Source organism: Amblyraja radiata, chromosome 28 (genome assembly GCF_010909765.2).
Source record: "Amblyraja radiata isolate CabotCenter1 chromosome 28, sAmbRad1.1.pri, whole genome shotgun sequence".
Lineage (NCBI taxonomy): Eukaryota > Metazoa > Chordata > Chondrichthyes > Rajiformes > Rajidae > Amblyraja > Amblyraja radiata.
Window position 1 is genome coordinate 35,384,720 of NC_045983.1, and position 144,179 is coordinate 35,528,898.

Below are 144,179 nucleotides of genomic sequence, written 5' to 3' on the forward strand. Positions count from 1 at the left end.
AAAAATGCTGGAGAAACTCAGCGGATGAGGCAGCATCTATGGAGCGAAGGAATAGGTGACGTCCCTTTGGAAGAAGGGTCTCGACCCGAAACATCACCCATTTACTTCGCTCCATAGATGCTGCCTCACCCGCTGAGTTTCTCCAGCATTTCTGTCTATGAACCATTGAGAGAGTTCTGTTCTGCAAGGCTGGACACACAGGAACTCCCCTCTAAGCATGAACCCTTTATCTTACATTCCATCCATTGACCACTTTGTTGATAGCTAAGAAAGAACTGTTGTATATTGGATTCTTTTGTATAAATGAGCATGGGATGAAATAAAGTGCAATGTGCATGGATGCTCTTTGTGAAATAAAATGGACTTTCATTAACAGAAATAAATGTAAAACCTTTGCTGATATATCCCACCAATATGCTAATAAAATGTCAACCTTCTAAAGTACTGATCAAACATTATTGCTGCAACTCGTGGAGTTCTGAAACAAAGGAGGATCCAACTGTCTGAGTGTCGTACTGAGATCAGAACAACAACTCCAGTTTACTGGAGCTTTCTCCGGCATTTTGTTTCTATCTTCAGTTTAAACCAACATCTGCAGTTCCTTCCGACACAATAACTACCTTATCTGACAGTGAAGTTAGAGTCTGTGACAGAGCTGTTCAGCACGGAAACAGGCCCTTCGGCCCACCTGGTCCATGCCCACCAAGCTGGCATACTGGGCTAGTCCCATTTGCCTTCATTTGGCCCATATCCCCCTAAACCCATCCTGTCCGTACATCTGTCCAAATGTCTTTTAAAAGTCATCATTGTATCCTCTTCCATAACATCCTCTGGCAGCGCATTCCACATACAGACTATCCTCAACCTTAAAAGATGCCCCTAAGGTCCATCTTAAATCCCCCCTCTTACCATAGGCCTGTGCCCTCTAGTTTTAGAATCCTCTACCCTGAGAAAAAGACTGTGAGCGTTCACTTTATCCGTGCTCCTCATGATCTTGTACACCTCAATAAGGTCACCCCTTAGCCTCCTACGCTCCAAAGAAAAAAGTCCCAGCCTACCCAACCTCTCCCTGTAACTCAAGCCCACAAGCCCAGGTAACATCCAGGTGAATCTCCTCTGCAGCCTTTGCAAGGGTGAACCAAAGGTCGCTAACCTGATTACAAGAACATACTAACTGTTGTAACTAAAGAGATGCTGGCAGGCACTCTGAAAGTTTATGGGCATTATATCCGCCACTTGTGATCAGGTGTTAAGGTGGGGAACATTTGGACAGGTACATGGACAGGTGTAGAAGGATAAGGGCCAAACACAGGCAGGTGGGACTAGTATGTTGGTTGGTGTGGGCAAGTTGGGCTGAAGGGCCTGTTTCCGCACTGTATCGCTCTATGACTCTATTTATGATTCCTGCAGGAATACCAATACTTTCCATTCAAAAGTTTATGTAATAGGAGCAGAATTAGGCCATTCGGCCCATCGAGTCTACTCCGCCATACAATCATGGCTGATCTATCTCTCCCTCCTAACCCCATTCTCCTGCCTTCTCCCCATAACCCCTGACACCCGTACTAATCAAGAATCTGTCAATCTCTGCCTTAAATATGTCCATTGACGGCCTCCATAGCCATCTGTGGCAAAGAATCCCACAGATTCACCACCCTCTGACTAAAGAAATTCCTCCTCATCTCTTTCCTAAAGGAACATCCTTTAATTCTGAGGCTGTGCCCTCTGGTCCTAGACTCTCCCACTAGTGGAAACATCCTCTCCACATCCACTCTATCCCGGCCTTTCACTATTCAACCAGCCATTGACTGCTTTGGGCCGAGTGTGGTGTGTAGGATGGAGTTTGCCACTTTGAGGATTCAGGAACCCCCCCCCGTTGATGTGCTCCACACCCCACTTGGGCTAATGGTGTTGGGACAGCTATGATGATATTGCTGTGGACAGATCGTGATAGAATGGGGCCGGTGAGTGGTCCATTATTGAATCATACTTGTGCCGTGGCCATCAATAATGAACCCAGGAGCAGCAGGAATGGAACGTTCACTCTGACCCATTGATGCATGAGCATTGCATGAATGCACACTTCATTGCCTCTCGTCTCTACAAAGGAGCGCTAACAGATCCTGGCAGCTTATTAACCACGAGCTGACGATGAGCATTGAAGAACGACACTGACAAATATTTCCTACAGAGCAAAACCTTATTTAATAGAGAGCCATAGGGCACGGAAACAGCCCTTCAACCCACCCAGTCAATGCCGACAAGGGGCGGCACGGTGGCGCAGCGGTAGAGTTGCTGCCTCACAGCGCCAAAGACCCATGTTCCATCCTGACTACAGGTGCTGTCTGTACGGAGTTTGCACGTTCTTCCCGTGACTGTTTGGGTTCCCACTCTCCAAAGACGTATAAGTATGTAGGTTAATTGGCTTCAGTAAATGTAAATTGTCCCTAGTGTGTGTAGGATAGTGTTACTGTGTGAGGATCGCTGGTTGGCATGGACTGTCTGGGCCGAAGGGCCTGTTTCCGTGCTGTATCTCTAAACTAAAGTAAACTAAAATTGGCACACTGGGCTAGCTTGGGGGTTTGAGTTTAGGAGCAAGGAGGCCCTACTGCAGTTGTACAGGGCCCTGGTGAGACCGCACCTGTAGTATTGTGTGCAGTTTTGGTCTCCTAATTTGAGGAAGGACATTCTTGCTATTGAGGGAGTGCAGCGTAGGTTCACCAGGTTAATTCCTGGGATGGCGGGACTGACATATGCTGAAAGAATGGGTTACTGGGCTTGTATTCACTGGAATTTAGAAGGATGAGAGGGTTTCATATAGAAACATATAAAATTCTTAAAGGATTGGACAGGCTAGATGCAGGAAAAATGTTCCCAATGTTGGGGGAGCCCAGAACCAGGGGTCACAGTTCAAGAATAAGGGGTCAGCCATTTAGGACTGAGATGAGGAAAAACCTTTTCACCCAGAGAGTTGTGAATCTGTGGAATTCTCTGCCACAGAAGGCAGTGGAGGCCAATTCACTGGATGTTTTCAAGAAAGATTTAGATTTAGCTCTTAGGGCTAACGGAATCAAGGGATATGGGGAGAAAGCAGGAACGGGGCACTGATTCGGGATGATCAGTCATGATCATATTGAATGGCGGTGCTGGCTCGAAGGGCCGAATGGCCTACTCCTGCACCTATATTTCTATATTTCTATGTCCCATTTGCCTGCATTTGGCCCGTATCCCAAATACTTCCTATTCCTTTATAGGCTTAAGGTAAGAGGAGAGAGATTAACTGGGCAAGTGGGCTGAGGAACGGCTAATGGAGATTACATAGATACATAGACAATAGGTACAGGAGTAGGCCATTCGTCCTTCGAGCCATGTAGGTAAGTGTGAGCTGTTGCATTTTGCGGAATGAAACCAGGGCAGGCCTTTCCCATGAATCTGGTCATATTTCCACCTCAGACACTTGTACGCTCATTAAGGAGTGTGTGCTGTGGGCGGCTCGACAATCATGTATTGTCTTTCCGCTGACTCTATTGCACACAACAAAAGCTTTTCACTGTACCTGAGAGAGTTAGATTTAGCTCTTAGGGCTAACGGAATCAAGGGATATGGGGAGAAGGCAGGAACGGGGTATTGATATTAGATGATCAGCCATGATCATATTGAATGGCGGTGCTGTCTTGAAGGGCCGAATGGCCTACTCCTGCACCTATTGTCTATGTTTGTATCTCAGTACATGTGACAGTAAACTAAGCTAAACATTATTCAGGTTATTGAGCGGGAATTAGTATGCAGTCTGGACCTCCCTGTCTGATGTCATCTGTCACTATTGTAATTATGTATTGTCCGGGTGCACCGGGTGCTCAGTGATTTGTGGATTAATTGATAAAATTGATTGAAAGATACAGCACGGAAACAGGCCTTTCGGCCCATCGAGTCCATGCCGGCCAGCAATTACTCTTGACATGTTCTACGTTATACCACTTCCTCATCCACTCCTTACACACTAAGGGGAAACTTACAGAAGCCAATTAACCTATAAGCCTGTAGATCTTTGGGATGTGGGAGGAAACCGGAGCACCCAGAGGAAACCCATGCGGTCCCGTCCACTGACACCCACATCCTTTCCTCTGGCTTCACTATTCGCACCTCTACTATCCTTGTCGCTTGCCTTTGTAAAACCATCTGCCAATGACAATCTCCCTCACCTGTATCCACCTATCACTTGCCCGCCCCCCCCCCCCCCCCCATCCTCTCTTCCAGCTTTCTCCCCCTAACTACAATCAGTTTGAAGGGTCCCGAACCAAAACATCAACTGTCTGTTTCCCTCCACAGATGCTGCCTAACCCGCTGAGTTCCTCCAGCACTTTGTGTCTATTTTGGAAATAGCATCTGCAGTTCCTGGAGTTGGATCTGAATCATATATCGCAGAACTAGAGATTTTAACACCCGGTATCAAATATATTTATTATAGGTCACATTATATTGTCACTGGTACACAACCTCACAGTATCTTTGCCCCAATAAGAACGTGTTGCCCATGAATAGTGTTCAGCTTAGTTTATTGTTACATGTACCGAGGTACAGTGAAAAGCTTTTGTTGCGTGCTAACCAGTCAGCGGAAAGACAACACATGATTACAATCGAGCCGTCCACAGTGTACAGATACATGGTAAAGGAATAACGATCAATGCAAGGTAAAGCCAGCAAAGTCCGATCAAGGATAGTCAGAGGGTCACCAATGAGGTAGATAGTATTTCAGCACTGCTCTCTGGTTGTGGTAGGATGGTTCAGTTGCCTGATAACAGCCGGGAAACTGTCCCTGAATCTGGAGGTGTGCGTTTTCACACTTCTGTGCCTCTTGCCCGATGGGAGAGGGGAGAAGAGGGAGTGGCCGGGGTGAGACTGGTTCTTGATAATGCTATTGGCCTTGCCGAGGCAGCGTGAGATATAGAGTGTATTTTTGTGCTTAATGGTGACACCATTAATGAATCGGCAAGAACGCCCAGAGTGTTTTATGTCCCAGGTAGAACAACGACATTCTGACTTGCAGCAGCACAACACAATATGGAAAGACATATACTGACGGAGGGTCAGTGTTTCCCCACTGTCACACAAGGCTCGCCCTCCCCCCCCCCCCCCCCCCCCCCCCTCCCCCTCCCCCCCCCCCCCCCCCCCCCCAGCCAGCCCCCCCCCCCCCCCCCCCCAGCCAGCTTGCCAAACAAGTGCCTGGTCCCAGGGCAGAAGAACACACGTGACATTTACCCAGCTTGCAGTGATGAACGATGTAGAATTCATGACTTCATTGCAAGCATTACTTATAAATGTAGGAGTTAGTGGATAAAACGCAGGGAATACGGTGATAATCTATCACCAAAGGCTTCCTCATTAAAGTCCGCATAAGGACACTTTACCAGTTTGTCATTTAACTGTCTACAAATACTGGATGTCTTAGGTTGAACCGTTTAGTTTAGTTTAGTTTAGAGATACAGCTCGGAAACAGGACCCTCTGGCCCAATTTTTATTAAAGCCAATTAGCCTGCAAACCTGAAGGTCTTTGGAGTGTGGGTGGAAACCGGAGCACCCGGAGAAAACCCACGCAGGTCACGGGGAGAACGTACAAACTCCGCACAGACAGCACCCGTGGTCAGGATCGCACCCGGGTCTCTAGCGCTCTACCGCTGCGCCACCGTGCCACTCATTTGCAATTGCTGGGGTCACCTCTCCATGTTCTCCACAGATGCCGGTGAATTACTCTATTGAATCGATCAATTGGTTGAAAGATATAGCATGGAAACAGGCCCTTCGGCCTATCGAGTTCACGCCGACCATCGATCACTACTATGCTATCCCACTTTCTCACCCACTTCCTACACACGAGGGGGCAATTTACAGTGTACTAATTAACCTACAAACCTGCATGTCTTTGGAATGTGGGAGGAAACTGGAGCACCCGGAGAAAACCCACGCGGTCATAGGGAGAACGTGCAAACCCATCTAAGATACGACCACATCAAGATTCTAGATGTTGCCAGGAGTTGAGGGCCTGTGGTAATGGGAGAGGTTGAGCAGGCTTCCACTGTAATCCTTGTACCTGCCTCTATAGCCTGTGGGAGTGTGGGAGGAAACCGGAGATCTCGGAGAAAACCCACGCAGGTCACGGGGAGAACGTGCAAACTCCGTACAGACAGCACCCGTAGTCAAGTTCGAACCCGGGTCTCTGGCGCTGTGAGGCAGCAACTCTACCGCTGCGCCGCCCTTGTAGAAACTAGGAACGGCCGATGCTGGTTTACAAAGAAAGATACAGAGTGCTGGAGTAACTCAGCGGGTCAGGCAGCATCTGTGGAGAACATGGATAGGTGACGTTTCGGGTCGGGACCGGTCTTCAGACTGAGAGGCTTATTTGCTCCATGTTGTGAACAAGGTGAGGGTGAGAGACGAGGGACTTGACAAGCCTGGTCTATCCAGAGACCATTCCCACACAAAGCCGCCTCATTACCACCAGTTGATTTATCACCTTGTCTCACTTGATAACAGATATTGTGCTGAGACAGACCTGGGCACGTAATCTCGGCTGAGTACAGAGTGTTGCTGAATCAGTTATTGCTCCCCTTCGGAAAAAGTGCCAAAGCACACTCCGGTCTCTCTGCCACGTAGATGGCACAGTGGGACTACATTAATGCGGGCTGGTACATCACCTGGCCCTCACCACCACTCTCCTCTCGCCCACCATTACAACCGTGAGCTTTGGAGGACGTGATGTGAAGATGAACAGTCCCGCTTGTCTGTGGAAGGATACACTTAAACTATGATTCATCGGACAGAAAGAGCTTTCGAGATTCAAGGAAAACCTAACGAGATTATAGAGTTGCAAGAAACAGTCCGTACTCACCCTCATTTTAAAATGGATCAAGGAATTCCACAGCGTGGAAACAGGCCCTTCAGCCCCACTTGCCCAACCAACCAACATGCCCCATCTACACTAGTCCTACCTGCTCGCATTTGGCCCATATCCCTCTAAACCTGTCCTATCCATGTACCTGTCCAAATGTTTCTTATAATGTTGTGATAGTCCCTGCCTCAACGACCTCCTCTGTCAGCTTGATCCCTATACTTGCCATCCTCTGTGAGACCAAGTGTCCCCTCAGGTTCACTGACATGTTTGCCGAGTCTACATTTGGTCTGGACGATGTTTTGCTTCAGTTGGTGTCGTTGCCTAAACCAGGAGATGGAAATCTAGAAAACCCGTTGTTGGAGACTGCAGACACAACGAACTGCAGACGCTGGAATCCTGAGAAAAAGAAAAGTGCTGGAGGAACTCAGCGGGTCAGGCAGCATCTGTGGAGGGAACGGACAAATGACATTACAGGTCGGGATCCTTCTTCGGACTGATGGAGTTTGGGGGGGGGGGGGGGGGGGGGGGGGGAGAGATTGGGCAAAACAAGTTCACAAGTTATAGGACGAGCATTAGGCCATTCAGCCCATCGAGTCCACTCAATATTGGCGGATCTCTGCCTTCTCCCCATAACCCTTGACACCCGTTCTAATCAAGAATTTGTCCATCTCTGCCTTAAAGATATCCACAGACTTGGCCTTCACAGCCCGCTGTGGCAATGAGTTCCACAGATTAACTACCCTCTGATTAAAGAAGTTCCTCCTCACCTCCTTTCTAAAAGAGCGCCCTTTAATTCTGAGGCTGTGACCTCTGGTCCTAGACTCTCCCACTAGTGGAAACATCCTCTCCACATCCACTCTATCCAAGCCTTTCATTATTCTGTAAGTTTCAATGAGAAACGGCAAGTGATAGGTGGATACAGCTGAGGTGATGACAAAGGCTGGAGGTGAAAAGGAGTCAGATAAAGAGGAGTGAAATGTATAAATGCAATGTGAGAGGGAATGATCTGGGTGGGAGTGGGGGAGGGGATAAGAGGGAAATTAGTGTTGATCGGTTACTTTATTAACCAATGTGGTGCTTTATTATATAAGCTCCGCTTACTACGACACCATTCATATTATCGCATTACCGCGCTGTTAGTTAGTACAGCTGCATGGTAGGAGTAACATGCTTGCCGCATTGCCGAGCTCACTGACTCACACTAAATCAGTGGGGCCCGGACCGCATTCCTCATACCGTGTTGATGTAGCTACCGAGTACACAATGACTTCCAGCGGATGGTGTCCCTGGATGCATTACCATGGTTACTGACCCATCCGACTGGTGGTCGCAACAAAGAAAAAAATCCGAATTTGTGTCAACCTCAGAGACTTGAACACAGCGATCAAACGGCCGCACTACCCGATGCGCACGGTGGAAGAAGTTGCTGCCCAGCTAGGCAGTGCCTCTGTGTTTTCTGTTCTGGATGCCAAAAGCTTGTTCTGACAGATCCCACTTCTGACACCATGTTGTGTAAACGACACATACTCACAGATCTGGTATAACAGTATTTATTGAGTAACGTATACAACACTACAGCATGTTAATTCTACCATGCAGCAGTATTGACCGACAGCACATGTTGGGTCTCGATAATATGAATGGTGTGGTAGTAGGTGGAGCTTATATAATAAAGCACTACTTGGTTAGTAAGTAAAGCAACCAATCTACAATTAGGGAATTGGGGTGGGTGGGAAATAACTGTAAGGAGAAGTGTAAATGGAGCAGGGTGGCTGGATGGGTGGGACATGGTGGTAGGAATGTGTGCACACTGATGTGGGTGAGCTGGGGAAAGCAGAGACACGTTGGAATTGGGAAATGGAATGTTCCTACTGTTGTGTTGTAACAGTAAGGGGAATATGAGGGGCTGTTCTGCCCTAGAGTGACGTTTGTCAGTGAACGTCCAGCAATACATCCACAAACGACAAGTCTTGCAAAAGAAGGCAAGCTAAGGGAATGGGAAGCCAACTCTTGTGAGTTCTTTAGAAACAATGTGATGCAGCACCGCCACCCAACTCCCTGGCAATCCGCCACATTCACCCACCACCCAGAGTCCCCGTGGCCGTGTCCGGCACTGACAGGGCTCACAGCGCCAGAGACCCAGATTCCATCCTGACTACAGGTGCTGTCTGTACGGAGTTTGTACGTTCTCCCCGTGACCTGCGTGGGTTTTCTCCGGGTTCTCCCGTTTCCTCCCCACACTGCAAAGACGTGCGGGTTTGTAGGTTAATTGGCTTCTGTGAATTGTCCCTAGTGTGTAGGATAGTACAAGTGTACGGGTCATTGGTCGACTTGGACTCAGTGGGCCGAAGGGCCTGTTTTCATGCTGTATCACGAAACTGAACTGAACAGATATCACACACCACTAGTTACATTCGGCGACATGTCTGTGGTCTTGGTCTGATTGAAGGTGTTTAAGCATACATACATCTTCAGACCTGAAAATCAATGCACCAGACGTTAGCTTGGGATCAGTAATCAGTAATTCCTCTCGTTTGGTCTTCCCTACAACCGGGAGGAACATAATAAAAGGTGCCTCTCAAAACACTGTACTTCGTGCTTCCCTTTGAGACCGACGCACTACAATCCCTTCTATTGCTGCACCAAATGTGCTGACTTCGATATTCCACAGGCATCATTCTATTTCATGGGTTGCTTCATAAATATGCAAAAATAATTGCTTCTTAAATCGCTCCAGCCTCAGAGGTTAAAGGATCTGCATCCTATGAATAATTTTAGTTTCCTTCATTAACCACGGGTGTAGGCAATGGTGCTTTTGTTCACACCCATTATTAAATCATTGCTAGACTTGCCTGAAGTAAAAGTCACTGGAAATCCCTGCTTCCTTGTCTTCAACACAGACACAAAATGCCAGAGTAACTCAGTGGGACAGGCAGCATCTCTGGAGAGAAGTAATGGGTGACGTTTCAAGTCGAGACCCTTCTTCAGACTGAGAGTCAGGGGAGAGGGAGACATAGAGATGTAGAAGGGCAAGGTGTGAAAATGAGAGATCAAAGGGGCGTGGAGCTGGTGAGCAGGAAGCATCACGGAGGGGAAGCAGTGAGAGAGGATGGTGCAGAGAGAGGAGAACTTCCTTAAAGTAGACATACCTCGAGCAGAGATCGCAGTGGAGCAGACAATATGTGTAGGAAGGAAATTCAGATGCACCCTGACAGAAAGATTCTGACTGTCTACCCTATCTACGTGCCTCTCCTAATTATATAAACATCTATCAGGTCTCCCCTCAACCTCCAATGTTCAAGAGAAAATAATCCAAATCTATCCAACCTCCCTCCCATCATTCTGATGAACCTCTCTCCACCCTCTCCCTGTAACTGAAACTCTAATCCAGCATCATTCTGGTGAACCTCTCTCCACCCTCTCCCTGTAACTGAAACTCTAATCCAGCATCATTCTGGTGAACCTCTCTGCACCATCTCCAAGCCTCCACACCCTTCCTGTAATGGAGGCAACCAGACAGGATGGATATTGGTAGGTTTTAGGGGATACGGGCCAAACGTGGGCAGGTGGGACTGGTGTAGATAGAGCACCTTGGTCAGCATGGGTGAGGTGGGCCCACGTAGTATATTTAGGTGATCAGAAAGGCCTTAAAAGCTGCCACATTCTGGCGTTCAGCTTCAATGTCTGGTACACAGTTGATGAAATGTTTGTGAAATATGATTTTTAGTCTAACATCATGACTTGCCACAGAAGGCTATGGAGGCAGGAGAATGGGGTGAGGAGGGAGAGATAGATCAGTCATGATTGAATGGCGGAGTAGACTTGAAGGCCTATCATTAATCACTACTATCATTTATGAACATGAAAATAGATGCTGGAGAGATAAAGTGTGGTAAAATCTGATACAGCTGTAGAACAAAAACAAAATGAATTCTGTGAACATTATGTTATTGCAATCAGTAGCTGCACAAAGACCACACTCAGCTTTACTACCGATAGAGGATAAAACACCAAGAACGGTCACTTAGAATTCTAATTTATTAACAAATTACATACAATTAAAGCTCCTCTGTACAAGGCAGAAAATGCAGTCAGTCGCTGAGAACAGAAGTTATTTTACAAGATTAAAATCTACATGAACAAAATTTCCAGAAGCATTAATGAAGCGGAGTGCGGGCGGGCAGGCAGACAGTTTTGAAAAGATTAAAAAAACCATAGCAGCTTTATTAACTATTGAAGGGCAGAAGTGGACACTTTATATGGATTAACTCAACAAAGTGGGAAACAAAAACAAAATCAAGTTATACAAATAAAGAATTTGAATTTGAACATAGCCAATTTGACATCTGGTAGTCGAGTTAATCCATAAAAGCTGTCAAGGGAAATAGATAATAGCATAAGTTCAAAAGACAGTGTTACATACAAAAAGTGAATTTCTTACTGAACACTATTGGAATGATTCATGTTTCCGAATATTGAGACATGTGTCTGCGTGAAATCACGACCATATTTCTATTGGTTACCTCCATCCGAGGGACAGATTCTCTCTCAAGGCCCGACAACTATTGGTTACACACTCTGCAAGCCCGGGGGCCGCAGTGTCAGGGTTTGTGAATGAATGCACCGCGATCTCAAAACCTGGGCCAAGGACAAATCACAAATCCGTGGGAAATTACTGAAGGAGTAAAAATTAAAATCAGATTGCATCTATTCAACATGATGTTAGACCTTGGTGTTTTGGGTTTCTCCCATCAATAAAATGAAGCTTTGCCAGTTGTTTTTTTCCCCCGCAAGTCTAAAAAGGTTTGAAGTGAGAGCACTGGGTTGATCTGGGTGCTCCGGTGACCACAGCCGGTTATTCCATGATGCTGTGTGTCTCAGGAACCATGCTGAAACCTTCAATAGAAGGTGATGGGCCAACAAACACCGCACGCTGCTGAGTGTGGCAATCACTCGGTGTTTAACAGGTGCTGCAAAACTCACTAGTTACATTTGAATATATATTTATGTTGGAAAATAACTCCCTTTCTCTTCTCTCCAAACTTTGGTCACCTGTGCATGAGGATGAGTCAGCTTCTGGAGCCTGGGTCCCTGGGCAACACACACTGGGTCCCTGGGGCCTGGGTCCCTGGGCAACAAACATTGGGTCAGTTTCTGGAGCCTGGGTCCCTGGGCAATAAACACTGGGTCAGTTTCTGGAGCCTGGGTCCCTGGGCAACAAACATTGGGTCAGTTTCTGGAGCCTGGGTCCCTGGGCAATAAACACTAGGTCAGTTTCTCGAGCCTGGGTCCCAGGGCAATAATGCTCGATTCAGATCAAACTTTGGACAGACAATCTCGCTCGTTCTCCGGGAAGAGGGCAGAGAGTGGACGCGAGGAGATGGTCATGGAGTTGACTGGTGCTCTGCCACTGGGTGACCCAGGCACACAACATATTGCACCACCCTTCGTCATGGAACCAGTTTTTGAGTACACGCTCTTGAAAATACATATATTGGATAAAGACACATTGCCGGTAGTTTATTATTAAATGTGACTCTATAAGTGTAAATGAAGCAGTTATGTACTACCTGGAGCCTGAAGTTGGGGACAGAGGTAGCAGAAATAGACCCCCTTCAACCACTCTTCAGACACTGGCGTGCTGTCAATCACAATTATACTTTCCAACAGATGAGTCAATTAAACATAAATCAGAGGATTTGATCATAAACTAATCACACGACTGTGGCCCAGGGGAATGTTGCTTGAAACCATTCGATGATAATCACGGTCCATTTATCCTCACCACTGTATACAGGTTGGGTCGATATGTCCCTGCCCCACTGCCTTATAGCTGCAGAAGCATCTTGGTAGAATATTACATCAGTGAAAAGCATACAGTAGCAATAAAATAGTGCAAACGCCAATAACACCTCCCAAAATTAATGTATCCCTGCGTTTCCGCAAATTTAACCTTTGAACCAAACTGTTGATGGCAGGAAATCGATCTGGAACAGTTGTTAAAGAAACAAAAGTAATTTCCAATGTGTTAAAATAATGCTGCTACATTGAAGAGTAAGTTTTAAAGAAATGCCTCGTCCCCTCTCATCCTTTTCTGAAGGTGTGACTTCCTTGGACCACAAGTCTGTGGCCCCACACGTTCTCATGTACCACAGGTCTGTGGGCCCCACACGTTCTCATGTACCACAGGTCTGTGGGCCCCACATTCTCATGTACCACAGGTCTGTGGCCCCACATTCTCATGTACCACATGTCTGTGGGTCCCACACATTATCTCATGTACCACAGGTCTGTGGGCCCCACACATTCTCTCATGTACCACAGGTCTGTGGGCCCCACACATTCTCACATGTACCGCTGCTTCAGTGGGAGCTGAATATTTTAAGTGTTCAGAACTATTCGATCGTTCAGTCAGGTGCAGCGAGGTACAGTGAAAAGCTTTAGTTGACTGCAAGATGAATCACTCAGGTCCAGACAGGATCATTTCATGTGGATCATTTTAGAACAAACCACAAATAAGAACCTTATTTTTTTTAAATCTTATAGAGATCACTGAGTCGTAGAAGCTGGTGCAGGACATTCAGCCCATCAAACATGTCTATCCCATTCTCATATTCTTACTCTGTCTCCATATCCCTTGAAGACTTTTGCGTTCAGAAATTTATTTACCATTTCCTTCAGGGACTTGGTCTTCAATGTTAAAGAATTCCATACATTCATCTCTTACTGAGTGAAGACATTTCTAATGTCAGTCCGAAATGTCTCATCTTACAATCTGAATCCATTGGTTCTGCACTGTGGATGCTGCCTTCCACTTCCAGATACCTGATACACCTGTACCCTGCCCTCTAGATCGAATCATTGCTAATTGCCAGGGCAACATTGACCATTGTGAAGGTGTGAACTGCGGATGCTGGTTTGAACAAAAGATAGACACAAAAAGCTGTAGTAACTCAGCGGGACAGGCAGCATCTCAGGGGAAAAGGCGTAGGTGACGTTTCGGGTCGAGACCCTTCTTCAGACAGAGTCAGGGGAAAGGGAAATGAGAGATGATGTAGAGATATATAGAACAAATGAATGAAAGATATGCCATAAAAGTAATGATGATAAAGGAAACAGGCCATTGTTAGCTGTGATCTAGGTGCAAACCAGTTACAGACAATGAGACTCAACATGATGACTAGTACAATGACGAGGGTGGGGGAGAGACAGAGAGAGAAGGGACGCAAGGGTTACTTGAAGTTGGAGAAATCAATATTCAGACCACTGGGGTGTAAGCTGCTCAAGTGAAATATCATGCGCTGTTCCTCCAATTTGTGCTGGGCCTCACTCTGACAGTGGAGGAGGCCCAGGACAGAAAGGTCAGTGTGGGAATGGGGGGGGGAGAATTAAAGTGTTTGGCAACCACAAGACCTTTCTATTTCAATCTCACAGTTGAACCCTCTAACCATGAGCCAATGGCAGTATCAGCAACAACCTGCCGACAAGAGCAGTGACATTACGATCGGGGAAACCGCCTGCCATCTTGCCAACCATCAGCTCCCCGCACAGTAATCCTGGCCTCACCATCTCATAGCTCCTCCCTTTATCCTATCAGGGGCACGGTGGCACAGCAGTAGAGTTGCTGCCTCACAGCGCCAGAGACCCGGTTTCCATCCTGACTACGGGTGCTGTCTGTATGGAGTTTGCACGTTCTCCCTGTGACCCGTGTGGGTTTTCTCAAGAGATCTCCGGTTTCCTCCCACACTCCATAGATGTGCAGGTCTGTAGGTTAATTGGCTTGGTATAAATGTAAACATTGTCCCTGGTGTGTGTCGGGTGGTGCTAATGTGTGGGGATCGCTGGTCGGTGCGGACCCGGTGGGCCAAAGGGCCTGTTTTTGTGCTGTATCTCTAAACTTAACTATAGTGATTCCAACAAGTGGATTGGTCTTGCCTGAGTTTGCTAGTGAGGCAGAGTGAAAAGTTAAGAACATTTCAGAAATTGGATTACCCTCTAAGGAGAGCCTTTTCAATTTTCTCAAAGACAGACCAGACCACCTTGCCTCAAATTGAACAGAGTAAAACTGGAAGTTAGTTCAATACGTGAGTGCGTTTTTATTTTAAGATGCACCAGGTGTAAGATGTCATTATTAAATTGTCTACAGCTCCTGGAAATATTTTTCAGGGGTTTGTCTACATTTGTTTGTTTTTGAAATACTTTCTCAGCATGAGGAATGGGATTTGCAGTGTTCTGCTGATGAAGATCTCATCGCTTCATCACAGCAGGGGCTTTGGAGAAAGCAATACACTGCTGTCAGCACTCAGTGGGGGAGACACATTCAACTAGTCATGCTGAGGTGAGCTTGTACCTATTGCAGGTTTGTTAATCAATTTGTGCACAATCTGCCTCCCACACACAACTGCCCCCCCCCCCCCTCCCCCCCGACCATCTTCATCAACAATCTACAATCGGCATCACAACACCATCAGACAATAATTACGGTGCCGGCTCTGATTTGTTTTGTCCCCTTTCATACCTCGAGTTCCCTCTCCCCTGACTCCCAGTCTCAAGAAGGGTCTCGACCCAAAACATCACCCATTCCTTCTCTCCAGAGATGCTGCCTGTCCCGCTGAGTTACTCCAGCACTTTGTGTCTATCTTCAGTGTAAACCGGCATCTGCAGTTCCTTCCTACACATTTTGTCTGCTCCACTGTGTCATATCCTCGAGGTATGTCTACTTTGAGGAAGTTCTCCTCCTCTCTCTGACCAGAGTTCTGCATCATCCTCTCTCACTGTTCCCAAACTCTACGACCATGTTTTAATCCAGACTCACAACACCTTTGCTTGGTCATCGGTGCCTGCTCTGATTGGTTTTGTACCTTTTCATATCTCTAGATTCCCTCTCCCCTGACTCTGTCTGAAGAAGGGTCTCAACCTGAAACATCACCTATTCCTTCTCTCCACAGATGCTGCCTGTCCCGCTGAGTTACTCCAGCACATTATACACAACAGGCGTATACTGAATCTCCATTTTACAGAGATAATGCATATAAGTGTGTGTGTGTGTGCGCACGTGAGCGTGTGTGCGCGTGAGTGTGTGTGTGTGTGCGTGAGTGTGTGTGTCAATTATTCGTTCCCTACAGATAATACCCAAGTACTTACTTAAGGAAAAGAAATGTATGAAAGTAAGGCCTCACTTATCTAAAGTAACACAAACACAGTGTAATAAAAGCTGTGACCTCGTGGAGCGTTGGCTTGAAACCAAAGCAGGTGTTTTAAACATGATGCATCGCTACAGTGTCTAGCAAAGCAATCTCCTGAAGGCTAAAACATCTGCTCTGGTTTCAAGCCAAGGATCCACTAACCCCAGACCCACTCACTAACCCCAGACCCACTCACTAACCCCAGACCTCATCACTCACTAACCCCAGACCCACACACTAACCCCAGACCCCACTCACTAACCCCAGACACACACACTAACCCCAGACCCCACTCACTAACCCCAGACCCACTCACTAACCCCAGACCCACTCACTAACCCCAGACCCCACACACTAACCCCAGACCCCATCACACTAACCCCAGACCCCACACACTAACCCCAGACCCCACTCACTAACCCCAGACCCACTCACTAACCCCAGACCCACTCACTAACCCCAGACCCCACTCACTAACCCCAGACCCACTCACTAACCCCAGACCCACATACTAACCCCAGACCCACATACTAACCCCAGACACACACACTAACCCCAGACCCCATCACACTAACCCCAGACCCACTCACTAACCCCAGACCCCACTCACTAACCCCAGACCCACTCACTAACCCCAGACCCACATACTAACCCCAGACACACACACTAACCCCAGACACACACACTAACCCCAGACACACACACTAACCCCAGACACACACACTAACCCCAGACCCCACTCACTAACCCCAGACCCCATCACACTAACCCCAGACCCACTCACTAACCCCAGACCCCACTCACTAACCCCAGACCCACTCACTAACCCCAGACCCCACTCACTAACCCCAGACCCACTCACTAACCCCAGACCCCACTCACTAACCCCAGACACACACACTAACCCCAGACCCCATCACTCACTAACCCCAGACACACACACTAACCCCAGACACACACACTAACCCCAGACCCCCATCACTAACCCCAGACACACACACTAACCCCAGACCCCATCACACACTAACCCCAGACACACACACTAACCCCAGACCCACTCACTAACCCCAGACCCACTCACTAACCCCAGGCACACACACTAACCCCAGGCACACACACTAACCCCAGACACACACACTAACCCCAGACACACACACTAACCCCAGACCCACACACTAACCCCAGACCCACTCACTAACCCCAGACACACACACTAACCCCAGACACACACACTAACCCCAGACACACACACTAACCCCAGACCCACTCACTAACCCCAGACCCACACACTAACCCCAGACACACCGCACTAAGCCAGTGAGTGGAGTTACTTCACTCGGCTGTGACTTACGTCCACTAACCTGCCTCAACACTACAAGGAATACCTTCCTTGTTCACTTTCCAAAGTTGTGAATCTGTGGAATTCCCTGCCACAGAAGGCAGTGAAGGCCAATTCACTGGATGTTTTCAAGAGTTAGATTTAGCACTTGGGGCTAACGGAATCAAGGGATGTGGGGAGAAAACAGGAACGGGGTATTGATTTTGGATGATCAGCTGTGCTGGCTCGAAGGGCTGAATGGCCTATTCCTGCACCTACTTTCTATGTTTGTATGAGAGTGCTTTTATAAAGGATACTGGCCAAGGAGTTGACTTTGCTTTGTATTGTCTTCAGCACTCCTCGTTGTGATGTCACATTTTCTTTCGTTGCCATGGCGATGCTATAAGAAAGGAGACACATCATTGCTAAGAATAGTTTGCTTATTCTGCCACAATCTCCCAGCTGAATTGGCAGAAAATTAAACCCTCCAGCAGCCTGCTCCATACAAATGCAACTTGCTCCTGCACTCCGGGAATTCCCACGGCAGCAGAACCTTTACATTTCCCAAAATTAATCTCCATCCATCTTGTTCATTACTTACCTCTTGGTCCCGCTTCAATTGAATAAATGTGCAGATTGGACACTTTTTCCCCCTTCTCAATATAGCCCTGACAACATCCATGGAGACTAATAACCAGCAAACTCCACACACCATGAGCTTGTACTGAGTTAGGCTCCGCTCGGCAAAGCTGGACGCCATAGCTATTAAACAGCCTGCAGTGCTCCATGGTCTGCTTGCTCTTTGTCTAAACATGCTGGCTGCTTCTCATTTATCCATGCATGTGTTTGTCTGTTGTCCTTCTCATCAGCCTCTTCAGAAGTACAGGAAATAATTAAGACTGACGCAAGGAACCAAAGATGTTGGTTTACAATAAAAAGGCACAAAGTGCTGGAGTAACTCAGCGGGTCAGGCAGCATCTGTGGAGAACGTGGATGGGTGACGTTTCACAGAGGGCTGGAGTAACTCAGCGGGTGCAGCAGCATCTATGGAGCTAAGGAAATAGGCAACGTTTCGGGCCGAAACCCTTTCGGGTTTCGGCCCGAAACATTGCCTATTTCCAGAAGGGTTTCGGCCCGAAACGTTGCCTATTTCCTTAGCTCCATAGATGCTGTTGCACCATAACTCAGCGGGTCAGGCAGCATCTGTGGAGAACATGGATAGGTGACGTTTCACAGAGTGCTGGAGTAACTCAGCAGGTCAGGCAGCATCTGTGGTGAACATGGATAGGTGACGTTTCACAGAGTGCTGGAGTAACTCAGCAGGTCAGGCAGCATCTGTGGTGAACATGGATAGGTGACGTTTTACAGAGTGCTGGAGTAACTCAGCGGGTCAGGCAGCATCTGTGGTGAACATGGATGGGTGACGTTTCAGGTTGACACGCTTCTTCAGAAGAAGACCTGAAACGCTGCCTATCATGTTCTCCACACATACTGACTGATGTGCTGAGTTACTCCAGTAATTTGAGAATATAATTAATCATCAATTTAGTAAATGTGCAGACTTGACACTTTATGTTTCTCAATCTGTTAAGAACAAAATGAGCTGATGTAGCAATTTATGAATGTGTAGTTGTGATATGGTCAATAGTCCCTGGGTGAGTATGTGCTTTCAATTATCCAACAGCAGAGCTGATGGCCAGCTCGGTATTCCAAGCATAACCTCCATTTTCCCAGGACAGATGTGTTTAGCACAAAGAAGAACAACAGTAAATACACAGACTCTTACCCAGAGTAAGGGGATCAAATGTACAGAATATTTACCCTGAGTATTCAAGAGTTGGATATCGCTCTTAGGGCTAATGGAATCAAGGGAAATGGGGAGAAAGCAGGAACAGGGTACTCATTCTGGATGATCAGCCATGATCATATTGAATGGCGGTGCTGACTCGTGGGGCCGAATGGCCTACTCCTACACCTATTGTCTATGTTTCTAGTGGGGCATCAAGAACAGAGGATATAGGTTTAAGGTGAGAGTTGAGAGATTGAATAGGAATCTGAGGGGCAAAGTTTTCATACAGAGGGTGGTGGGTATACGGAACGAGCTGCTAGAGGAGGTAGTTGAGGCAGGGACAGTAACAATATTGGCATTATGGATAGGTTTAAAGGGATATGGCCAAACGCAGTCAGATGGGACGAGTGTAGATGGGGCATCTTGGTTGGCATGGGCAAGTTGGGCCAAAGGGCTTGTTTCAGTTCTGTACAACTCTATGACTTTATAACAGCCAAAGATTTTTATTTTGTGTTATATCGAGGGAGAACTCATGTAATTCCATTTAGTATGAGACAAATCTTCAACAAAAAATTACAATAGTCACAAAATCTTCAATTACTGTACACAAAGCAATGTTGCTGACTCTACAATTATCTTGTTAAAACTACATGGAGCTTCCATGTCTGACAGCGGCCTTTATGAGCAACTCTTTCTACATTGCTTCCTTTTAAGGCTACAATGATTGATGCATGAAATGAAAGCCTCCATAAATCTCCAGGTATTTGCAGGCCTGCCCAGTAAATGCCAGAAGGTAAAAGTCAGCCGCAAGCTGCCCTCTCTTATCAAATTTCTATTCAGTGTTGAGTTTTAAGGCTCATCGTAAAACAGAAATCATTCCATACCACTTGGTAGTTTAGTTTAGTTTAGAGATACAGCGCGGAAACAAGGCCCTTCGGACCACCGAGTCCGGGCCGACCAGCAACCCCTGCACACTAGCATTATCCCACTCACTAGGGACAATTTACCAAAGCCAATTAACTCTGTAGAGACACTCACAGTCTTTTTCCCAGGAAAGGGTCTGTAAGGTAGCAACTCTACTGCCATGCCTTTCATCCAGATACAATTATGGCTTTTAAAAGACATTAGGACGGATATTTGGATAGGAAGGGTTTAGAGCAATATGCGTCAAATGGGACCGGACCAGTGCGAGGCTCTCATGGACTTGTGGCCATGAATTCATCAGGTCATAAGGAATTGGAGTAGAATTGGGCCATTCGGCCCATCAAATCCACTCCGCCATTCAATTATGGCTGATCTATCTCTCCCTCCTAACCCCATTCTCCTGCCTTCTCCCCATAACCTCTGACACCTGTACTAATCAAGAATCTATCTATCTCTGCCTTAAATATATCCACTGACTTGGCCTCCACAGCCGTCTGTGGCAAGAAATTTCTCTTCATCTCCTTCCTAAAGAACGTCTTTGAATTCTGAGGCTATGACCTCTAGTCCTAGGTTCTACTGGTGGAAATATCCTCTCCACATTCACTGTATCCAAGCCTTTCAATCTGTATGTTTCAATGAGGTCCCCCCTCATTCTTCTAAACTCCAGCAAGTACAGGCCCAGTGCCGACAAATGCTCATCATAGGTTAACCCACTCATTCCTGGGATCATTTTTGTAAAGCTCCTCTGGACCCTCTCCAGAACCAGCACATCCTTTCTGGGATATGGTGCCTAAAATTGCTCTGAATATTCCAAATGCGGCCTAACCAGCGCCTTATCGAGCCTCAGCATTACATCGCTTGTTTGGGGAATTACAGGGAGAGTTAGTTGGATAGACTGGGACATCTTTTCTTTAGAGTGTGAACTTTTTTGAGGTGTACAAGACCATGAGGGGCAGAAATAAAGTGACCACTCAGTCTTTTTTCCCCAGGAGATTCTAAAATTAGAGGATATAGTTTAAGGGGAGGGGAGAGATTTAAGAGGGACCTCAAGGGCAACTCTTCACTCAGATGGTAGTCCGTATCTGGAACGAGCTGCCAAAGGAAGCGATGAAGGTGGATACAATACAACTTTTAAAAGACCAGTGGACAGATATCTGCACAGAAGAGAATCTGAAGGAAATGGGTCAAATGTAGACAAATGGGAACTGATCCTAATCTTGTCTTGAAAGTAACTAAATGATCTTAATCTTAATGACTATAGCCTGTGTTAAAATAGCCACCATAAGCTGGTGAAATGTGCACTCATTGCTCTGTAGACATGATTCAATGCAGCCTTGTTTATCAGTCTCTCTTTCCAAATGAGATTCCTGCACGGAAAATGCTGTATCAGACATGATTAATGAGCAAATTATTGGTTTAAATATACCTTCTTTCTCCAACCCACTGAGTACAATATTCACTCTTGCCTGTGGGACTGCACATGATGAAATGGAACATATTTATGGGGTGAAGTTTTGAAATCAAATGATTTTTACGTTCCTTTAGGAAGGAGATGAGGAAGAATGTCTTTAGTCAGAGGGCAGTGAATTTGTGGAATTCTTTGCCACTGTAGGCTTTTGTGGCCAAGTCAATGGATATTTTTAAGGCAGAGATAGACAAATTCTTGATTAGTACGGGTGTCAGGGGTTGTGGGGAGAAGGCAGGAGAATGGGGTTGGGAGGGAGAGACAGATCAGCCATGATTGAATGGCGGAGTAGACATGATGGGCCGAATGGACTAATTCTGTTCTTATCACACGACTTTATGACCTTTACAGGGAAGGGCCAAAATTAGCTCCCATCAGGTAGATAGGTTGTTCATCAGATGTGCATTTCTGCTAATTCCACCTGAACCAGCACCATCTGCAAAGCCATTTTCTAGCCAGAAGTAGACGTACAAAAATATAACATTACTCTGTCATGTCTCATCAATGGGCCCATTGCAGGATTTGGTTTAAATGCCTCTTTTCTGACTTAATTGTGTATTTTTAAATATAAATTTGAAAGACAATAATCTTGCAGTAAGCTTTGCAACTATTTACATTCAAGCCCAACAAGGTTTTGAGTTGCTTCAAATTTTAATAAGGGGGTTTCTTGTTTAATCAGTTCCGCAGTGTTATATGACTTGGGGCGGCACAGTTGCTGCCTCACAGCGCCAGAGCCCTGGGTTTGATCCTGACCACGGGTGCTGTCTGTATGGAGTTTGTACGTTCTCCCCGTGACTGCGTGGGTTTTCTCTGGGTGCTCCAGTTTCCTCCCACATGCCAAAGATGTTGTAGGTTAATTGGCTTTGGTAAGTTGTTAAAACAGAATAGTCCCTAGTGTGTAGGATAGTGTTAGTGTATGGGGTGGTCACTGGTCGGCATGGGCTCAGTGGGCTGAACAAATTGCAGAGGGTTGCGGATCGAGTCCAGTCCATCACATAGACCATCGACTCCATCTATAGTACACTTCATGCTGCCTCAGGAAAGCAGCCAAAATAATCAAAGACCATGTCTGCTCATTCCTTCTTCGTTTAGTTGTGAGATACAGCGGGGAAACAGGCCCTTCAGCCCATCAAGTCCATGCAAATTATCCATACACTAGTTCAACCCTACACACTAGGGACAATTTACAGAAGCCAATTAACCTGCACATCTTTGGAGTGTGGGAGGAGACCAGGGCACCCGGAGAAAACCCACGAGGTCACAGGGAGAACGTGCAAACTCTGTACAGACAGCACCCGTAGTCAGGATGGAACCCGAGTCTCTGGCGCTGTGAGGCAGCAACTCTACCCGCTGCACCACCGTGCGGCCCGTCTCACTCCTTCTGGGCAGAAGATGCAATAGCCTGAAAGCAGGAACCACCAGAACAGGAACAGCTTCTTCCTCATTGTCATCAGGCTATGAATGTTCTCTCATAAGCCAAGGTGTAGTCTCGATCTCCCAACCTACCTCATTGCAGCTCTTGCATTTGTGAATCTACACTTTGAAGCTATAACTGTAACACTATAACACTGTAACATTCTATTCCATTCTTGCACTGCTTGTTGTACCTCCGTGTGGCCTGATTGTACTCACTCACGTACAATATGATTTGAATGGGTAACAGGTAAACAACTATTCTGATGTCTTCGGCACAAGTGACAATAATAAAACCAATACCAAAACATGAAAGGCTTGCACTAAACATCGATGTATTGACAAAGAGGATCAAACTCCTTTGGTTAACAGCTGGGGCCTTTCAGTGCTCTGGTCAGCAACTGAGCTGAAAAATCAATACTAAATTGTCAAAAGTGGTTTAACAGACACAAAGTCTGATGGGTCAATCAAGAGAGGGTTAGATTCAGCTCTTAGGGCTAACAGAATCAAGGGATGTGGGGAGAAAGCAGGAACGGGATACTGATTTTGGGTGATCAGCCATGATCATCTTGAATGGCTCGAAGGGCGAATGGCCTACTCCTGCAACTATTTTCTATTTTTCTATGTAAAGTGCTCAGTGGGTCATGCAGCATTTCTGGAGAACATGGATAGGAGAAGTTTCGGGTCGGGACCCTTCTTTAGACTGATTGTCTGAAAGTGGGGAGGGGACTGGAAGCAAAAAAATACCAAGACACGGCCGGCAACAGATGACCTCAGGCACGAGGGTTCCCTGATTGGCCGATTGTTGGATAGGGTTGGTGAGATCTCAGGAGGGATGCCTCATTGCAAACTGTGGAGGATGGGGGGGTGGGGGGGAATGAGGGGGGGAGGGGGGGTGGAGAGTGCATGTAGAAGTTACCTACAATTAGAGAATTCAATGTTCATACTGCTGTCTTGACCTTTCAGTCCTGGGCCTCCTCCATTGCCAGAGTACCACACGCAAATTGAAGGAACACCACCACATATTTTCTCCACTATTGTCCCTGTACCCAAAAAGGCAAGGATAACTGGTCTAAATGACTACAGGCCTGTTGCACTGATCTCTGTAGTCATGAAGACCCTTGAAAGGCTTGTGCTGGTCAAGCTGAAAAATATCACGATTATCACAAATATTATCTGCAGAGCACTATAAATGTGCTTCATTTAAAATCTGTAACATAGAGTGGTGGCTTCTGTGCAACTAACAACAGAGTCGCTTTTACCACTACAGTAGCATAATGCTGGACCCCCTGTAGTTTGCATATCGGGGCAATAGATCTGTTGATGACGCAGTCAACCTGGGCCTGCACTTCATCCTCCAGCACCTAGACCGCCAGGGGACCTATGCAAGGATTTTGTTTGTTGATTTTAACTCTGCATTCAACACCATTGTGCCAGAGCTACTACACTCCAAACTCTCCCAGCTGACAGACAGGAAGCAGCATGTGAGGCTGGGAAAGCACATCTTGCAGACCCTCAGCATAGGATCACCGCAAGGCTGCGTACTCTTCCCCTCTCTCTACACCAACGACTGCACCTCCACAGACTCCTCTGTCAAGCTTCTCAAGTTTGCGGACGACACAACCCTGATTGGACTGATCCAGGATGGGGAGGAATCTGCCTACAGACAGGAAGTGTCACAGCTGGCGTTCTGGTGCCATCACAACAACCTGGAGCTCAATGCTCTTAAGGCAGTGGAATTGATTGTAGACTTTAGGAGAGCTCCCTCTCCCCTCACCCCACTCACCATCAACACACCACAGTCACATCTGTGGAGTCTTTTAAGTTCCTTGTAACCATCATCTCCAAGGACCTTAAATGGGGGGGGGGGCACCATCGACTCCACAGTCAAAAAGGCTCAACAGAGGATGTACTTCCTACGGCAGCTGAGGAAGCACAATCTGCCACAGGCAATGATGGTCCAATTCTACACAGCCATCGTATAGTCTGTCCTCACCTTCTCCATCATGGTCCGGTTTGGCTCAGCCACCAAGCACGACTTCCGGAGGCTGCAGCGAATCGTCCGATCAGCTGAGAAGGTTATTGGCTGCAACCTTCCCTCCATTGACGAACTGTACATTGCAAGGGCCAGGAAACGAGCGGGCAACATCATCTCTGACCCCTCTCACCCTGGCCACAAACTCTTTGAATCACTTCCCTCTAGAAGGTGACTCCTGACTGTCAAAGCTGCCACAGCCAGACATAAAAACAGCTTTTTTCCACGAGTAGTAGCTCTACTCAACAGCCAAAAATCTGCAGCCTCCCTTTGCTCTGGTATTATGTTTGGTTCACATGTTTGATCAATGGTGTTTTATTAATAATGTTTAGTGTTTTATGTGTAATTCGCAATTGTCACTGTATGTCATGTTGTCACTTGTGCGCGGAGCACCAAGGCAAATTCCTTGTATGTGAATATTTGGCCAATAAACTTATTCATCATCATTTTGCTCGGGTAGCTTACGCCCCAACAGTATGAACGTTGAATTCTCTAATTTTAGGACTTCTACCAACACCTCTCTCCCCCTCCCCCCCCCCCCCCCCTATCTCCACTAATAGTTGGTTATTCAGTTCCAAAGTTCGCAATGATGTACCCTCTTGGGATCCCACCGTACCTGGCCAACATGCAGCCTATCAGGGAACCTCCCTGCCTGAGATCGTCTGTTGCCAGCCCTGATTCTTTTCTTGCTTCCAGTCCCGTACCCCCAACAATTAGTCTGGAGAAGGGTTCTGACCCGAAACGTCACCTATCCATGTTCTCCACAGATGCTGCCTGACCCGCTGAGTTACTCCAACACTCTGTGAAACGTCACCTATCCATGTTCTCCACAGATGCTGCCTGACCCGCTGAGTTACTCCAGCACTCTGTGAAATGTCACCTATCCATGTTCTCCACAGATGCTGCCTGACCCGCTGAGTTACTCCAGCACTCTGTGAAATGTCACCTATCCATGTTCTCCACAGATGCTGCCTGACCCGCTGAGTTACTCCAGCACTCTGTGAAATGTCACCTATCCATGTTCTCCACAGATGCTGCCTGACCCGCTGAGTTACTCCAGCACTCTGTGAAACGTCACCTATCCATGTAATAAACCAGCCTCTGCTGTTCCATTTTATTACATGTGGTATAATAGGGGTGGTTTCAGCGAGGATATGGCTACTGGGATTAATTAGCTAACTTCTCTCCCAGAGAATGCAATTACTTCAGCGCTAATTTGCTAAAGGTTTATTAGCAATCATTCTTTAGGATTTCCGACTGATATTTGGTATGAGAAAACCAAAAACTGATGAAGACACTCGAGTTGTTGTTGACTTCTTTGCAGAGTTAATGTTGTAAATGCTAACGGTTTGATATGTGTTTGCTATGATGTAGAGTGTTGTCTCAGCGGCCTGGGGACAAGATCCATCGCCAGCTTGGCAAGGAATGCTCCCCCTCGTTACGTCAATAAACCTTGTATTGCAGAGCAGTGGAAGGTTTTAGCTGTACAGAGATAGATGGGAGCACAAATCACAGAGGTTTCAATTACGAGAGGTGGAGAAAGGGAGTAAACAGAGACATTTGGCAAATGAAATTAGACCAAGCATAGCATGGTGTTCTCAGTGCTGCACACAAACCTATCCCCTTCTGCTCTAACCTAAAACGTTGATGCTTCGCCTTCCACAGATGCTGTCTGACAAGCAGAGATTTTCCAGCAGTTTCTGCCTTTATTTCTGCTCCATGTGTAACTCTGAGAATAGCAGCCTTTATGCTACTACTCAGATTTTGACAAGTCTGATACTGATTTTGATACTGAGAAAGATGACTGTTGAGATGAAGAAAAATAAATTATTTTACATTTTTTAAAAGACACAGAGTGCTGGAGTAACTCAGCGGGTCAGGCAGCATCTGTGGAGAACATGGATAGGTGATGTTTCACAGAGTGCTGGAGTAACTCAGCGGGTCAGGCAGCATCTGTGGAGAACATGGATAGGTGACGTTTCACAGAGTGCTGGAGTAACTCAGCTGGTCAGGCAGCCTTATAGGTGACGTTTTGGGACAGGACCCTTCTTCAGACTGACTGACAAAGTCTAGCATGTGATAGGTGGATACAGGTGAGAGGTTGAAAGTATGAGGTAAAGATATAAGGCGTGAAATGTGAAGCCAGAGGAAACAATATAGGTGGGAGAGGTGGGAGAAATGGGTACACATCTCGGTAGGGAACAGGGAAGAAAGTGGGTGAGACTTGTTTACCACGTTTTGGAGAAGTCAATGTTCACACTTGGGTTGTAAGATTGTAAACCATTGTGAAATTGGACGCCTGTTCAATTTTACAAATTTAGAATCAGACTCTTTGATCAATTTCAGCACCAGTTCATTATAGTGACCATCATGCTGCCCATGGGCTGGATGGGTCTGAGCCACCTCATTGACCATCATGCTGCCCAAGATGACCAACAGACACGTCTTCCACAAAGCTCATCTCATCTTCTGGAACACATGGCCCAGTTGCTGCAAAGGAAGTTTGTCCCTAAGGAACATTTTTATCACCGACTAGGCTGCAGCTCCAGGCTCAGGAACAAGTCAAAGTGGTCTCTCTGACATTCATAAATGTTGAAAAATGTTCAAAGCCTATTAAACATTAATCGTACTATTAAAATATTAAAACTTGCATTTTAAAGCAAATTAAAAATTCAGGAACACCAAGAACCATTTAAAACAACATAACTACTTCTATTAATTCGAAAATATGTAATTTAGGTGAAATATTCACAGTGCCCTCCATAATGTTTGGGACAAAGACCCATCATTTATTTATTTGCCTCTGTACTCCACAATTTGAGATTTGTAACAGAAAAAAATCACATGTGGTTAAAGTGCACATTGTCAGATTTTATTAAAGGGTGTTTTTAGACATTTTGGTTTCACCATGTAGAAATTACAGCTGTGTTTGTACATAGTCCCCCCCATTTCGGGGCACCATAATGTTTGGGACATGGCTTCACAGGTGTTTGTAATTGCTCAGGTGTGTTTAATTGCCTCCTTAATGCAGGTATAAGAGAGCTCTCAGCACCTAGTCTTTCCTCCAGTCTTTTCATCATCTTTGGAAACTTTTATTGCTGTTTATCAACATGAGGACCAAAGTTGTACCAATGAAAGTCCACGAAGCCATCATGAGACTGAGAAACAGGAATAAAACTGTTAGAGACATCAGCCAAACCTAATGGGCCTATCCCACTTCGGCGATTTTTTAGACTACAGGCAACTGCCAAAATATTTTCAACATGTTGAAAAATCTTCGGCGACAATGGGCTATCGTAGGTTGTGGTAGGTGCTGTCATAGGTTGTCACCAGGTTAACGAAGGTTGTCACCAGGTGACGTAGGTTGTCGCCGGTGCTGATCGGTGAATTTCATTGTTCTAGTCGCTGGCAGCCGCCTGCAAAATCGCTTAAGTGGGTCAGGCCCATTAGGCTTACCAAAATCAACTCTTTGGAATATCATTAAGAAGAAAGAGAGCACAGGTGAGCTTACAAATCACAAAGGGACTGGCAGGCCGAGGAAAACCTCCACAGCTGATGACAGAAGAATTCTCTCTATAATAAAGAAAAATCCCCAAACACCTGTCCGACAGATCAGAAACACTCTTCAGGTCAGGTGTGGATTTGTCAATGACCACTGTCCGCAGTAGCCTTCATGAACAGAAGTACAGAGGCTACACTGCAAGATGCAAACCACTGGTTAGCTGCAAAAATAGGATGGCCAGGTTACAGTTTGCCAAGAAGTACTTAAAAGAGCAACCACAGTTCTGGAAAAAGGTCTTATGGACAAATGAGACAAAGATTAACTTATATCTGAGTGATGGCAAGAGCAAAGTATGGAGGAGAGAAAGAGCTGGCCAAGATCCAAAGCATACCGCCTCATCTGTGAAACACGGTGGTGGGGGTGTTATGGCCTGGCCATTTATGGCTGCTGAAGGTACTGGCTCACATATCTTCATTGATGATACAACTGCTGATGATAGTAACATAATGAATTCTGAAGTGTATAGACACACCCTATCTGCTCAAGTTCAAATAAATGCTTCAAAACTCATTGGCTGACGGTTCATTCTACAGCAAGACAATGATCCCAAACATACTGCTAAAGCAACAAAGGAGTTTTTCAAAGCTAAAAAATGGTCAATTCTTGAGTGGCCAAGTCAATCACCCAATCTGAACCCGATTGAGCATGCCTTTTATATGCTGAAGAGAAAACTGAAGGGGACTAGCCCCAAAAACAAGCATAAGCTAAAGATGGCTGTAATACAGGCCTGGCAGAGCATCACCAGAAAAGACACCCAGCAACTGGTGGTGTCCATGAATCGCAGACTTCAAGCAGTCATTGCATGCAAAGGATATGCAACAAAATACTAAACATGACTACTTTCATTTACATTACATTGCTGTGTCCCAAACATTATGGTGCCCTGAAATGGGGGTACTATGTATAAACACTGCTGTAATTTCTACATGGTGATTGTTGGTCAATGCAGACTCGGTGGGCCGAAGGGCCTGTTTCTGTGCTGTATCTCTAAAGTCTAAAAGCCTAAATTGGCTCACGTGGTCTTACCTTATTGTGTCTTCTATCAGCCGATCTGAGCTGCAAAAGAGAGAAAAAATTAATAATGTGAAAATATATCGCCCTGCAATTCATATGGCCATTTCATCATTCAGTTGTTCCGTTACAGACACCTGAGAAATATATTCAGCGTAGTACTGTCAACATGCATAATTCACGACAGCAGACGTGTCCCAGTGGAATGCAAGAGAAAGGTAAGATATTAATCATACAGATAGAGCCTATTTTTATTTACCAGCGAGGTGGTTGGTGATTGGGAGAAGGTTCCATTCTCACAAGACCCAAGATGAACTACTTTGCTAAAGCCAAACATAGAAACATAGAAATATAGAAATTAGGTGCAGGAGTAGGCCATTCGGCCCTTCGAGCCTGCACCGCCATTCAATATGATCATGGCTGATCATCCAACTCAGTATCCCGTACCTGCCTTCTCTCCATACCCTCTGATCCCCTTAGCCACAAGGGCCACATCTAACTCCCTCTTAAATATAGCCAATGAACTGGCCTCAACTACCCTCTGTGGCAGAGAGTTCCAGAGATTCACCACTCTCAAACGGCTCGACATTCCTTCCTTCACCCCCTCCAGAATATCAATGACGCAGGTGCAGTGTCACAGGCATGGACCAGATGTCTGTCGGTGGTGTGTTGATTTATTTCTTGTGATAACGTAGGAACGTAGGAAATAGCAGCACTGGGCGGCATGTTTCACCTCGGACAATTTCTTACATATCTGGGCATCAGTGTCTCTCCTTTTCCCCCACTTGAAAAGGTGACCAGAGATACAGCTTGGAAACAGGTGCTTCAGCCAACCGAATCCACGCCGACCACAGACCACCGATCACCTGCATGTTCCTACACACTAGGGGCAATTTACAATATTTGACCAAAGTCAATTAACTCACAACCTGCATGTCTTTGGAGTGTGGAAGGAGAAACCCACGCAGGTCATGGGGAGAACGTGCAAACTCCGTACAAACAGCACCCGTAGTCAGGATGGAACCTGGGTCTCTGGCGCCGTGAGGCAGCAACTCTACCGCTGCGCCACCCAGACTTGGCATCCAAAATTGCATAAACTTGAAACATACCTCAATCTATTACAAATTAATCGCATTCAATGCTTTATTACCTTATTAATTTAAGCAATAATTCTACTTAATTTGTAAGCCCACAAGAGATCGAGCAACAAATGTGAAGGAAGAAATGTTCAGTGTGTCATAAATCACATGAGAAATAAAACAGGATTTTTAGGACAATTAAAAAAGAAATATAGTTGGGATTTGCCACTGTTAGTGAAAACAGAGCAGAGTGTCTTTTATTCCATTCTAGCAAATAAAGGCATGCGCAGAAATAGATGAAAGCAGCAACTGACAGGCACTGACTCTGTGTTGGACCAACTGTGGGCCAGAAATGAAAGAGAACTGAAGAATTAAACAAATCTGTAAAGTGAAAAGGGAGGCAAGGGCGGGGCGGAGAGAGGGTGGGTGGGAGGGAGAGAGGGAGGGTGGGTGGGAGAGAGGGAGGGTGGGTGGGAGAGAGGGTGTTTGGTGGGGCGGAGTGAGGGTGGGAGGGAGAGAGGGAGGTTGGGTGGGAGAGAGGGTGGGTGGGTGGGAGAGAGGGTGGGTGGGAGAGAGGGTGTTTGGTGGGGCGGAGTGAGGGTGGGAGGGAGGAAGGGTGGGTGGGTGGGAGAGAGGGAGGGTGGGTGGGAGAGAGGGTGGGAGGGAGAGAGGGAGGGAGGGAGGGTGGGTGGATGAGAGGGTGGGTGGGAGAGAGGGAGGGTGGGTGGGAGAGAGGGTGGGAGGGAGAGAGGGAGGGTGGGTGGGTGGGAGAGAGGGAGGGTGGGTGGGAGAGAGGGTGGGAGGGAGAGAGGGAGGGAGGGAGGGTGGGTGGGAGAGAGGGAGGGAGGGAGAGAGGGAGGGTGGGTGGGTGGGAGAGAGGGAGGGTGGGTGGGAGAGAGGGTGGGAGGGAGAGAGGGAGGGAGGGAGGGTGGGTGGGAGAGAGGGAGGGTGGGTGGGAGGGAGGGTGGGAGGGAGAGAGGGTGGGTGGGAGAGAGGGTGGGAGGGAGAGAGGGAGGGTGGGTGGGAGAGAGGGTGGGAGGGAGAGAGGGAGGGAGGGTGTGAGATAGGGAGAGAGGGAGGGAGGGTGTTTTGGTGGGGCGGAGTGAGGGTGGGAGGGAGGAAGGGTGGGTGGGTGATAGGGATGCAAGAGAGACCTGTGGCTGTGACCTCTAGTCCTAGACTCTCCCACTAGTGGAAATATCCTGTCCACATCCATTCTTCAGGCTGGTATGTTTTGGTCAAGATTCCAGCATCTGCCATCTCTTGTATCTCCTTCCACCAGGAATGGTTCAATGGTACTTTATTGTCGCCTGTACCAAGGCATAGTGTAATTACTTTCATACAAAGTATTTAGTAAAAATCCTCCCGTACATCAGCACTATTATAATGAAGTACAAGAGTGCAAGAATGGTGGTTCCACAAGGGTCACCAGGTTTACGGCATGCTTCAAGGATGCTGGTTTCTTCCAACAGACACGTTGGCAATAGGATTCCGGGAACCGTCCTTGTAGAGCAGGGGGTCAAAGAATTACGGGTAAGGTATGTGAGGGAATAAGGTGCTGAGCTACCGGTAAAATAAGGACTGACAGCTTGTTACTAACCATCCTATCACCAACATCACAGCAGTCCCAACCTTCCATCTACCTCATTGGAGACCCTCGGACTATCTTTAAATGGACTTTGTGTGGGAAGGAACAGCAGATGCTGGTTTAAACCAGCATAGACGCCGAAGATAGCATCTCTGGAGAGAAGGAATAGGTGACGTCACCCATTCCTTTTCTCCAGAGATGCTGTCTGATGCGTTGAGTTACTCCAGCTTTTTGTGTCTTTAATAGGACTTTACTGGACATTATTCCCTTTATCGTGTTTCTGTACATTGTGGACAGCATGATTGTAATAATCTATAGTCTTTTCACTGGCTGGATGGTACAGAACAAAAAAGCTTTTCATGGTTCGACAATAATAAATAATAAAATGCCAGCAGCTGGCATAGACAGCGGCTGAATGGCCTCCAGCTTTGCAATATTAATTTTGAACTATTACGGATTCCACCTTTCATCCTTACGTTAACAAACAAAAGTGAACAAACGGGGACAGTGGAATTGCAACCTTTTCCCCAGATGACGAAAGACTTTAAATAGAGTGTCTGTGCTGCAGCCTAAACCATTCCTGGGTACCGGCTAGCCCCAGACAATGTGTCACTGTCATTACATCCCTATCCTCATTAAACTAAGCATCACAATCAAAACTGGGTGAGTGGTGGTGGGAACGAGGAAGGGAGCAACAATATTTAGGGTACTTTGTAATTTTGCACCTTGTGGTGATTCTTTTGTGTACTGTACCTTCATGGTACGTATGACAATATCGTATGTATCTATCGACATCATCTGCAAACTCACCAATCAGGGTTATTACTTACCAGCGCCTTTAGTTCATTAATATGACAACCTTAACATAAAAGAATCACAATGGTGGACCAAAAATGAAAGAGAAAATGGTTGAATTGGATAATGCATAGGTCATCTAAATAACAAACATGCCTTGCAACTGGAATGGGGCTGATTGGATAATGTCCCTGATAAATCACATTTGGACACAGCACTGCTGTAAGTCACTGGCACTCACTCCTACATACAAGTACGTTACCTTTTGTGAGAGAAACCGTGCTGCTTTTATTGGAGGAGGTTGCTGCTGTTTTGTCATGACTTCTATTGACTGCAGAAGCATTTTATAAAAATTCTGTAAATAGACTTCTCCTGTTAACAGCAAATTTTGTTTGCTGCAAGATAAGCAGTTTTGTCCTAAGAACTGCTAAACCTCCAACTCATTAAACCTGCATCGATGTTTAGTGTATAACATCATGGCAGGAATAGATAGGGTAGATGCACAGAGTCACTTGCCCAGAGTTGGGGAATCGAGGACCAGAGGACATAGCTTCTGTAGGGCCTGTTTCCATGCTGTAACACTCTATGACTAGTGTAGCTGGGGCAAGTTGGGCGGTGTGGGCAAGTTGGGCTGAAGGGCCTGTTTCCATGCTCTATCACTCTATGACTAGTGTAGCTGTGGCAAGTTGGGCGGTGTGGGCATGTTGGGCTGAAGGGCCTGTTTCCACACTGTATCACTCTATAACACCATAGATGGGTGACTTTCCAGCAGACAGACTGAACACTGGCGTGACATTTACTGATGGAAGGCAAGACTCCATTTCTCACCTGCATTCTGTGTAATAAAATGACTGACAGCCAGGAGTGCTTTAAGCCATGTATCTATTATTTTAATTTAGACGAGTTGGATGCCTGGAATTGATGAAAAAGTGGTCAAAGATGTGCAGAGATTGCAATTCCTTCCAGTTCATGGTCATCAGTTATACATCACTGACTTTGTTTGGACGGTATTTGTTCATGTCTACATTTACAAGACAATTATTGACGTGCCGTTTAGATTCACAGGAATATCCAACTCCCTGGCTGGGGTGGTAGTTTTTGTTCGCTGTTGAACTTCTCGAGGGAGAGATGGGTGAAACAAAATGCTCGTGCTTGCATCTCTGTCTGCCGAGCCTTTCAAATAAGGCAAGTAAAACCCACAAGGACGCAGAGCATTTTCCACATCAAAAATTAAATTCCTCTTGCACTATTGAACACGGCAAAAAGCAACAGTGCTCGTTGATTACTGAATGCTTCTTGTAATGAGGCGTGCATCTTGCTGCTCACGCCAGCGTTTCTAGCCGTCTCCTCACTAGGATGTCGGTGTAACATCACTCCCTGACGAGCTCAATGCGTTTTACGCACGCTTTGACAGGGAGAATACTGATGTGCCTTCCCGATCCCCCATTCGCTGTGATGGCATTTCAGTCTCAGTCACAGAGGCCGATGTCAGGAAATCCTTCAGAGGGGTGAACCCTCGAAAAGCACCTGGTCCTGATGGTATACCCGGTCGTGTTCTAAAAAGCTGTGCGGACCAACTGACGGGAGTTTTTACGGACATTTTCAACCTCTCACTTCTGAGGTCTGAGGTCCCCACCTGCTTTAAAAGGGCATCAATTATACCGGTGCCCAAGAAGAGTAAGGTGACGTGCCTCAATGACTATCGACCAGTGGCACTAACGCCGGTGGTGATGAAGTGCTTTGAGAGGTTGATCATGGAGCAAATCAACTCCTACCTCGACAAAAACCTGGACCCACTGCAGTTCGCGTACCGCCACAACAGATCAACAGTGGATGCGATCTCGCTGGCCCTCCACTCCGCACTGGACCACTTGGACAACAAAAACTCATATGTCAGATTGTTATTCATTGAATACAGCTCGGCATTTAACACAATCATCCCCTCCAAACTGGTTACCAAACTCGCAGAACTGGGTCTCTGCGCATCCCTCTGCAACTGGATCCTCGACTTCCTCATCCACAGACCACAGTCTGTTCGTATTGGTGGAAATGTGTCAGCCTCGATAACAATCAGCACGGGAGCACCTCAAGGCTGCGTGCTCAGCTCCCTGCTGTACTCACTCTATACCCATGACTGCGTAGCGAACCACAGTGCGAACTCCATCATCAAGTTTGCTGACGACACCACTATTGTGGGGCGTATCACTGATGGGGATGAGTCAGAATACAGAAGAGAGATCGAGCAACTGTCCATATGGTGCCAGCGCAATAACCTGGCCCTCAACACCAGCAAAACCAAGGAACTGATTGTGGACTTTGGAAGGAGTAGGAGGGGGGCCCACAGCCCCATTTATATCAACGGGTCGATGGTTGAAAGGGTCAAGAACTTCAAATTCCTGGGCGTGCACATCTCTGAAGATCTTTCCTGGTCTGAGAACACTAACGCAATTATCAAAAAAGCTCATCAGCGCCTCTACTTCCTGAGAAGATTACGGAGAGTCGGATTGTCAAGGAAGACTCTCTCTAACTTCTACAGGTGCACAGTCGAGAGCATGCTGACCGGTTGCATCGTGGCTTGGTTCGGCAATTTGAGCGCCCTGGAGAGGAAAAGACTACAAAAAGTAGTAAACACTGCCCAGTCCATCATCGGCTCTGACCTTCCTTCCATCGAGGGGATTTATCGCAGTCGCTGCCTCAAAAAGCTGGCAGTATCATCAAAGACCCACACCATCCTGGCCACACACTCATCTCCCTGCTACCTTCAGGTAGAAGGTACAGGAGCCTGAAGACTGCTACAACCAGGTTCAGGAATAGCTACTTCCCCACAGCCATCAGGCTATTAAACCTGGCTCGGACAAAACTCTGATTATTAATAACCACTTTCTGTTATTTGCACTTTACCAGTTTATTTATTCATGTGTGTATATATTTATATCATGGTATATGATACCAACCCGCAAGGTTCGATCTTAGGGCCCTCTTTATTCAACATCTACATGCTCCCACTAGGGCAAATCATGCGAAATAATAATATTGACCACCACTGCTATGCCGATGACACTCAAATCTATGTAGCGCTATCACCAAATGACTATCGCCCCATAGATCTGCTGTGCCAGTACATTGAGCAAATCAAAGACTGGGTGCGCCAAAATTTTCTCCAACTAAATAAGGACAAAACGGAGATAATTGTTTTTGGTGCTAAAAAAGAAAGGCTTAAAGTAACCCAACACCTACACTCTCTGTCCCTGAAAACTTCAAACAAAGCCAGAAATCTTGGGGTTATTATGGGTTCAGATTTAAATTTCGACAGTCACATCAAATCAGTAACAAAATCGGCCTACTATCACCTCAAAAACGTAGCAAGATTAAGAGGACTCATGTCAGCTCAAGACTTAGAAAAACTTGTACGTGCCTTTATTACTAGCAGGCTAGATTATTGTAACGGTCTCCTTGCAGGTCTTCCGAAAAAAACTGTCCGGCAGCTACAGCTTGTTCAGAACGCTGTTGCTAGAGTTCTAACAAAGACCAAAAAATTTGAACACATTACACCAATTCTTAAATCCTTACATTGGCTCCCTGTTTGTCAGAGAATTGATTTCAAAATCCTGCTGCTCACCTATAAATCACTCCATGGTTTAGGACCAAAGTATATCACTGACATGCTTCCACTATATAAGCCTTCTAGACCGCTAAGATCTTCTGAAACCAATCTGTTAGTGATTCCCAGAGTAAATACAAAACATGGGAAAGCAGGATTTAGTTATTATGCAACAAATAGCTGGAATAAACTTCCTGAAGATTTAAGACTTGCCTCAACTTTGACCACTTTTAAAACAAGACTGAAAACTTTTATGTTTACTTTAGCTTTCAGCTAAATCTTAACTACATTGCACTTTTAACTTCTGCACTTTTTATAATGCATTTTTAACTTTGCTTTTCTTTTCTTTTAGTTCTATTTTATTTCATTTTATTATTTCATTTTATTGTATGACATGTTTTTATGTGAAGCACTTTGAGTCTGCCTCGTGTATGAAATGTGCTATATAAATAAAGTTGCCTTGCCTTGCCATGCCTTGCCTTGCCTATATGGACACATTTATCTGTTTTGTAGTAAATGCCTACTATTTTCTGTGTGCTTAAGCAAAGCAAGAATTTCATTGTCCTATACAGGGACACATGACAATAAACTCACTTGAACTAGGCGCGACATGGCGGCAGCAGTAGAGTTGCTGCCTTACAGTGCTTGCAGCGCCAGAGACCCGGGTTCCATCCTGACTACGGGTGCTGTCTGTACGGAGTTTGTACCTTCTCCCCGTGGGTTTCCTCCGAGATCTTTGGTTTCATCACACACTACAAAGACGTACAGGCTTGTAGGCTAATTGGCTTGGGTTTGTATACTTGTTATAAGTGTAAATTGTCCCTAGTGTGTGTAGGCATGTGTTAATGTGCGGGGAACACTGGTTGGCGTGGATTCGGTGGGCCGAAGGGCCCGTTTCCACGCCGTATCTCTAAATTAAAACTCCCCAGAAGCAGTGAACCATCTTTCTAACTACCCAGTCCTTTTAGTGAAAGTTTTTCCAAGGCTGTGGATAGGAAGTTACAGAAGTTAGACTCGGGGACCAGAATGAACTGGCAACGTGGCTCCATGTCATTTAGACAAGGCAATAGGTGCAGGAGTAGGTCATTCGGCCCTTCACAATAGGTGCAGGAGTAGGCCATTCGGCCCTTCGAGCCAGCACCGCCATTTACTGTGATCATGGCTGATCATCTACAATCATTCCTGCCTTCTCCCCATATCCCTTGACTCCGCTATCTTTAAGAGCCCTATCTAGCTCATGTATCTGTTTGATCTCTCCCTCAAAGATTTCCCCAGCTCTGCTAAAGTCACTGGACGGACAAACACCAATTGGCATTTGGCACATCATTCACTCTCTGTGGGACAGTCGGCTCAGTAGGTCTCCACAGACAGATAGCTGCGATGTCTTCAGTGAAGAATTGAGTTCAAAGTGGCCCTTGCTTCAAATCCGTAAAGACACCGTTGTAATAAATAGTCATCTTTTCATTCTTTACCCATTCAAGCAGAAAGATTCATTGTGGCCTTGTACTAGTGTCATGATCTCTTATGCAATGTATTTCCTTATTTCTTTCCCATTTTAGTTTTATTTTTACATCTTGTACAAACTTTCAACTACTATTCCAGCATTACAATGTTTGTTTCAATGTAGATTATTTGTTGCCTCAAGTAACTACAGAAGCTGGGATCCTGTATAGACACAAGGAACTACAGAAGCTGGGATCCTGTGTAGACACAAGGAACTACAGAACTGGGATCCTGTGTAGACACAAGGAACTACAAAACTGGGATCCTGTGTAGACACAAGGAACTACAGAAGCTGGGATCTAGCATTGATTATTTGTTCTCAGGTTGTTGCCCTTCTCATTTCTAATTTCAGTTTTCAAGTATAGGCTGTGGGCTGAGCATCAAAATGTGTGTAGAAATCAACTTTCGTGACCCATGTCTCAGAACTACATTAAATTTTGCACAGATTTTGATAAAATATAATTGAGAAGGAAGTCATAACTCGTCAGTGCCAAAAGTCTTGTCAATATGTGTGTGTGTCTTTTTGAATGAGTTTTCTGCAGAAGTCCGGCTCCTGAACCAGCCTAATTAATGAATTAATGGGTGAGGGCAGTTCTTCTGGGTTCCCCCGTTTACTGAACCCCACTGACTGCCAGTGTGCAGAGTGGGGGTCACGACCATAATTGGACTGGGGCAGTGCCAGGCTGGGGGAAGGCTAAGACATCTTCCACTGAGAGGAAAATGCCTAACCCTAACTCGCCCCCCTTTCAGAGCTGCCCACGGCTGGAACTGGAGCCGCTTTGGGACCGGCTGCAGGCTCCGTACGTGTGGCCGCTCAGCAAGTCCACCTCGGCCAGCATGCCCTTCTGGATCGCCGTGGTGATGACGGTGGGGAGCAGCACTGCCGTGCACGTCGCCCAGGCCGCCTTCAGCATCCCCATAGCGCCGGCTCCGTCAGTCCGCCCGCTCGCTCACTGCAACACCGGCCTACCGACAGCGCGACCGACCCCTCGCAGCACTCACCGGCCACCCGACCACTCTCACTATCCACCGGCCTACCGACAGCCCCACCGATCTGCCACAGCATCTATCGGCCTACCGACAAGCCCGACTGACCGTCAGACCCTGATCCTAACCCTAGCTGTGCATTTGTTATTTATCATTTTTATTTAACAGCTCACATCATAACTTTATAAAGATAAATCAATTGAAAAACAAAACTATCAGCAAGGTTAGCATTCCCTTTATCCTTGGAAACCTTGCTATTGTTTTGATGTAATGAGGAGGCAGCCATGATCCCCGGGTCCTCGCTGCCTAGCGACCATAAACAAAGCGCGCGATTGGTCAATTTGCGTCCGACCTCAATGTCAAACTTGCATTGATTGGACAATTACTACTCGGAAAATGTTAGCTTTTTCTCATATTTAAACAAAATGTGCAGGTTTTGTTCTTGACGAGTTTCGGGCATGATTTGTATAATATTTTTACACAATATGTTAAAAATTCAGGTAGTTCTGTGAGTTGGGTCACGAACCTGAACGAAAAAGCTCCTCGGCGCACAGCCTAGTATTTGCATCAACTAGCACGGTCATACAGGTAGGTCACCGTTCCATCACATACATGTCACTCTTTCTCTTCAGTTACCAGCTTTCAATCGTTTGTAATCATATATTGACTTTCCGTTGACTGGATAGTATGCAACAAAAGCTTTTCACTGTACCTCAGTACACGTGACAATAGACTAAACTCAACTCTCTGCCAAATCCTTTGGGATTTTTACTGCAGCAAATTCTCACCGAGCGCTACGTCAAAGAGGTTTTTATTTGTACATCTGAGAGGTAAAAAAAGTAGACGAACTGGAACAACAGTTCCTATTTTAATAAAATGCCAGCAATGTAAAATGATTCCTTCTGTAGATGATTCTAATGAAACTAAGCATTAGGATCAACCCATCATTAAAGCAGGTATGATGCCAAAGTTGGGCTCTGGGGTCAACAATGGAAGAACAATATTCCATTTCAGGATACGATGCACAAAAGATATCTAATCGGATGGTTCTGCCCTATAGACAGCCTCTGAGAAGGATACGTCAAACCATCACAGATTAACCCACCATAAACGTCAATGAGTAGTCTGGACCAGCTCACCCATCTAACAGCTACATAGCAGAGAGCAAAAGCATAACATGATAACAGTGACATGCACTAACAAGGAACTGCAGATGCTAGTTTATACCAAAGAAAGACACAGAGTGCTGGAGTAACTTAGCGGGTCAGGCAGCATCTCTGGAGGACATGGATAGGTGACATTTTGCGACAGGCAGCATCTCTGGAGGACATGGACAGGCAACATTTCGGGTTGGGACCTTTCTTCATAACTGCGATGTGCAGATTGCCATAGCCTGTGAGCAGCCAGAAGCATGCCTTGTGGGTTAAGGTGAGGGATGACAGGTCAGAAACTTGATTGCCTGCAGCACCTGTGGCCCTAGATTGCACATCAATCAAACAAATGATCTCAAACAACCTGCCTGACACGAGCTTGTTATGTGGCCTTTGCAGAGTATTGCTGGCATTGCTGACAAACCATTTTGGCAAAGAAAAAGCGCTGGAACCTCACTGTAAGCATTCATTGCGTATGCGGCCATTCACGTGAACCGATGTACAGTGGAAAGCTTTTGTTGTGTGCTTACTATTCACACTGCGATGGCTCGATGGAGCTGCATGTATGCTTCTTGTCTACCACTTTAAATCACAGAAGAGACACAGCCCTGCACCTGATCACCAATGCACAGCTTCCACCTGTGATGTTGTGTGGAAAGATAACTAGCATACTAAATTCTGCAGTTCCATATTTGCACCTTCTTTTTCTACTGATTTCCCCTTTTCATACAAATTGAAAACACCTCTTTAATAGATTGCAACAGCAGCAAGTTGGTAGCTGCCAGACATGGAATATTACTGATCTAAATCAATGGTAGCAAGACATGTACAAGTTATTATACGGATGAATTCATAGCGAGGATGCTAATGCAGAGACAGGATAAAGATTCATCAACTATAATTAGCCAAGGTCTTGTTCCAGAATGCAGAGACTATTGGGAACATCAGCACACGGTGGTGCGGCAGTAGAGTTGCGCCAGAGACCCGGCTTTGAACCTGACTAGGGGTGCCGCCTGTACAGAGTGTATACGTTTTCCCCATGATCGCATAGGTTTTCTCCCGGTGATCCAGTTTACTCCCACACCCAAAGAACGTACAGGTTTGTAGGTTAAATGGCTTTGGTTAAATTGTAAATTGTCCCTAGTATGTGTAGTATAGTGTTGGTGTATAATAATAATAATAACATTTTTTATTTATGGGTGCCTTTCAAGAGTCTCAAGGACACCGTACAAAAATTTAGCAAGTAGAGGAAAAACATGTAAGCGGAATGAAATAAATAGTCGAGACATGACTAGTACACAAATTAAAGACAGAATTCAATTCAAAACACAATATGAGGCAATTCAAGCACAGATGAAAAGGGAGGGGGACGTGGGGCTAAGGATAGGCAGAGGTGTATGGGGTGATTGCTGGTCGGCGTGGACTCGGTGGGCCGAATGGTCTGTTTCCATGCTGTATCTCTAAAGCCTAAAAATATATTCATTCATTGCATCAATAGAATCAACCCTCTGTTGTTGTGCTGCGTTGAAGAGTTAATATAAACTCTATGGAAAATATTAGAAACACAGAGCAGTCCAGGCAGCATATGTGGACGGAGAAACAGACAGCGTTTTACATACACTACATTTTATTGGATCAGAAACGTACCTGGAAGAAAAACAGCAATAAATGTAACTGTAATTGTGATATTAATTCTGTTTGACCCAAAATGTTGACTGTTTCTGTGTCCACAACTGCTGCTCGAGATGATCAGTTGCAGCATCTATAAGATCTGGCCACTAATCCATTGGCCCCTCAACCCCTACAGCATTACAGTGGATGATGGGGGAAAGGGATCAATAAGAACAGCAGAAAATAGAAACCAATAGACAGAAGCGTTGTCAAATTCTGCAGCAAATATTATATTTGATTGGAGAAGGTGATATAGGCAGAGTGACAAAGAAATGAGGGAAATTAAGTCCACAAGAAGGTGAGATAAATGTGAGATGTGGACAAAATTAGAGTTTACGGAGTATAAATCTATACACAGAGATGGAAAAGAAGGCACATCACGTCTGACGCACACACTCATATCTAAATGCAAGACACTTGGGAAATGTAAATTAGCAGGAAATATATAAATATAATACATCAAATGATAGTTACAAACTAGACCTCTTCTGAACCCTGTTAATAAAAATATCCTTAAAATTAAGTTGGCTGATTTTATTTTTAGAAGTACTTAAAGATAACTTTTTAATTTAAATGATTATTTGGTTGGGGAAGGGGAAGCCTATGAGGGTACATTTTGAGAGGGGTTAGTTCCAAGGCCTGAAATGCCAAATGCATTCTCCTCCTGCTGTTGATTTGTCCACACTTTCTTTTCCTTCAGCACTGGATTTAGAGTTCCAAAGTAGCATTTAGAATCCCACACCAATATGGTTGCAATGTTGAGTAGGAAGGAACTGCAGATGCTGGTTTAAACCGAAGACGGACACAAAATGCTGGAGTAACTCAGCGGAACAGGCAGCATCTCTGAAGAAAAGGAATGGGTGACGTTTCGGGTCGAGACCCTTCTCCAGTCTGAAGCTGCCTGTCCTGCTTGGTTCCAATGTTGTGCAGACTAGAATATGGAGTTGCAACTCTCATATTCCAACACTAGAAGCATTTAAAATTGCATTAGCCGGCTACAACTGTTAACGCTGTGTGAAATGTCAAAAGTCAAGTGTGTTTAATTGTCATATGTACCAGCGACCAAATAATGATTATTTTACTTGCTGCAGTTAAACAGGCCCGTAAACACAATAACATAAAGATAAAGGTTCAATAATCAATAATACAATGATGTAAACCAGTAATACTCTGTAACTGGACTACAATAGTGACAAATATTAGAAATTCCATTTGATTTAATATATGATTAGATTGACACAAGGTGACATTCAATCCTAAATTTATTCATAGATTCTGCTAAAATCTCACTCGTTGCAACTAAGTTAAAAAATCTTTATTTCAATTGATAGATAACTAATTGGAAACATTTCACAGAATTCCCCACATTAGATTGCTTTTAATCACTGGTACACCCAGTAAATAAAAGGAGGCATGCTGTTGTCATTATAAATGGCATCTCATTTATACCATCAATATCTATTTGTACGACATCTGATTGCTTATTTAATGTGATCTATACCAAGTGTAAAACTTTGAATGAGAATGCAAAGAGGGAAACATGCTGGAAACGCATTATATAGAATTTAAAGAGAATGCAATTAGCATTGGAAGTAAAAATGGGACAAAAAGGTTTCACGGGACATGACAGAAATCACGCTAATTCTAGAGGAGATTTTGTCAGTCACTTGTCATGGGAGTTCTACGTTAGTTAATGAACATGAAAGTGAATGGGATGTGAATTCAAAGGAACAGTATATCTATCAGTGAACACATTGTAGATGGTTGGGCTACAAATAAAATTATTTCCGTATCAATTTACAATGTTTTTTGTTGTTCCCAGATGCTGGTTTATACTGAAGATAGACACAAATGCTGGAGTAACTCAGCAAGTCAGGCAACATCTCTGGAGAAAAAAATAATAGGTGGCATTGGTGTCAGTGTTTAACTTCCCATGGAGTGCACCACTGTATCTAGCGGAGATTCCTTCAACCATAACCGTGCTAAACCAACGTCCATAATGCAAACAAACACAGTCCATTGAAGATTTGCAACACTGAAAATGGAACTGAAATCAGATTTTACAGTGGGGGGGATATGCAGGCCCACTGCTTTTAAATGGGATTGTAGGGCAAGAAGAAAATGTGAACAAGTGAAAGAACTATCTTTCAAATTGTTTGAATTTCAAGTTTTAACAAACGTTCTCACTTAGTTTGTAAACATTAGATGTGCATCAATGTTATGTTTATTATTGTCACGTTTAGTTAAGTTTAGTTTAGAGATACAGCGCGGAATTAGGCCCTTCGGCCCACCGAGTCTGTACCGACCAGTGATCCCTGTACACGTACGCACAATAATCTACAATTTTACCAAAGCCAATGAACCTTCAAACCTGTATGCCTTTGGAGTGTGGGAGGAAACCGGAGCACCTGGTGAAACCCCACAGGTCACGGGGAGAACGTACTAACTCCATGCAGACAGCACCCGTAGTCGGGATGGAACCCGGGTCTCTGGCGCTGTGAGGCAGCAACTCTACCGCTGCGCCACCGTGCCACCCAGTTTTCGTATCTGCCTCCAGCATGTGTGTGTACCGAGGTACAGTGAAAGGTTTTGTTTTGCATGTTACCCAATCAGATCAGGTAATACTACAATCAAGTCAAACTCCAGTACAATAGGTAGAGCAGCGGGGAAGATACAGAGTGCAGAATATAGTTCTCAGCATTGCCGCACATCAGTTCCACAGACAAAGTTTAATGTCCACAGTGGGGGAGAGTGGAATAGGACGATATGGCAGCGTACTATATTAAATCATTTAATTAGATGATAACGGGAACATAAACGGAACTGAATCTCCTCCTGGAAATGAACTTGCTTTCTGTGGATAAATCTATTACTGATATGTCTAATGGAAATGTGATGTTCAGGAAATTAAAGAAGTTAGTTGCAATGTGTTGAGAGAGGTTCTCTCACTGCATTGCTGAGCATTGCTGGAAAGTAACTCAGGCTACGGCGGGAGTGATTATTGATCAGCTACAAGGCAGACGTTGGAAAATTGACTACACTATCATTAAGGGCCTGTCCCACGTACCCAATTGTTTCGGCGACTTGCCGGCCCTGTCATAGTCGCAGCAGGTCGCCGAAAATGTTCAACATGTTGAAAATTCAGCGGCGACCAGAAAAAGGTACGACTCTTTGGGTGACTACTCATCACCAAACAGGCGTCACTCTGTGTGTCGCTGGACAGGCCCTTTAGCATTTACAATGCAAGAAATGTAAAAACAGCAGGGATAAAAGGACTATAAATGGCAGGTTCATCTGTCTAATGGTTATTTAATTTTCTCCTAGATGTTCTCCAGTGCACCTTTTTATTCTAACGTGAGCCTGTTGAAGATATACGAGAAATAAATGCTGGTTGACGACACTTCAAAAATGTCTGCAACTCCACCAATGTATTTATAAAGGGGACAAAAAGGACCAGGCAGATGAACGAGTTTGTTCACAGAAGGACGTATTAGGAAAAACAAGGTAGTTATACAAGACATTAATGAAGACGCATGATGGCTCTCTGATGATGAGCCATAAAATTCTTCAAAGGTGTTAACATATATGGGCAAGTTTGCTTTAACCAGTGCTGAGGTCAGGCACCAAAACAGGGAATGTTTATAATGCTCTGTTGCTATTACACTTGATGGTGTTATTAGGCACAAATTAACCTGACAGTGTGAGTGCTACGTTGAATAACACTGAAGATTATCCACAAGATAAGATTGTAAAAAGTAACAGGGATGAACAAGCTGAGATCAAGACCAAATAACATATTTTTACGAGGTTGTTGCCAGCATTTGAGGGCCTGAGTGAAAGGGAGAGATTGGGCAGATTACTTCTTTATTCTGAAGAAGGGTCTCAACCCGAAACTTCGCCCATTCCTTCTCTCCAGAGATGCTGCCTGTCCCGCTGAGTTACTCCAGCATTTTGTGTCTATCTTGGTTCTTTATTCTGTGTAGGGTAAGAGGATAAGGGGTAATCTTGTAGAGATGTAGACGGAGAGTCGGTTTGTCGAGGAAGACTCTCTCGAACTTCTACAGGTGAACGGTAGAGCATGCTGACCGGTTGCATCGTGGCTTGGTTCGGCAACGAGCGCCCAGGAGCGGGAAAGACTACAAAAAGTTGTAAACAATGCCCAGTCCATCATCGGTTCTGACCTCCCAACCATCGAAGGGATCTATCACAGTCGCTGCCTCAAAAAGGCTGGCAGCATCATGAAGGACCCACACCATCCTGGCCACACACTCATCTCCCCGCTACCTTCAGTTAGAAGGTGCAGGAGCCTGAAATCTGCAACATCCAGGGTCAAGAATAGCTGCTTCCCCACAGCCATCAGGCTATTAAACTCAACTCAAACAAAACTCTGAACATTAATAGCCCAATGCACTTTATCTGTTTATTTATTTATGTGTATATATATATATATATATATATATATATATATATTCAATGGTATATGGACACACTGATCTGTTCTGTATTCATGCCTACTATATTCTGTTGTGCTGAAGCAAAGCAAGAATTTCATTGTCCTATCTGGGACACATGACAATAAACTCTCTTGAATCTTGAATGTATAAGATCAAGAGGGGAATAGATAAGGTAGATGCACAGAGTCATTTACCCAGAGTAGGGGAATCTAGAACTAGTGGACATAGATTTAAGGTAAGAAGGGAAAGATTTAACAGGAATGTGAGGGGCAACTTTTACCACACAGAGGGTGTATGGAACGAGTTGCCAGAGGAGGTAGTTGGGGCAGGGACTGTAACAACATTTTCACAGTACATGGATAGAGAAGATTGAGGGATATGGTAAAACGCAGAAAGGTGGGGTTAGTGTGGATGTGGCACCTGGGTGGACATGGGCAAGTTGGGCCGAAGGGCCTGTTTCCGTGCTGTATGACTCTCAGGCTCTATCTAACAAGAAAATAAAATCAACCAAAGTTCAAACCGAGTTCTTGTATATTCACTCTCCCTTCTTGGACCAAAATGCTGGAGTTATTCAGCGGGCCAGGCAGCATCTCTGGAGGGAAGGAACGGGTGATGTTTTGGGTCGAGACCCTTCTTCAGTCTGAAATAGGGTCTCCACCCGAAACGCCACCCATTCCTTCTCTCCAGAGATGCTGCCTGTTCCAGCATTTTGTGTCTAACATTGACGACTCACTCGCTGTTTCAGAGGTGCTGAAACAGTTTATGGTGATTTAGAAATATAGAAAATAGGTGCAGGAGTAGGCCATTCGGCCCTTCGAGCCTGCACCGCCATTCAATATGATCATGGCTGATCATCCAGAATTAGAACCCCGTTCCTGCTTTCTCCCCATGTCCCTTGATTCCGTTAGCCCTCAAGAGCTACCTCAAATTGTCACATATGTCTCTTCTCTAGATGAGGCTTACATCCCTGCTTGCTTCAACTCTTACCCACCTAATCGTAGCAAGAAAATGCCCTGCAACAGCTTCTCCTAGCTCTCTCACACAGGTACCTTTAGAGCCCAGATGGAAACAAAATATCACTCCCAATTGTACCATTGGATGCTAGAAGCCTGAAAATAAAACGATTTTGATGCAAGTTTTAATAAACTATCTTAATTTGGAATATTTGCTCAACCAATTCCACGTCAGTTACAGCAAGTTGATGCCAGTCTAGAATAGGAAGACATCTTCCTCCTCAGGGATCCAGGAATATATCTGATAACTCCAAGTGCAGCAGCTTCATCTTTATAATGAACACACTGATTCATCATCCGTTAATCAAAACAGATATGAAAATCCCACTGGAAGTCTTAATACTCCTCACAACAGATGGCAAAGGTTCTACCATTGCAAGCACAAGTAATCTGAATTAGCCCAATAAAACGATGAGCAGTGGCATTGATGCAGCCTCTGGATTGTTAACAGCTCAAACAAATTGGAAAAGTTGCTGAAAACTTGGATTGTGTAAAATTTGGTTTTAGTTTTAGAGACACAGCATGGAAACAGGCCCTTCGGCCCATCAAGTCCACACCGACCAGCGATCCCTGCACATGAACACAAGCCTACATGCACTAAGGACAATTTACACTTATACCAAGCATACAAACCCAAGCCAATTAATCTACAAACCTGCACGTCTTTGGAGTGTGGGAGGAAACCGAAGATCTGGGAGAAAACCCACGTGTGTGGAGTGTAGGAACCAATGCTGCAGTGGGTTTAACGGGAGTGCATGGAATGGGGACCTAGTGAGATCACAACCATCACATTGCAAACAGCATCTGTTTGGTGGGATGGGTGGGGCATTAGCTAGTATACAGTTCATGACATTTTAAATATGAAGTACAGACCAACAGCAACCTACCAATTTCTGACTACTGAGAGCTATTTTCTCCCTACAATTCATTTGATACTCAACTTACATAAGCATTTTATGTTGTTAACATGGTTTGAACCAACTGTATGATGCTACTTCTTTGAAGCCAAGGGCCTTGCTACATTTACACCTGGAATCAACTCTTGCCTTCAACAGCAGCCAAATGAATTGAAAAACGCTGCAGACGTTGATGATCTTAAATACATACAGAGGATGTTGGAAACATTCAGCAAGTCAGGCAGCATCGGTGAAAGGATGACGAGTCATAGTCATGGAAGGTGGAAGTCATGGAGTCATAATCATGGAACATCTCCAAGTTTGCGGATGACACGAAGCTGGGGGGCAGTGTTAGCTGTGAGGAGGATGCTAGGAGGCTGCAAGGTGACTTGGATAGGCTGGGTGAGTGGGCAAATGCATGGCAGATGCAGTATAATGTGGATAAATGTGAGGTTATCCACTTTGGTGGCAAAAACAGGAAAGTAGACTATTATCTAAATGGTGGCCGATAAGGAAAAGGGGAGATGCAACGAGACCTGGGTGTCATGGTACACCAGTCATTGAAAGTAGGCATGCAGGTGCAGCAGGCAGTGAAGAAAGCGAATGGTATGTTAGCATTCATAGCAAAAGGATTTGAGTATAGGAGCAGGGAGGTTCTACTGCAGTTGTACAGGGTCTTGGTGAGACCACACCTGGAGTATTGCGTACAATTTTGGTCTCCAAATCTGAGGAAAGACATTCTTGCCATAGAGGGAGTACAGAGAAGGTTCACCAGACTGATTCCTGGGATGTCAGGACTATCATATGAAGAAAGACTGGATAGACTTGGCTTGTACTCGCTAGAATTCAGAAGATTGAGGGGGGATCTTATAGAAACTTACACAATTCTTAAGGGGTTGGACAGGCTAGATGCAGGAAGATTGTTCCCGAATTTGGGGAAATTACTAATTACTAATAATACCTTGCACATTCTCATCCAATTCATTGATCCAGTCTCTCTGACTTGAAACATTGACAGTCTCTCTTTCCGCAGATGCTGCCCGACCTGTTTAGCATTTCTAGCATTTTCTGTTTTAAATTCAGCAGTAAACGTTTTAAGCAATTCCACACTCGTTAATCTAAAATTATTGACACCGAGTCGAGCACCACTGCTGACCTGACGGGAAATTTCAGCTAACAGCACGGAATGGAAAGTGAACTGTGAACCTGTCCGATTACCAATTCATTGAGGTATCAGGGAAACACATCACAAGCTACGCATCGCATCTGCTGTCATCTGTTCTTCCTCCAAATAAATCATGGGGAATTATAACTCGAGGGATTAAAAGCAAGAACAAGCAATATCTGCATTTATCCCCAGGGTCTGCTTTCCAGTCACTGACCTTTCCAAATGCCAGAGAAATGTCATCATTAAACCAGTATGCCACTTTGCAAAGCTGGAGTGTGATAGATTAATGTACCTTAAAGTAAATCCTCCATCATTCTCCTCGTCCTAACTTCTTTCCCAACACCCCTTCAGTTTACAATGTTCTCCAGCCCAGCTTGATTTAAGGCAATGGAAGCTCTTATGGGGAAATAAAAGGGCAGATTTTAAAAGTATTCTGTCTCTCCCATGGTGTACAGACCTACAGACTAGCGGCTGCAATACAAGCACATGGTGTTGGTTACAATGCATGGTGGTGCAGCGGTAAAGTTGCTGCCTCACAGCGCCACAGACCTGGGTTCCATCCTGACACTGAGTGCTGTCTGTACGGAGTTTGTGCGTTCTCCCCTTGACCTGCGTGGGTCCTCCCACACTCCAAAGATGTACAGGTTTGTAGGTTAATTGGCTTCGTAAAATTGTAAATTATCCCTAGTATGTAGGATAGTGTGCGGGGATTGCAAGATGGCACGGACTGGGTGGGCCTAAGGACCTGTTTCCGTGCTGTATCTCTAAATTGAACTAAAACTAATAAAGGGTGGAAAATGTATTTTACATCTCACGACACAAACCCTAGAGCATCAGTTGTACATTTGTGGCATTGTGTTGTGGGTGGTGAAGCTTCCCTGCCATAATGGACCATGGCGGGCGGGCAGGGTCACGGGAGGTCAGGGTCACGGGCGGGCATAGTCGCGGGCGGGCAGGGTCACGGGAGGTCAGCGTTGGGGGCGGGCAGGGTCACGGGCGGGCATAGTCGCGGGCGGGCAGGGTCACGGGCGGGCAGGGTCACGGGAGGTCAGCGTTGGGTGCGGGCAGGGTCACGGGCGGGCATAGTCGCGGGCGGGCAGGGTCACGGGCAGGCAGGGTCACGGGAGGTCAGCGTTGGGGGCGGGCAGGGTCACGGGCGGGCATGGTCGCGGGCGGGCAGGGTCACGGGAGGTCAGCGTTGGGGGCGGGCAGGGTCACGGGCGGGCATAGTCGCAGGCGGGCAGGGTCACGGGCGGGCAGCGTTGGCGGCGGGCAGGGTCACGGGTGGTCAGCGTTGGAGGCTTGGGTCACGGGTGGTCAGTGTTGGCGGCGGGCAGGGTCACGGGTGGTCAGCGTTGGAGGCTTGGGTCACGGGTGGTCAGCGTTGGCGGCGGGCAGGGTCACGGGTGGTCAGCGTTGGAGGCTTGGGTCACGGGTGGTCAGCGTTGGCGGCGGGCAGGGTCACGGGTGGTCAGTGTTGGCGGCGGGCAGCGTTGGGGGCGGGCAGGGTCGAGGGGGGGCAGCGTTGGGAGCGGGCAGCGTTGGGGGCGGGCAGCGTTGGGAGCGGGCAGCGTTGGGGGCGGGCAGGGTCACGGGCGGTCAGCGTCGGGGGCGGGCAGGGTCGCGGGCGGGCAGCTTTGGGGGCGGGCAGCGTTGGGGGCGGGCAGCGTTGGGGGCGGGCAGCGTTGGGGGCGGGCAGGGTCGCGGGGGGCAGGGTCGCGGGGGGCAGGGTCGCGGGCGGGCAGCGTCGGGGGCGGGCAGGGTCGCGGGCGGGCAGGGTCGCGGGGGGGCAGGGGTCGCGGGGGGGCAGCGTTGGGGGCGGGCAGCGTTGGGGGCGGGCAGGGTCGCGGGCGGGCAGGGTCGCGGGCGGGCAGCGTTGGGGGCGGGCAGCGTTGGGGGCGGGCAGGGTCGCGGGCCGGCAGCGTTGGGGGCGGGCAGGGTCGCGGGCGGGCAGCGTTGGGGGCGGGCAGGGTCGCGGGCGGGCAGCGTTGGGGGCGGGCAGGGTCGCGGGGGGGGCAGCGTTGGGGACGGGCAGGGTTACGGGCGGGCAGGGTCGCTGGCATCAACACCACTGATTACAGATGAATCCCTGACCTCGCGGAGGATCACAGGTATTGCTGTCAGAAGGCAGGAAGCTCCAATCAGGACCCCATTGTATCCGGAAACATGTCCGATGGGCAGGATTGCAAGTAAGACTGAAGCGCAGTGGACTACAACACCCCCTCCCCCCCCACCATTCTACTGGCCAATGTCAAATCATGTCATACAGTGTGGAAACAGGCCCTTCAGCCCAACTTGCCCACACCATCAAACATATCCCATCTATACCACGCCCATCTGCCTGCATTTAGACAATAGGTGCAGGAATAGGCCATTTGGCCCTTCGAGCCAGCACCGCCATTCAATGTGATCATGGTTGATCATCCCAAATCAGTACCCCGTTCCTGCCTTCTCCCCATATCACCTATATTTAAGAGCCCTATCTAGCTCTCTCTTGAAAGCATCCAGAGAACCTTCCTCCACCGCCCTCTGAGGCAGAGAATTCCGCAGACTCACCACTCACTGTGAGAAAAAGCGTTTCCTCGTCTCCGTTCTAAATGGCTTACTCCTTATTCTTAAACTGTGGCCCCTGGTTGTGGACTCCCCCAACATCGGGAACATGTTTCCAGCCTCTAGCGTGTCCAAGCCATTGCCCCCAAGCCCATCTTAGTTGTTTGGCCCAAACATTTGGCCCATATCCTTCTACAATTATCCTATCCATGTACACAGTCCCAAGAGAATAAAGTGGAGGACAAGGGCAAGGCTGCTTTCTCAAAGGGAGATGAGGGAATGCTGTGTGCTTGGTTTCACAGGGACATGGCTCAACCCCAGCTCCCCAAACTCAGCCATCCAGCCCGAAGGATGAACAGAATGTAAGCAACGGGGAATGGGAACAGCGGTGGTGTCTGCCTCATGGTCAACTCTTCGTGGTGCTTAGATGTATCAGTCCTGTCCAACTCCTGCTCTCCGCACCTGGAGCATCTAGGATTGAAGCTTTAGAGGAATGTCACAAGTGTTATCGCACCATTTGTATTTGGCAGGTATTCGACATGTAATTGATCTTCATTTAGCACAGACCAACAAACCTTTAAATGGATCAAAGAACTGCCACACAATGCATTCAAAGATTTCAAAAATATTTCCCCTAACAAACTAGCATTTAAGACAATCTGGTGAATTGACGTCAGAAAATCATTAAGAAAAGTGAAATATGACATACAAAATATGAATTGTCTTTTAAATGTTGATGAGCCCTATTCAACATGCTCTGCTTTTAATTTTTGTACTGTTTTACCCATTTTCAAAGATCTTTCAAAGAGGCAGCCAGTTGATAGGATATCAATAGAGATCAGATTGCGTGAGGCAGCACGCCCAGAAAGATACTGTTGGGAAACATTAACAGGAAACCATAAACTGCTGCGACCAACATATATTGTCCACTATGGGAACCGTCAAGGCCCAGCCGGTTTCTTCAGGAACTAAACCTGGAAATATTATCAGCGACACCTTCTCTCAGCGCTGTATCTCTAAAGTCTAAAAGATCAAGGCCCATTTGCCCTCTCAAGTTAAGGAAGCAGATCCAAGGTGGTGACGGGGACTCGTGCATTCTGGCTAACAATTACCTTTCAAACATCACTGAACTAGAAAAGTCTGAACCATACTACAGAAACTCCCTCTGGCAGGTTGGTCATGAGGCAGTGTAGAAGAGCTACCTCCACATGCAACTTTGAAACTATGCTAAATATAATTCAATGGATGCATTGTTATTTACATAAAGTAAAAGACTCTGATATTTTCATTCAATTTATAACGCATGCCAATGTTACAAATGTTAATAAATTAAACAGACAACTTGGATTGAATGTGGCAAGAACGCAAATGAAAAGTGCACATACCATGCCTTTTTTGAAAAAGCAAATTAAATGGAAGATGGAAATTTGATTAGAGACAAAATGCTGGAGTAACTCAGTGGGTCAGGCAGTATCTCTCTGGAGAAGGACACAAAATGCTGAGTAAATCAGCAGGACAGGCAGTATCTCTCTGGAGAAAATGGGTAGGTGACGTTTCAGGTCAGGACCCCAGAGTGTCACAACCCGAAACGTCACCTATCCATTTTCCTTTCTATTACATGAAAGTTTGATCGCTGGCCTGACAAGCAAGCTCGGTTTGGAAGCCAGTCTCACTGCTGCACCATCACTCCTGCATACACCCACAACTGGACAACACCCAGATGGAACAACATTCTCAACACTCGCTGCCTTTCCTCACATAGAATGCAACTGTTAGAAACAGGAGTGACAATCGTTGTACACTCAGGTAAGAGTTGGTACCTTTGGGACTTTGATGAAAGAGACAAAAGTTTACATTTCACGGCTAATAGAAACAGAACAATCAGCAGAAGAGTTCACCCCCTTTCCTGCATCTAGACGATGCAGAGATGGACTCATTGCTGCAGCTCAGCCAACAAGAGGCACTGCAGTAATATCCTTGGCTCAAACACTGTCACGCCACTTCATTCATCAAATACAAAAAAAACCCTTTTAACCAAGAATGCAGAAATGAATAATTTAAATCCACACGTCAGATCAGTTCATTTCAGCAAGAGTGGAACAACAATCAGCAGTATTTCTCCACGTCACTGTTGACTTGATGTGTGAGTGGGTAAGCATCCCTTTGTCTGGGTTTGTTGTCTGGGCAGGTGCTTTGCAAAATGTGAGAAGGTTTATCACCACAACCAATCAGTTAAGAGGGTAAGTAATTTGCTGACATTAACATTGCTGGAAACTTATCCATTTTCCTCACTGGCCTCACCACCTCCAGAGTGATGGTACTGAGCCATGCTCTGGCTCATAGTACACAGGAATACCACACCAATGTGGTACAGAGTTACCACGTGGAAACGGGCCATATGCCCCACCGAGTCTGCGCCAACCAACAATCACAGACACTAGTTCTGTCCACACTAGGGACAATTTACAGAAATCGATTAACCTACAAACCCGCACATCTTTGGAGTGTGGGAGGAAACCACAGCACCCGGAAAAAACCCACGCCGTTTCAGGGAGAGCGTACAAACTCTGTACAAACTGCACCCATAGTCAGGATGGAACCCGGGTCTCTGGCGCTGTGAGGCAGCAACTCTACTGCTGCGTCACCTTGCCGCCCGAACAAAATGTACAAAACACTTTGAAAGCTCACAGCAGTGGGAGGGCTCAGAATGTCTGCAATTCCATGCTGTCTTGGGCAGAGTTGTTCCCAAACCAACCTGTGGTGCATCACAACAGTATGGTCCATCTATAGAAGTTTGTAAGATTCACTAGAGACATGCCGAATTTCCTTAATCTCCTCAGGAACTACAGATGTTGGTGCACCCTCTTAGGCCAAGATGCATCCCGTCAGAATACGTTCAGAGAGAATCCTTAAATACACTTTGGATAGCAGGCACCTTCCTGATCACTACACCTGTGTGACTGGACCAGCTTAGATATGTGGTGATATTAATGCCAAGGAACTTAACTCTACCAACCACGTCTGTCGATGAGGTCAGGGTTATGTTCATCCCCTAGCTTGTTTTTGGTCAACAACCAACTCTCTCGTCTTGCTGAAGCTAACACTAACTTATCATCCTGACATCATGACACAAGCTTCTCTGTCTTTTACCTGTCACTGGGTTGTTGTTGACCCAGCCAAAAACAATGAACTCAAAGATTTACTCCAGCAGTTAGTGTCTATCCTCGGTGTAAACCAGCATCTGCAGTTCATTCCTACACAACTTAATGATTGAGTTGACCACACAGACATAAGGAATGGATTGGACAAGCCACAGTAAAATTCTTTGCTTCCATTCCCAATGTATACGAATAGCGGCCACCTACGGCACTGACAAAGTTACAAAGTACGCTGGCTCCTCCTTTGTACTCTCCCCCCCCCCTCCCCACCCCCCCACCCCACCCCCAGCAGCCCCCCACACTGGATCCCCATTGTCCAAAGTTACCATAACCTGTGCCCTTTGGGATCACTGATAACGTTTAATAAAGCGAGTGAGGCAGCATCTATGGCGTGAAGAAGGGTCTCAACCCGAAACGTCATCCATTCCTTCGCTCCATAGATGCTGCCTCACCCGCTGAGTTTCTCCAGATTTTCGTCTACCTTCAATTTTTCCAGCATCTGCAGTTCTTTCTTAAACATTTAATAAAGCAGCTCTTTTCAATTTTTGTAAAACTACTTCTTAAAAAGTTTAAAACAGGACTTCCGTTACCCAATGGTCTCATTTTTATTGATAAACTAGACCAGGTGTGGACCCGTTGGGTCCCATCCGCCAACACAATATTCCACCAAACTGCAAGTACGGGCGGCCCCGTTTTCTCCAGCAAAACGACGATTAAGTTGTACTTGTGGCGGGGGCTGTGGGGGGTTATGGGCCGAGCGGCCTGGAGCCGTGGGAGGGAGAGACCGAGGCTGTGGCCTAGTCCTTGCCCCGGGTCCCGCTCCTCTCCCTCCCCGTGGGCCTGGAACAGCAGCAGTGCCACCGCCCCCCCCCCCAGCCCCAGATCCCGGGTCCCGGCACGGCCTCTCCTTGCCCCCAGATCCCGCACCGGCTCCAACAACAGCCCAGGGCCTGGGTGGCAGAAATTAAGTTAAAAGGAACCGTGGAGGCGTTTGTAAAATAGAAGGAAACTTACCCGTGGAGTCATTGTGTCGCCGGTGGGAGGCCAGGCAAGTAAAGGCGAGAAAAAAGATGGCGATCAGAAAATCTGGAAAGGTCCCAACTGCGCACGCGCGGCTGGTTGTGATGTGCACGGGAACCCTCCCCGAACTGCGCAGGCGGCAAGTGGGGGCGCTGTTTTAAGTAGTTTTAAGTTTTAAATGGCAATAACTTGTAAAATATACCATCAATCTTGTTTCATTTACATCACAGGACAATGGTGAGTAAGGTGGGCAAAAAATTGTAGCACTATCGTGTACCGTTTTTGCGCAAATATAGGTACAACCTACAAACATAGAAACAAATATAGAAACAAGATGAGAGTTGTAGTAATATTTAGATGATAAGTTTTCGATCAAGTTGAGTGCAATTCATTGCAGCACAAGAGCACAGAAACAAGCTCTGCTACAGGAAGAGGTTGAGCAGGCTAGGGATCTATTCCTTGGCACACAGGAAGATGAGAGGTGATCTTATAGAGGTAAAATTATGAGAGGAATAGATCGAGCAGACACAGAGTCTCATGTCTAGAGTAGGGAATCGAGGACCAGAGGGCATAGATTTAAGGTGAGGGGGAAAGATTTAAAAGCAACCGAGGGGTAACTTTTTTACACAAATTGTGGTGGGTGTATGGCACGAGCTGCCAGAGGAGATAGTTGAGGCAGGGACTATCACAATGTTTAAAAAACATTTAGACAGGTAGATGGATAGGGTAGGTTTAAAGGGATTCGGGCAGGTGGGACATGTTGGACGGTGTGGGCAAGTTGAGCCGAAGGGCCTGTTCCCACACTGTATCACTCTATGGTTCAATGAGACTGTAAAGGCTGCTGGTTCTCTGTTCAGTTCCCGAGTTCCTCTCAGGCATAGGAAGGGGGCAGTGGTAAATTTTCACTCATCCAGTTGAACACATCTGCCATCTTGAGACAGTACACAGTTATTACATCCCAATTTGTCTTTATCTACAATATTTTGTATTATTCCCTGATTGTACCGTCATACCAGAACATCAACTGAAATAAAAAATGGAAAATCCACAATTTTGATGTGAATACATAAATGAGTCGGCATAACCTCCACATACATTGCTTGAAAATAGCATCATTTGTAGAAAGAAGGAACTGCAAATGCTGATTTACAAAGACACAGAGTGCTGGAGTAACTCAGCAGGTCAGGCAGCATCTGTGGAGAACATGGATAGGTGACGATTCGGGCCAAGACCCTTCTTCAGTTTTAAATTTGTTAAAATGTTAGTTCGTGGTGCTGGCTGGAAGGGCCGAATGGCCTACTGCTGCACCTATTGTCTATTGTCTAAATGTTATTCATTATCTTTTCTGCATGACATTCAGGAGCAGAATGTCAAAGAAATATTCAAAGCCAAAAAAATATTGAGTTAAAATGAGCCTCGTTCACATTACGATAACAAACTTCTAAATCACAGCAGGAAGAGTTTTGGTACAGCTTGATATGAAACGTGTAAAGTTAGTGTCCAGAGTGAGTGTTATAACACTCTCCGTAGATATGACTCGAAAGCATTCTGTGAAGTAAATTAAAGAGCAAATTAACAATCAGAAGCTCGGCCACGCACACACCATTTTCTTTTTACTGAGACTCTTCTAATATTTCTCTGTTCAATTCAAAGCATCATCCTTCATTCATTGTGTTCAAGAAGGAACTGCAGATGCTGGAAGATCGAAGGTACACAAAAATGCTGGAGAAACTCAGCGGGTGCAGCAGCATCTATGGAGCGAAGGAAATAGGCGACGTTTCGGGCCGAAACGTCGCCTATTTCCTTCGCTCCATAGATGCTGCTGCACCCGCTGAGTTTCTCCAGCATTTTTGTGTACCTTCATCCTTCATTCATTCACAGGTACACATGTTCTATATCACAGACAGCAGACCTGTTACTGTAGACAGACACTAAATGTTGGAGTAACTCAGCGGGTCAGCAGTATATCTGGAGAACATTTTCTCCACCATCCACATTAATTAATTATAGCATCTCTTTTCAATGTGACCTACAGAACAAGAAATACTCTGGGGCGCTTGTGTCAAGGTAGGAGCACAGCTATTGTTTACACTACCATTGTGTGACAATTGCACCAAAAGCAACAAGAAGATGGCATTTTACCACAAACTAGACTGATCTGCCCATTTTACACAGTGCGTAGAAAAGTACAACACAGAACAGGCCCTTCGGCCCACAATGTATGTACTGACCATGATGCCAAACTAACTAAACCCATCAGTCTGCACATGCTCCATATCTCTCCATTGGCTACCTGTTCATGTGTCTGTATAAATGCCCCTTAAATGCCACTGTCTTATCCACTTCCGCCACGACCCCTGACAGCGTGTTCCAGGATCCACCACTCTCTGCATCAACAAACTTGCCTCACACATCTCTTTGAAACGTTCCTCCTCTCGTCATAAACCTGTGCCCTCTAGTGTGTAATATTTCCATTCTTGGAGAACGACTCCATCTACCCTATTTATGACTTTCATATTATATACGCTTTATAACATTGCCTCTCCTTGTAGCTAATACATTGCAATCTAGGCAACATCCTGGTGAATCTCGACTGCACCCTCCCCAAAGCCTGAAACCCCCCCCCCCACCATAGCCTGAACCCCCCCATAGCCTGAACCCCCCCATAGCCCGCACCCCCCCATAGCCTGAACCCCCCCATAGCCCGCACCCTCCCCATAGCCTGCACCCTCCCCCCCAGAGCCCGCACCCCCCCCATAGCCTGCACCCTCCCCCCCATAGCCTGCCCCCCCCATAGCTTGCACCCCTCCCATAGCCTGAACCTCCCCATAGCCTGAATCCCCCCCCCATAGCCTGAACCCCCCCCCATAGCCTGAACCCTCCCCCATAGCCTGAACCCCCCCCCATAGCCTGAACCCTCCCCCATAGCCTGAACCCTCCCCCATAGCCTGCACCCTCCCCATAGCCTGAAGCCCTCCCAGTCTGAACCCCCCCCATAGCCCACCCCCCCATAGCCTGAACCCTCCCCCATAGCCTGAACCCCCCCCCATAGCCTGAACCCCCCCCCATAGCCTGAACCCTCCCCCATAGCCTGCACCCTCCCCATAGCCTGAAGCCCTCCCAGCCTGAACCCCCCACATAGCCCACACCCCCCCCCCATAGCCCGCAGCCCCCCATAGCCCGCACCCCCCCATAGCCCGCACCCCCCCCCATAGACTACACCCCCCCATAGCACACCCCCCCCATAGCCTACACCCCCCCATAGCCCACACCCCCCATAGCCTACACCCCCCCATAGCCCACACCCCCCCAGAGCCTGCACCCCCCCCATAGCCTACACCCCCCCATAGCCTACACCCCCCCATAGCCTACACCCCCCCATAGCCCACACCCCCCATAGCCTACACCCCCCCATAGCCCACACCCCCCATAGCCTACACCCCCCCCATAGCCTACACCCCCCCATAGCTCACACCCCCCATAGCCTACACCCCCCCATAGCCCACACCCCCCCAGAGCCTGCACCCCCCCCATAGCCTGCACCCCCCCATAGCCTACACCCCCCCATAGCCTACACCCCCCCATAGCCCACACCCCCCATAGCCTACACCCCCCCATAGCCTACACCCCCCCCATAGCCCACACCCCCCATAGCCTACACCCCCCCATAGCCTACACCCCCCCATAGCCCACACCCCCCCATAGCCCACACCCCCCATAGCCTACACCCCCCCCATAGCCTACACCCCCCCTAGCCCACCCCCTCACCCATAGCCTACACCCCCCCCATAGCCCGCACCCCCCCCAGAGCCTGCACCCCCCCGAGAGCCTGCACCCCCCCCCCCAGAGCCTGCACCCCCCCCAGAGCCTGCACCCCCCCCAGAGCCTGCACCCCCCCATAGCCCGCACCCCCCATAGCCCGCACCCCCCCCAGAGCCTGCACCCCCCCCCAGAGCCTGCACCCCCCCATAGCCCACACCCCCCCATAGCCTGAACCCCCCCCCCCATAGCCCACACCCCCCCCATAGCCCACACCCCCCCATAGCCTGAACCCCCCCCCCCCATAGCCCGCACATCGTTCCTCTAATCTGCAACCAGATCTGCACAAAATACTCTGAATGAGCCCTCACCAAAGTCTTATCCAACATGACTTCCCAGCTTCTATGCCCCGTGCCCCTAACTCTGAAGGCATGCCACACGGTTAGTCTAACACGGCATCAAGTTTGGCATGGACATTGTGGGCTGTACGGTGCTGCTAGTACTGCGTGTTCCACCTCCTTCGTGTTCTAAATCTAACCTCATCTTGCTTCCCATTGATGACGGCACAAGTCTTCTCATCCTCTGATTCTTGCTTCTATCTTGATCCTTCACATCCTTCTATTGTGTTCCTCACTCACACCTTAGTATAAAGGCAATCATCACAGTCACTCAGTCACTCACAACACCGCAAGCTCGGAAGCACTGAGCAACTGGCCACGTGGATATTGTTCAGGCTTTCTCTGCTACTATGTACGTTTCACCCATTCAAATACATGCAACAAACGGCAAGAATCTATGTATCTCCTTTAACATTCCACTATGTAATCAGAATACCTCTACTCCTCCAAGAAGCTGTTATCAGGCAACTGAATCATCCTACCACAATCAGAGAGCAGTGCTGCACTACTATCTACCTCTGATGTCCCTCGGACTATCCATGACCAAACTTTGCTGGCTTTACTTTGCACTAAACGTTACTCCCTTATCATGTATCTATTTACTGTAAATGGATTGATTGTAATCAATAATGTATAGTCTTTCTGCTGACTGGATAGCACGCAACAAAAAGCTTTTCATTGTACCTCGGTACATGTGACATAAACTCAACTGAAGTTGCAAAGCTTTTTGTTTAAAAGGTCTAAGTATTGAACAGCGGTTTCAAAATTACGTGATAGAAAGTGGCATCACTTTGTCCCAATCATAAAAACATGTTCTGGTTTCCTCCCTGACGTATAGCTTAGTTGCTGCATACACACTGTTTTCCAAGTGCTCATTACTGAAGCGATAACTGCACAGCTGTCATAAGCTGCAATAGAAACTTGTCCCATTTCCCCCAAACGCCAGCTCAATTAGAAATTAACCTCTGCACGTAACGACACATCAAGAAACAATCAACTACATCGCACAAAGTAGAACAGCATTAATCACAAGAAGCCAGCGCGGGTGAAAAAGTGAACATACTAGTAATGTTCATTATTTAAATGCCATCCGAATAATAAAATGACCAAAATTTACACGCTCCAGACACATTTTAAAAACCCAATCTAAATGATTCACAGGCATTGAGGTGATACACAGCACATTGCTCTAGCGTTCTTGACTTGAACGCTCACTTTGATCCCAGCCGCACCGCAACCAGTGGAACAACAGCAACATGAATCTTACTTCCGGAGGTGATCGTGTTCTTTTAGGAATAATTCTGTTCTTCTGTTGTTAACTCCCGATCCACTTTTGTAAGATCTGAGGTGAAAATAGAAAGATTTTATTGTATTTTGTTATGGTCACCGGACATCAATCAACCACTAGAGAACAGGTTCCTTCACTCCATAGATGCTGCTGCACCTGTTCAGTTTCCTCTCCAGCACTTTTGTCTACCTTCGAATTTCCAGCATCTGCAGTTCCTTCTTAACCACTAGAGAGCAGTCCTGAACTCCTAGAAGATGCTGGAGTAACTCAGCGGGTCAAGCAGCATCTGTGGAGAACATGGATAGGTGACGTTTCGCAGAGTGCTGGAGTAACTCAGCGGGTCAGGCAGCATCTGTGGAGAACATGGATAGGTGACGTTTCAGAGTGCTGGAGTAACTCAGCGGGTCAGGCAGCATCTGTGGAGAACATGGATAGGTGACGTTTCAGAGTGCTGGAGTAACTCAGCGGGACAGGCACCATCTCTGGAGAGAAGGAACGGGGGACATTTCGGGTCGCGACCCTGCTTTAGACTGATCTACTATCCTGAACTACTGTCTTCCTCATTGGAGACCCTCGGACTATCTTTGATCGGAGTTTACTGGACTTTATCTTGTGCTAAATGTTATTTATGTTATTCCCTTTATCATGTATCTGTACACTGTGGACGGCTCGATTGTAATCATGCACTTTAGTCCACTGTTAACACGCAACAAAAGGTTTTCACTGTACCTCGATACATATGACAATAAACTAAACTAAAACTACCAGTGTAAATAACAGTCTGAAGGAGGGTCTCGACCTGAAACGTCACCTATTACTTCAATCCAGAGATGCTGCCTGTCCCGCTGAGTTACTCCAGCATTTTGTGTCTATCTGCAGTTCCTTCCTAAATAACAAGAATATTACTTCATCCAAAGATATGCATTGTCACATCTTGTAAATATTTACATGCCAAACAATTCTACTTCTCAATTTAGTTAAATTACTACGCATCTTTGAATTTTTTAATCTGCTAGCACAAATATAAAGAAGCAAAGGTAAAATTCCTACTTTCGATTGAGGTTTTTAATAAATAATTTGATGCTGAAAAGTACAGCACATGACAGTGGTTGGGCCTCAGCATAGGTGAGCAACTTTGGTGAGATTCATTGCACTAATTAATTTTAAGATCAATTTAAAACAAAAAAAAAATCAACAAAACAAATGACATGTATTGAAGCAGCCGACTTCCATGCTTGCTAAATGATTTTTATCTCAACTAGCACCATCCTACCAACAAATAGAGAGTAGTCCTGAGCTACCATCTACCTCAGTGGAGACCCTCGGGCTATCTTCAAATCGGACATTAATGGACTTTATTGTGCACTAAATGTTATTCTCTTATCATGTAACTGTACGCTGTAAATGGCTCGATTGTAAGCGCATATTGTCTTTCCGCTGACTGGTTAGCACGCAACAAAAGCTTTAAGCTGTACCTCGGTACACGCGACAATAAACTAAACCAGTGTGAAACACAAAAAGTATCCTTTTGATCAATACACATTTCAAATAGCATTCAATCACAATATTAGTTTGAATCCATCAAGCTTCTATTAATACCACGGTTTGGCGGCGTATGAAACAAATAAAAAGTTTGAAAACTATTTCAAGAAATGGGCACGGTGAACAACAATTGGTCGCTTACTCAATATCTTTCCGAACGGATCCCAACAAGTCTTCTCGTTCTCGGATTGCAATAAAGTTTGCTTTGGTTTTATTAAATTCATGTGTATAATCCTGCAAAGAAAATAAAAGTATGAAACTGTTAGAGCAATCTAAGTAGCTGTATGTTCTTTTGCAGCATAACTTCTACAAGAGAGCACGTCAACCTTAGGAATTGGAAGATCCACGTTATTTTGCAAGCCCTAGAAAACCTCCTGCATCAAGGCCCTTCTTCCAATACAATATGCTGCACTCAGCAGCTTCTGACAGCGAATATGGCAGCTTGTAAGTTATTAGTTACGCGAGCATTGATACCCCGTATTGGGTTTCGCCAACAATGAAGTGACTCATCTTTGGCATTGCCTGTCCCTGCCCTCACATCCTGGATATTGTCAACACATGCTTGAAGCTGCCTCGATTACACGAGATGCCCCTGAACTTATACGGCTCTTTCACCCGCGCTTGATGAATATCTGACACCAGCCCTTCCTTGTCTGTCAGTGGTTCAATAACACTGCGGCTCAGAGGTGCCTATCCCATATACATTTGGTTTAGTTTAGTTTAGAGATACGGCGTGGAAACAGGCCAACCAGCAATCACCCCGCACACTAACACTATCCGACATACTAGGGACAATTTATAATTTATAGAAGCCAATTAACCTACAAACCTGCACGTCTTTGGAGTGTGGGAGGAAACCGGAGCACCGGGTGAAATCCCGCGCAGGTCACAGGGATAACGTACAAACTCCGTACAGACAACACCGGCAATCAGGATCAAACCCGGGTCTCTGGTGCTGAAGGTCAGCCCCAGGTCTACCCGCTGCACCACCGTGGCTATCCATTTAGGACGCTGACTATTTTGTGTGCTCGTTAATAAACTACATGGTCATCAGGTCATTAGTGAAAGGAGCAGAATTAGGCCATTCGGCCCATCAAGTCTACTCCACCATTCAATCGTGGCTGATCTATCTATCTCTCCCTCCTAACCCCATTCTCCTGCCTTCTCCCCATAAGGCCTGACACCCGTGCTAATCAAGAATCTATCTATCTCTGCCTTAAATATATCCATTGACTTGGCGTCAACAGCCGTCTGTGGCAAATAATTCCACAGATTCACCGCCCGCTGACATGGCTACAGGTGTGAATAAATGGTAGACAGTATTGGGCTGAAACCCTTTGGAAGAGCTGGCTCTGCCAAACTGTACTGCTGCACTAAGATAATAAAAGGCCCACTTAAAATTATCTACTTGCACCAAACATATATTCCAATGTGACAGGAGAAAAGATCAACAGACAGGGGCAGTATTATTAAATAGAGACTGGAATGGTTAGGTAATGAAATACTCTATGTACATATCACGTCACAGACATATAATTATCAACATCATTTCACATGTACTTCCAGAAAAAGGAGATGTGATAAGTCAAAATGGATGCCTACTCATCTTTAGACTTTAGAGTTACAGCACGGAAACAGGCCCTTCGGCCCACCGAGCCTGCGCCGACCGGCGATCACCCTGTACACTAGCAATGTCCTACACACTGAGGACAATTCGCTATTTACCGAAGCCAATTAACCTAAAACCTGATGTGGGAGGAAACAGGAGCCCCATGGAGAAAACCCACGCAGGTCACGGGTGAATGTACAAACTCCATACAGACAGCACCCGTAGTCGGGATCGAACCTGGCTACTCTACCGCTGTGCCACCGTGCCGCCCGAACTTGTTTAATTACGTTACCTACTTGTTTTGATGTACAAAGATAATTTGTTTTGTTCAATCTACCTCTTCACCACAAGAAGAATCAACAGCAATAATTTTGGCCAAAGTATATAGTTCTTAACCGGACAATATGATTCCTTGAATCATAAAATTCAAGAAGGGAGGCAGAGGATGGAATTGGGGTTGGGGGTGAGGGGGAGAGTTGATTGTAATGTGCAGAGAATAAAGTGGGATTAAGTAGGATTAGTGTAGATGGGCGGTTGATGGTCGGTGTGAGCTCAGTGGGCCGAATAGGCTTTGTCCATGCTGTATCTCTGACTCAATGATTAACTTTGCAAACACAGGAGTCGTTCTGACTGCCAAATCTTCTAAATCTTTATATAATTATTAATTGAATTGCAGATACCATAACTAAATATGACTATCTTTCCCAATGAGGCATCAAAATCTGTGATATTTTAGTTGGAGTTGTCATCCTATTAAATTGAATTTATAATGAAGAGACAACCCAAAGTTTTACAAAAGAACAAGGCACATTATTTTCAACTTTATATTAATTGTTGTCACTATATTCGCCAACAATCCCTAATTAAAAAACAAAGCGATCACTTCCCGGGAAGCTTTTACTCAACAGCTTTCAATCACCTAATGCTGAGGTTGACAATCGACATGCAATCTACAATCGGGTGATAAATCTCTCCGGCAATTTATCTTCATTTGCATTTCACGATGATCTAATATTTCAGCATTATAACCGCACTTTCAGTCTTGATAATTAGCAAATATTTAATGAAAATTAAAGATTTCTTCCACCACTTTCCCTTCATTTTGTGAAGACAATATTTCAGAAGCTTTTATCAATATTACCATTTATGCAATTTCATTCAAAGTGATGCAATGTTAAAAAATAAGCTTTCATTAAATGAACTGCAGAGCCTAGGGACACAAGCAACTGCAGATGATGGCATCTTGAACAAAACACCAAGTGCTGGAAGAACTCTGCGGGTCAGGCAGCATCTGAGGAGGTAATGGGGACATTTCAGGTTGGGATGCTTCTTCAGACTGGTTGGGCAAACACAGGTTGAAGGTGAGAAGGGGATAGTCTGCAGATGAGGTGTGAGGCATGTTTTATTTTACAGAGCGGTGGAGACCTGGAACACAATGCTAGGAAGATGGTAGATGCTATGATAGAGGCATTCTAATGGCAAGTAGATATAGCCATGAACAAGCAGGAAATAGATGGATGCAGGCCACATACACGTGATAGTAAACCAGCATGTGCAGTTGTTTGTTTCTACAGTTTGGGTTATGTTATAGAGGGGTTGGGTGACAGAGGGGTGTGGGTTGTATCATCATGTTCTCCTAGCTAGCTCAGAGGCACAAGACTGTATTATGGGGAGGAGGTGTAGGCATGATAGACAGCATCTTCTTACCTGTAGAATGTCCCTGTGCCGCTGTAGTGTGTGCATGAGTGCTGCGTTCAATGACGTCACTCCAGGTGTTGACGTGTATTCTGCCATTTTGTCATTGACTCCTGTGAGCTACAAACAATAAACAAACGTTGAAACGTGTACACAAAATGAACAAGGCTCATAGTACAGCACTTTGTCAACATATCATTTTCAATGGTACACAAAATTGCTGGAGGAACTCAGCGGGTGCAGCAGCATCTATAGAGCGAAGGAAATAGGCGACGTTTCGGGCCGAAACCCTTCTTCAGACTGATGGGGGGTGGGGAAAGAAAGAAGGAAAAAGGGAGGAGGAGGAGGAGCCCGAGGGCGGGCGGATGGGAGGGTGGGAGGAGACAGCTAGAGGGTGAAGGAAGGGGAGGGGACAGCACAGGCTAGCCAAATTGGGGGAATTCAATGTTGATGCCATAAGGGCGCAAGGACCCCAGACGGAATATGAGGTGCTGTTCCTCCAATTTCCGCTGTTGCTCACTCTGGCAATGGAGGAGACCCAGGACAGAGAGGTCGGATTGGGAATGGGAGGGGGAGTTGAAGTGCTGAGCCACCGGGAGGTCAGGTAGGTTATTGCGGACTGAGCGGAGGTGTTCGGCGAAACGGTTGCCCAACCTACGCTTGGTCTCACCGATGTAAATTAGCTGACATCTAGAGCAGCGGATGCAGTAGATGAGGTTGGAGGAGATACAGGTGAACCTTTGTCGCACCTGGAACGACTGCTTGGGACCTTGAATGGAGTCGAGGGGGGAGGTGAAGGGACAGGTGTTGCATTTCTTGCGGTTGCAACGGAAAGGGCCGGGGGAGGGGGTGGTGCGGGCGGGAAGGGAAGAATTGACGAGGGAGTTGCGGAGGGAGCGGTCTTTGCGGAAGGCAGACATGGGGGGAGATGGGAAGATGTGGCGAGTGGTGGGGTCACGTTGGAGGTGGCGGAAATGGCGGAGGATTATGTGTTGTATTTGCCGGCTGGTGGGGTGAAAGGTGAGGACCAGAGGGACTCTGCCCTTGTTGCGTGTGCGGGGATGGGGAGAGAGAGCAGTGTTACGGGGTATGGATGAGACCCTGGTGTGAGCCTCATCTATGGTGGCGGAGGGGAATCCCCGTTCCCTGAAGAACGAGGACATTTCCGATGCCCTGGTATGAAATGTCTCATCCTGGGAACAGATGCGGCGTAGGCGGAGGAATTGGGAGTAGGGGATGGAGTCTTTACAGGGGGCAGGGTGGGAAGACGTGTAGTCCAGATAGCCATGTGAGTCAGTGGGTTTGTAATGTAAGTTCTCCTCCTATCATTTTCAATGTTTACTTTCATCTTCCTCTTTTTTATAATCATTTAAAATACAGCGCTCCCCCTGCAGCTGAGAATATGGACAGGCTGTGCTTCTTAGGCCAAAGGGTACTGGTACACACATGTTCATTGCTGTTGGTGTCGACGGCAGGATCGTCTCCTCAAAGCCATTAACATAGAAACATAGAAACATTGAAATTAGGTGCAGGAGTAGGCCATTCGGCCCTTCGAGCCTGCACCGCCATTCAATATGATCATGGCTGATCATCCAACTCAGTATCCCGTACCTGCCTTCTCTCCATACCCTCTCCATACCCTCTGATCCCCTTAGCCACAAGGGCCATTAAACTTAGACCATTAAACTGGTTAAGGGTCTGACCACCTAATTTATTGAATGAATTTTTTAAATAGAACATAGAAAGTTAAATCACAAGATCACGCCTCTTCAGCCCACCATGTTTGTGCTGAGAATATGGCCAAGATAAACTAATCTCATCAGCCTGTACCTGATCCATATCCCTCCATATCCAGGTGTCTATTTAAAAGCATCTTAAACGCCACTACCGTATCTGCCTCCACCACCACCCCTGGCAGCATGTGCCAGGCACTAGTCACCCTGTGTAAAAAACTTGCCCAGTACATCTTCCTTAAACTTTGCCCCTCTCACCGTAAAACTTTAATAATCGTTTTGTAATAATAAAAACTCAAAAAATTTGAAGATGTCGTTTTTTAAATTATTAGAGGCGTTAGTACGTCATACTGGCACGTACCATAATAAGAAAAGCACCGTAATAAGCAATAGTCTTCCAACTTCCCTGCCAATGTCAGGTTAGTTTAGAGATACAGCGCGGAAACAGGCCCTTCGGCCCACCGAGTCCACAATGACCTGCGATCCCCACACATTAGCACAATGCCTACACGCACTAGGGACAATTTACACTTATACCAAGCATACAAACCCAAGCCAATTAACCTACAAGCCTGCATGTCTTTGGAGTGTGGGAGGAAACCGATGATCTCGGAGAAAACTCACGCAGGTCACAGGGAGAAAGTACAAACTCCGTTCAGGCAGCACCCGTAGTCGGTATCGAACCCGGGTCTCTGGCGCTGTGAGCGTTGTAAGGCACCAACTCCACCGCTGCGCCACCGTGTAAATAGATCTGGATGCTACTGCACTTTACATAACTAGATGCAAGTGCGACCTTTCACTGTGGCTGTTTTGATAGTGCGGCGAGCTGCCAGTGGAATACCCATCCGTGCATCACATGATGAATGAGACGGTAAGCAGGTTCTCTCAGCGCTGCACCACTCGCGGGCAGCTCCTTGTGGCCGGATCTATGTGGCATTGTAAGCCTTTGTCCATGGTCACTGAAACCACATGTAGGGCACAATGATACAGACTCTGTGATTCCTCTCACCTTCAGCAACACTACACTAACTCAATGGATTGTAGCACAACTAAATGAACATTCAAATGAACACTACCCTACAGCAACAGTCTGCCTCACATGGTGGTCTTCATATCATGCAATCAGAACCGTGCTCAAGACCAAACTAGCCATAAAACCAGGCTGGATTCTCAAAACGTAGCTGGTTGCATTTGCAAAATCACAGGTTGTCTGGTGAAAACGCACACCTCCAGATTCAGGGATGGTTTATTCCCGGTTGTTATCAGGCAACTGAACCATCCTACCACACCCGAGAGAGCCATCATGAACTACTGTCTACCTCATTGGAGACCCTTGGACTATCTTCGATGGACTTTACCTTGCACTAAACGTTATTCCCTTTATCCTGTATCTGTACACTGTGGACGGCTCGATCATGTGTTGTCTTTCCACTGACTGCTTAGCACACAACAAAAAGATTTTCCCTGTACCTCGGTACATGTGACAATAAACTAAACAAAAAATTAAAGTACACCAAAGAGATAGAGAAATGATGTCCATCAGCCTGTAGAGCATCCTATGACAGTATTCACAGCAGAATATTTTTATTTCAGTAATTAAATCAGATCACATACTCACTGATCTACTTACTGCATGTAGAAAACTCCATGCACAAACTGTGCACAAGAATTTTTGAGGTAAGATGGCATCGCACAAATACAAATTCTTACAGGTTAAATTATTTAAATGGACTGATTTTCAGATATGAAATATATAATTAAGTTATCTTCTCTGTGCTTACAGCAATACTGAAGTGCATTCAGATGGGGGGGTCCTGATGCAATCCAGGACCGGTGTATTTTGGGCAATGGATGGGGAACACCAGGGAACAGAAATGATACAATCTCTACAGCACAGCATTTTCACAAGTTTGTGAAACCTTCTGACCCCATGCTTTATCTTTTGTAATTATTTATTTGGATCATTACAACTCTACAAGAAAGCTTTGACCTTTTTTATTGAACAAACTAATAGATTAAGATTGAGGGGTGACCTTTTAACACAGGGGGCGGTGGGTGTATGGAACAAGCTGCCAGAGGAGGTAGTTGAGGCTGGGACTATCCCAAAGGTTTAAGAAACAGTTAGGCAGGTACATGGATAGGACAGGTTTGGAGGGATATGGACCAAACGTGGGCAGGTGTGACAAGTATAGCTGGGACATGTTGGCCGGTGTGGGCAAGTTGGGTCGAATGGCCAACAAGATATTGTGACAAGATATTGTTATAGCTACCAGACCGCACCAAGTAATTTTAAACGGCTGATAATGCACTACTCTCACGTCCTCTGGCCCTGCTTTTCACAGCAGCATGTACAGAATCAATATACCAGCCAAATTACATTGGATGAAATCAATTCCAGTCATTTACAGCAGTGTTATCTCCAGGCATGATCCACAGGAAAATTCCCCGTCATCTTAGTTAGACTGGGGATAGTGGTTTCATTCCATACACAAAACAAATAGGAGGGTGTGGAGACACAACAAACTGCAGATGGTGGCATCTTGAGGAAAACACAAAGTGCTGGAGGAACTCAGCAGGTCAGGCAGCATCTGTGGAGGGAATGGACAGATGGTTCAGGTTCCCTTTTCAGACGGATGGGATTGAGGGGCATGAAGGGGGGGGGGGGGTGGATGAGAGGTGGGGGCGGGACAAGGCCTGGCAAGGTGGATACATGTGGGGGAGGGGTAATTGGAAGATGGGTGGAATGTGTCAAAGGCTGTTGATAAAAGGTTGTCAAATAAGGAGAGGAGTGAAATGTAAAACTGGAGAGAGGTGATTTGGGTGGAAGGGGATGGGGAGAAGGAAAAGAGGGTATAAAATGATTAGACAGGTGTCAGAGGTTATGGGGAGAAGGCAGGAGAATGGGGTTAACAGGGAGAGATAGATCAGCCATGATTGAATGGCAGACTAGACTTGATTGGCTTGATGGGCTGAATGGCCTAATTCTACTCCTATCACTTATGAACTTAAAAATAAATGGCTTAGGTGTAATACTGTCAGGGGTACTAAAGATCCAGGGGAAAAGCATTGTATTGCATGCTATCCAATCAGATAATACTATGCATAAATACAATCAACCCAAACTCCAGTACAATGGGTAGAGTAAAGAGGAAGATACAGAGTGCAGAATATAGTTCTCAGCATTGTAGCGCAGCAGTTCCAGAGACAAAGTCCAATGTCCGCAATGGGGTAGAGGTGAATCGGACAGTACCCTAGCTTATGGAAGGACCGTTCAGATAACAGAGGGGAAAAAGCTGTTCCTGAGTCTGGTGGTGCACGCTGTCAAGCTTCTGCACCTTCTGCCGGACAGGAGTGGGGTGGGGGGGGGGGGGGGGGGGGGGGGGGGGGGCGGGAGGACTGACCGGGGTGGGACCAGCATTTGATTATGTTGGCTGCTTTCCCAAGGCAGCGTGAAGTGTAGATGGAGTCAGTGGTGGAGAGTGTGGTCTGTGTGATGGACTGGGCTACATCTACAATGGTGAGGAGTGTGGTGTGTGTGATGGACTGGGCTACATCTACAATGGTGGGGAGTGCGGTGTGTGTGATGGACTGGGCCGCATCTGCAATGGTGGGGAGTGTGGTCTGTGTGATGGACTGGGCCACATCTAAAAAACCTGGATGCAACATAATTTCCTCAAACTCAACAGCGATAAGACAGAATTCCTCCTCATAGGCTCCAATGCCACACTCAGCAAAATCAATAACCCCTCTCTCACCATCGACGGCACCACTGTCTCCCCATCTCCCCAGGCCCGCAACCTTGGCGTGATCTTTGATTCCACCCTCTCCCTTGAGCCTCACATCCGCCATGTCATTAAAACCTCCTTCTTTCATCTCCGCAACATCGCCAAACTCAGACCCTCTCTCACACCTCCCGCTGCTGAAAGACTCATCCATGCCTTCATCTCCTCCCGACTGGACTACTGCAACTCACTTCTCCTTGGCATCAGCTCCACCTACATCAACCGACTCCAACTGGTCCAGAACGCAGCCGCCCGACTCATCACCCACACCAAATCCTGGCATCACATCACTCCAGTCCTCAAACAACTTCACTGGCTTCCCATCTCCCACCGGATCAACTCCAAAATCCTGATCCTCACCTACAAAGCCCTCCACCATCTGGCCCCCCCCATATCTCACTGACCTCCTCTCCCCCTACCAACCCTCACGGTCCCACAGATCCACATCAGCCGGTCTCCTCTCCATCCACAAGTCCAACCTCCGCAGTTTTGGGGACAGAGCCTTCTCCAGGGCAGCTCCCAGGCTCTGGAACTCCCTCCCCCAACTGATCCGCAATTCCGTGTCCCTCACCATCTTCCAGTCCCGCCTCAAAACCCATCTCTTCACCTCTGCCTATCCTTAGCCCCACGTCCCCCTCCCTTTTCATCTGTGCATTAATTGCCTCATATTGTGTTTTGTATTGAATTCTGTCTTTACTTTGTGTACTAGTCATGTCTCTACTATTTATTTCATTCCCCTTACATGTTTTTCCTCTACCTGCTAAATTTTTGTACGGTGTCCTTGAGACTCTTGAAAGGCGCCCATAAATAAAATGTATTATTATTATTATTATTACAATGGTGGGGAGTGTGGTGTGTGTGATGAACTGGGCTACATCTACAATGGTGGGGTGTGTGGTCTGTGTGATGGACTGGGCTACATCTACAATGGTGGGGAGTGTGGTCTGTGTGATGGACTGGGCTACATCTACAATGGTGGGGAGTGTGGTGTGTGTGATGGACTGGGCTACATCTACAATGGTGGGGAGTGTGGTCTGTGTGATGGACTGGGCTACATCTACAATGGTGGGGAGTGTGGTCTGTGTGATGGACTGGGCTACATCTACAATGGTGGGGAGTGTGGTCTGTGTGATGGACTGGGCTACATCTACAATCTCCGCTATGGGAGACTCAGGGATGGGAGATGAGCGTGCATAGGAGGGAAAAGAGCAGGATGCAGGTTGGAGATACGTGCGTTAGGGTGGGGGCAGGAACTGTGTGAGCTTCTTGTTTATACAATGGTGCACAAGGAATACAATTAGATTTGTATTTCTGCAATGCTTTGACACTCCAGAGGATGTGGAGCAACACAGCTGCGCAGCCCACAGTGCAGTTACACGGTTTGTCATCTTAATTGCTGGCAATCAGTTTAGTTTATTGTCACGGGTACAGTGAAAAGCATTTGTTGTGTGGTAACCAGTCAGCGGAAAGACAATGCATGATTACAATCGAGCATTACGATAAGGGAAAACGTTTAGAAGAAAACGCAAGAAAAAGCCAGTTAAGTCCAATCAAAGATAGTCTGATGGCCACCAATGAGGTAGATAGTAGTTCAGGACTGCTCTCTACTTGTGGTAGGATGATTCAGTTGCCTGGTAACAGCCGGGAAGAAACTGTCCCTGAATCTGTAGGTGTACGTTTTCACACTTCTGTACCTCTTGCCCGATGGGAGAGGGGAGAAGAGGGAATGACTGGGGTGAGACTGGTCCTTGATGATGCTGCTGGCCTTGCCAAGGCAGCTTGAGGTGTAGATGGAGTCAAGAGGAGTTAGGTTTGTGTGATGGTCGGGGCTGCATCCACAATTCGCTGCAATCATTTGTGGGATTATATGGATACTGTGCAACAATAAAGAACTACACTTGGTCAATACTTTCATTATTTGAACAAATGTTGGCATGGCATCCCTGGTCTAACTATTGAAAGATTTGTGAGCCATTTCAGATTTATGAAATTGAAATAAGACCCCAGAATTTAGGATTGACAAAGGTCACATGCTGTAACTTGGAGACAAAAGAGACTGTAGATGTTGAAATATGGAGCAAGGAGCGATCTCCTGGAGGACCTCAGTGGGCTGAGCAGCACCAGTGGATGGGAAGGAACGGGCGGCGTTTCGGGTCGAACCCTTGCACCAGCCCTGATCTTGCATGGCCCACTGTGTTCCTCCAGCAAGTTGCTTATTGTTTGATGTGGTGCATCTTAATGGTGCAAGTTGGCAGGCATTAATGTGCAGGTTGAAAACATGTGAAGCAGCAGGTGAATGATTAGTTTAGTTTAGGTTTTTTGGTCACGAGTACCGAGGTACAATGAAAACCTTTTTTCTTGCAAAATGAAGACTGCTGCAAGAATTTTGAATATTACATAAAAATCTTCATTTCTATTGCAGCTGATCATGTGGTTTGAGGTGTAGAAACGGGGTCAAGGAAAGAGCGTTCACGTCGCGCCCGTTTCCACCAATATTTCCCGCACCACGCACAAGACAGACACCATTGTACGCAGATGCCGAGACACGTGTTCAGCTCTGGCTGAACAACCAATCTTGTTTGTGTACTCAATGTTTAAGAAGGAACTGCAGATGCTGGAAAAATCGAAGGTAGACAAAAATGCTGGAGAAACTCAGAGGGTGAGGCAGCTTCTATGGAGCGAAGGAATAGGTGACGTTTCGGGTTGAGACCCTTCTTCAGTCTGATGTGGGGGTCGGTGAGGTGGGGGGGGCGCGGGAAGAAGAAAGTAAGAGGCCTGAGAGGAAACCATGTGTGGACTTGATAAGAAAAAGGGTATAGAAACAAGAGATGAAAAATCAAAGCAGTAAACGAGAATGGGAGTGAAGTTAACGGTAACTAGAGGACAGCAGAAGCTTCAGAACAGGTGGAAGGACAAACACAAGGTGGCATGATTCAGGCACAGCCTGGAGCTCAGGGTATTAGCTGGTGGCTGATTGGGAAACATTATTGTAGCAAACACTATCATAGCAATAACTGTGGTAGCTCCAATTTCACCTTGGCTAATAGTTGTTCAATTTCCACAGCCATCGTATCAAACATCCTATCTTGACTCGATCCATTAAGAAGCGGCGTTGTATCAGAGCTAGAAAATTGGAAAGAAAAGGACAATAAACCAGCAGAATAATGTTGACCATATAACGATTGATATGCACCACAATTACATATAATTATTGTTTTTCTGTGCAAGTACATAATTTGACTAAAAAACATAAATATATGAATAGCCAAAATCACCTTGTTAATGTCCATCTTGGGTCAAAACTTCTTTTATCGATTTTAAAGCTGTTTTGCATTGAATGCATATTTTAAGGATATTAAATGAAACATTTAATGTTAATTATGTCAAACAATTTTTCTGGTTTTGAACATTAATATCCTATCATCAACTTTATATTTATTGTGATGAATGGCTGAATTAAGCAAAAATGAATGTCATCTATTTGGTCCAGAAATATAAACAGTAAGGCTAGAAGTTCTGGTAAAGAGGACCACTTGAACATTTCAAAATAATCAAACGACATATACATATTCTTTGGCCGCCCAGCCGTAGCCAATTGGATACTTGCCAAGAAATGATTAATTATTTTCAACTTATGCTGCTAAAAATAAGGAACAGCTTCAAAATAGTCAGACGTTTTGCAAGTTGGGCTTGAAACAGGACAATGGGGACACGAGGAACTGCAGATGCTGGGATCTGGAACAAAAAAACAAATTGCTGGAAGAACTCAGTAAATCAGGCAGCATCTGTGGAGGGAAATAAGCAGTCTTTGTTTCAGGTCGAGATTCTTCATCTGGTCTGAAGAAAGAGAGGAGGCATAGCCAACATAAAGATGCAACGAGATGGAGAGGGGCAAGAGCGGGCAAGTGATAGGTGGATATGGATGAGGTCGGGTTAATTAGTAGCTCCTCACCTATCACTTAAGACAGACACAAAGTGCTGGAGTAACTCATCGGGTCAGGCAGCATATCTGCAGGAAAGGAATAGGTGATGTTTCAACTCACACTGAAGGAGGGTCTCGACCCGAAACGTCTCCTATCCCTTATCTCCAGAGATGCTGCCTGACCTGCTGAATTACTCCAGCACTCTGAAAAATCACCTATCCATGATCTCCAGAGATGCTGCCTGACCCGCTGAGTTACTCTAGCACTGTGAAAACTAAAGGGTCTGCCCCATTTGGGCGTCATTTGCACGTCACGCAGGTGGCGCGGAAGGATTTTGAGAATCCCAAAATGGTTGCAGTTGGTGGCAGTTATGGAGCACAATGGTGGCTCCAATGGTTCAGAGATGCTGCAAATTAAAACTTGCAATTAAATTAAACTTGGCCATCTTTGTCGTGAATCTTGTTGGTACCTAAAGTCCAATGTTCGAAACTCCTACTTCCTTTGTCTGACTGATTTATACACATAAACATAACGTGTAATACAAGAACACTTCAGTTCAGCTGAAGTTGTATCATTAAAAACAAATAAACATCAGTAGGGAAAAAAATACTTTTCCACTATCTCTTGGTTTTCTTATAACAACTTTTGATTTACAGCAATAGAAATGTATCAAACCTTAAACTTATATTCTGGGTCTCTGGTAGAACAATGTTAAACTTTAACAGTTGTATCATTTCAGAACATCCATCATAAGGTCATCAGTGATAAGAGCAGAATTAGGCCATTCAGCTCATCAAGCCTACTCCACAATTCAATCATGGCTGATGTATCTGTCCCTCTCAACCCCATTCTCCTGCCTTCTCCCCATAACCGCTAACACCCGTACTAATCAAGAATCTATCTCTGCCTTAAAAATATCCATTGGCCTCCACAGCCTTATGTGGCAATGAATCCCACAGATTCACACCATTTGACTAAAGTAATTCCTATCTCCTTCATAAAGAAACGTTCTTTAATTCTGAGGCTATCACCTCTGGTCCTAGACTCTCACACTAGTGGAAACATCCTCTCCACATCCCCTCTATCCAGGCCTTTCACTATTCGGTAAACTCCAGCGAGTACAGGCCCAGTGCAGTCAACGCTCATCCTACGTTAACCCACACATTCCTGGGATCGTAAACCTCCTCTGGACCCTCTCCAGAACCAGCATATCCTTCCTCAGATATGGGGCCCACAATTGCTCACAATATTACAAAGAATTGCTAACAATACAATATTTGCAATTGCTCACAGTTGCAAATATCTCAGTAGTCAGAGAACAAAGATAGTGTGAAGGTTGAGGGAAGGAGAGTGAAGTGATATAGACTGCAGCGTAGTACCTATACCTGTCGCGGCGTCCATCTCGTATTGCCGTTCCACTGTAACTTGTGCACAGCTTGCTGAACGAAACCAACTTCAAATCCAGTTCATTTTCCAGCTGTCGAGCCTGTTTCCGTAGGTCTACATGTGGAAACAAAGCAATGACGAGCAACTTTACAAACTATACTAAATAAACATGAAGTTGAATTTTGCTTTCAGAAATCCATGTTCCCCCCAAATTCCCTCACTGATTATAGAGTGATACAGGGTGGAAACAGGCCCTTCGGCCCAATTTGCCCACACCAGACAACATGTCCCAGCTACATTAGTCCCACCTGCCCACGTTTGGTCCAAATCCCTCCAAACCTGCCCTATCCATGGACCCGTCTAACTGTTTCTTAAATGTTGGGATAGTCCCAGCCTCAACTACCTCCTCTGGCAATCACCCACCACCCTTTGTGTGAAAATGTTACCCCTCAGATTATAGCAGTGTTGAGTGAATCCAAACTTCTTTGCAGTTGATTAATCACATATAACGAACATGCAGATCTCACATTTAGGCTCTCTCTACTGATTGCTTCTAACATTCCTCAACCAATTGCAGTTACCCACCTGGTTCTAAAGGATTGCAGGGGTTTGCTTTCATTATGAGGTCTAGCTTTCCAACAACGTAGCATGCCCCACACTAGTTCACAACTGACAATATATTTCTGAAACTCTCTGCTTACTCTCAGTGAAAACATGCAACAGAGACCTACAAACAATGAGAGATAAGGGACCCATTGACAAGGGAATAAATACTACAGAAAGATTGGGAGACTAGCAAATCCTTCAATGAGTGGCATCCTCCCAAGTAGTAAAATGGGTGACAGTTTAACATCTGATCCTGCAGACTGTTCTTTGACCCCGCAGCCCTGACTTGTCATCCCAGATTATATGCATAAAACAAACCACTCAAGGAACATAGTGGGTCAGGCAGCACCTGTGGAGAGAATGGACAGACGACGCTTCTCAGACTCATTCCTCTGCACATGTTGCCTGACCCCTAGTTCCTCTGAAGATGGACACAAAATGCTGGAGTAACTCAGGCAGCATCCCTGGAGAGAAGGAACGGGTAGGTTCGGGTTGAGACCCTTCTGCAGACTTCTCAGTCTGAAGAAGGGTCTAGACCCATTCCTTCTCTCTGGAGATGCTGCCTGTCCCGCTGAGTTACTCCAGCATTTTGTGTCTATCTTCGGTATAAACCAGCATCTGCAGTTCCTTCCTACACCCGAGTTCCACCAGCTGGTTCTCAGACAACGTTTTCCAGATTCCAGCCAACCTGGGTGAACAAAATCCTTCAGAACTCCTCCAACCTCCTGCCTTAAACCCACATCATCTAGTTATCGTTTTTAGTTTTATTTTTAGAGACACAACGCGGAAACAGGCCCTTTGACCCATGCCGACCAGCGATCCCCGCTATCGTGGATTAACACTATCCTACACACACTAGGGACAATTTACATTTACACCACGTCAATTAACCTACAAACCTGCACATCTTTGAAGTGTGGGAGGTAACCGAAGATCTCGGAGAAAACCCACGTAGGTCACTGAGAGCACGTACAAACTCCGTACAGGCAGCACCCACCGTCAGGATGGAACCTGGGTCTCCAGCGCTGCATACGGTGTAAGGCAGCAACTCTACCGCTGCACCACCCTTCTAGCTTTTGACACCTCTGTCAAAAGGACATGTTTCTTACCATCTCAATCAGGTTCTCCCCTCAATCCTCCTCTGCTCCGGTGAACACAAACCCAGCCTGTCCTATAGTCCTAGTCTGCTCAACCTCTCCCTTTACTTCAGGCCCTCAAGTCCTGGCAACATCCTTGAACATCTCTGCACACCTTTCCAGCCTATCAATATCCTTCCTATAGCAGGGCTGACAAGACCTTTATAGTGAATGGCAGGACCCTGTTACAGAGAAGAGGGATCTCGGAGTGTAAGTATGATAAATAGAAAGATAAAAGCAGCACACTACACAGGGATAGCACGGTGGTGCAGCGGTAGAGTTGCTGCCTCACAGCTCAAGAGAGCCGAGTTCGATTCCGACTACGGGTGCTGTCTGTACAGAGTTTGTATGTTGTCCCCGTGACTGCGTGAGTTTTCTCCGGGATCTCCGCTTTCCTCCCACACCAAATATGTACAGGTTTATCAGTTAATTGGCATGGTACAACTGTAAATCGTCCCTAGTGTGTGTAAGATAGTGTTAGTGTGCGGGGATGGCTGGCTCAGTGGGCCTGTTTCTGCGCTGCATCTATAAAACTTCAGACGGTACAAGCGTCTGAAAACCATGACATCCAAGTTGAGGAACAGTTTCTTCCAGCCACCATTAGGCTTGTGAACACTGCACAACACCAACTATACAATGAACCACAAACTGTCATGTCTTCACCAAGGACTTTAGGCTTTTGCAACAAAATTGGAGTTTTTAATTTACTATATCGATTTGACGTGTTTATCATGTATCTATGTAGTAGGCCCCCCTCGGTCATGACTGAGTCATGTATCTATGAGTACCATGCCAATTGCCATTCCTTTACTCTGGACAGATCTCACCAAAGGATGCGGCTGTCATAATGATTTTTAGTTTAGGTTAAAAACAAAGAACTGCAGATGCTAGTTTACACAAAAGGACACAAAGTGCTGGAGTAACTCAGTGGACCAGGTAGGATCTGGAACATGTGTAGGAAGGTTTATGAGGACATTGGACGGCATGAGACTGATGGATGTAAAAAATAGAATAGAAACCTGAGGGGGAACCTTCTCACACAGAGGGTGGTGGGTGTATGGAGAAAGTTGCCAGAGGAGGTAGTTGAAACAGGCACTATAACAACATTTAAAAGCCACTTGACCAGGTACATGGATAGGAAAGATTTAGGGAAATATGAACCAAATGCAAGCAGCTGGGACTAGCTGAGGTGGGCAACTTGGTTGGCATGGATGCATTGGGCTGAAGGGCCTGTTTCCGTGCTGTCCAACTGTGCTTTAGGACCCCGAGAAGAGATTTTATGAATACAACATTTCACTTCAGTGATTAAAACTGAGGAAACAACGTAGCTAAAATGTTCCTGGGACAAAGCGAAATGCTGATGGGAACAGAAATATGTGGCAGAGGAGGAGCCAATGCAACACTCAGCCTAATGCTGTCCAAGGTTACGCCGGCATCACCGGACCATTCACCTGACATGTCCAGTATCGGTTTCCTCTCAGCTTGTGATTTCCAACAATCCCTTACAGATGCTTCTCTCCCTGAAGAACAAACAGATCATTCGCCCCCAAGAAAAAAGGTGATCAAATTCTTGCATTACTGCTGAACTTTGAGGCCAGATTCAGTTGCGGTCTTGAGAGAGGGCCCAGGTTACAGGTTTGTAGATTAATTGGCTTTGTGAGGTTGTGAGGTTGTACCTGTTGTGTGGAATGGTGCTAGTGCATGGGGTGATCGCTGGTCGGCACGGACTCAATGGGCCGAAGGGCCTGTTTCCGTGCTGTATCTCTAAAGTTTAAAGTTTACATCCCAACTCCATGCAAGCAAACAATTCCATTGCCACCTGGTGTATATGACAATAAAATAATCAAAATCAAGACTCGTAAGTAATGCTTCTTCAGGTCCTCTATCCAGTTACTTATAAGTAATTTGTTCTTTCTTATCTATCATACTTCAACCTTTGAGCTCCAATCCTTATTCTGTAGGTGAAAACATATTTCCTCAACTCCTCTCTGAACCTCCTTCCAATTGAATTAAATCCATGTTCTCTAGGCACTGCTTTCCAAATGAAAGGTTCTTCCTGTTCAGTTACCGGCTTCTCATCTTTATGCACTTCATTGTCTTTTCCCCTCCTAAAAGCAGCTCCAACTTCGCCAGCCTCTTATTATAACTGCAATTCTCCAGCTCGTTTTAATGCTAACATATTATTTGTGTCGTGTGGTGCAAACACTTATCCAAACATATGGCACGGTGTCAGAGGTTGAACACACAATCCAGGCTGCTCTCACTCAGATGAGCTGATTATCGGATAAGACATTAAACCGAATGCCACACCTCCCCATCCCGAGAGTGCAAAAACTCCATACCACAAAGGTACAGAGAGGCCTTGCCTGTAAACCAATGCCTCAGCTAACTGCAGGCCAACAGACCACCAGCAATAATTAGCTGCCGTTCTCAATCTTGCAACACCTACAGTGATCTCCATAATGTTTGGGACAAAAAAACCCCATCATTTATTTATTTGCTTCTGTACTCCACAATTTGCGATTTATAATAGAAAAAATCACAAGTGGTTAAAGAGCACATTGTCAGATTTTATTAAAAGGTATTTTTATACAATTTGGTTTCACCATGTAGAAATTACAGCTGTGTTTATACATAGTCCCCCCATTTCAGGGCACCATAATGTTTGGGACACCTGGCTTCACAGGTGTTTGTAATTGCTCAGGTGTGTTTAAATGCTTCCTTAATGCAGGTATAAGAGAGCTCTCAGCACATAGTCTTTCCATCATCTTTGGAAACTTTTATTGCTGTTTATCAACATGAGGACCAAAGTTGTGCCAATGAAAGTCAAAGAAGCCATTATGAGACTGAGAAATAAGAAAAACACGGTTAGAGACATCAGCCAAACCTTAGGCGTGCCAAAATCAACTGTTTGGAACATCATTAAGAAGAAAGAGAGCATTGGTGAGCTTACAAATCACAAAGGGGCTGGCAGGCCAAGGAAGACCTGCACGCCTCTCTATAATAATGAAAAATCCACAAATACCTGTCCGACAGATCAGAAACACTCTTCAGAAGTCAGGTGTGGATTTGTCAATGACCACTGTCCGCAGAAGACTTAATGACCAGAAATACAGAGGCTACACTGCAAGATACAAACCACTGGCTAGCTGCAAAAATAGGATGGCCAGGTTACAGTTTGCCAAAAAGTACTTAAAAGAGCAACCACAGTTCTGGAAAAAGGTCTTGTGAACAGATGAGATGAAGATTAACTTATATAGAGCGATGGCAAGAGCAAAGTATGGAGGAGAGAAAGAGCTGCCCAAGATCCAAAGCATACCGCCTCATCTGTGAAACATGGTGGTGGGGGTGTTATGGCCTGGGTATGTATGGCTGCTGAAGGTACTGGCTCACTTATCTTCATTGATGATTCAACTGCTGATGGTAGTAGCATAATGAAATCTGAAATGTATAGACACATCCTATCTGCTCAAGTTCAAACAAATGCCTCAAAATTCATTGGTAGGCAGTTCATTCTACAGCAAGACAACAATCCCAAACCTACTGCTAAAGCAACAAAGGAGTTATTTCAAAGCTAAAAAATGGTCAATTCCTGAGTGGCCAAGTCAATCACATGATCTGAACCCAATTGAGCATGCCTTTTATATACTGAAGAGAAAACTGAAGGGGACTAGCCCACAAACCAAGCATTAGCTAAAGATGGCTGCAATATAGGCCTGGTAGAGCATCACCAGAGAAGACACCTAGCAATTGGTAATGTCCATGAATCGCAGACTTCAAGTAGTCAATGTATGCAAAGGATATGCAACAAAATACTAGACATCACTACTTTCATTGACATGACATTGCTGTGTCCCAAACATTATGGTGCCCAGAAATGGGGGACTATGTATAAACACTGCTGTAATTTCTACATGGTGAAATCAAAATGGGTAAAAATGGTCTTTATTAAAATCTGACAATGTGCACTTTAACCACGTGATTTTTTTAAAATTACAAATCTCAAATTGTGGAGTACAGAGGCAAATAAATAAATGATGGGTCTTTGTCCCAAACATTATGGAGGGCACTGTATCGGCATAGCTATAGGCAGAGGTTGAATAGACTGGGACTCTTCCTTGGAGAACAGGAGGATGAGCTGTATAACGCCTATATGATGAGGTATATACACCTTAGAGGTGTATAAGATTCTGAGAGGAATAAATCGGGTAGATGCACAGAGTCTCTTGCCCAGAGTAGGTGAATCGAGGACCAGAGGACATTGGTTTAAGATGAAAAGATTTAATAGGAATCTGAGGGGTAACTTTTTCACACAAAGGGTGATGGATGTATGGAACTAGCTGCCTGAGGAGGTAGTTGAGGCAGGGACTATCCCAACATTTTAGAAGCAGTTCGACAGGTACATGGATAGGACAGGTTTGGAGGGATATGGACCAAATGCTGGCAGGTGGGGCTAGTATAGCTGGGACATGTTGGCCAGTGTGGGCAAGTTGGGCCAAAGGGTCTGTTTTCACACTGTATCACTCTATGACCTCATGTACAATACAAAGTGCGGGAGGAGATCAGTAGGCGGAGGGAATGGACAGTTTTTTGGGTCGGGACCCTTCCTCAGATTCAAGAAGACCCAGCCAGAAGGGTCCTGACCCGAACATTGTATGTCCATTCTCTTCATAGATTTTGCCTGACCCGCTGAGTTCCTCCAACACTTTGTGTTTTACTCAGGATGGCAGTCTCCAACAATTCAATTGAGGATGCAAATGACTTTTGGAAATTCCAATTGTTAATGCAATATAAAGGAAGTCTCTTTACCCAAGTCTCGTGACCACGTCGCTGTGAAGAAACTTATAACAAAACAAAACTTATATCAAGAGGACTGGAATACAAAAACAGATATGTAATGCTGAGGCTCTATAAGGCGCAGGTCAGGCTGCATTTGGAGTACTGTGAGCAAATTTGGGTCCCATATCTGTGGATGTGCTGGCGCTGGAGAGGGTCCAGAGGTGGTTTACAAAAATGATTCCAGGAATGAGTGGGTTAACATATGATGTTTGACTCGCAGGTGTTTAGAAGGTTGAGGGGGACCTCATTGAAACTTACAGAATAATGAGGCCTGGAAAGAGTGGATGTGGAGAGGGTGTTTCCACTGGTGAGAGTCTAGGACCAGAGATCATAGCCTCAGAATTAAAGGGCGCTCTTTTAGGAAGGAAGTGAGGAGGAACTTCTTTAGTCAGAGGGTAGTTAATCTGTAGAACACATTGCCACAGAGGGCTGTAGAAAATAAGTCAGTGGAAATTTTGAAGGCAGAGGTAGACAAATTCTTGATTAGAACGGGTGTCAAAGGTTATGGGGAGAAGGCAGAAAAATGGGATTAGGAGGCAGAGATCAGCCATGATTGAAAGGTGGAGTAGACTCAATGGGCCGAATGGCCTAATTCTACTCCTATAAACTGTGAACAAAACATGAATGGGATGAACTATAAAACACTTACAAAATTAATGTCAGACAACAATCTCCTCAGGCAGGTAGTGTAGAGTTGGCGATAGAGATGTAAGGTCATAAGTAATAGGAGCAGAATTAGGCCATTCGGCCCACCAAGCCTACTCCGTCATTCAATCATGGCTGATCTATCTCTCCTCCTAACCCCATTCTCCTGCCTTCTTCCCATAACCTGACAGAAACAAGGAACTGCAGATGCTGGTTTATTTAAAAAATAAGAACTCCTGGAGTATATGTGTGGGACAGGCAGGGTGTGTGTCTGTGTGTGTGTGTGTGTGTGTGTCTGTGTGTGTGTGGGGGATAGTGTTAGTGTGTGTGTGAGATAGTGTGTGTCTGTGTGTGTGTGTGTGTGTGTGTGTGTGTGTGTGTGTGTGTGTGTCTCTGTGTGTGTGTGTGTGTGTGTGTGTGTGTGTGTGTGTGTGTGTGTGTGTGTGTGTGTGTGTGGGATAGTGTTAGTTAGTGTGTGTGTGTGTGTTAGTGTTAGTGTGTGTGTGTGGGATAGTGTTAGTGTTAGTGTGTGTGTGTGGGATAGTGTTAGTGTGTGTGTTAGTGTTAGTGTGTGTGTGTGGGATAGTGTTAGTGTGTGTGTTAGTGTTAGTGTGTGTGTGTGTGTTAGTGTGTGTGTGTGTGTTAGTGTTAGTGTGTGTGTGTGGGATAGTGTTAGTGTTAGTGTCTGTCTGTCTGTCTGAAGAAGGGGGCAAACCCGCAACGTCACCATCTATCCATGTTGTCCAGCACAGGCCGGGAGCTGGAGCCGTGGAGCCCGCAGTCGGCCCGTCTGTCCCGCTCACACACGACACCCCAGCCCCCCCCCCCCCCCCCCCCCCCCCCCCCCACACACCCACACACAGCCCCCCCCCCCCCCCCAGGCCGGGCCGGGCCGGGCCCCCCATCCCCCACTCACCCTCCCAGTAGTTGCTGCTCCCCGCCGCCATCTTGGTTTCCAACGTCACCCCCGCGCGGTCCCGGTCCCGGCCCCGGGCACTGAGAGGGAGAGAGATGAAGGGGGGGGGGGGGGTGGTAGAAGGCAGCACTGAAACAATGTCCACAAACTCACACACTCACCCCCCTACACACAGACCGCACGGAAATACATATGTACGGATGATATATAATGAACATCCTCCTCCTTGATGCTCGTCAGCTCAGTGTGTAAAATGTTTATAGTGTTTAATCTCCCTCCCCACGGTGTGGCACAGTCCATGCGCTTAAAGGGGCCGCACGGCAACCGGGGAGTGCGCGTGCGCATGGACAGCGGGGACGCGCGTCTGGCTCATGAGGTCAGAGAGTGATGAAAGTGATAGTGTGGAAACAGGCCCTTCAGCCCAACCTGCCCATACTGGCCCAACCTGCCCCATCTACACGTCATAGAGTGATACAGTGGGGGAAACAGGCCCTTCAGCCCAACCTGCCCATACTGGCCCAACCTGCCCCAGTCACAGAGTGATAGTGTGGAAACAGGCCCTTCAGCCCAACCTGCCCATACTGGCCCAACCTGCCCCATCTACACGCCATAGAGTGATACAGTGTGGAAACAGGCCCTTCAGCCCAACCTGCCCATACTGGCCCAACCTGCCCCATCTACACGTCATATAGAGTGATACAGTGTGGAAACAGGCCCTTCAGCCCAACCTGTCCATACTGGCCCAACCTGCCCCATCTACACGTCATAGAGTGATACAGTGGGGGAAACAGGCCCTTCAGCCCAACCTGCCCATACTGGCCCAACCTGCCTCATCTACACAAGTCACAGAGTGATACAATGGGGAAACAGGCCCTTCTGCCCATACTGGCCCAACCTGCCTCATCTGCACCAGTCAGATGAGGCAGGTTGTGTGAAAAAGATACCCCTCAGATTCCTATTATATCTTTCCCCCTTCACCTTAAATCTATGTCCTCACGTCCTCGATTCTCCTACTCTGGGCAAAAGACTCTGTGCATCTACCCGATCTATTCCTCTCATGATTTTGTACACCTCTATAAGATCACACCTCATCCTCCTGCGCTCCATGGAATAGAGACCCAGGCTACCCAACCTCTCACTATAGCTCACATCTTCTAGCCCTGGCAACATCCTTGTAAAGGTCATAAGGAATAGGAGTAGAATTAGGCCATTCAGCCCATCAAGTCTACTCCGCCAGTAGACTTGATGTTCCTGCTCCTGGATCTGCTCTAGCTCTTGCTCCTGCATCTGGATCTGCTCCAATGTCGGGGTCTGGGTCTGAGTCTGAGTCTGAGTCTGCTCCAGTTCTAGCTCCAGGGACTGGGCCTGCTCCATGATCTGGATGTTTCTACTCCTGCATCAGGGTCTGGGTACATGTCTTCTCCTGGATCTGCTCCAGCTCTTGTATAGGGGTCTGCTCTTGGATGTGGGTGTGGGTCTGTATCTGCTCCATTTCCTACTCCAGGGTCTGGGTGCAGGGTTGCTGCTGCTCAGGCAAGTAGTACTGTACCAGTGGACTTCCAAGAAACTGCTGGCGCTGGTTTCGAAAAAAAAACAAAGTGCTGGAATAACTTGAGATCTCTGATTTTGGAGCAGTTCCCTGGGCCACACCCAGAGAATGTCTTCCAGCTGCATGGTGTCCATCAACTTGGTCTTTGGTGTTCCTGAAACCTATTGGTCTCCCAGCACAGTAAGATGTTGACCAGGGAATGTTGCTGACCTGCCCATTCCAACTTCAACTCAAATATTACCCATGTGCAATAAACTGGCTGGGCTCACTAACAAGGGAGGGCTGTAATCTTAGTCTTAATTTTATTTTAATACTGTCATGTACTGAGGTAGAGTGAAAAGAATTTTCATTGCGTGCCATCCAGTCAAGGAAAAGACTACTGTACATGATTACAATTAAGCCGCCCAGTGTACAGATACAGGATAAAGAGAATAACATTAGTCCACTACTGAGACATTGGCTTTCCAAAGGGATTCTTTTTCTGAGCCTGGCCCAGGACTTCTTACTATTTTATGCCAATCATCTGCAGTGCCCATTTATCCAAGGACTGGGGAACAACACAACCGTTTTCTTATAATCAAAGAACTCCCTTGCCCTATACGTATTCCTGTTCATATGTCCTTGGTGACTCTTGAAAGGCGCCCATAAATAAAATGTATTATTATTATTATTATATGTCACAATTTGCTATCTGTTTAAGGGTCAGGTCAAAGCTGTGAAGCTGCTCTTCTGTTGTTACTGACTACTTGTCGAATCGCATGGATTTCCTTCACCATGTTTTGAGCTCTGGTTCCTAGCATCTCTCTGGCTTGCTTGGGATGTTTGACATCTTGTCCCTGGCTACACAGCAGATATTAGAAACATAGAAACATTGAAAATAGGTGCAGGAGTAGGACATTCGGCCCTTCGAGCCTGCACCTTGTGATGTGTTTCCCTGATACCTCCATGAATTGGTAATCGGACAGGTTCACTTTCCATTCCGTGCTGTTAGCTGAAATTTCCCGTCAGGTCAGCAGTGGTGCTCGACTTGGTGTCAATAATTTTAGATTAACGAGTGTGGAATTGCTTAACACGTTTACTGCTGAATTTAAAACAGAAAATGCTAGAAATGCTAAACAGGTCGGGCAGCATCTGCGGAAAGAGAGACTGTCAATGTTTCAAGTCAGAGAGACTGGATCAATGAATTGGATGAGAATGTGCAAGGTATTATTAGTAATTATTAGTAATTAGTAACTTCCCCAACATCGGGAACAATCTTCCTGCATCTAGCCTGTCCAACCCCTTAAGAATTTTGTAAATTTCTATAAGATCCCCTCTCAATCTTCTGAATTCTAGCGAGTACAAGCCAAGTCTATCCAGTCTTTCTTCATATGAAAGTCCTGACATCCCAGTAATCAGTCTGGTGAACCTTCTCTGTACTCCAAGAATGTCCTTCCTCAGATTAGGAGACCAAAACTGTACGCAATACTCCAGGTGTGGTCTCACCAAGACCCTGTACAACTGCAGTAGAACCTCCCTGCTCCTATACTCAAATCCTTTTGCTATGAATGCTAACATACCATTTGCCTTCTTCACTGCCTGCTGCACCTGCATGCCTACTTTTAATGACTGGTGTACCATGACACCCAGGTCTCATTGCATCTCCCCCTTTCCTAATCGGCCACCATTCAGATAATAGTCTACTTTCCTGTTTTTGCCACCAAAGTGGATAACCTCACATTTATCCACATTATACATTATATTGTTGTGATCAAGTAATGAAACTGGCGGGAGTTTTTACAGACATTTTCAACCTCTCACTTCTGAGGTCTGAGGTCCCCACCTGTTTTAAAAGGGCATCAATTATACCGGTGCCCAAGAAGTGTAAGGTGACGTGCCTCAATGACTATCGACCAGTGGCACTAACGCCGGTGGTGATGAAGTGCTTTGAGAGGTTGATCATGGAGCAAATCAACTCCTACCTCGACAAAAACCTGGACCCACTGCAGTTCGCATACCGCCACAACAGATCAACGGTGGATGCGATCTCGCTGGCCCTCCACTCCGCACTGGACCACTTGGACAACAAAAACTCATGTCAGGCTGTTATTCATTGATTACAGCTCGGCATTTAACACAATCATCCCCTCCAAACTGGTTACCAAACTCGCAGAACTGGGTCTCTGCACATCCCTCTGCAACTGGATCCTCGACTTTCTCGTCCACAGACCACAGTCTGTTCGTATTGGTGGAAATGTGTCAGCCTCGATAACAATCAGCACGGGAGCACCTCAAGGCTGCGTGCTCAGCCTCCTGCTGTACTCACTCTATACACATGACTGCGTAGCGAACCACAGTGCGAACTCCATCATCAAGTTCGCTGACGACACCACTATTGTGGGGCGTATCACTGATGGGGATGAGTTAGAGTACAGAAGAGAGATCGAGTAACTGTCCATATGGTGCCAGCGCAATAACCTGGCCCTCAACACCAGCAAAACCAAGGAACTGATTGTGGACTTTGGAAGGAGTAGGAGGGGGACCCACAGCCCCATTTATATCAACGGGTCGATGGTTGAAAGGGTCAAGAACTTCAAATTCCTGGGCGTGCACATCTCTGAAGATCTTTCCTGGTCCGAGAACACTAACGCAATTATCAAAAAGCTCATCAGCGCCTCTACTTCCTGAGAAGATTACGGAGAGTCGGATTGTCAAGGAAGACTCTCTCTAACTTCTACAGGTGCACAGTCGAGAGCATGCTGACCGGTTGCATCGTGGCTTGGTTCGGCAATTTGAGCGCCCTGGAGAGGAAAAGACTACAAAAAGCAGTAAACACTGCCCAGTCCATCATCGGCTCTGACCTTCCTTCCATCGAGGGGAATTATCGCAGTCGCTGCCTCAAAAAGGCTGGCAGTATCATCAAAGACCCACACCATCCTGGCCACACACTCATCTCCCCGCTACCTTCAGGTAGAAGGTACAGGAGCCTGAAGACTGCAACAACCAGGTTCAGGAATAGCTACTTCCCCTCAGCCATCAGGCTATTAAACCTGGCTCGGACAAAACTCTGATTATTAACAACCACTTTCTGTTATTTGCACTTTACCAGTTTATTTATTCATGTGTGTATATATTTATATCATGGTATATGGACACATTTATCTGTTTTGTAGTAAATGCCTACTATTTTCTGTGTGCTTAAGCAAAGCAAGAATTTCATTGTCCTATACAGGGACACATGACAATAAACTCACTTGAACTTGAACACTTGAACTATGCTCTGCCCCATAATATGGAGTGTTGATGGGATCAACAGATCCCTGAACATTCTCAGCAGTGATTTCTTTGCTTGAAATTCTAGAATGGACAAAAAGACAAGTATCTGTCATCAACTGATCCTTTTTAAGATCAACAAGGAGAAAATGAAGTTTCTTTAGATTTCCTTAACATGCAGTTATAGATGTAACTGGATTTCTTTGCTGTAAACTATTCCAGAGAGCATTACTGTTTTATTCAGTCAATTGCACCCATTGTGTTAATCAGCAATGATCCCCCCTGAACATACAGATCTATATATATGCCAGCATGCACGTCAACCTCAGATAAATCATACTGGTTTTGGTTGATAGGTTTATAATGAGTAAAATTGGGGAAATGGTCCATTAACATTACTTTTAATGAGTATTAAATAATGCCAAGGACACAGTGTTGTAGCAGTATAGTGGTTGCCTCACAGTACCAAAAGCCCAGGTTTGATCCCGACCTTGGCTGCAGTCTATGTGGAGCTTGCATGTTTTCCCTGTGACTGCGTGGGTTCTCTCTGGATGCTCCAGTTTCCTCCAACATCCCAAAATCTTGAATGTTTGTTGGTTAATTGTATAAATTGTCCCTCATGTGTAAGGAGTGGATGAGAAAGTGGGACAACATAGAATGTGTGAGATCAGATGATCGATGGTCAGTGTGGACTCGGTGGATGAAGGACCTGTTTCCATGCTGAATTTCTAAACCAAACATCAGTGACAATTCGGCCAGAGATTTTTTTTGTTGCCATTATTTCAAGCAATTTATCTTCCCCTCAGAGGCTAAACAAAAGCCTCAAATTAACACGTCATCCAACAGACAGCACCGCCAGCAGTGCACCGACGTGATAGCGAGACCTTTCAACAGACTTTAAAAGTTTATGCAACACATCACAGCAGGAATAACATCTAAACAGAGAGTAGGCAGCAGGCAGCACCACATTACATGTACCATCTGATCTTCCTTCTCCGACGTTAATGCTCCAAGTATTCATTTTAAGAAAGCCATGATGGTACTAATTAATTTATTCAGGGTGCCTTCAGCATACATTTAATCACAATTCCGTTTCTGCATGAAATAATCTGTTACTTTGACTCCAGGCAATACGTCTGGTACACTGCCTCTTATTTCCTAGCCAAAGCAATAACAAAACTGTAGTTTAATTAATCTATTAAAGCACCCAATAGCAATCTATTAAATATAGATTTATAAATGTCTGGATTTAAGTTTCATCATTTATCAATCAATCACTTAGTTATTTTTGAATTTAACAATGATAGATTCCTGACATTAGAGTTCAGTTTAGATACAGTGCGGAAACAGGCCCTTCAACCCACCGAATCCGCGCCGGCAAGCGATCCCCGCACACTAGCACTATCCTGCGCTCTAGTTACAATTTTATCAAAGCAAATCAACCTATAAACTTGTATGTCTTTGTAGTGGGGGAGGAACCGGAGCACGTTCCTTTAAAGTCAAAGTCAATTTTATTTGTCACATCCACCCAAAGGTGCAGAGAAATGAATTTGCCAGCAGCGATACACTTAAAAAAAGAACACACAATAGAATTTAACACAAGGTGATGAGCAATTTAGAAGGATGAGGGGGGAATAATTGAAACTTACCGGATAGTGAAAGGCCTGGATAGAGTGGATGTTTCCACTAGTGGGAGTGTCTAGGACCAGAGGCCATAGCCACGGAATTAAAGGACGTTCCTTTAGGAAGATGAGGAGGAATTTCTTTAGTCAGAGGGTGGTGAATACATTGCCAAAGAAGGCTGCTGAGGTCAAGTCAATGGATATTTTTAAGGCAGAGATAGAAAGATTTTTGATTAGTACAGGTGTCAGGAGTTATGGGGAGAAAGCAGGAGGATGGAGTTAAGAGGGAGAGATAGATCAGCCATGATTGAATATCGGAGTAGACTTGATGGGCCGAATGGACTGATTCTGCTCCTATCACTCATGAACACGAGGGAAAAACTCACAAGGTCGCAGGGAGAACGTACAAACTCCGTACAGACAGCACCCAAAGTCAGTCTCTGGCGCTGTGAGGCAGCAACTCTACCGCTGTGCCACTGGGCAAAATAGTATTTGTAATTTAAAATCTAATTACATGTAAGGCATGTATGCATCGAATGACAAAGTTTTCCCTGTGTATTTCAATTTGCCGAGCTTGCCTGGCCCTGTAAACTGCGGAAGGAAGGAAGGGAGTAGTATTGTACCCAGCAATTCTCAGGTCATTGACAGTATCCAGGAAAACGACAATGCAAACATTTGGCACACCAATTTGCATATTTTATCGCCACTAATTATAAGCGTATCTAATTGCAGAAATTGATCCCCTAAATCTGACATTTTAAAACGTTTTTAATTCCTTGTGGAAACAAACCCAATTTAATATATTCAGTCATTGTAAAACCGTAAGTCTGATCACAGATTCCTAAATCAGTCAGAAAAGGCATGTTATAAGACAAAAATATATTTTATTTGTTATTTCAATTTTGGGGATAGACTTTCCAAGTGTTGGCCCGATGATCAGAGAATATATAAACAAATCTAATGGAAAGAAATCAAATCTATCCAACATCAGCCTTGCTACTTACTTATATACAACGCTTCCATCTTTTAACTTTTAACATACCTATCATTAAAACAAGTGAAAGATGTTGCAACTAAATACCACTGCTGTTTAACTACACATACCACCATACACACCATAGTTATGCTCAATAATGCATTTATTTTTTGATGCCAAACCCTTTCACTGATATCCAGTAACATTACCACAAAGTGAAAGCAATATGAAAAATTTAAGGCATCACAGTATATCATCAAACACGCAAATCGGCTAAAGTCCTGTGCAAAAAAGGTACAAATTAATGATGACAAGAACAACATTTTGAAGTAAGCCTCCAAAATGGAGCTGACGACATCAGGTACAGCAAGACATTTCATTCTGGTGCTGATACATTGCTATGAATCAGGTGTTTTTGGCAATGCTGTATTTCTGGTGATCTTGTACTGTACTTAGGCAGATCAGGTGTACATTCAGCAGCACACACTGAGACATTCACACACGCACACACACCTGGACAGATTCATTATTCTATAATCCTTCACCAAAATTCAATAACCTCCACATTATACTGAAAAACATTTACACCCAAGTTTCAGAATAGAAAAGTTATGAAAAAATATGCTTCAAATAGCATACAATAGGACCACTAGTTCTCATTTTCTGTTCCAGTAACCACCTTTACCATCATAATTCAGCATAAGCAATTCCACTGTCTCAGCAGCAGTACTTCAGAATTATATTTCTACTCTTAAAAGAGCACCTTTAAAAATTAAGTTTCTCTGTTAACAGTTTAACTGCAATTGAGGGAGCTCCGATTACAAAATAATCCAGTGTGTATCAGGAAACCAATGGGAAAAGGTAACAGCAATAATATTGAAGACACTAATTGCAAAAATGGTTCATTTGGTTCACTCTCCCAGTACATAGTCTGTGTGCAACTCTAAACATTGTTTCACTTTCAAGTCCATTACTACTGTTAATCACAGAATGTAAATGAGACGTGAAGATCATATCAAGCACTCCAGCACATTGATTGTTGACCAATCTTCTTACATTCAGTTTATCAATTACATTAATATCAGCAACATTAGTTTATTCCTAATTTATATTATTTGCTGCAATTAGATGTAACCAGTGCTTTGTCTGTGGACTGAAAGGTGCCGACACACACGCTGTTCCCTGCTGTTGGTGTCTACAGCAATCATCGTCCTATAAACTGCTTCAACTGTTTAAGAGTCTGACCTTCATTTAATTTCATTAATAAATTTCACTCTTTGAACTTTAGTAACCATTCTGTGATATTTAAAAAATTGGAGAATTTAAAAATCTAGTTTTTAGTCTGCTGTTTTTAGTTGCATACGGTCACTTAAAAAAAAACTATGTTTAATAGTGAAATGTAAATGAACTATACACAATTGGAGAGGAGAAAAAAATGTAAAATAAATGCCTAAATCTTAAGATATATGAAGGTAGATTAGGTGGTAAGCACGTAGTCAGGTTACCTCCACACGACCAACAACATTCATGCACAGCATAAAGCTGCACGACATCTGAGATTAAAACACATCCATCGGTTTAAAGTAGCTTGGACCTGTATGAATTTTACAGCACTAGAGTGCACCATTTCACTCTGCCCCCCCCCCCCCCCCCCCCCCCCCCCCCCCCCCCACACCCACCCTCGGCCCTTTATTTGTACAAAATACAGTGGTGTGAATAGTTGGAGGATTATTAAATAGATTGCACATGAATGCTTTTGTACTTGTTGTTATATAAAAAGATTGCTAGAGGTTGTGATGGGCAGAGCTTAGATGGTGTAACTACAGGCTCTGTATGGCTGACCTTCCACATTGTATGCGTCAGCAGTCAGATCAAGGTGTATGCAAATCTTCAGTTGTTATTCATTCCTGCAGCATCTACTTTCCCCAAACGGACAACCAAGAACGTGACAGAATTCACTCCAAGATTTCCACCCAATGCCATGTGCTGTAGTAGGTCAGACATATCCTCTCCTACAGTCATGAGACTTGGCAATAAAGATGAATGTTAATATCAGACCAGTGGGGCTGGTGTGATACATTGATGTTCATTGATGTAGTGTGTCTTCATCGCTTTCCGTTTCATCCTGAAACTCGTTGCTGAGAAGTGATTTCTTTGAACCCATCGACATCATTCGGATCTCATCTTCGTAGTCGTCCCGATGCTGCCTCAATCGATGGAAGCCGTCTTTCTGGTGACTGGACTTGAAGGAGCAAACACACCAGACAATGCAGGCAGTCACAATCACCGCTGACAAAGCTGCACCTAAATGTAGATGGAAAATTCATCCTTGTTTAATTTCCTTCACACAAATGAATCGTCAAACCACAAGGAACTACAGATGCTGGTTTACAAAAAGACAAGAGCATGGATCGGTAACTTCTTGGGTCTGAAGAAGGGTCCCTACCCAAAATGTCACTTATCCATGTTCTCCAGAATGGCTGCCTGCCTGCTTAGTTACTCCAGGATTTTCTGTCTTAAATTATCAACGTTGCAAGAACGCAGTCATTTATAACAAAATCAACAGTGCTATGGACACACAAGTAGAAGACATTTTCTTGTAGAACACTAGAGAGCATAGCTTTAAGGTGAGACGGGCAAATGTTAAAGGGGAAACACAGTGATGGGTGCGTGGAACGTGTTGCCAGCGGTGGTGGTGGAGGCAGATACCATAGTGGCATTTAAGAGAATTTTAGTTAGGCACATGGATAGGCCAGGAAAGGAGGGGTATTTAGGCATTTAAGAGCTGATCTTGGTATCGTGCTTGGCACAGATATTGTGGGCCGAAGGGCCTGTTCCTGTGCCGTTCTGTTTTAGAAACTAGAATGTTAAACTTAATGTTTAAATATTCCTTTGCATGACAACTTTTCAATCTAATACCATGCTGAAACAGATATGTGAAGAGAAAGAGATTAGTTAAAACAAATGTAGGTCCCTTGCAGTCAGAAACAGGTGAGTTGATCATGGGGAACAAGGATATGGCGGACCAATTGAATAACTACTTTGGTTCCGTCTTCACTAAGGAAGACATAAATAATCTGCCGGAAATAGCAGGGGACCGCGGGTCAAAGGAGATAGAGGAACTGAGTGAAATCCAGGTTAGTCGGGAAGTGGTGTTGGGTAAATTGAATGGATTAAAGGCCGATAAATCACCAGGGCCAGATAGGCTGCATCCCAGAGTACTTAAGGAAGTAGCTCCAGAAATAGTGGATGCATTAGTGATGAATTTTCAAAACTCTTTAGATTCTGGAGTAGTTCCTGAGGATTGGAGGGTAGCAAACGTAACACCACTTTTTAAGAAGGGACGGAGAGAGAAAACGGGGAATTGCAGACCAGTTAGTCTAACATCGGTAGTGGGGAAACTGCTAGAGTCAGTTATTAAAGATGGGATAGCAGCACATTTGGAAAGTGGTGAAATCATTGGACAAAGTCAGCATGGATTTACGAAAGGTAAATCATGTCTGACGAATCTTATAGAATTTTTCGAGAATGTAACTAGTAGAGTGGATAGGGGAGAACCAGTGGATGTGTTGTATCTGGACTTTCAGAAGGCTTTCGACAAGGTCCCACATAAGAGATTAGTATACAAACTTAAAGCACACGGTATTGGGGGTTCAGTATTGATGTGGATAGAGAACTGGCTGGCAAACAGGAAGCAAAGAGTAGGAGTAAACGGGTCCTTTTCACAATGGCAGGCAGTGACTAGTGGGGTACCGCAAGGCTCAGTGCTGGGACCCCAGCTATTTACAATTTATATTAATGATATGGATGAGGGAATTGAAGGCAACATCTCCAAGTTTGCGGATGACACTAAGCTGGGGGGCAGTGTTAGCTGTGAGGAGGATGCTAGGAGACTGCAAGGTGACTTGGATAGGCTGGGTGAGTGGGCAAATGTTTGGCAGATGCAGTATAATGTGGATAAATGTGAGGTTATCCACTTTGGTGGCAAAAACAGGAAAGCAGACTATTATCTAAATGGTGGCCGATTAGGAAAAGGGGAGATGCAGCAAGACCTGGGTGTCATGGTACACCAGTCATTGAAAGTAGGCATGCAGGTGCAGCAGGCAGTGAAGAAAGCGAATGGTATGTTAGCTTTCATAGCAAAAGGATTTGAGTATAGGAGCAGGGAGGTTCTACTGCAGTTGTACAGGGTCTTGGTGAGACCACACCTGGAGTATTGCATACAGTTTTGGTCTCCAAATCTGAGGAAGGACATTATAGCCATAGAGGGAGTGCAGAGAAGGTTCACCAGACTGATTCCTGGGATGTCATGACTTTCATATGAAGAAAGACTGGATAGACTTGGCTTATACTCGCTAGAATTTAGGAGATTGAGAGGGGATCTTATAGAAACGTACAAAATTCTTATGGGGTTGGACAGGCTAGATGCAGGAAGATTGTTCCCGATGTTGGGGAAGTCCAGGACAAGGGGTCATAGAAACATAGAAATTAGGTGCAGGAGTAGGCCATTCGGCCCTTCGAGCCTGCACCGCCATTCAATATGATCATGGCTGATCATCCAACTCAGTAACCCGTACCTGCCTTCTCTCCATACCCTCTGATCCCCTTAGCCACAAGGCCCACATCTAACTCCCTCTTAAATATAGCCAATGAACTGGCCTCGACTACCCTCTGTGGCAGGGAGTTCCAGAGATTATAAAAAAAAAAAATTTAAAAAAAAGTCCCCAGCTTAAGGATAAGGGGGAAATCCTTTAGGACCGAGATGAGAAGAAACTTTTTCACACAGAGAGTGGTGAATCTCTGGAACTCTCTGCCACAGAGGGTAGTTGAGGCCAGTTCATTGGCTATATTTAAGAGGGAGTTAGATGTGGCCCTTGTGGCTAAAGGGATCAGGGGGTATGGAGAGAAGGCAGGTACGGGATACCGAGTTGGATGATCAGCCATGATCATATTGAATGGCGGTGCAGGCTCGAAGGGCCGAATGGCCTACTCCTGCACCTATTTTCTATGTATCTATGTAACTATCTATCTCAAACACTGCTTAAATAACCTGCACAACATTTATATTACAAAGTCTCTCAGTGGCAAAGGTTTGTTCTGCTGACTTGTCTAGATTTCTAGATAGATAAACCGTGATTGAAGAGTGGAGCAGACTCGATGGGTCGAATGTCCTAATTCTTCTCCTATGACTTATGAATTTTCTGAGATCTCAGTTGTTGAGTATAATCATGAATAAGGATCCACAAATCTATGGACAAAACAGGGAAGCAATTTGGGAATGTAAAAGGATGGGCTATGTATGATCTTGTTGAGTGATGGAGCAGATCGGAGGGATTCAGCAGCCCAATCCTGTCCCTACAATCTATCTCACTCCGATTAATTAATTAATTAATCACTATCTGTGAGCTATTTCAATCTACAGGTCAGTTAACAGGTGTCAGAGCAAGCGGTTTATAACACAGTGCTGTTGCATCAGTGCCTACCTGTTGCCGTCACCACCAGTTCTCGGGGTAGTCCAAACAACTTATTGTCCAGCTCAACAACTATCACCAAGGTGGTGGCTGCCTCAAACGACGACACAAATACCTAAAAGACACACACAAAAAAAAAATATATATATAATTGATTTGAACCTTTCAAACAGCACCAGGAGAGCACTGTAAACCCTTCCCCCTGCAGCGGGTGGGAGTGCCGCTTCTGCCATGACATCTCTCGCTTACGGAACCAACAAACTTTAAAGGAAGACACAAGGAACTGTGGACGTTGCGATCTTGAGAAAAAAAGTGTTGGAGGAACTCAGCGAGTCAGGCAGCATCTGTGGAGGGAATGGACAGGCAATGTTTTGGGTCAAGACCCTTCTTTAGACTAATTTGAGTTTAGGTTTAGTTTATTGTCAAGTGTACTGAGGTACAGTGAAAAGCTTTTGTTGTGTGCTAACCAGTCAGCGGAAATACAACACATGATTACAATCGAGCCGTCCACAGTGTACAGATACAGGATAACGGGAATACCATTTAGTCCATTAAAGTCTAATCAAAGATAGTCCAAGGTTCTCCAATGAGGTAGATAGTAGCTCAGGACTGCTCTCTAGTTGGTGATAGGATGGTTCAGTTGCGTGATTACAGCTGGGAAGAAATTGTCCCCGAATCTGGAAGTGTGTGTTTTAAACGGCAGAACTACATTTAGACACAACACCGCTGATCACAAGCACACGAAAGGGAAAAGCTGCATTACAATCTATGGTTCTGATTGAGATGCTGATCTATCGACCGTCACGCTGTTTTTATTGGTAGCCAAGCAAAATTAAGATATTAGCATCCATCATGATCTAACAAATCAATATTTTCTCCATTAGGAAACAATTTAGAGACCATTTTGCCACTTTGATAAATGAAGGGGCTAAACATTGATGTCTAATCAACAAAATTGGTGCTTCCAAGTTCAACAATTTGTTCACAGATCAACCACAAGGAACATGATTTATAGCAAGTACCATCATTCAATTATCTAATTTGAATACAATCTGAAAAACCAGCATTCTGTAAAGGTAATAATTTGCAGTCTTTGATTTTCTGTTTATCATGTCCTACTGGGTCCATGCCATTTCCCAGGGGAGCAATCTCATTCGTCCCATTTCCCCTCACCACTGCTAGATATTATCTCACATACACGCATCAAAGTGCTTTGGATTCATTTTGCCTTTAATCCACTCAGTGCGGTTTTACAGTAAGAAATTAACCCACCAGCACCTTCAGTAAAGACCAAAGCAGAGATAACTACCATACCTACCTTGCTGAGCTACCATCTACCTCATTGGTGACCCTCAGACTATCCTTGATTGGACTTTGTTGGCTTAGCCTTGCACTGATCGTTATTCCCTTATCAAATACACTGTAAATGGCTCGATTGTAATTGTGTGTTGTCTTTCTGCTGACTGGATAGCATGCAACAAAGGCTTTTCACTGTACCTCGGTACACGTGACAATAAACTAAACTGAAATGAACGAAACTGAAATGTCTTAGAACAGAGAAATTAGATGGACAACACAGGAACAGGCCCTTCAGCCCACAATGTCTGTGCTGAACATGATGTCTGTACAAAATCAATATCCCTCCATGTTCGTGCCTATCTGAGTGCTACTATCATATCTGCCTCCACGTTCCAGGCACTCACTACCCTCTGTGTAGAAATGTTTCCCCACACATCTCCTTTAACTTTGCCCCCGTCACCTTGAAGTTATCCCCTATTGATACATCCATCCTGGGAGCTGACCATCGACACTATCTATGAGTCTCATCATTTTATATACTTCTATTAGGTCTCTCCTCTTTGGGATGTGGGAAGAAACTGGAGCACCTGGATGAAACCCATGCCATTACAGGGAGAACGTGCAAACCCAACACAGACAGGACCCAAGGTCAGGATCGAACCCTTGTCAGTGCCCTCCCTGTGGCGACTCTCTGCATACTTTGAGTACACTGTGACATATCACGTGATAATAAAGTATCGTTCATTCAGGTGAAGATTCCCACGAACCAACCCGGGTCTCTAGCGCTTTGAGGCAGCAGCTCTACCCACTGCGCCACCCTTGCAGTTTTGAATGATTTTTACTTTAACTCCTTTCACAGATACTGCCTGAGCTGGTGAATGTTTCTGCTGTTTGTGTCTTTATTTCAGATTGAGCACCTGCAACTGAATAGCTGCTCGCTGCCAGGTGAGGATGTTACCTGTTTGCGCTGATGCTGGTAGCCTTCTGCAAGCGCATCAACGTCGTGCGGCCCCGGAGCCAGCAGGATGTGGAAGTAACCTGCCTTCGACGTGGGCACCCTCACGCCTTCATTCAGAATTATATTCGCTCTTGGGATGGGATTCCCGTCATGATCCGTAACCTTTCCACGCAAGCCTTTATGGACCTGGCAGAAAGAAAGATTAGAAGCATTAGATAAACTTCAAAGCAAGCAGAGGCACACACACACACACACACCAAGAGAGACAGACACACGCGTTATAGCCAGATCTTTACTTTTAAATTGCCCGAGTGTGGTGGAAAGGGATCAGGGACAATATAACCCTTAGACATCCATCCATGGAACAAGTTGCCCAGGGGATGATGCTGGGTGCTTACCTCAACAAGCATGCTCAGCAGAGACTTCTGGTTATCGTGCCAAATTGCACCCAGCTCTTTAGCCAGTGGGAACTTACAGCAGCCGGTGTAAACTGTGATCTCCGGACAGTGGCCATAGGTAACACTAAAGTCCTAGCAGGGCAAAAGATGAGAAAACAAACAATGATAACTTGGTGCCAGTGTATGGATTATGACACGATAAACAAGACTGTTACAGTTTCTACCCAGTGGGCTAAAGCTTTACAAGATAAACATAGATTTAAAACACCAGAATTAAGCTTTTGAAACAAGGAACTGCAGATGCTGGGTTGCACAAAAAAAGACAAAATGCTGGAGTAACTCAGCGGGTCAGGCAGCATCTCTGGAGAACTTGGTTAGATGATGTTTTGGGTCAGGACCCTTCTTCAGACTGGTTATGGTGGTGGGGGGGGGTAGTAAGCTGGAAGAGAGGTGGGACTTCTGGCAACTGATAGGTGGATACAGGTGAGGGGTGGGATTTTTAAAGGCCAGAGCTGAAAAGACAAGGAGATTCACAGCGAGACTAGCAAGAGAGCAGCACACCACTGTACAAAATCACGGGGCACCGACAGTCTAGATAGTAAGAACTTTATCCTAGTAATAAGAACCTTGTTCCCTGCTACATAAAACCAGAGGCAACACATTACAGGCAAAGTTAAAACGTTGAGTAGGGATTTGGGAGAGATTTTTTCCACACTGAATGGTTGGAATGACACACCTGAATGGGAGACAGAAGCAAAGGCAGAGGCTTTTGAAACATTTCAGAAACATGTCAGTGTGCATTTAAATCGCCAGTGCACAGAAAGCTGCAGGTCAACTAATGGAAAGTGGGATCCATATGGATGGATATTTGATGCCCCCGTAAGATTACTGTTCTGTACTCTGTGACACATCAAGTATTAATTGAGTTTACGAGCTTGAATTACACTGAGTATTCGGATAGACTGGGAGTTTGTTTGGAATGCAAGAGGCTGAGGGGTGATCCGATGGTCACAAAATCAGGAGGGGCATGGATACAGTCGCTTCCCCCAGGGTGGAGGATTCTAAGAATAGAGGGCACAGGCTTGAGGTGAGGGGAGAGAGATTTAAAAGGGACCTCAGAGGGCAACTTTTCACTCAGAGAGTAGTTTGTATCTGGAACAAGCTGCCAGAGGAAGATAAAGTAGTGGATACAATTACAACTTTAAAAATTCATTTGGTCAGATATATGGATAGGAAGGGTTTACAGGTTAAAAGCATGGACTAGGTGAACGGAAGGGACGGTTCTGTACAACTCTGCGACGATGGCCTTTTGAGAAAGTCTTGAATGAGTCACTTCTAATGTTAACACTGCACAAGTTTGTAGAACGTAATTTTGTCAGCTTTCGGTTACAATTTTATTAGAGAATTTAACCCACCACAAGGGGGCAGTGCAGGAAAAGCTTTTGTTCAGCCAACTAAAGCTTAGGATTTAAAAGTAGAACATGTGGCAAACTTTCAGTGACTAAGCACAATACTTTCTGTAGATGATTCCCAGCTTTAATTTATGCAGCTGTATGGTTGGGCACACATTAAATGGTTGCATGAGTCAACATGCTCTTGTACCTGCTTCAGTAACTCCAACGCCCAGGAATAACTGAGACTGCAGAGAATGGTGGACACTGCCCGGTCCATCACAGTACTGACCTCCCCACCATCGAAGGGATCTACAGGAGGCGCTGCCTCAAAAAGGCAGCCTGCATCACCAGAGACCCACACCACCCTGGCCACGTTCTCATCTCGCTGCTACCATGGGGAAGAAGGTACAGGAGCCTGTAAACCGTGACCTCCAGATTCAAGAACAGCTTCTTCCCACCAACCACCAGGCTCTTGAACACTGCACAACACTAACCTCAGCAACTGTGACCTTCCACCGACTTTTGTCTTTAATTGTGCTACGGACTGTGTCTTTATTTTTGCAGTTTTGGTTACCTTGTATTACGGGTATTAATTTATTGTATTGTTGATTACCATGTATTATCTGTGTGTTATTGCATTTACAGGCCTGTTCGGCTGCAGCAACAGTTCTGTTGCCGGTACATACGACAATTAAACACTCTCGACTCACCTTCATGCTGTGCATGTGACCATGCCACTGGGCACCACGTACGACGCCACCAGGGATATTCTCATCTGTAACACATTAAACCAGACAGACTTCAGAGGCCAGACAATGTGCTGTTGCGTTCCACAATCATTATTTCATATTCTCAATACTGTAGTTATTGATCAAGATGAACATTTATCATATTCAGGATGTGTAGGAAGGAACTGCAGATGCTGGTTTAAATCGAAGATAGACACAAAATGCTGGAGTAACTCAGTGGGACAGGCGAGCATCTCTGGAGAGAAGGAATGGGTGACGTTTTGGGTCAAGACCCTTCTTCAGGCTGGATCTCAACCCAAAACGTCACCCATTTCCTTCTCTCCAGAGATGCTGCCTGCCTCGCTGAATTACTCAAGCATTTTGGTCTATCTTTGATTTACCATGTTCACTTGGGCCTCTGCACCGAGAATAAAGAGGGACCCGGCAGGCAGTCGCCAAGAATGGAGAATTCTTCATGAAATGATTCATAGTGGTAAAAAAAAAGACTATTAGATTTCTCCACACTCTAAGCCCATTTCTCACAATTCTCACAAATGCCAGATAATGTCCAATTCAATTCAATTCAATTCAATTCAACTTTATTGTCATTGCACAAATACGAGTATAGGTATAGGATCCGGAAGTGGCGGCGCTGTGATACAGCTGCGGCTCGCCTGCAGTCTGTCTGTTTTTACTTTTTATGTCGGTTTTTTTTGTCTAGTTTAGTAATTTTTTTGGTTATTAGGTGGTGTTATGTGTGTGGGGGGAGGGTGAAACAGAGCTTTCTGTCTCTCCCTTCGGGGGAATGCGACTTTTTGTCGTATCCCCCTTCTCTTCCCCCGTCTGCGCTGAGGCCTAATGGCGGAGCTGGCGGCCTCCAACCTGCGACCGACCTCGAGGGTCCGGAGGTAGAGCCAGCCAGGACTCACCAACGCGAGGCTGGCCGTCTTCGAGCTGTGGCGACGTCCGGGTAGCGGCACGACTCGGCGCTCCGGTGAGGGCGGACGGTGCGGGGCTGAGACACTCCTGTGCGGCCGGCACGGCTACCGGCTGGAAGGTGCTCCCGTGGGAGCAGCCCGGTGCGGGGCTGAGACGCTGCCTTGTGGGCGGCCCGGTGCGGAGCGGAGACGGTGCTACGGCGGCTGAGGCGGCGGCGACCTGGATCCTGGACTCGGCCGCGGGCCGGTGGAGGACAATGTCGGGAGCTCGCAGGTCACAGGCTGGTGCCTGTTTTCCGGAGCATCCGTTGCAACAGCTGCGGGCAGCTTCGACCACCCCCCGGGCCGCCATCGCCCGGTGGGGTATCGCCTCGGCGCAGAGGGAGAAGAGGAGGGAAGAGACAGTAACTCTAAGACTTTTGCCTCCATCACAGTGAGGAGGTGTTTGGTGAACTCACTGTGGTGGATGTTAATTTGTGTTTATTGTGTTTTGTTATTATTACATGTATGGCTGCAGGCAACAGCATTTCGTTCAGACCGAAAGGTCTGAATGACAAATAAAGGTATTCAATGAAATGCAGTTTAGCGTCTGGCTCCCAGTGGCAAATTTGTAGAGAATGCATTTAGAGTGCATACGTGTTTACCTCAACTTAAGCAAGAATGAATTTCCCATTCCACCATAGATTTCTACCGATCTACTATTTTGGATGTGACTGCAGCCTGGAACCAGCCCAGTGCTCGGGGTCAGCAATAGAGAGAACAGCACAACCTCTGATATTTGCTGACCACACGTCAGAGTAAAAACACCTACAGAGATGGAGGAGATCTTGATGTACAAGCCTCCATCAGCTGTAATGACAAAGACAATCAGCCTGATCTGGGCTTGCAAAGTACTAGAATTTTAACAATCCCCAAATCATATTGAAAATATTTCCAATTCCAACAGCAGAGATCTCAGTGCATTTAACCCCAGTGTAAATTCTTACCTGTGTTGTTGGGACAGCCTGGGTGGCCCAGATGCATTTTAGGATGGTTGTTAGAGTACACATTGGCCAGATATTTTAGGGTTTCCTCATTCTCCACTGTTGAAGAAACACCAGATCACAGTCAAAATAGTTAATGCAATAATCCCACGTTCAAACAATTTTAATTGAAACAAAATTTGAGAAGGCTCCACTCCTTCAACGTCTGCAGTAAGATGCTGCAGATGTTCTACCAATCGGTGGTGGCCAGTGCCATCTTCTACGCTGCAGTGTGCTGGGGCAGCAGGGCCAAGGCCACGGACACCAATAGGATCAACAAACTCATCAGGAAGGCTGGCTCTGTCCTGGGGGCGGAGATGGAGTTGGATTCACTGGAGGTTGGTCTTGGAGGGGACGATGCTCCTCAAACTGTGGAGCATCCTGGACAATACAGCTCACCCCCTCCATGACACACTGGTCAACCTGAGGAGCACCTTCAGCAACAGACTGGTTCCACCAAGAAGCAGCACAGACCACAGGAGATCCTTCTTCCCTGTGGCTATCAAACTGTACAACTCCTCCCTCTTCTGTCGTGGGGTAGACTGACTCCCTTCCCCCCCCCACCCACCTCCTCAATCTTTGCACATCCCTCAAGCGTTTCCACTTGTCACTTTAATTTTATGTTTCATGTATAAATAAAGTTCTATCGTATCGTATTTACAATTTTACCTAAGCTAATTAGCCTACAAACCTGCACATCTTTGGAGTGTGGAAGGAAACCGAAATGCCCAGAGAAAACCCACCCAGTCACAGGGAGAACATAAAAACTCCACACAGACAGCGCCCGTGGTCAGGATCAACCCCGGGTCTCTGGCGCTGCGCCACTCAGTGCTGGAGGTGGTGAGTTGGTTACCTGGCCATGTTCATCCTCAATCTAGCCCTCTCCTTACACCCAGAGTCCGACCAGCAGATGGTGCATCATAAATGATCACACAAAGGCTGGTGGGTGTATGGAACGAGCTGCCAGAGGATGTGGTTGAGGCAGGTTCTATCGAAACGTTTAGGAAATGTTTAGACACGTACATGGATAGGATAGGTTTCGAGGGATATGAGCCAAACACAGGTAGGTGGGACTAGTGTAGATGGGACTTGTTGGTCAGTGTGGGCAAGTTGGGCTGAAGGGCCTGTTTCCACGCTGTAAGACTGACTCTATAACAAATGAACCAGTGACAATACTCTTGCTTGTATTAGACAGGACAAGTTAAGGTTCCCAGCAGCAGTAATGTAGGTACATACCCGTTTGGACAGGCTTGTCGTAAGGATAGGTTGTAAGAAGAGAGCCGCCATCCAAAACAACAGACAGTGTGAATCCTTGGTTGAGGATCAGGTTCTTGACAATGTCTCTGGTCTCAGGCTGCATCTCTGCTAGTTGTTCAGACGAGTTCCCTGAAGTACAAGGTCACCATTTATTGCATCTATAACCTGGTCTTCAGGATGTACACACAATCAAAACTCATCTTTCTATTCAGTTTATAAAAGGCATGATAAAAAGTGACAGTAGCATTGAGTTGAATAAGATAATTATACTCATAACACATGAAGACACAAGATATTGCAGATGCTGGAATCTTGAGGAAAACACAAAAAGTGTTGGGGAGAGTAATTCAGCAGGTCAGGCAGCACCTGTGGAGGGAAATGGACAGACAACATTTTGGGTCGGGGTGCTTCTTCAGACTAGACACCTGGAACTGCAGATGCTGGAATCTTGAGCAAAAAACCCCACAACATGCTGGAGTAACTCAGCGGGTCAGTCGCCATCTGTGGGAACATAGATAGGCAATGAAGGGCCCAGAGCTGAAACGTCACTTATACAACGTTCTCCAGAGATGCTACTTAACCCACTGAATTATTCCAGCACTTTGTGTTTTCTAACCCCTTCTTCAGACTCATGGAGTGGAGGGGGTGGAGGAGGAAGATTGATAGGAGTTAGAAAGCCCTTGCCATCAGCCCTCTCTACCAGTTGTACCGATCCATCAGTCTGATGAAGATAGCCGACCCTAAACGTCGTCTGTCCATTCTCTCCAAAGGTGCTACCCGACCCACTGAGTTCCACAAGTAGTTTTTTCATAATACACATGCATATCACTCAAGTTAATTTTACCCATCAATTAGTTTTACATGATAGCTGAATTATGCTTCTGTTTAACTAGCTAGAATTATCAATGATTGGTACGCTGGAATTCAGAAGATTGAGGGGGGATCTTATAGAAACTTACAAAATTCTTAAGGGGTTGGACAGGCTAGATGCAGGAAGATTATTCCCGATGTTGGGGAAGTCCTAGGGGTCACAGTTTGAGGATAAGAGGGAAGTCTTTTAGGACCGAGATGAGAAAATAATTGTTTACACAGAGAGTGGTGAATCTGTGGAATTTTCTGCCACAGAAGGTAGAGGCCAGTTCATTGGCTATATTTAAGAGGGAGTTAGATGTGGCCCTTGTGGCTAAAGGGATAAGGGGGTATGGAGAGAAGGCAGGGATGGGATACTGAGTTGGGTGATCAGCCATGATCATATCGAATGGCGGTGCAGGCTCGAAGGGCCGAATGGCCTACTCCTGTACCTATTTTCTGTGTTTCTATGATTATTAATTAAATCCCGTTGATTAAAATGATCTCAAAATAAAATGTATTTTTCGATGACCTGGACCAATTTATTTCTCAAATATTGGATTAAATATTGATCACGATTATTTACAGCCCTTGTATATTGATGAAACAATTGATGTTATCAACACAGGCCCCGGGTGAATTAGCCAGAAACACCCAGATATGAACAACCCTCCCCAAACACACTTTTGATTTTAAATAGAAGTCTCGATTTGATTCATGCCAAAACAAATTTGCTCAAGGTATATATATGTTATGGCAATGCTTTATCATTTAACAGTGCACATGAACCCATCATTTGAAACATCATCAACTGTTTAGTCTGAAGCCGCGGTCTGCGGAGCTTCTAGCCACGGGTGCTGCATCCGGAGCCTGGGATCCCTCGTTGGGCACCCCCGGAGAAGAAGAGCTCCGGCCTGCCGTCTACAACATCTTGAAGCTGCGGTCTGCGGAGCTTCTAGCCGCGGGTGCGGCGGGAACTTACTAACCATCTGCAGCGGGATCCCTCGCCGGGAATCCCTGGAGAAGAGATCCAACCGCCGGCCTGCGGCCTACGTCATCCTGAAGCCACAGTCTCCGGTAGGGAAGCACCGATTCGGGACTTACCTTCCAGACAAGAGGGCCTGTCATTTGGCCGCCCACAGCGGCGACTGCGGAGGTTATGCCCTGACCACGGGGGGAAATGGAGGAGGACTGACAATACTTTGTGCCTTCCACCACAGTGAAGAATGCTGTGGTGGATGTTTGTGTTACATTTTTATTGTATATTGTGTGTTCTTTGTTATTGTACCGTTGCTGGCAAGTTCATTTCACTGCACTTTATTGTGTATGTGATGAATAAATCTGATTGACTGATTGATTGAAGGGGAAGCAAAAATAGCACAAAGTGTAGGGTTTGCAACTAGATAACGCTATTACAATGAAAATAACAACTCTGCTGGAGAAGAGATGTTGAATGGCAGAGGTCTGGATCTGGATCAGTATTTCCAATGACACAATTACCTGATCTAATAGATTACCTGTGAAATCTGTGTCGAGATCTTTGCCATGTACGTTAGTTTGTCCAACTTTGGAGGTACACTGCCCCTCTTGTGCAATTTCTCTACCATCAGGGTTGACTGACGGCACAATCATAATCTTTGTTTCCTCAATCAACTGCAAAACAAGTTTTTTAATTAGTTATCAATATAAGATTTGTTCTGCAACTACTGAATACAAAGCATAAAGAGCAGCCAGAACTTACTCACAACCATCATGCAGTTAAAGATAAATTGTAGTTATTGAACGCCTAGAAGACTTATACAGGGATTCACAGTAATAAAATGTGGATATCTCAAACATTTATACAACAATAACCTTCAAATATACAGCGCTTTGAGAGAACAATAAGATTACATAAACTAGCTCTGCAAAAATACAACACATCCAAAAGCTCAACATTTCACTGTGTTGTTCCAGGATTTTGTCACGGAACTCCTGATATTGGTGGGTCAGCAGCGGGAAAGAGAATCCAAGCAGGACATTTTCAGAAACTCTCGATCGATGCATTTACATCGGTCACTTGCTTTTAAAAATAAACTCTGTTTCTGCCCACATATCAAGATTGGCAATATAAAATAATAGTTAAACATGTAACATGGGCCACCAGCAAGAATTTCTGTTTTCAGGACATTTGCAATGATTGATTTGTTGGATCATTACATAACATAAGTGAAAGGAGCAGAATTAGGCCATTTGGCCCATCAAGTCCGCTCCACCATTCAATCATGGCTGATCTATCTCTCCCTCTCAACCCCATTCTCCTGCCTTCTCCCCATAACTCCTGACACCCATACTAATCAAGAATCTATAGTTAATCGGAGGTAATCTATCTCAGCCTTAAATATGTCCACTGACTTGGCCTCCACAGACTTCTGTGGCAAAGAATTCCAGATTCATCACCCTCTGACTATACAAATTCCTCCCCATCTCCTACCTAAAGGAACACCCTTTAATTCTGAGGCTGTGACCTCTGGTGCTAGATTCTCCCACTGGTGGAAACATCCTCTCCACATCCACTCGATCCAACTCTTTCACAATTCTGTACGTTTCAGTGAGGTCCCCCCTCATTCTTCTAAACTCCAGCAAGTACAGGCCTAGTGCAGTCCAAACGCTCATCATATGTTACCCTACTCATTCCTGGGATCATTCTTGTAAACCTTCTCTCGACCCTCTCCAGAGTCAGCACATCCTTCCTCAGATATAGTGCCCAAATGCAGCTTGATCAGTGCCTTATAGAGCCTCAGCATTACATCCCTTCACATATCAAACTAAAATAATAGTTAAAACATGTAACATGGGCGACCATCAAGAGCTGCAGTTTTCAGGGCATTTGCAATGATCGATTTGCTGGATCATTGCATTGATCTGCTGCTTTTGTTCTTCCTCTCACTGTGAGGAGCTGCTAGCATTACTATTCTGCAGGGATCAGGAACCCTGAAGCTGTGGCAGGTGATTCTGCTGGAGTATTCCTGCTCCACATTTTCATTATTTAGTCACATCAGGCCACCTTATTCATCCCTCCCATTCCAAATTCATCAGCACTCAAATATTCAAAAAAGGCACCAGGATACAAAGTGAAATGGTTAAAGGAAAGCAAGATTGCCAGATGATCATAATAAAACCTAAAAATAAAAGTAAATCTCTAGCATTAACAGATGCCGGAAATCTGAAACGTAACAGAAAATACTCAGGTTACATCTGTGGACAGAGACAGTTTCAGGTCAACAACCCGACATTAGAAAACACTTTGTGGAGAGCGATTGTGAAAGCACTTTTCTTTGAAAACAGTCCTGTGTTCAAACCAGGAACAGACATGGTCTAGTAATTTGATCTGAATAATGTGCATTGCAAATATTGACAAAGCTCAAACGTAAGATGAAAGGAAAATGATGCATCGATCATAGAGGCCAACCAGGGGAATATGTCTGGAACACAAAGCACAAACCTGTGGGAAACATTACCTTTGTAACAGCTTGGTTTTTCCCAAAGAGAATACAAAGAAACTCTGCAAAGGCCAGGAGCAGCTCAGTGCCGACTGGTGCATTGCCGTGAACTCCAGCAATAAACTTCAATTTTGGTTCTGCAACTTCCTTTATTCCAGGTCGATCTGATATTTCCAGGGCCCAAATGTGGCGCACTTCTACACTCTGGCCCAGACTTTAACACAGGAAGAAACGACAACTGTTAGATCACTTGTTTCTTAATTCACACGTCCAGCATTGCATTATACAATATGAATTATACGGGGAAGTGGGGAGGGTGCACATTTCATCAATCGTTTGCTTAATTAAACATTCTGAAAAATCAATACCTATTTCCTATTAATTTAAATGGAATACAGATAAACATTTGACTGTAGCTTTAGACTTTATAGAAATACAACGTGGAAGCAGGCCCTTCAACCCATCGAGTCTGTGCCAAACAGTAATCACCACGTACACGAGCACTATCCTAAATAAGGACGATTTGCGTTGCCAATGTCAATTAACCCACAAACCCACACGTCTTTGGAGGGTGGGAGGAGACTGGAGCACCTGGAGAAAACCTACACGGTCACAGGGAGAACGTACCAAGGACAGACACAAGGACAGAGGTATCGGGGGGGGGGTCGACATTTTCATGATCACCAGACTGCTGCTGAACAGTTCGAAGCATCAGTTCTGTAAACCTGCACGTGCTTTCACACAAACAGTTATTCCGTCTAGATAGCACGGCAGGTGAAACTATTTAATTTTCAATTCCTTCAGGAGACTATTGAATCCAGTCCAGAGGAATGGATGTATTCTGCTTTATCAATTAGTTTGCCAAAAGATTCCACATTTTAAATTAACCAGAGCATATATTGCTATCTACTTCAATGTAGGTCACATTTATGCTCTCCCGTTAAGGTCCCTCTGAACTAATGGAAACGATTCTTCAGCTTTTGCGCAAAACACTGGTTCTACCGTTATTGGAGTGTTGTGTACAATTCTGGTCACCACAGTAGAGGATGTGGTGTCAACACAGGGTGCAGAAAGATTCAGCAGCATGGTGTCTGGAATGGGGGTCTGTACTGATAAGGAGAGACTGGGGAGGCTGGGTTTATTCTCAATTGAGTACAAGAGGCCAGGGGGTGACCTTATAGAGATTGATAAAATGAGGGGGCAGAGGTAGAATCTTTTTCCCCATGGCAGGGAAGTCTAGAGCTAGAGAACACAGATTTCAGATGAAAGGAGAGATATTCAGAGCAGATCTGGGGGATATGTTTTTGACACAGTGTGGGTAGTTAGCTGCCAGAGGTGGTGGTAGAGGGAGTCACAAGTACAATTTTATAAAGGCATTTGGACAGATACTTAGAAAGGAATGGTTGTAGAGGAGTGGGATTAGGGTAGATAGATAACAGTCAGTGTGTAAGAAAGAACTGTAGATGCTGCGGGTCCCGCTGAGTTACTCCAGCTTTGTGTGTCTACCTTAGATTAGTCAGCATGGATGAGGTGGACCATGTGCTGTACAATTCTATGACGTTATGTTTTATAGGCAATAACTCTCAGCCATAATGAAGAAAGTGTTCACTTGATGCTTCTATTCTATTCATTTACTAATCAGGCAAATGACCCATTCTATCAACAACTACACAGCGGCTCTGAGCTACTATCTACCTCATTGGAGATCCTCGGGCTATCTTTAATCGGACGTTACCTTGCACTAAACGTTATTCCCTTTATCACGAACACTGTGGGTGGCTTGATTTGAATATGTATTATCTTTCCACTGACTGGTTAGCATGCAACAAAAGCTTTTCACTGTAGCTTGGTGCGCATGACAATAAAGTAGACTAACTACCTAACATTTCTTGGTAAATCCTAATAAACTTCCCAGACCTCCCCAGATCCCTCTTCAATGCACCAGATCCCTCTTCAATGCACCATACCTTTGTCAACAGTTCCTTCTTGTACTTTGCCAAGTATTTTGTAAAATAAACCACACCACTATGAACGGCAGCTTGTTTCTCTGCTACAAGAAATAATGACCAAGGAACTCAATATGACCTCGTTTTTAAGAGATCCACGTTGATTGGTCTAGATAAACTCGTTTTTCTCCAGATATTTCCATATTTAGTCATATAATTTCATGACTATCTGTTTGAGTTTAGTTTATTGTCACATGTACCGAGGTACAGTGAAAAGCTTTTGTCGCATGCTAACCTGTCAGTGGAAAGACAATACACGATTACAATCAAGCCATACAGATGAGATGCAAGTTGTAAAATGGGGTTATTTTCCAAAACTGCCACCTAATTAATTTTGCAAAACAGAAAGCTCTCCTACAAAGGAATCTTATGGCACTTCTCTGGAAAGCCATTTGCTGAACACACAATAGAGAAACAAACCCTGTGGCCAACTGCATGACATTGATCCTGTGTGAGATTCTACCCTGTGTGAGATCTGCTTTTCCCTTCAATCTTTGCCCCTCATCCATGCAATTCACTTCCACTTCTCTTGCTGTCTCCCTCACTCCCCAAACTTGGAGATTTGCTCAAGTTTGACTCCTGATTTTCATCTTTACTGCTAGTTGCAAAATGTATTTTCTTTATCTTTCCTACTGAACTTATTCACTTTTTTTTTTAAATTAAGTTCTCCCTCCCTTCTATTTGAGAGATAAGGTTCCAGTTTGTTCCATCTTCCTGGAATAGTTCTGGCACTATCTTTATAAACCATAATTACACCTTCTCCAGTGAAATGACATCCCAACACTTTCTGATTCCAGGCTTGACAAGACCATGTTAAGTAAATTCGACACCAACACAATGTAAATATTACAAATGTGAATAATGATTTCACAAAACTGGCCAGAAAATGTGATATTTTAAATTATTATATCTGAACTGAAATTTCTCCCAAATCCTTAAAAAACCCTTGATTAATAAAATGTAATTCACAGTCCAGTAGAAGAGATTACAAGGAGAAGGCAGGAGGAAGGAAAGATAGACCAGCCATGATTGAATGACAGAGCAGAATCAATGGGCTGAATGGCCCAATTCTGCTCCTATGTCTTACGGTCTTGTAGGTTTCAGCTTGGCCTCATGGACAGATCGCAACTACATTTGTTTGTCACAAGGGCGGCACGGTGGCGCAGTGGTAGAGTTGCTGCCTTTAAAGCGCTAGGGACCTGGGTTCGATCCTGACCACGGGTGCTGTCTGTACGGAGTTTGTACGTTCTCCCCATGACCTACGTGGGTTTTCTCCGGGTGCTCCGGTTGTCTCCCACACTTCAAAGACGTACAGGATTGTAGGTTAATTGGCTTGGCATAATTGTAATTTGTCCCTAGTAGGACAGTGTTAGTGTGCTGGTCGGCACGGACTCGGTGGGCACAAGGGCCGGTTCCTGCACTGTATCTCCGAAACTAATAAAAACTAGGCAATGGACAGAAACTGGCCATTATTGCAGAATACTCCTCAAACAGCTGTCACCTTGTGCTTACCTGATCAGTTTGGTAATGGAGGGATAGTTACTGTGTAATCCACGAAGAGCCTCAGACAGGTCTTTGTAATCATGGTAACGGTAGAGATTTAGGTCGACACGTGCGGACAAAATCAGGTTCTGCAACCCATTTTCAGACGACAAGTTCTTGATGAGTTTTTCAAATTCCTGGCCGGGGTCCGCTGAGGACTCGGTGAGCACTTGGTCAAGGCCACTGTCGTGGTTGTTCGCCACACGCGTAAGGGTGAAATTTACTTCCACTGCCTCTTCCACCACTGTCACGCTCCTGGTCTTTGGGGTATATCTGCAGGGGGTGAGGAGACAAGTAGTAAAACATGGCAGAACATGCTTCCAGGATTTGTACAATCACAACTAAAATCTTGCTAACTAACTCTTTTACATAGAAACAGTTTATTTTCCCTCCACTCTTTTTTTCCAAGACAGTTTTCTTTCTGCTTGTCATTTTCTAATGTAATTCTTAAGTGGTTATCTAGTTCTCAATAGAAGTCATGTTATAATCAACTTGGACTGCTTCATGCAAACACCATTCCAATTCATTCATCGTGTTTTATCTATGCGCATTATAAAAAAGCAGAACTACTGTACCTGTACAGTAATGGAATATAATCATATTCAATTTATAAACAAAAGTCTCTTTTTGTAAATGAAAGTATGTCAAAGTGCAATATCAGGTTAAGTGAACACTTCCTCACAACCTTTCTGTCCTGGGCCTCCTCCATGGCCAGAGTGAGTCCCAGCGTAAATTGGAGGAGCAGCACCTCATATTTCGCTTGGGTAGTTTACACCCCAGCGGTATGAACATTGACTTCTCCAATTTCAGGTAGTCCTTGCTTTCTCCCTCCTTCCCCTCCCCTTCCCAGCTCTCCCACAGCCTACTGTCCCCGCCTCTTCCTTTCTTCTTCCCGCCCCCTCCACCCCCACATCAATCTGAAGAAGGATCTCGACCTGAAACGTCACCTATTTCTTCGCTCTATAGATGCTGCCTCACTGAGTTTCTCCAGCATTTTTATCCACCTTCAATTTTTCCAGCATCTGCAGTTCCTTCTTAAACATTTCTCCACAACTGGTTTGCTTTATTGTGTTGTACGTTAACATTCCCAGTAGAATGAATCCTTCAACAATTAACAACGCTACTGATCCCTCTACTACCACGCCTTTTAATTCAATGCAACAACAATCTCTTCCGCATTCTGTAAGTACTAACTGCTTTTCCTGTAAACATGGACTCAAAAATACTATGGTTAAAAACAAAACCACACACCTACTTGTAATTATTTCCTGTTCACACAAGGAAATAGCAAAAATAAATATTGGTGTCTTGGTCCAGAAGTTCCCCAAGTGACAAGCTCCCAAAACTCATTAATGACCTGGATACCAAGCAATTAGTTGATGCTCTAGACAGCACAGTCCTCATGGCAAGGTCCAGTATTGTGGCTGGGCTGAAAGCCCATGGGTGAAGGTGGGCAAACATGCCCTGCCTGCACAACAGCAGATAAACACTCACACCATGCCAAGCCCCAGCTTCTGGGTCAGCTGGCTGTCAAACCTCCAAAACTAGAATGCAACTCAACGTCCGACATCCGCCAAGCCAATTAAAAAATATTGATTAGTACAAGTGTCAGAGGTTATGAGGAGAAGGCAAGAGAATGGGGTTAGGAGTGAAAGATAGATCAGCCATGATTGAATGGTGGAGTAGACTTGATGGGCCGAATGGCTTAATCCTGCTCCTATCACTTACGATCTTATGAAAATAAATACAAAGCTAAATTTATGTTAAAAAACATGCACGTTATCTCAGTTACCTCACTCCAAGCTTAACTAAGTGGCCAAGGTGGACGTTAGGACCTACTTCTGTTCTGTACAGCTCTATGACTCCACCAGTGGAGCACATGTGAAGATTTGGTAAAGCTGCCGACAAAGAGCAGCCAGGAAGTTTGGTGCCTCTGAGAACCAGAGGACACAGGTTTAAGGTGAAGGGGGAACAGATTTTATAGGAATCTGAGCTGCTGGAGGAGGTAGTTGAGGCAGGTTCAGAGGAACACAAGCCAAATGCAGGCAGATGGGAAAAGTATAGATGGAACATGTTTGTTGGTGAGGAAGGAACTACAGATGCTGGTTTAAACCAAAGATAGACACAAAATGCTGGAGTAACTCAGCGGGACAGGCAGCATCTCTGGAGAGAAGGAATGGGCGACCCTTCGTCAGACTGAAAGTCACAGAAAAGGGAAACAAACTTTAGTGTGGACGTTGGGCCAAAGGGCCTGTTTCCACACTATATCACTGTGACTCGGAATTGTTGTGCCTGTGTCAGAACCTTAAGTGATTGATATACGATTGGTTTCTTGCTTCTCACCCTCGAGCGGAGGTAGTGATCTTGTAGACACCAGGCAGGAGCAGCCGCCAGTAATCTCCATCTTTCGCAGATCTCACAAGATGGTTCACCTCGGCAACTGTGATGGTAGCATTGAAAATCCCCTTTCCATTAGTGGCATCAATTATAAAGCCCTTCACACCACGGTGCACCTGATGTCAACATATTAAATCACAATCAGATTTGCTTGGTATGAATGTGAATGAAGCTGTTCACTGTATCTCTGTACATGTGACAATAACAATAAACTAAACAATGTAACACAATCTGCTAAAAGTAGGCAGGGGTTTGTGTATAATTTGTTCAAATCAAAATGTATTTCCATAAATGTATTAAATAGCATGACTTTTAATGTCCCAGTATTAAAATCTACCTTAAAATCAGGTGCTTGAGTACAATTACGTGCAACCATGACAAAAGTTCAGCAACTTAGTAAATAAAATGGAAACACCCACAATCTTTGCAATTTTGATGTTACTATTTCTGCATTTCTGACTTTTGCACGGCCTTAATCACGCCAATAGTTGTTGGTTGCCAATCTGAAACAGAGTCACACGCCCTGAAGATAAGACACAAAAAGCTGGAGTAACTTAGCAGGACAGGCAGAACCTCTGGAGAGAAGGAATGGGCGATGTTTCAGGTCCAGCCCCTTCTTCAGACAATTCTGCCAAAGGATGTTCGAGCTGCAAAATAAACTCTGTTTTCCTCTCCAAAGGCACTGGCTGATCGAGCATTTTGTGTTTTATTTTAGCTTAACTGATCCATAATTTCATTATTTACCCTCCCAACTACTCCTTTCTTGAATAGAGGTGCTACATCTGTGGATTTTCAATCTGCTGGGACTTTTCTGTATCCAGGGAATTCTGGTAAACTACAGCCAATGCATACACCATCTCTGTGTAGCAGGGAACTGCAGATGCTGGTTTAGTTCTGAAGATAGACTCGGTCCCACTGAATCACTCCAGCATCTTGTGTCTATCATCCACCATCTCTGTGTCTCAGGGAACTGCAAATTTAGTTCTGAAGATAAGACTCGGTCCCACTGAATTACTCCAGAATCTTGTGTCTATCATCCACCATCTCTGCAGCCTTTTCCTCATAGCCCATTGAAAGCTTACAACATAGTTAAGATGTTAAATGTGCCTATTATTTAACATTCTTATAACAGGAGCCTCAGGGAAGGGTGCAACATAACTGGATAATTGAGCATCATCCGGCTGACAAGCTGCCAGAAGAATCAGTAAAGGTGGTTACAATGACACTGTTTAAAATATATTTATACAGGTGTATGCTGGGAAAAGGTGGAAGGGATGTGGGTTGTAAATGCAACTAGCTCAGACAGACAACTCATCAGCATGGACGAGTTGGGCTGAATGGCCTGTTTCCATGCTATATAACTGTTGGGCTCTGGGGAGGTTGTTGGCAATGCCAGTTTTTATTGCCCATTTCCATCTGATGCAAAAAGGCAATTAAGAATCAGGTACATAGACACATCTATGGTCGGATACAAGCCAGACAAGGAAATAATAGCAGATCTCCGAACATGAAAGGCCATGTGGCACCAGAGACTTACTAAAGCATGAAAAACTAACTTAATATCAGATTGAATTTACCTGCTTCATAAACTGCAGAAGGGACCTTTTATTTTGCTTCCAATACTTTGGTAGATCACTAGCGTAGGGGAATTTAAAACAACCCAACTCTATAGTAACTTCAAAGCAATTTGTATGAAGATAATTCCAGTCCTGCATGCCACCTGTGGAACAAGGATTTACACTTTATTAAATGTTTCAGCCGTTTCAGACAAACAAGTCATATCTAATGTGGAATAACTATCAGCTATGGCAGAGGTAAAATTACAGGTTTCATTAAAATCTACAAATATCTCCAATTTATTGGAAAAATGCAATTACACAATTTTATTTTCCAGGACAATACATGTTTGCATTCTGAAGTAGATCCTGCCTTTGGAATGTGGGGAGATTGTGACTTGAGGGTATGCATTGTTAAAATATACGACCTGGATCCGTGATCTATCCTTGTATGAGCCAAATAATGTGGCAGTAGAGAAACGGTATTAGAAAACATCACGTTTCTCAGTGTGATCCAAAGGCACATCATGTGCTGTGATAGTTTCAGGTTAAATGATACTGGGCTGCATTATTTGCACAGACATTAGTCAGAACCCAGCTCGCAGCAGGGAAAAGGAGGCATGAGATGTGTGCAGAAAGGAACTGCAGATGCTGGTTTACACCAAAGACAGACTCAGCGGGACAGGCAGCATCTCTGGAGCTTGGTGAGGACTCCTTCTCATAGAAAAAGGATGGGAGGCGGAGGAAGAAAATCTCTAGGTCGTAACAGACCTGTAACTCGTTGAGAGGAGAACAAAGGTGAGGCCTCTGTTGAGGACAGACCAGTCTCAACACAAAATATCACCCATTCCTTCTCTCCAGAGATGCTGCCGGTCCTGCTGAGTTACTCCAGCATTTTGTGCTGGAGTCTTGAACAAAACGAAGTGCCGGAGGAACATGGCGGGTCAGGCAGCTTCTATGGAGGGAATGGATGGGTGACATTTTGGGTCAGGACCCTTCTTCAGACTGAAGGGTCCTGTCCATTCCCTCCACAGATACGATACAATACAACTTTATTTATCCCAGGAGGGAAATTGGTTAAATTGTTGCCTGATCTGCCGAGTTCTACCAGCATGTAGTTTTTGATGGTAGTCATGGTACAGCTATCATTAAGTACAATAAAGTGCTGCTTTATCTATTAAACATTACTGTCTTGAATAAACCGCACCCTGATTAGTAAAATCATAGTGATTGTCTAGTGATGGATTTATGTCCACAATCTCCTGCAAACTAACTAAACAATACACGGGAACGTAGCCAGACAACTCTTATTGGGTCCACACCACCAACAATTCTTCACCCGGTTTATGCAACAGCTGCATCATCAGCTGTTTGGGTGTAGCTTCTTCACTGGGATATTATGGTTGCAGAATTTGCCTTGGGCCCTCATTATAGGTGATAAACAACTGAGAAAGTTGTTTGCTACGTATCATACAGGAACTTTCTCAGCTCAGGATCAGATGCATATCAATAGATAGACAAATGATCCATATTCTTCACATGACCTTGTATGACACAGCAGGTGGCCATTTGGCCCATCAGGTCCATGCAAACCTTTGGAGCAACCCAATAATCCCAATCCCCTCTCACATATCTCCCTCAATTCCATCCCGACTCTCCCAAGACACGTCTACATTTACAGTGTCCAATTAGTTATGAATCCGCTAGCCTTTAGGCCAGAGGTCGGCAACTCATGGCCCACGGGCCGAATCAGGCCCGTAAACCGAAATCATCCGGCCCGCAGGCGTATTTCTTTTCAGTTTGTTTTCGCGACCTGGGAATTGTAGCCAGTCCCGGGACACGCAGGTGACCTGGGCGCTACAGCCAGTCCCGGGGCAGGCGAGCGGATATGGGAACGGCAGCCAGTCCTGGGGCATGCGAGGGACCTGGGAACTGCAGAAAACTAATTGAAAAACAGGTGAAAACTAAAGCGAGAAACAACACCAAGTGTCACACTGTGGCGATAGATGTGGCCTGCCATCCGCTCACAGACATGGGGCCTGGACCCTATGCAGAACAAGGTTGCCAAGCCCTGCTTTAGGATGTGGGAGGAGGCTGGAATGTCCAGGAGAGGCCCACACAGTCAAAGGGGAACATGCAAGCTCTGAGACAGCACGGGTTAGAATCAAATACAGTTGGCACTACGCACTGAGCCCAAACAAAACGAATATGTTTTTTTTTAAATTAAAATGTGACAGAACATCTTACCTGGCACATTGTACCATTTTGCACCATTGGTGATTCCCCGAGGAAAATATTCGTCAGGATATATATTTTTACAAGGATGACCTTCAAACATTGGACCATTCTCCTAAACACAAAAGTCAGAAAGCAGTTATCTTTGTGTTCGTCTGCCCACACGCCGGCCATGTGCGTCTTTATGGTCTTCTTCAGCCAGTGTTTGAGGAAAGCTCACTGGACATCGCGATTCATTCATTGTGTCCCGTTTCAAACGATCACCGACATTATTGCAATCTACAAGCACACCTCCTCATCGATCCGCCTACCACCTGTGATGGCTAAATTGATTTTATGGACAACCAATCACCTTAAAATCATCTTTGATCTTCATTAACATTTTTGAGACATGTTCTATTTTCCATTTCTTCTCAATCCCATGTGTAAACCAACTTCTCCGGCATTCAGCTGTGCACCTCCTGCAGCCAGTCACACAGGTACACTTCCATTGGTGTTTACTCTGGAATTTTACTTCCCAGACCGCACTCACTGCCGCACCCGCCTCTGAAGCAGGGCAACGGTTCAAATGCCTTTCAGTGACTCTGCATTATAACATCAACTTTATCTCTCCAAGGGTTCCCTCTGTTTAGTATGAAGCAAAAGGCACCAGGAACTCACAAAATGCTGGAGTCACTCAGCAGGACAGGCAGCATCTCTGGAGAGAAGGGATGGGATGCTCCAGAGATGCTGCCTGCCCCGCTGAGTTACTCCAGCATTTTGTGTCTACCTTTGATTTAAACCAGCATCTGCAGTTCTTTCCTACATGTCTGGAGGAACTCAGCAAGTCCGGCAACATTGGAGAGAGCGGACAGGCAGCTCTCCACCAGGCTACAAGTACCCTCATAATTCCAACATAATCAGGCAATTGCAATTCATTTCCCCTGTGACCATTCACATGCATTTTGGCTACTGCTCTGGTCTGCATCTACATTTACATTTTACCCTACAACGCTACGAACATCTTTCAATTCTGGTTTGTCACTAGCTAAATCCCTCTTTTGATATCATGCGTTTTATCTTTCCCCTCTTACACACTCTGCCTTTGCAGTGAGAGGGCAGTGGAAAAGCTGCTCTGTGATTAGCTGGGACATACAAGAGGAAACGATTACCATGCACAGCTGAATAATGGTCAGCTGCTTACCTCCAGAGGCTGTGAAGTAACATTCACAAGGCCATTTATCTGAGTGAGGGCTACCACAGTGGAGGCATGAATCTTACAATCAAACCATCCCAGTCATTACCCTTTTACTTCCTTCAAAGACCTCACCCTCTCAATTACAATTTTGTTTACCCAAGTGGCATTAACATTGTTTTAGAGAGCTGGAATTAATTATTTCCTTAGATTCTGCACAGAGCAAGGGCTGATCTTTGGTCATTCCAAACCATCTCTATTCATCGTCCTACGGTCCATTGATTGCCACCCCATTGACACTCACACTGCCTCCCTTTCCTTCAAATCACAATCATAATAATACTTTATTAGCCAAGTATGTTTTGCAACATGCGAGGAATTTCATTTGCCAATTACAGTGAAGACCTCATCTAATTGAGTCCTTTCTCCTTCAACCCAACTTCCTTCTACCTTCCTCAGGAAAAGAACACCCCCTCTTCACTTAAAAATAGTCAAGGCCAATGAAATAACAGACACACCACTGCCATAAATGTCATCATTCCATATGAAACAAAAACAGACATTACAAAAATATGAAAAATGCTTCATGTAGAAAATGTCCAATTAACATCTCATTTGTATTAGTGTTGGTCTCGTGGGCATGTTTTTGATGACAGTCATGATCCGAAGTCATTTCCTTTCATCGATTTCACAAATTTCAGATTTTAACCTTTAAATATTTACTTGGCAGCCACACAACCCCGACAAGGTACAAATTACTTTATTTAAAGCAGCTTTAAGAGAACAGGAAATAATCTACAAATATTGGGGGAAGCAATTTAGTTTGCGGGGTAGAAGGATATTATCAGCAAAAATGGAGATGTCATAAGTGATAGGAGTAGTATTAGGCCATTCGGCCCATCAAGTCTACTCAGCCATTCAATCACGGCTGATCTATCTCTCCCTCCTAACCCCATTCTCCTGCCTTATCCCCAGCACCCCTGACACCCGTACTAATCAAGAATCTATCTATCTCCGCCATAAAAAGATCCATTGACGGCCCCCACAGACGTCTGTGGCAATGAATTACAGATTCACCACCTCTGACTAAAGACATTTCTCCTCAACTCTTTTCTGGAAGAACATTCCTTTGATTCAAGGCTATGACCTCCTAGACTTTCTCACTATTGGAAGCATCTTCTCCACATCCACTCTATCCAAGCCTTTCACTATTCTGTATGCTTAAATGAGGTCCCCCATATTCTTCTAAACTCCAGCGAGTACAGGCCCTGTGCCGACAAACGCTCATCATTGGTTAACCTATGCATTGCTAGGGTCATTTTTGTAAACCTCCTCTGGACCCTCTCCAGAGCCAGCACATCCTTCCACAGATATGGTGCCAAGGTCTTCTGGAGAGGCAAGGGGCAGGGTGCGGAGAACACAGGGATAAAGCCAGGAGAGAATGCAGGAAACAGAAGTTTTCACTGGTATTTAATGTGGAGAAAGCGTGCGGAGTGAGAAATATAAAGTTGGATTATCAAAATGGAAAGAGTGCAAATGAGTGTAGTGTAGTATTGTTGTGCATGGATTACATCAGGTGTATGACTTCTGTGTACGGTTATGTAATAATCATAGCTTTACAGTGGTACAAATCGAACGTTGGGAGAGCAAGGAACTGGCTTGAATGCCACTTTAACAGACCTTTAATATCCTAATGGGCGAGTAACCATTTGTAATATATAATCAGATCATATACTTAGAACTTTGGTGAGGCGCTATAATGTTTTATGACATTGATGAAGCTGCATCTGAAATACTGTATTCAGTTTTGGTCACTCTGCTACGGGAAAGCTGTCATTAAGTTTGAAAGAGTACTGCAAAGATTTTCAAGGACGTTACTGTGGTATCTAGTGTTTTCCAGCACAGGGGAATCAAGACTAGAGGGCATAAGTTTAAAGTAAGAGAGAAAAGACTTAATAAGAACATGAGGGACAAGCTATCCACACAGAGGGTGTTGGGTAAGTAGACAACCTGCCAGAGGAAATAGTTGGTGTCAGTATAATAACAAAATTTCTAATATATTTGGGCAAGTACATGGATAGGAAAGGTTGAGAGGAATATGGGCCAAATGGGATATCTTGGTTGGCACGGACGAGTTGGGCCGAAGGTCCTGTTTCTGTATTCTATGGACTTATATACTTGGAATTTAAAAATCTCAACGTCTAAGTTTACAGAAATAATATTAGAAAAACTAGGCTATTCAATATAACCTTGGGGTGGGAGATTGCAACCTTCACGTGGTCTGCCCTGTTTCGACGAATGCAATCAACCTGGTGTGCACAATCAAATAAGATCAAATAGAACAAGTTGTCCTACAACTTTAGGCTGTGCACGCCATACGCAAGAAGATAAAGAATATAACCTTACATATTCTCTAAAGTAATGAAAAGTACAGTATATATTCTTAAAACAAATTCAATAAGCACATGGAATAATGCAGGCCATAACCTGTTTGTGATGGAGATTAACTGGAGAGAGATTGGTAACAATGAAATCGAATCACACACCACAAAGTTAACAGTTTTTAAACTTTGTAGGAATCTAATTAAAGCAAGTCATGTACCTTGGCAAAAGAAAGTGCCAACTGGCAAAAGACGGCATCGTCTGGCGATCTACTGTACATGTCTGCGCCATCTGGATCATCATCATAAGGGTAATTCACGACGAGAGTACCTGGCCAAAACAGGAGCAGTATTTTAATGTGAATGCGTTCCAATATACCGGCGAGCTACATAAACCACATCAAAACAACCTGACATTTAATGAATAAATTCATTAAAATGTACTCAGAACATTCACAGATGCTTGAAATTTATATGTAGTGATAATTCTCTTTCCCACCCCACACTTCTCCCTCCCACTGATTGCAGAAAAGCACAGGAACATTGTTCTGAAGGCACAAGGAACTACGGATGCTGGTTTACAAAGATACAAAGCGGGTTCGGCAGCATCTCTGGAGAACTTAGATCGGCAACATGTATGCGATGGAGGGTCCCAACCCAAACTATCTCCTCTCCGTGTTCTCCACAGATGATGCCTGACCCGCCAAGTTATTCCAATACTTTGCTTCTAACATTGTTCTGACATTGGCTGAGGTTATACCATTTCTCTTTGTCTTTTGGAACGTAATGTTTACTCAAAATGTTCCACATGATTAAAATCACGCCCAACTTGACCGAAGGAGGAAATGTACTCACCTCCATGTAAATTAGCTGACAACACAAAGGGAATCCTATTGAGCCAATCCATCATCGCTAATGTCTCGGGCTGACGCGGATCAATGATTTGAAAGAACTGATCGGGAAAGTTGCGATTCAGATCATAGTTATTACTGTTGTTTCTTCCAACTACACCATCCATGTCCCCTGAAATCATAAGCAGGTGAATGATTCAGAAACATACAAGATAAATTTCAGAAACAAGAGTGAAACTTTCACACCAAGTAACGTTCTCCAGCACACAACACTGTGTTATCTGTGGTTTTAAAAAAAACATTAGCATTTTAGAAAAGGATAAATTATGGATCATTTATTTTCTTCCTGGGCATACATTTACAGCAATGGCAAACATCTTAATTAGTAGAACGGAGACCAATAAATAAAGAGGAAGAAGATTGGACTTTTTTGCCTTCCATGACAGTGAGGACTGTGGGGAATCCTCTGTGGTGGATGTTTACATTAACGGTTATGTAGTGGTGTGTCTTGTTGCTTTTTTTTCATATGGCTGCATGGTAATTCGCATATCACTGTATCTTAATTGGTACACGTGACAATAAAAGACCTTTGAAACCGTTGAACTTTGGGACATGTGACAATAACAAACCTATGTACAATTAAAAGCTTTGTTTTGCATGATATTTGAACAGATCAACAGATATACCATACATTGCTAAAATCAGTTCAATAATTCGCGTATAATAGATAAGAGCTATTTTCAAGAGATGGAAAGAGATCTAATGTCAGAGATGCAATAACGTCAATCTGTAAGTATTTTTTAAGACCAAGCCATATGTTTCATAGACTTAAGCATTTAAACTGAAAATAAAGATGATTTTTGTAAATCCACATTCTTAAATTCATTCTACTTCAACACAGGTTCTTGCAAAGTAATCAGTTCCACAGACATCCCAACATCACTTTCGGCAGGCAAGACCAGAAATATAGCAGAGGCAGACCATCACGCACATAGTAGAGGCAGACCACACTCCCCACAGTTGACTCCATCTACACTTCATGTTACTTCAGAAAACCAGCCAACGTAATCAAAGACTTGTCCCACCCCAGTTATTCCCTCTTCCGCCCACTCTAGTCTGGCAGAAGGCACAGAAGCTTGAAAGCTGCACCGCCAGACTGAGGAACAGCTTCTTCCCCTCTGTTATCAGGCTTCTGAACGGTCCTTCCATAAGCTAGGGTACTGTCCGATTCACCTCTAGGCTTTGTCTACGACACTGGTGCACTACAACGCTAAGAACTATATTATGTACCTTCCCCATTGATCTACCTATTGGAATCAAGTTTAACAATATTGTATTTACATATAATATTTAGTCTGATTGGGTAGGAAAACAAAGCTTGTCTGTGCAGGTGACAATAATAAAACTGATAAACATGGTTATTAGACTACTTTCTTTTATCCACAGCACATTTTATTAAACATTATTTTTAAAGCTAGTCTTCCCAATGGAAAAAAAGTATTACCTTCTGTTGAACGTTCATATCCATCAGGGTTCATAGAAGGCATGATGTGGATCCTGGTGTTATTCACCAAACTGGTCACTTCAGGATCTGTGCCATAATTACTGCAGAGGTACTCAATAAGGTTGAGGAGCAGCTCACGGCCCACCACCTCATTCCCATGCATATTCCCAATGTACTTGAACTCTGGCTCGCCTAGTCAGACAGAAAGCGTGGCGTATTTAACATAGTTCAACTATTTCCTCTTATAAATCACTTGTACTTAAAACACTTGGTTTTGTAAATCTATGCAATTTTGCAAATAAATTGTGTATGACCCGTCCTCCTTGCAGAGTGGCTCTTAGTGCCACCCAACGCACAACGACTAGGTATATTGTGTGCGGTCAGAAACGTGAGAGCACTTAAAGAACTACCGTGTCTGCAGCCAGCAGTGCTTCACCTCACCAAATGACCTCACCCAATGACTGCGTCAGTGAAGGAAACAGGAGGAACTCAGCCAGCTAGCTCCACCGTCCTAAAGCAACATGAATGACCCCCAACTCTTTCTCCGCTGCATTGGCGCTGCCTCCGGCACCCGCGCAAACTTGTTGATTTCATTAACTTCGCCACTAACTTCCACCCTGAACTCAAATTCACTTGGCATCTCTCTCCCCTTTCATGATCTCTCTGTCTCCATCCAGCACAGGGGACAGACTATCAACTTGCATCTGCTACAAACCCACCGACTCCCACAGTTATCTGGACTACACCTCCTCCCACCCTACATCTTCCAAAGACGCTATCCTTTGCTCTCAATTTCTCCATCTTCATACATCCAATCCCAAGATGAGGCTTTCCATTCTAAGACATTTAAGATGTCCTTGTTTTTTGTGGACATGGTTTTCCCCTCCTGCTGTCATAGACGGATTCCCACACTCTCGTCAGTGTCCTGTACATCGCCAACACCAAGCTTAGACTCAGCGACCGTTTTGCTGAACACTGGCACTCGGTCCACCAAGGCCGACTGAAAATCCCAGTTGCTAACTATTTTAATCTCCTTTTCCCAATCCTATACTGACCTTTCCGTCCTGGGTCTGTAGAATTATTGGCAGCAAAAGTACAATGCATTTCCTGAGCAACTTTCATTTCAAGCCATCAATGGGACAATAAAATCCTGGCTCTCAAGACAATAGGGGGAACGGTGCATTCATTTTGACCGTAGAAATATAGATACACATTAAATAGATTGTGCACTATTACAGCAATTATACCTAATTCATGGACGCCCGGATTGTCTGATATTTCCATGACATACAAATTTCTTTCTTCCACAGATTTTCCGATGCTATAGCTCCTTGTGATGGCTGGATATTCCGTTGCGTATTTCCTCAGTAGGATCTCCATATCTATGTAATTATGATGTCTGAAGTTCTCTGGCTCAATGGTATTGGACTGCTGGACATCCTCCATTTCAGATACATTGTGCATCTTGAATTCAGTCGAGCTTGCCATGGTTGGAGTGACTGTCTCAATGGTGTGATTATCTAGAGATTGGAGTGTGAAATTAAGTTGTGTGGCTGGACCCTCCAGTACCTCAACATCCAAGACAGTGGAGGGCATGTAACTGCGGAAATACAAGCAATGTTTAGATACACTTTGTTAATAAATAACCAAAATCTATCATATTAATTCATTTAAAAAAAATCATAGAATGATAGGTCTGTAGCTTTACAATGGTCCACGTGCTTGATAATTAAATTACTTTCTTTGGTGGAAAAACTTCAAAATGATTTATCTCATATTGTTTTGTTTGAGAGATGACAAAATGTGCTGAGGAGAGCAATGATATATGTTTTAGACGAGCGTCACATGAATAATTCTCTGGGACACAAGCGTAGTTTTCAACAGGAGTTAAGTGTTCCCTTGATGGCACATACGACGAGGGTGATAAGGAAACTGTTATTCTACATGAACAAAATAACTGAAAAATGGGGTTGAAGGGCAATTTAGAATTTAATCTGCATGATTAATGCTAATATAAAGTGATCGTCCTAGCTGGTCACCTCCATGTCAGGTATAAATCTACATTCAGAGGTCCAAGGGAGGTTTGTCTGCCATTGACACTCCTTACCCTTGTGCAACCGTGGTTATATTGTAGATTCCTGGTACAAGCAATCTGTGGAAATCACCAAAACTCCCCGTTGTAATGTTGTGATCAATGCCAGCAACTACAATGGAAGCGTCAGAAATCCCTGAGCCAAGAACGGCATCCGTGACAAATCCTGCAACACCAATGTGAACCTGCAAAACACAAGCAGAAATGTCACTGGCAATTAACAGTAGGTTGAAAATAACCAGGCATTGAGAGTACCCAACTTAACTGCTTCAACTGCCCAGCAGCAAACAAAATCTAGACATTATTAGTCGAGTTCTGGACGTTTATTTAGGTTGAGACAAAAAATGTATTACTAATGCTTACTAATCTTTTCTCAAAATCGCCTTGGCTCCTGTATTAACTTACTGTTGACAAGGAAGAAAGTGAACATTAGAGTGACATGGACCAAACGCAGGCACGTTTGAACTATTGTAGATGAGGCGTTTTGGTCAGCATGGGCAAGTTGGGCCAAAGGGCCTGTTCCCGTGCTGTCTGGTTCTTTTAGTCTTGGCTTGTACACAGCGATCCACGTGTAGGTGAATTTTACATGTACATACTTTTTGGATTTTTAAAAATCTTTTCCCTACAAAGGAATCTCTCTCCTCCTTGAATGTCCTCCACAGCTCAGAGTCATTGTGTCATACAACACAGAAACAGGCTCTTTGGCCCAACTTATCCATGGCAACCAAGAATCTCCATCTAAACTTGTCTCATTTGCCCGAGTTGGCCGATATCCCTCAAAACCAAATTCTTTACCTTGAAACAGTCTTTCTCAATCACATTTGCAAGGTCTCTCTTAAGAACAATTAAAAAAAAAAAAAAAACACCTTTCCCTTCAAAACATTCTCTTAAAATACCTGTTCCATCAAACTTAGAAGGGATTCAAGGTTGTTTTGCCACTCTTCATTCAAGGCAGAGGCAGGTGGATATTTACAACAAGAGAGTTCCAGTGTGATCTCAAAGCAGTCTCCATGCAAGTAATTGTAGTCCTGCATTCCACCTGCAAGTCAATTACAAGTAGATGTCATACAGCCATGCTGAGTATGAGAAGTGCATACCGTTTAGAATGAAGACAATTACTTCGAGCTTTCTCAGTTTCAACATGACATTTAAAAAATGTTTAAATATATTTAATGCTAAGATTGCCGTTTACAGTGAAAAGCTCAACCTAAATTTTATTAGCAAATCAAAATAGTCCGTCTGGTAGAATGATGGCGGACAAGGCAGGCAGGTGATGGTGAATCATCATTGTGAATGCTGTCACCCATACGGTAACTAACCCAAGCTGGTGATTCACAGAGCTGCAGGGCACCTTTAAGTCCTGCAGCCTGTCATTAAGGAACAGGTGATACATTAGCGAGCCACAGAATGTTGAGCAACGTGGGAGGAAAATTGGTGTCAGTGCCCAGACGTGCCCAGTGCTCCCACGTGCCCATTGCCCCCACATGCCCAGTGCCCCCACGTGCCCATTGCTCCCACGTGCCCACTACAAAATGCCAGAGAACAGCGTGCTCCCCATGTACCCACAATAAACAAGGGCAGCAAGAAGTTATAGGAGAATTAGGCCATTTGGCCCATCAATCATGGCATTGAATGGCGGTGCAGGCTCGAAGGGCCATCAATCATTGGCCTCCATAGCCCTCTGTGGCAACGAGTTCTACAATCATAGCAAAAGGATTTGAGTATAGGAGCAGGGAGGTTCTACTGCAGTTGTACAGGGTCTTGGTGAGACCACACCTGGAGTATTGCGTACAGTTTTGGTATCCTAATCTGAGGAAAGACATTCTTGCCATAGAGGGAGTACAGAGAAGGTTCACCAGACTGATTCCTGGGATGTCAGGACTTTCATATGAAGAAAGACTGGATAGACTCGGTTTGTACTCGCTAGAATTTAGAAGATTTAGGGGGGATCTTATAGAAACGTACAAAATTCTTAAGGGGTTGGACAGGCTAGATGCAGGAAGATTGTTCCCGATGTTGGGGAAGTCCAGAACAAGGGGTCACAGTTTAAGGATAAAGGGGAAATCTTTTAGGACCGAGATGAGGAAAACTTTTTTCACACAGAGTGGTGAATCTGTGGAATTCTCTCCCGCAGAAGGTAGTTGAGGCCAGTTCATTGGCTATATTTAAGAGGGAGTTAGATGTGGCCCTTGTGGCTAAAGGGATCAGGGGGTATGGAGAGAAGGCAGATACAGGATACTGAGTTGGATGATCAGCCATGATCATATTGAATGGCGGTGCAGGCTCGAAGGGCCGAATGGCCTACTCCTGCACCTATTTTCTATGTTTCTATGATCTCTGCCTCCTAATCCCATTTTCCTACCTTCTCCCCATATCCCTTAACATCTAATCAAGAATTTGTCCATCTCTGCCTCAAAAATATCCACTGATTTGGCCTCCATAGCCCTCTGTGGCAACGAGTTCTACAGATTAACTACCCTCTGACTAAAGAAATTCCCCCTCACCTCCAGCCTTTTAATTCTGAGGCTGAAGGAAATTCACATTAGGCAGAAAATGATGTTGGGTAGACTGATGGGACTGAAGGCTGATAAATCCCTAGGGCCTGATGGTCTGCATACCAGGGTACTTAAGGAAGTGGCTCGAGAAATCGTGGACGCATTGGTGATCTTTTTCCAATGTTCTATAGATTCAGGATCAGTTCCTGTGGATTGGAGAGTAGCTAATATTATCCTACTTTTTAAGAAAGGCGGGAGAGAGAGAGAAAGCAGGGAATTATAGCCCAGTTAGCCTGACATCAGTGGTGGGGAAGATGCTGGTCAATTATAAAATAGCCACACATTTGGATAGCAGTAACAGGATCGGTCCGAGTCAGCATGGATTTACGAAGGGGAAATCATGCTTGACTAATCTTCTGGAATTTTTTGAGGATGTAACTCGGAAAATAGACAAGGAAGAGCCAGTGGATGTAGTGTACCTGGACTTTCAGAAAGCATTTGATAAGGTCCCACATAGGAGACTAGTGGACAAAATTAGAGCACATGGTATTGGGGGTAGAGTACTGACATGGATAGAGAAGTGGTTGGCAGACTGGAAACACAGTAGGGATTAACGGGTCCCTTTCACAATAGCAGGCAGTGACTAGTGGGGTACCACATGGCTCGGTGCTGGGACCGCAGCTATTTACAATATACATCAATGATTTAGATGAAGGGATTCAAAGTAACATTAGCAAATTTGCAGATGACACCATGCTGGGTGGCAGTCTGAACTGTGAGGACGATTCGATGAGGATGCAGGGTGACTTGGACAGGCTGGGTGAGTGGGCGGTTGCATGGCAGATGCAGTTTAATGTGGATAAATGTGAGATTATCCACTTTGGTGGCAAAAACAGGAAGGTAGATTATTATCTGAATTGTGTCAAATTGGGAAAAGGGGAAGTACAACGGGACCTGGGGGCCCTTGTTCATCACTCACTGAAAGTAAGCATGCAGGTACAGCAGTGAAGAAAGCAAATGGCATGTTGGCCTTCATAAGAGGAGTTTAGTATAGGAGCAAAGAGGTCCTTCTGCAGTTGTACAGGGCCCGAGTGAGACCACACCTGGAGTAATGTGTGCAGTTTTGGTCTCCAAATTTGAGGAAGGACATTCCTGCTATTGAGGGAGTGCAGCAGAGGTTCACGAGGCGGGACTGTTATATGTGGATAGAATGGAGCGGCTGGGCTTGTATACTCTGGAATTTAGAAGGATGAGAGGGTATCTTATTGAAACATGTAAGATTATTAAGGCATTGGACACGCTAGAGGCAGGAAACATGTTCCCAATGTTGGGGGAGTCCAGAACCAGGGGCCACAGTTTAAGAAGAAGGGCTAGACCATTTAGAACCGAGAGGATGAAAAACTTTTTCACCCAGAGAGACGTGAGTCTGTGAAGTTCGCTGCCTCAGAAGGCAGTGGAGGTCAATTCTCTGGATGCTTTCAAGAGAGTTAGTTAGAGCACTTAAAGGTACTGGAGTCAGGGGATATGGTGAGAAGGCAGGAACGGGGTTCTGATTGTGGATGATCAGCCATAATCACAGTGGATGGCAGTGCTGGCTGAAAGGGCCGAATGGCCTACTCCTGCACCTATTGTCTGTGGAGTGTGGGAAGGAACCTGGTGAAAACACACACAGGTCACAGGGAGAATGTATAAACTCCATACAGAAAAGCACCTCTAGTCAGGAGCGAACTGGAGTCTCTGGTGAGGTAAAGCAGCAACTCTACCACTGCGCCACCGTGCCACTCTGGTTTGATTTAGTTTAAGTCTTGCTGCTGGCACGGGCAATTTTTACATAACTTACTCTCATTTGTGCTTTGACCTTGTCTGCCTCATTTATTTTGAAACCATTAATGTTTTAACTAAGTGAACCAGTTGTGTACACTGTTCACTGACCTATCCAATCTCAAACATACTCGACATTTTCAATAGTGCTTACGGTAATCATTTGAGCAATTGATCCAATTAAATTGAAAACAGGAGTTTAATTAGCCAGTAAATAAAATATTTCTGATCATCACTGAGTAAACACCATCATTCTGCTGAAACGTTGCCTATCCACGTCCTCCAGAGATGCTGTCTCATCCGCTGAGTTACTCCAGCACTTTGTGCTTTACTCAACATTGCAGCATCTGCAACTTGTCTTTCTCATCCCCACTGAGTTTGATCTTGTTGGAGATGGAAGCTGATATTAGAAGAGACACTCCACAGGTTTGTTCGTCGTTGCTGCCGGTTGTCCCCTGGCCAGATCTACTTTGATTTTCAAATATTTCCCTAAGCCGACCCAGTTTCCCAGAATTACTTTAAAAATATCTCCACTCAGCAAAACGCTTACCACACTTACAGGATATCCTGCAACTGTTGTGTGCGAATAAAACTGGTTAAACTCACCTTAAAAATATAAGCTATTTACCTTTGTCAACAATGGGCTAATTTAAACTTGAAGATATTTGTTTTACAGTTCTGAACAAAACTCATTACAATGCAAAGCAAACTTACGTATTAACAATGGGTTTCTGAAAGCTAACTATTCGAATTAGACACAGTGAATTTTAAATGGGCTCCGTAATACATTCAATAACACCAAGGATGACCGTTGACGCAGTCCTTTTTTTGCATTTCATATGAAGGACGCACATGACCAGAATTTTCCCTTCCTTGCCTATGTGTACACACTGTTGGTCATAAAATTAGTTATTTTGAGGTGAAGGTGAAATCCTAGAAAATTAAAAATGATGTCAAGGTTATGAAAATTAGGAAACCTTCAATAACAACCAGAAGGTTTCAGATAGTGTGCAGTTTTTCAACACCATTGAATACACCAGGCTGCTAAAAAGCCTCTCCACAATCATCTAGAAGGGTATAACTCCAGAAAAACTCCAATCATCTTTGTACAGGACTAACAGATTTTGCAGTATAGTAAATATCCCAGGCAATCCAGTGTGTTAAAGGGAGCAAGAAATATACCATTTGCCACACCTAGCCACAGGCCAACACGTTTCACACTCCTGTTGTTCTGGACCCCAGGCCTGGCTCCTGCCACGCATTAGTATAAGGAGGTTGACGTCACCCCGGCCACTCTACCATCTGTAACTGAAACTCGCCGACCGTTCCACTGAACATAGAAACATAGAAAATAGGTGCAGGAGTAGGCCATTCGGCCCTTCGAGCCTGCACCGCCATTCAATATGATCATGGCTGATCATACAACTCAGTATCCTGTACCTGCCTTCTCTCCATACCCCCTGATCCCTTTAGCCACAAGGGCCACATCTAACTCCCTCTTAAATATAGCCAATGAACTGGCATCAACTACCTTCTGTGGCAGAGAATTCCAGAGATTCACCACTCTCTGTGTGAAAAATGTTTTTCTCATCTCGGTCCTAAAAGACTTCCCTCTTATCCTTAAACTGTGACCCCGTGTTCTAGACTTCCCCAACATCGGGAACAATCTTCCTGCATCTAGCCTGTCCAACCCCTTGCAAGTTTCTATAAGATCCCCCCTCAATCTTCTAAATTCTAGCGAACTTTTGCGCCCAGTCTGCCAAGGCCTGCTGGATTTTCTGGTTTTTAACTCCCCTTCCCCTTCCTTCACTGACCATTCTGCCCTGGGCCTCTTCCATTGCCAAATTGCAAACTGTGTCCTCACTTTGAATTCTCAAATTTTAGGTAACTACAAACCCCACCCCTCTCTCTCCCTTCTCCCGCACAACCTCCCCCATTCCCCCCCCCCCCCCCCTCCCCCCAAGCTCCTTGCAACTCAACCCTCTTGCCTCGCACCGTCTGTCTATTTACCTCGGGCCCCCACCCAAAACATCACGGGCCTTCCAATATTATCCAGAGATGCTGCCTCACCCGCTGAGTCACTCCAACATTTTGTATCTTTTTTGTAAACCTGATTCTGCAGTTCCTTGTTTCTACAATCTGTAGCTCTGGTCTCCACACCCTGCTTACAGTGTGGTCCCTCACCTAATATTCTGGACCAACAAGCAATCCGGAAATCCTGATAGTCAGACATGCAACGATTGGGTGTCAGATCATTAGTTTCTATTGTACATTCATCTGGTTCCTTTCTAACCCGAGGTGACCATCAGCTAGTTCTGCAATGCATCTCCACAGTCCCCCAATGATCTATCCTTCCCCTTCCTATTTCTTATTTATATAGAGCACAAAAATCAGCCCAAAAAACTAATTATCACGCATTTCCCAACCTACTCTTAGAAAAGTCACTTCGACACGACCCACCAATGGTGGAAAGACACAGACCATCTTCTTCAACTCCCACCAAACATTCCATGCTACACTCACAATGGAAACTGTACGAAACCAGATGAGTGTCTGCAGTCTTGTTCAGCTGCTCAACTAGTACAAGAACTGAAAAGGTGTCACCAATATACATTCAGATTAAAATATGCCATATTTTCATTGTAGACACAAAAAGCTGCAGTAACTCAGTGAGTCAGGCAGCATCTCTGGAGAAAAGGAAGAGTGACGTGTCAAGCTCCAGCCATACTTTCATTGTTCACTTCTTATACTTGATAAATTAGTGGTCACTATTCATCAAATCTGCAATGAGATTACGACACGCTGTTGATTGCATCACACAAGCCAGCCTGACCGCTGGTGATAATCACACACATACAAGAAACTTGTGCAAAGGTTAGCTATATAATTTTCCGTCTTTAACAGGTAGAAGCAATTTCTCTCATGTTGAGTTGATGGAATTAATCGTGTTTAACCGAAAGAAATAATTCTCTTTGAACAGCTGCCATCACTGCTTCCCCCCATCGAATAATTAAGACCATAGTTCAGACATTTAAGTGGCTTCCTGGTTTTTCAGCGTTGCGGCGCTTTGTGCTCTGGGTCAGCACCTAATGAGCGACAGCTACAACATCCTCCTGTTGGTGCTTTTTACTGTGTAGGAAAGAACAGCAGGTGCTGGTGTAAACCGATGATAGACACAAAATGTTGCAGTAACTCAGCAGCAGACTGATTCTGAAGAAGGGTCTCGACCCGAAACGTCACCCATTTCCTTCTACCCAAAGATGCTGCCTGTCCCACTCAATTACTCCAGCATTTTCTGTCTATCTTCGGTGCTCCTTATTTGTATTCTTACACCATCACTGTCACACTGCAGCCATTCATTTCGAGATACAGCCTGGAAACAGGCCCTTTGGCTCATTGATGATTTGCATGGAATGTCAGAGATCATCAATCTCCCATTCACACCAGTTCTCCCACTTTCCCATCCACTCCCCACACATCAGGGGCAATTAACCTATGAATGAATTAAATTCACCTGAATGAAACCCATGTGGTCACAGGGAAAACGTGCAGTCCACGCAGCTGCATCGAGGACAGGATTGAACTCTGTTCTCTGGCACTACGAGGTAGCAGCTCCACCTGCTGCATCACTGTGCCGCCCATTCCAGAAAATCCAACACTCTTCCCTCAGGCACGGTACACCCGAAATAACAGAGGAGACATCCTTCGTCTCTTCCTCCTCAGCTCCTATTACATCCTAATAAAACCCAGTATTCCTCTTTCTCCTTCGCTGATTCCCTGGCATTTATTTACTTTGCACTGTTTATTTTACACATTTATTTCACATTGAAGAAGGGTCGAGAAGGGCCCCAACCTGAGACTTCACCTATCCATGTGCTTCTGAGATGCTGCCTGACCCACTGAGTTACTCCACCATTTAGCACCTGCAGTCCCTTGTACCTTTATCTCATCTGTACCTGGTTGGAATCAGAATCCCAAATTTGAAACTAACTGGGAGGCCAAATAGAAACAATGCATCATTTAGTTCTTAAGCTGCTGCATTTCAAAAATATATTCCTTTAAATCTTTGTCACTTACAAGCAGGGTAAGCACATGTATCTGGCTGACACATTATCCCGTGCTCCCAGGAGGTCGAGCGCCCAGCAAAGGTATGACAGTTTAACTACCCTCTTTAGTCAGAAGGTAGTTAATCTGTGGAACTCGTTGTCACTGAGGGCTGTGGAGGCCAAGTCAGTGGGTATTTTTAAGGCAGAGATAGACAAATTCTTGATTAGAACGGGTGTCAAGGGTGATGGGGAGAAGGCAGGAAAATGGGATTTAGAGGCAGAGATCAGCCATGATTGAATGGCGGAGTAGACTCAATGGGTCAAATGGCCCAATTCGACTCCTATAACTTGTGAACTTGTGACATAATGGATGATCAGAGGCAAGCATTAATAATATGCTATTTACACTCATAAACATTAACTAGATAGTCATTGATTTCCTGCACTTTAATCAGTCATGATTTCTCAGCAGGAGCTGGCTCGAAATAGTTAATTATCACATCTGTTAGTTTTCAAACTTTTAATTTTCTACTTTTCACGATTATGAAGCAATGTTCTAAAGGGCAAAACAATTGCCTGACTGAACAAAAATAACAGATTCAGATTCAACTTTAATTGTCATTGTCAGTGTACAGTAGAGAGACAACGAAATGCAGTTAGCATCTCCCTGGAAGAGCGACATATAATATGATTGCAATAAATAAATCTATTTACATGTATACAGTCATAGTGTTTTTCCTGTGGGAGGAGTGTCCGGGGGGGGGGGGTGGGTGATTGGCAGTCACCGAGGTACATTGTTGAGTAGAGTGACAGCCGCAGGGAAGAAGCTGTTCCTGCGGCAACGGAGAGACCTGTAGCGCCTCCCGGATGGTAGGAGGGTAAACAGTCCATGGTTGGGGTGAGAGCAGTCCTTGGTGATGCTGAGCGCCCTTCGCAGACAACACTTGCTTTGGACAGACTCAACTGCAGATGTGAGATGTTTTAAAGAGAAGGAATGGGTGACGGTTTGGGCCGAGACCCTTCTTCAGACTGATGTCAGGGAAGTGGGAGGTACATAGATAAGGAAGTGTATAGAATGAAAATAGGACAAAGGGAATGGAGATAATGGAAAATGTAGAATTGATCATTGTTAGTTAGAAGGTAACAACAAAGCAAACGGATAAAATGTAGTTGGAGGCAGTCAGACTGGTCAGAGAACTGGGAAGGGGAGGGGATGGAGAGAGAGGGAAAGCAAGGGTTACTTGAAATTAGAGAAGTCAATGTTCATACCGCTGGGGTGTAAGCTGCCAAGCGAAATATGAGATGCTGTTCCTCCAATTTGTGCTGGGCATCACCACGACAATGGAGGAGGCCCAGGACAGAAAGATCAGCGTGGGAATGGGAATTGGAGGGGGAGCTAAAGTGTTTAGCAACCGGTTAAGAAGATGGAGGCGCAGGCTCCCCCTCAATTAATGATTGATTAAATTGGTACAGTCATAAAAACAAGAATACCCAGTTGTCTGCTCATGATGGAACTGATGAAAAAGACAAAGGGAGGTCTGTTGGAAGAGGAGACTAGTGGGGTAGAAAGGTGGGGACCAAGGGAACTCGGCCACTGATCTGACTGGGAAGGGAGAGGTGGTTTAATTTAGCGATACAGTGCGGAAACAGGCCCCGTGCCTCCCATCTCTCTATGCAAGTTGGATAACAAAGCAAAGAACAAATGCAAACATGATGCTGAGATTAATGTACCTGCACATCCATGTGCCTATTCAAAGTCTCTAACGCCACTATCGTATCTGCCTCCATCACCACTCCCGGCAGACTGTCTACCCCACCCATATCTTTTGTAGTTTTATACACCTCTATCTGGTCTCCACTCAACCTTCTCCTTCCAGAAAAAACAATCCAAGTCTGTCCATGTAGTTGACACCCCTTAATCCAGACATCACCTACTATGCATCCTCCCCAAAGGCTGCACACCCTTCTTGTGTTGGGGCAACCGGAATGACACGCCCGAACCAATGCCGGCTTGTAAAGATGCATTGTGATTTCCTGACTCCCAATGTCCTAACCAATGAAGAAAAGCAAACCATGTGCCATATTTACCGCTATATGTGTGTGGTGCCACTTTCAGGGAGTTTGTGTTAAGGATAGGGGCTCAGTCACCTTTTTATCAAGTGTAGCAAGACACTTGAGACATATGTTGAGCCATAAAGAAACTAGCACTGAACTCACTTTCTTAACACTGGCTTACATCAGTGTAAATACCAGTAGATAGTGTATTTTATCAAATCACAGTCACACAGCATTGAAACGGGCCTTTCAGCCCCCCAACTCTGTACCAACCCATTATTTTCTTAATCACACAAATCCTACAGTAATCCATTTTATTCTCCCCATGTTCCCATCCAGTCCTTCTCAGGCCCTACCCCTCACCTACATTGATGCAGCAATGTATTGTGTGTTTAATCTATAAACCTGCACATTGTTTGGGATGCTTGTGGAAACCAACGCAGTCACGGATAAATTGTGGCCACTCCTCAGACACACTCCTGAAGCCAGGATTGAACACGGGTCAAGTGACCACTGTGCTTATTCACTGTACCTATGCATTGGATAATGAATAGACAACAAACATAACAGGAATAGAACTTATTCTCCAACTGCAAGTCGAGTAATAATCACTAGGTTAGTATTTCAGCTCTGCACACGTTCCCTTGAATCATATTAGACCAACAAAGTAGCTCTTTAGTTCAGGGGGCAATTACTGTACGTCACCGAACTCACCTCGAACATCATACCACTTGGCTCCATTGGTGATCCCATCAGGAAAGGTTTCATCAGGAGAGTCAGTGCACTGTGGTTTGCCCGTTTTCATTATGGGATGCTTGGAAGCATAGGTCTTGGCCAGGTACTTAAACACTTCATCATCCGGGGCCTTACTGTAGTACCCCTTTGCTTCGTGATTTCGCGAGTCGTCATAAGGATAACTGGCAACCACAGATCCACCGTGAAGATTCGCAGAAATCAAAAACTTGTTTTCTACAGGAAAATAACAAATTACAATATTAGAATTAGGCAATGGAAAACAAATACAATTACTTTACACATCTACAGATGCGTTACACCAGTGAGAAACCAAATTAGATGTCTGACAAAGATCAGAATTTAAGATCGAACTTATTGTTACAGAAGGCCTATCGCCATGAGTATGTCAAAATATTTTAATTGCAACATGTGTCAGTGTCAAAATAAATCGAATCTTGGCATTCAATGGCCCAAGCATCCACAGGTCCCCTATCATTAACATCCCGAGGGTAGACAAAAATGCTGGAGAAACTCAGCGGGTGAGGCAGCATCTATGGAGCAAAGGAATAGGTGATGTTTCAGGTCGAGACCCTTCTTCAGACTGATGTGGGGGTGGCCAGAGTGTGTCCCACTGCAAATTGGAGGAGCAGCAGCTCATATTTCGCTTGGGTAGCTCACACCCCAGTGGTATGAATATTGACTTCTCCAATTTCATGTTGTCCTTGCTTTCTCCCTCCTTCCCCTCCCCAGCTCTCCCACAGCCCACTGTCTCCGCCTCTTCCTTTCTTCTTCCCCCCCCACATCAGTCTGAAGAAGGGTATCGACCCGAAACGTCACCTATTTCTACGCTCCATAGATGCTGCCTCACCCGCATTTTTGTCTACCTTCAATTTTTCTAGCATCTGCAGTTCTTTCTTAAACATGAACATCCCGAGGGTCATCAAGCAGAGCGGTAACCGGACCAGACACACCAACAAAGGGATTACACCCGACACCCCTAAACCTTTCACCATGCTTGATGCTAATCAGCCGTATGACAGAATACTCTGTACTTGTCTACAAGAATTCAGCTCCAGCAATGTATGAACTTCAGCATCTGGGGTAAAACTGGGTTTCCACCCCATCCATCACCATAACCATTCATTCCCTGCACAACATGGCTGCAGTGCCTACCGACATAACGTATTGCAATTACTGATCACAAATACTGTCCGTCAGCAACATCCATGCCAGTAAATAGGTTGAAGTGACGGGAACAGAAGCCAGCATTATCATGTGCCGTAACAGAAAATAAATTAAAGACACAGTCCACACCCATCTGTCAGAATATTTGGTGTATGTCATTAATTAAAAACCTGACCAAGAAAATACTTACACAAGAATGCACTGAGGAAGGAGAAAAACATCAGTTTGTGTTTTATTCTGAAGACATTGATTCCCACGATGTAATGGATTTATCATTTAAATCTACACCTGTGAGCTTAAATAGAGCACGTTGACACAATACATCATGCCATGTCATGCCCAACCACGTACTTGGCCAATTTCAACATTATGTACAAGAACTGCATTACGTCAGGAACAAGGGCTATAGTCAACTTTTCCACACGTTACCAATTACAGCATTCTTACCGCTCATATACGGGTTGTTAGAAGAAAGCAAGGATTAAATCCAAGGCCTCTTGGGTCCAACTACACAGGAACAGTCGTTATTCAGTTCTGAGCATGTTTCACCACAACTAAGACATAACTGATCAATAGCTGAATCTCAGAGTCCACCATCTGTAATTATGCCAACTTGACATGGCTGAAAATAACTAATACCCATACTATTTAACTTCACTAGTGCACAACATTAAACCTCATAGCAATTTTTTTAATGCATCAAAATATCTTAACCTTATCCAACTTCACGGCTCAAAACTAGAACAAACTGATGTAAAAGTGCCAGGGTGATTAGTTTGATCTGACAACATGGCCCACTTTCAACATGATACTCTCCCATTTTGCCCACATTTAAAACTCACCTTTATAATTGAACACCATACTGTAGTTATTATATTATAATAAACATCATTCTGAATAACTCCAGATTTCATTCCCTTCACCAATACTGTATTTTACTCAATTAATTGTCACCCACATCAGGAGGTCACTTCCAATTCTGTGCATCCTCATTTTTGTCAATAATCAATCACCTACAGGAAGTTTATCAGATACTTTCTGCAAAACCACATAAATAACATTCATGATACTCCCTCATTGCCCCTTCATTCAGTGGATGACCAATTTCAGTTAGAACAGAAGCACCAAGAGGCCATTTCAACCCTCCCACCTACTATCATTCAATAAGATCACACCTGATCCATATAAACTCCACTTTCCACCCAACCAATTATTTTAGTTTAAAAATCCATCACAGCCTCAAATATAATGAATCCCAGTTTCATAACACACCAATGAACAAACTATCCATATTTTCCTTTCCACCGATTTGGTTTATCCCAAAATAGACACAAAATGCTGGAGTAACTCAGCGGGACAGGCAGCATCTATGAAGAGAAGGAATGGGTGACGTTTCAGGTCGAGACCCTTCTTCAGACCCAAAACATCACCCATTCCTTCTCTCTAGCGATGCTGCCTGTCCCGCTGAGTTACTACAGCATTTTGTGTCTATCTTCGGTTTAAACCAGTATCTGAAGTTCCTTCCTAGTTTTATCCCATTTGTTTTTCATGGACTCCTATATACACACACACCACACAGCTCCCAACTTCTAGGCCCCTTGCAAGTGTTTGTCTCCCTACTCTTTGTTGCCTTTGACAGCTTTCCCAGTCTGCTGCTTCCCTGGCCTTAGCTCAGGTTTCTTCTGCAAACATGATACCATCTCTTACTATCTTGATCCCTAGTTGTTTGGTTACACAAGTGGAGCTTTGAGTGATTACACTCCCTTACCTGGAACAGACTGTGGTTGCAAAATAAATAGGCTGGTTTGCAATGAGTCACCTATTTGCTTTTCAGTGAACAGCAAAAAGTGCAACTTTTACATGAGATGCATTGTTCACAAGTGTCTTCATTTCAGTAACAAAATATCACTCTTCCATCTAATTTTCAAATTTGACATGTTTCAATTCTGTCAATCCTATAACTTGCATACTGTATTTTTAATATCAGTAGGTACTTAAGATAGACACAAAAGCTAGAGTAACTCAGCGGGACAGGCAGCGTATCTGGAGAGAAGGAATGGATGACGTTTCGGGTCGAGACCCTTCTTTAGACTCTGAAGGGTTTCGACCCGAAACGTTGCCTATTTCCTTCGTTCCATAGATGCTGCCTCACCCGCTGAGTTTCTCCAGCATTTTTGTCTACCTTAAGAATATTTCAAGTCAAGTCAAGTCACTTTTATTTCTATAGCACATTTAAAAAACAACTCTCGTTGGCCAAAGTGCTTCACATTGGTGGAGGTACTAACGTTATACAACATTGGTTCATAGATTAAGTACATACATAAATACATACATATAGCCCTCACTCAGAGGACGTCAAGAAAGGCTTGAGAGTAAAGATGAGTTTTAAGTCTCGACTTAAAGGAGTCGATGGAGGGGGCAGTTCTGATGGGAAAAGGGATGCTGTTCCACAGTCTAGGAGCTGCAACCACAAAGGCGCCGTCGCCCCAGAGCTTTTATATGATTTATAATGATTTATATGATTTACTGCCATTCTTTCCATATTGAAAAGATTGAGGCATACTAGAATATTTTAGATTGTCGGAGAGACCCATAGAATATTACTGACAACTACCATCTTCAACCTCACCTAATGCAGTTGGTCTCAACTAGTCAACGGTAAAGGTCACACTTCCACATACTCCAACCATCCAGAACCACATGGCTTATGATTAGCACGCTTGCCAACATCCTAATTAAGGTTTACTGGCTTCTGCACTACATCCTGCAACGACTCAATGCGCCTTGAATGAAAATCTATTCTATTTTACAGACTTTGGATTTTCACCTCTATGGCAAACACAACTTTTAGTTGACATTGGTATTTTAGTTTAGAGATACAGCCGGAAACAAGCCCTTCAGTCCACAGAATTCACGCTGACCATCAATCACCCGTTCACACTAATTATATGTTATCCTACGTCCTCATTCACTCCCTACACACTAGAGGCTTTTAAAATTTTTTTTTAAAGAGGCCAATTATCCCACAAACCCGAGCATCTTTGTGGGAGGAAACCATAGCACTTGGGGGAAACCCATTCAGTCACAAGGGGAACGTGCAAACTCCACACAGACGGCACCCGATGTCAAGATCACACGAGGTCTCTGGCGCGGTGGGACAACAGAAATACCAGCTGCGGCATTGTTTTAACATTGTCTTGTGTACTGAGGTATGGTGAAATACTTGGTTTTGCACGCTAACCAGGTAAATCATACCAAACGAGTACATCAGGTAGTGTAAAAAAGAAATATATAGTGTTACTGCGACAGAGAAAGTGCAGGGAACAGAAAATGCAAGAGTCACAATGAGGTAGATTGGAAGATCAGCAATTCGGCCCTGGGATACGAGAGGTCAGTTGAAGTATTTGATGGTATGCATTTTCAAGCT

General features: G+C 45.0%; 2 protein-coding genes across 5 annotated transcripts in view; both read right to left on the reverse strand.

Moving 5' to 3' along the window:
• Positions 1–10,908: 10,908 nt before the first annotated feature.
• gosr1 (golgi SNAP receptor complex member 1) lies at positions 10,909–85,548 on the reverse strand. Of its 4 annotated transcripts, none has more exons than XM_033046316.1 (10): positions 85,483–85,544; positions 77,334–77,454; positions 75,307–75,354; positions 75,067–75,154; positions 66,529–66,636; positions 63,355–63,446; positions 61,650–61,724; positions 29,607–29,636; positions 17,710–17,792; positions 10,909–12,876 (listed from the first exon to the last, which is right to left on the reverse strand). In XM_033046316.1, the coding sequence occupies exons 1-10, from the start codon at positions 85,511–85,513 to the stop codon at positions 12,752–12,754; spliced, it is 801 nt and encodes a 266-aa protein (XP_032902207.1). In that variant the 5' UTR covers positions 85,514–85,544; the 3' UTR covers positions 10,909–12,751. The 4 variants fall into 4 exon arrangements, with proteins under 4 accessions (XP_032902207.1, XP_032902209.1, XP_032902208.1 ...); XM_033046317.1 differs by having other exon boundaries at positions 12,396–12,876; positions 77,340–77,454; positions 85,483–85,540; XM_033046318.1 differs by lacking the exon at positions 75,307–75,354 and having other exon boundaries at positions 85,483–85,548.
• A 9,016-nt stretch (positions 85,549–94,564) lies between these two features.
• Positions 94,565–144,179, reverse strand: part of cpd (carboxypeptidase D) — a 53,397-nt gene continuing 3,782 nt past the window's right edge. Inside the window, exons 2-21 of the mRNA XM_033046321.1 lie at positions 139,547–139,801; positions 129,312–129,454; positions 128,431–128,600; positions 127,571–127,923; positions 126,324–126,515; positions 124,824–124,991; positions 124,190–124,299; positions 120,426–120,528; positions 118,200–118,342; positions 116,569–116,738; positions 114,196–114,498; positions 110,696–110,891; positions 108,713–108,848; positions 106,326–106,475; positions 105,054–105,149; positions 103,112–103,176; positions 101,008–101,139; positions 100,610–100,795; positions 98,365–98,467; positions 94,565–95,185 (exon numbers count right to left, since the gene is read on the reverse strand). Of these exons, the coding sequence (XP_032902212.1) occupies positions 94,968–95,185; positions 98,365–98,467; positions 100,610–100,795; positions 101,008–101,139; positions 103,112–103,176; positions 105,054–105,149; positions 106,326–106,475; positions 108,713–108,848; positions 110,696–110,891; positions 114,196–114,498; positions 116,569–116,738; positions 118,200–118,342; positions 120,426–120,528; positions 124,190–124,299; positions 124,824–124,991; positions 126,324–126,515; positions 127,571–127,923; positions 128,431–128,600; positions 129,312–129,454; positions 139,547–139,801 (3,392 nt within the window). The 3' untranslated portion in view covers positions 94,565–94,967. The remainder of the gene's footprint in view (positions 95,186–98,364; positions 98,468–100,609; positions 100,796–101,007; positions 101,140–103,111; positions 103,177–105,053; positions 105,150–106,325; positions 106,476–108,712; positions 108,849–110,695; positions 110,892–114,195; positions 114,499–116,568; positions 116,739–118,199; positions 118,343–120,425; positions 120,529–124,189; positions 124,300–124,823; positions 124,992–126,323; positions 126,516–127,570; positions 127,924–128,430; positions 128,601–129,311; positions 129,455–139,546; positions 139,802–144,179) is intronic.

Excerpts from the sequence above, each read along its gene's own strand:
- gosr1 (XM_033046316.1), bottom strand. The coding sequence starts at position 85,513 with ATGGCGGCGGGGAGCAGCAACTACTGGGAGG. Across the intron at positions 63,447-66,528 it reads GGCACAGGGACATTCTACAG|GATTATACACATGAATTTAA; the intron begins GTAAGAAGATGC and ends TTTTCTTTGCAG. Across the intron at positions 12,877-17,709 it reads CAAAGTCAACTCCTTGGCCA|ATCGATTTCCTGCCATCAAC; the intron begins GTATCCTTTATA and ends CAACTGTTCCAG.